Source organism: Eurypyga helias, unplaced genomic scaffold, assembly GCF_000690775.1.
Source record: "Eurypyga helias isolate BGI_N326 unplaced genomic scaffold, ASM69077v1 scaffold864, whole genome shotgun sequence".
Classification (NCBI taxonomy): domain Eukaryota; kingdom Metazoa; phylum Chordata; class Aves; order Eurypygiformes; family Eurypygidae; genus Eurypyga; species Eurypyga helias.
In genome coordinates, this window is record NW_010248105.1 from 1 (window position 1) to 144037 (window position 144037).

The 144037-nt window shown below is 41.9% G+C and overlaps 1 protein-coding gene across 3 annotated transcripts; it reads right to left on the bottom strand.

Annotated features, from left to right (window-relative positions):
* Positions 1-4194: 4194 nt before the first annotated feature.
* Positions 4195-112215, bottom strand: MYLK (myosin light chain kinase). 3 transcript variants are annotated; one of them, XM_010150941.1, is made up of 25 exons: positions 111756-112215; positions 108627-108830; positions 107403-107537; positions 101752-101904; positions 86644-86781; positions 85774-85971; positions 84327-84573; positions 76820-76900; positions 75571-76460; positions 64935-65051; positions 61897-61983; positions 50644-50694; positions 49295-49422; positions 45789-45942; positions 33190-33492; positions 29580-29615; positions 29388-29481; positions 28195-28398; positions 22716-22933; positions 17609-17732; positions 9695-9847; positions 8569-8692; positions 7277-7406; positions 6292-6411; positions 4195-4467 (listed from the first exon to the last, which is right to left on the bottom strand). In XM_010150941.1, the coding sequence occupies exons 1-25, from the start codon at positions 112213-112215 to the stop codon at positions 4220-4222; spliced, it is 4797 nt and encodes a 1598-aa protein (XP_010149243.1). In that variant the 3' UTR covers positions 4195-4219. The 3 variants fall into 3 exon arrangements, with proteins under 3 accessions (XP_010149243.1, XP_010149244.1, XP_010149245.1); XM_010150942.1 differs by lacking the exons at positions 76820-76900; positions 84327-84573; positions 85774-85971; ... (3 more) ...; positions 108627-108830; positions 111756-112215 and having other exon boundaries at positions 4212-4467; positions 7262-7406; positions 75571-76561; XM_010150943.1 differs by lacking the exons at positions 9695-9847; positions 76820-76900; positions 84327-84573; ... (4 more) ...; positions 108627-108830; positions 111756-112215 and having other exon boundaries at positions 4212-4467; positions 7262-7406; positions 75571-76561.
* Positions 112216-144037: the final 31822 nt, after the last annotated feature.

Consider the following 144037-nt stretch of genomic DNA (forward strand, 5'->3'; position numbering starts at 1 on the left):
TCAGGGGCCCGCAGAGCGCGGGAGGGTGAAGCGGGAGCTGTGGCGGATTCCTGGGGCATGTCACAGCCCGCAGCGCTGCCCGCGGGACACCGGGTGGGAAACGGCCTTCTGGGTCACGGGCTGAAGGGTTGAAAACACTCCTCGCGGCCTCGCTCCCGCCGGAACAGACAGCTCTGCCAGCTCCCTAGGGAGATGAAAGCCTTGGCTTTCAGGTCGGGTTATTTCAGGGGTGTTAGTAAGTTCCGGAGTTGAGAGCTGCTGAAGCTTTGTGCAGTACCCACACCCGGGCAGCATTGCTGCACAGCAGCGCTGCCTCCGGCGTCGGCTTCAGCCCTGAGGAGACCAGAACGGCCTTCCCCAAGAGTTACAGCGAGAGGGTGGAAAGAACCTGGTTGGCTTTTTTTCACTACAGAAACAGTAAATACTCTGCAGAGTTAACTTCTCAACTTCCAGAAACAGTTCTCAATTAGCTGGTTATGATGCAGTTCCTTTATAACAGCATAAGCCTCCCTGCCAGTCCCCATCTCTGCAAACGCGGCTTTCACACAAGTATTTCACACAAGTATTTCACACACGTGTGGCCTAATAAATCCGTGGCGTTACGTGCCCATCTCTTGCAGTCAGTAGGGCTCAAAATGACAATTTATGACACTTTCGTTTTCAAACAGCAGTGGTTTAGTGCAATGTTCCAGTAAGTGTTCCAATAATTATTCCAAGAAATTTAGAGCAACAGATCATTCCTTATTCATGTATGCAATTAAAAATTTCTCCACACTTTCAAAGCCTGATCCTTGCTGCAGAGGAGAGCGCTAGGAAGCCAGCCCTGTGCCGCCTTCCTTGTGAGCAAAGAGAAACAGAAGTCGTGCCCACGGTTAGCAAAGGTCTCTTCATCAGTCAGAAATACGCACAGGGTGGTTGGACAGGCCTGTAATTAAGTAAATTCAGTTTCTGCAAAGCCAGAAACCTGAGTAGCAAAAACTAGTGGCCAGTTGCAAATTTTTCAAGTCTCTTGAGAAGACTGAATTTTGCACAAAAGAAATACAAGAAGAATTAAGTGGTCTGTCGTGGGCAGTACGTAACCTCTGCTACTGGGGGTTGTTTCAACTCTACCACAGCCCAAGAGTGGCTCTCTGCGAACATCATACAATCAAGACAAGGGTTATAGGAAGAAGTGATACCTTTTATTAGACCAATTAGGATGGCTGCAAAATGAGACAGGATTCAGGTACATCAAATATCCTTCCTCAGTGGAAACAGAATTCTATTCTTCCGACAAAACAAAAAACTCAAGGTCAAATACAGGTTGGAGTCAATTGCTCAGAGTTTAATTAGATACGTATCACATCGTTATTGAAGTAGAAGTCATTGTTTCTTGCAGACTAGAAGGGATGTTAATAGGAGGCAACAGGGAGATGGTGAGCTAGTTACATCCTTGGGGAAAAATAAAAATAGTCAGGTTATAGCCTGAGGATCACTGAAGGACGAGTAAAGGAGGAGAGGGAAGGGAAAACCTGTGCAGGAGCACCAGTATTGAGTGTGTGGGGGTTGATAGCCAGTACGTGTACCCACAGACCAGCCCATCAGGGCCGGCCTTTTACTGCTTTATGCATGTGCCTACCGGAATGGAAACCAGCAGCCGGTGAATGGCGTGAGGCACATTCACAAGATAGCAGAGCACATCGGGCAAAGATGCCTCTTGCAAGGGCTGCAGGTTTGCTCAACAAACGTGTTGCCACAAGCAGGGTGTTTCGCAATCTCTGCTTTAGGGAGTTTCTGCGGGGTCCTGCATGGTCCATGGTGTCTCGGACTGCACGTTAGCAGTCTGCATAAAGGCAGCACAAGCATATTTGCTAAGTATCTTCAGCTTTACATTTCTAGGAACGTGGCTGTAAGTACACATCTAGATTGAGACTTCCCTGAATTTTTCTCTCCTGCACATACGATCTTTCTGAACTATAGGTTTCCCCACCGTAAGGGAATTCTCAGCTGTAAAAACCACAGCTGTCACGATGCCCCATCCATGCTTCCGCTTCTGTTCATCGTGAAGGATGCGATGAGGCTGGAGGCGCACGGCAGGGCACACGTCTGTAACTGGTGTCCCCCCAGGCTGTACCCCAGCCCGTTCGGCCAGCGCGGCCTCCACACAGTGCTTGCCTGTGCTGACGGGGTAGGAGAAGTGCAGCAGCACCGCAAAGGTCAAGGAGGTTTCCCTGTTGCCACCACATCCCTTTTTGTGCCAAGCAGCGCTCAGGGCAGCATTGAAGGCCGCTGTTAACTGGTGCGCTTAGCCAACGTGAGCGCGGTGACGCCTGCAATAGAGTATACAAGGAGCATGCTTTGTGGTATTATTTATTTAGGAACTGTGAGTAACTACAGCCGTAGCGTTCTCATCTTTGCAATTCAGATGGTTTAACAAGCTGGGAGAACATAAGCATATTTTTATTAAGGTACGAAATACACCCCGTTGTTGCCTAAAACATGGTAAAAAACGTGAGAACAGCTCTGTATGCTCTAAATCAGATTCAAAACCTTTCTGCATAAGGAACTGTGGCAATACTGTGTTTAGTATAAGAGGGTTCTTTTGTCAATCGAAAAAGAAAAGACATGCTGGCGGTCTGAACTTAGCAACAAAGAGTAAAGCAGTTAAAAACCATTGTGCCACCCACATTAGTTGAGCTTTGAATGTAGAAGAGCAAATCGTATGAAACACGTACACAACTAGGTAATATCAAACAACCTAAGGTTGCCATTGTACACACCTGTATTAAAGTACACTGACTACTGAGTGGTGAGGATGTAAGGTAATGGGTTTTTTAACAGAGGTAACCTTTGAAATGCAAATGGTTGCACTTTACACACAAAAAGTGGAAAAGAAGAAGAATCACTTTTGGAATGATACATAGATGTAAGACACACTGGTTTTGGATTATGCGTATTGCCTTGCAGCCTCTGGTATTACCTCTGAACAACAACAACAACAAAAGTAAAAAGTGCCAGTACCGTGAAAGGAAATCAAAGTTACTAAGTCTGAGTGCATTAACCATTTCTGAGAAAAAAAAATGGGGTTTGGATTTTTTTTGGTTTGTTTTTCTGCATTTTTAAAAAACGCAACAGCCTTACTGGTGCAGATTCAAGACAAAAACAAGACAGTCAAGCTTAAGGTAGAAATAAGTCCTATATAGGTTAAGATTCTTTGGAAACTGCTAAGTATAAAGAAGTTTGTAATCCAGGCTACTATCTTTTTGACTACTCCTAAAATCTGTGGGAGTTTCCAGCTTATCATCAGTTGAAATCTGTTTTGCAATCGCCAAATAAATGCAAGCAAAACTTTAACTAACCTGGGATTCCATTCACACACATGCACATATTGTGCACTGATTGTGCAATAACCTGCTTTTTCACAGCAGCACATATATGGATCAACTAGACTGACCAGAACAACAGAAAATGTTCTCGGTTTGTGTTTTCAGTCTGTTTCTTAAGTAGTCAGCTGTGACTGCACTGAAGTGACAGGTTCTGTAAGGGAAAGGTGACAAGGTGTGACCAGCTGGTGAAAGCCAGACCAAGAGTATCTCAGGAAACCACCTGGATATTGGACTTTAGCCAGTTTAACAGTGGCACTAACAGCGCACTGGGAAAGGGCAGTAAACGCGTCTGGAGCTGGGACTGTGAAATCCTGTTTCACACAAATGAAAATGAACCGTACCAACCCCCAAATGGCCACGCTGGCGGTGTCAGACCTTCCCTTACAGAAGAGGCTGCTCGGGGAGCAGCCGGTTAGGACTGGAGAGATTCACTGCCTGTCTGGCAAACGATTCCTCGTAAAGCAGATCCTGGGGAGCCAGCTTAGCTGCAGTTTTGGCTGAGGAAAGCGATGGTCTAGAGCAATGAGCTCAGTAGGGAGACTGCTTTTCTTTAAGACGTTCAGAATATGACTGTAGACTTGTTTTCCATACGTTTGATTTTCAAAATAGCCTGGGCAAGTTAGTTGATGACTTGCTTAAAGTAAATCCAATCATGCTAGCAACTTAAAATTGCCTGCTGATTTGAATTAATGCCCACACGTAAAGCAAACAGGTGTCAACTGATCATGCTGAAAAAACAACCCCCCAAAGACCTACGTATCACACAAGGTGCTTTTGATAACTTGGTTTTCTGAGCGTTAAAAGGAGAGTCTTTAAATATTTTTTTTTCAATTTTTTTTCCTTTGAGCCTTGTTTCATTCTTCCTCCTCTTCATCTTCCTCTTCTCCTTCTTTTCCCATTGTTTCCACAAGGAGTTCTGCGGTGCACGTGGCTTCCCCAAGGCTGTTAACAGCTTTGCAGGTGTATTTGGCATCATCGTCCCCACATACTTCAGAAATAGTCAAAGAACAGTTCCCATCCTCATCATAATCTATCTGGAAGTGACGGGACTCCTTGACAGGCTGATCGTCTTTGTACCACATTACCTCAGGGTCAGGGTAGCCTGCAACAGTGAGGAGAGGACAGCAATTGCAGTAAACGAGTATTCACTAATTTGTAATTACTTTAAGCTTTAATTCCACATCTTTGCATGGACATGCCACTATGTTGATATACAAATAGTTCACTGAATTCTATTTAAAATAAATGTAGATGATCTGAGGCTTTTTTACTTCCCATTTACCTGAAACGACTTACAACGAACAGCAAAAGTAGAAAGTGAGCACTGAGGCACTCCCTAGATTCCGCTTGCCACTACGTCAGCAGTGACTGCGGACAGCTTTTCGTGCGTCTCGGGCATCGGCCAGCCAGGGATGTATTTGAGGCTTATCGTATGCTTTTGTGGAAGCTGCGGTTCCCAACATGGAGCTTTAGAATTTCATTTCAAGGGTAAAGTGATCTGGGCTACAGCTACAATTAATGGCCTTCTCAGTTGCTTTGTTGTGGCTATTCTGAATCTTCCTCCTCCTAACCCGCTCCTTACACACCAACCTCTCCTGTACAGTGACCTGGTGCTCCCACTTCCTATTGCTGTTTGTTAGGGCAGGCGAGGGAGTCTACGATGGTGCATCTCCACAGGAGCTTTGGAGCCGTGTGTGAAGCCAGCGGCTGTGCTGTACACACGCACCCGGAGCTGGGCTGTACGGTGCACGCTGGAGAACAATCCCTTATACAGCACTCTGCTGCTCTAACAAACTGAAGGCTTGTTGTCTCAGCCAAGTTCTGGACTGTGACAGGAGGATGACTTCCCACCGAGCAGAAAGAAAGCGCAGGAGTCCCTGACACACAGTGGACATACAGTGTTACACTGGAAAGTTTGGAACATCAGCCATGGTACATCCATCTATTTTATTCCATGCAGAACTTGTGCACATACCCCTCACGCTGAGCATCCATCAGCAACAATAATCCATCCTCACATCTCCGCTGTGAGGTAGGAAACACAGGCAGTGAAAGAGAGTAGGAGCACAGAAACAAACAAGCAGAAGGTCAGTGAGGCAGTTTCTCAACCTCGCTTTAAGATTAGAAATTGTGCAACTTTTAACACATGCAGTGTGGTAGTGGCCCTACCCTTTCCATTTAAACTGCTCTTGTAATTTCTAGCTTTCATCGCCAGCGTGATACAGAAGCTTGAACTTCACTGCAGTAGGAATGCGAGCGGTCTTGGCCTTCAGACTGTCAGGTTGACCAAGCCCTTTAAATGCCTTCTCATAAACTTATTATTTATATCTGCATATTCCAGTCTGAGTTTTTATTTCTTGAACTCATAAATTAAAAAAAAAAAAAAGAACAAGCAGCAATACCATATTTTCCTGATGTGACTGTCATATCCAGCGCAATGATATTATCGTTACTTCTCATGCAAATACCCTGTGGGGGACTTCTTTGCCTTTAATGCAGTGTATGTATGGCTTGATGTTATCTTGAGGTCACCAGAAACTCGTCTGTCATTTCAGAACATTTCCTACCTATCCTCAGTTTCTGGTTAGCAGCCTCCAAGAGCATGCTCTCACAATTTATGGTACTACATTGCATCTTGTTTTTACTGTTTCTGTCCTCAAAAAGCATCTTCCTACTTGCCATTCTGAACGAGTGATTCACACATTGACTCTCGGAGGCTTCTGTGCTATGGCAGGCACAGAACAAGCCCTTGCAGCTCCAAATCATTTCTGTTATCGCAACACATTCATGCTGTGACATGCAGATATTGGTAAAGCAGAAGGGCACCAGCTCAGCACTAATACAGTAAAAACCCACAAACCAACAGCACGACGCAGAAAGCTGGCAAGGAAGGCAAGAAAGAAACAGATGTGCTAATTCAAAGTACCTTCAATTTTGCAGTCAAATCTAGCAGCACTTCCTTCCACAACCTCTATGTCAAGGATTGTTTTAGTAAAATAGGGCTTTACATGGGGCTTTTCTTCAGCCACTTCTTCAAGGAAAGCATCTGGGGGAGAGCGAAGAGACAGTTAATTATTTTACAGGGCATGTTCTCAAAAGATGCATTTTAATTTTTAATTACCAAATGGTAACGCATCTCTTCTTTCACATAATTCTGTAAGGCTGATGGGACAGTGCGGACATTAGCTACTTCGTTTTGTGCCAGTCTTCTGCAGCTGGATGAAGAGTCAGACCATAAATAGAATGAACTGAACATGCAGGCCCTCATGCTGCGCATCGTATTTATTTTTCCCTTGAATTTGTTTCTAACCAAATGTGGACTTTTGCGTGTCAGAGGGGTAGACCAGTTCCACTTGCAGCAGGCCCGCAGTCTACCTGGATATGTCCAATTGCCTGACCTTCAGAAGTGTCGAACATCCGCACCTCTGATTGTTAAACACTGCAAATCCACATTTCAAATGGGGAATCATGTAGACAAATCCTTTTTTTTCCTTAAATGCCCCTGTCTGAGGAGCAGAGTTGAGGCAGAGTACATGTCTTGGTTACAGCAAGTGTTAATACTTCACTGCTTGCTCGCTTGCGAAAGGCAACACATCACTCTAATCTTTGTATAAACATGCATTCCCAAACTGATAGAAAGTGCAGCTGACAAATCTGCCTTAATTCTTTGGCTTTAATAAGAGAAGAGTTTACCGCCCGCACTTATACTGGGGCATTTTGAGTGCAGAACAATATGAGAACAATGATTTTTTTTCCACATATTTCTTAAAAAAAGAAGATAAAAACAGAGAGAGAGAGAGAGAGAGAGAGAGCAGGAATTAACCAACTTTATGACTGGTCTCTAGCATTTTGCTAAAAGTTTTAGTAGGATTCAGAGAGAGGTAAAAATATGGTGCAGGAAAATTCCTTACCTTCGTTCTCTACTTTGTCTGCATTTATAGGGCTGGTAGGCGAGCTCCCAGAGGCCTTCCTCCCACTCATACCAGAAATCATTGCCATGGATGACAGTCTTCCTATTGCTCGGACAGCATGGCCTGTTTTCTAAGACATAACATAAAAAAGCTTCTGATCAATCCAATCCAGAAGGCATGTGATTTTCTGTAACAATCGTGCTTCGTACAAATTATCTGGGATCTCCGCAAACCTCGCTGGAATTGTTGGACAAACTGCTTATATATAGCTCTGTTGTTTTAGGAGAGACAGAGCAGGCTGGTCTGAATTACCAAATTTAGTTGCAGATATAAACTTCCCCTGATGAACTCATACCTAAATGAATGTCTCTCTTCGCTGTGGATAAAAGGCACTGTGCGAGAGGAGGGCCAGCAAAAAGCCATGTCCTGTTTAACTGGAACTTAACTCTGCTGCCGGACAGCTCTGCGTGGCCATATGGGCTGGGCTGGGTTTCATTAGGAATGAATGGGAAAGTACCCTCTGCACGATAGGAGCAAACCTCTGACAGGCTCGACAATCAACCACAGGCTAGTAAAATGTACTTAAACGATGTTGCCGGTAGCACGGACACTTGTATTTTTATACAGCTCGCATGGGTCCCTAAGAAACACGTACAGTAGAACGTAAGAGGAAATATAAGGTAGATTTACATAAATGAATGTTTTGTAGGCTACTGAAAAGGCTGGATCCAGGATTTTATACATCAGCTCCCCTGGCTATCAGAGCGGCACAGATGGACCTGCTACAACAGTTGCAGCAAAGAGAAGATACGGAGACCAAATACGAGAAAGAAAATGATTGAACCAATCTGACCGAATCCATGAGAAGCTTGGTGCTCCAACAGGGCAGAATATGGCTTAGGAGACTGAAACTGCCACAAAATGAGGTATCTGTAGAGAGGCCCAGTGGATAAGCTTTTCCCTAGCCGTTCATGTTTGCTGAGGACAACATAATCCCCCAGCCCTCAGTGGCGTGGAGCAGGTTCCCCAAAGACTAGGACAAAGGATACTTGAACGCGGGCAGCTTTCAGTAGCCTGAAGGGGAATCATCGTGTGTTACGTCTGTGCAGTGTGCACCCTCCCACTGCTCGCCCGTAGAAACCAAACCTGCTTTGCTGCATTCATGCTCTGGCCGCACTGGCGTTTTCGCCGGCAGTAGAAACCACCCGGCACGACGTGTTTCTCAGAATCACGAATATTAGAAATAGAGACGGATTAGGATAACCAGCCCAATCCTGTGTCCTCTTCATTACCTGCCATTTTCTTCTGGCCATATATTTCTTCATCCTGTCTTTGGAAAGTTTTTTGGCTTCCATGGTTTTGGTGTCTTTTTGCAGCCAGGGATGCTGAAGACATTGAGTACAGTTTAAGCGACTCCTGTTTTTGTACAAAAAGACTAGTCAGTGTTGCCATGAACGATGGTTGAACCTACCTGCCTTAACATTATTTCGCGCTCATTTTTCTGGGAGCTGATTTTTCTCTTTCCTAAATTTAGCAACACAGATCACATGACACTGCTTTCCCAGCTGTACTTACTTCTTAAACTCACTTTCACAATTTCTGTAGAGGATTTTTTGGAGAGAAAACTGTGCATTTTTAAGTGTTAATAAAACAGTATAAAACAAAGCACGAAAAGCCATATGTTTTAGGTACAGAACACATACAGCAGAGCCACAATGACAATGATTCAGCTACCTTATGCTGGCAGAACCCCCTCCCAGATCTCTTTGCCTTCACTTACAGAGTTTTCCCCTTTCCCACTACTTAATACCCTCCTTCCCTGCAGCACCGAACACTGAACAAAACAGAAATGTCTAAATCTCTGATCAAGCCCCACTCATTCTTCACTTTGCTCACGGCACCCAGACAAATAACCCTCTGTTCTCCACCCATCTGATTGCAAACTCATTGGAAGAAGTTGGTTTGTTCAGGGTCTGCTGTCAAAAGGGCTTCCAACTCTCTTTTGTCTTTTTTTTCCTTGCTGAAATATTAGATTTATAGGAATGCAAAATTAACAGCGACATGTGGAAATAAATCCAGCAAAATTACATCCCATTCAGATCAAGAGAGAACATGCCATGCAGGAATCTGCGTCACACTACAGCGAAGAGGAGAGTAGCCACACAAAACCTCAGGCTGCGTCTTGCCCAAGGGGAGGGAAAAGCAGAATGAGCAGGCGATGAGAAGAGCGAGCTCCATTCAGACCCTGCACCGTAAAATAAACCAGAGCGGCACACAGAGACAGATGGGGACACACAGCTCCATATAAAGTATCGCCAGAGGTGCCTGCGTCAACGTGGAGATCCACAGTGGGGAAAGGAAAATGACAAGTTCAGCTAAACGCAAACACAGACAGTGTATCACATCCAAGGGCTTTACTTCATGTCTTTCTTCAGCAGATTGCTGATAAAGTCCTTGGCATCGTCCGAGATCTCATCAAAAGCCTCATCATCGAAGTCCCACGTTGCTGAGGTAACATTGGCTAAGGTTTCGTTGTCGTTGTCTCCCATGAAAGGAGAAAGTCCGCTGACCCTGGGACAGAACAGACAGACACAGAACAAACAGTGTCAATTTGCAAATTGTCAGGGGAGCAAATTAAAATGGTGTGTGACATCTCCTCTGCTCGGCAAACCTTTATCAGTAAGAGCTCCCTTAAAAAAAAGCACTAAAGATAACTAGAGTCTCTTATGGGAAGGAAACAAGAACTTTGACTGCAAAACTGGAAGGAAAATTTTTGCTGTTTCTTTCTCTTCCCAAGACATTTTTTGAGGAGAGGCCCAGAACTAGGTGAAAGTGGAACATACTAGTTTGTTAAATGCCTTGTCTAGTTCTGCATAAATAACACTGCAATTTTCACACCAAATTCAGTTGAATAGCACTTCCCCCCCCGGTGCTTCCACAGTGACTTTGTTGCCTTTACTGCCAGACCAAGTGGTTGTGTACATTTTATTCCATTTACTCCTGCAAAGAGAGCCCAAGAAGAAAGATGCATCATGAAATCCACTGGGCTGTTCTGTAAACAACCCCCCCACCCCCCCCCAAAATTATATAGCTAGATACAACAGGGCTACACCACTGCAGGCTGTAGAGTTATGCAGATGCACCCAAAAGTAATTTGGTCGTGTTCTCAATCAGTCATGATGATGCATGAAATGCAAATAATACTCTTTTATAACCAAAGTTGAGCTTCCAAGGCTTTTTACTCAATATAACTGGTAAATTGCCAGTGAGAGGCAACTGCAGAACATCATGGTGCCATTTTGGCAGAGTATCTTTCTCCAGGTGAGCTCATTGTACCTTTGTGCACCCACCTACTTTTGATTACTGTCTGTATCACCCTTTCAGTAAAAACTTTCAGGTGAAATGTTTATTCCTTACAACTACAAGTTATTCAGTTTTCCAAGTCTTCTTCCTGGAATGCAATTTACATAATAACCTATTGTTCATGAAATTTTACAGACTTTATCTGCTTTCTCAGTACAATCATGTTAACCAGTTCCATTTCAACAGCAGTGCTTTTTTTTTTTTAATATGAAAAATAGGTGGAACTTATTAAGGTTCTGAAAATACTATATGGATATAATACTGTATGAATATCCTGATGCTACTGAATATCACAGACTAATAGACAAAGAGATGGGGATCAAATAAAGTGAGCTACTAGATTAATACTATTAGTTTAATCTCCTCCTCCAACGTTATTTTGCTGTTCTTTTGTTAGTAATTACAGTCAAAAACTGACTTGGAATTTGCCCCTAAGGATTTTATGTCTATAAGCAAAGCAGGAGCATGCACTCTTTGAAGCCTCAGACAAAGCAGACACTAAATCTTTTACCATTTCTGGAAGTCGTGTGCAGTACAGCAGAGCCTAGACTCTTACATGCATACTTCAGAAACTTCCTAGTAATAATACATGAGATGAAGATAAAAGGTTTGTTTCTTCTCAGGCAGAAAGAGGTAAATCAGAACAGAAGGTATTTGCTGTCTTACTTCCCATTCTATAGGTGCATTCAGATGCAACGGAGAAGAGTGACTTTATAAACGTATAAGGTGGCATAAATCCATTTATGAACATATAACAGGCCTGAGTTACAGAAAGCTGAAAGATTAACGTACCAAAAAATGCTCACATGAAACAATTTTACCGTGACTGTTCTCTGCCTTTGACACGCTGTGGAAGAGACAAGGTTACGCCTGATACACCGGAGAGTTGGCGTAGCTGCGGCGCAGCAAGAGACTGTTCTGCTCTCACACACATCCAGGTCGTTGGAGCAAGATCTCTGTCCTGGAATCCGCAAAGCACTCCTGCAGGGCCTTAAGCCGATCTCCACTCCAGTAATTAAGCATTTTCCTATTTATGTCATCATTCTCTATAATGTTTTAGAAAGTGAGAAAATCTCATCCAGACTGCAGCTCTAAGTTTTGGGTTCCAGGTACTGATTGCTACGTTGTCTCTGCTTTGCCTAGGTAGTAAGTACCATAACCTCAGCCGATCCGGCAGCTGCTGAAAAGGCACACATTTTATAGAAACAGAGGGTCTGTGAAGTATTTCTTTAGTTCACTGTCAGTACAGGAGACGTGCGTCTTTTTTTCACCCACTTAAGCTTCCAGAGGGCACACATGGGCAGCCAGAGGAATAACGATCCCGTTTTCCTTCAATGCTTGATCCAGGGATGGCAAAGGTGAGCTCTGCACAGTATTACCACAGATAGTATTGTGCAGCTCTTGTGCTACCTTAGATAATGTTTTGGCCTTTAGAGATTAAAGCTGCAGTATGGAGAGATCGTTTCCATGCTAAAAAGACTGCTACGGACACAGAGACACTGCTTCATGTGGAAACACCCCCGCTCCACGCTGCCATGAGAGGCAGTGCTTATAATGACATCAAGTTTTCCCAGCAAAGGGATACTGCGTGTCACCCACAGCTTTTGAGGAATGAGGATAAACACAAGGTGATTAGAGAGGGAACACACATACACACACACACACCCCCACACCCCTTTGGTTGTTTTGGTTGGCTTGCTTTTTTCCTTGTAAGAATTGCGTAACAGAATTATCAGATAAAATCTCAAATACTGTGGTAGGTTGGACCCATCCCATGCGTTTGGTAAATTACCACACGGGTATCGGTTAAGCCTCCACTCACGTCATTTCCAAACAGCAGTGTAACAGTACCCATTCAAACGTGCCAAGGAACCTATTTTCCTATTTCTGAATGTGCTGTCACAAATTTATAAGGCTAAAATGGTTTTTTCTCTCTACCACCGTTTTTTTACACTGTGAATCAGTTGCCTTGTCAAGGAAATACTTGTAAGGAGAACTAGATCCTTAGAACGAAATCCAGCAACTATACGGATTATAACCCAAAATTCTTATCTTTAGCACAGATTTCACTGACCTAAGTCTTGGTTGTACATTTCTTAATAGCCATTTAAAGTAATAATGGCCCAGCAACTCTTTTGACAGATTATGGAAACAATTTCGTTTTGGAACGCAGAAACTAAGTGATAAAGATGAGACACCGCTCCAGAAAATTAATATTGAGCTTGCACTGCAAAGTTACTATTAGACGAGCAGCAAGCTGTTTACTGAAAACATTTTTCCAGCTACTTAACCAGGCATCTTCCTGGCATGTTAAGAACCATTTGTTTAGAAAATCTTTCACAGTTTCCACTTCTAAATAAAGAAGAAAGATATTTTATCCTTCAGAAGTTCCTTAACATTTATTGGTCTGCTCCAACAAAGCTCTAAGTGCAGATCAAGAAATGTTAAGATCCACCAAAGGATTCCGCCCTGATCACCAGTCTCACTGCCTGTGTAACAAACACCATAGCGTTTCACTGGGAAACCTTTCCCTCGCGGCTGGCACTAACGCAGGAAAGTAGAGCGCTGCGTATCTCGACGCAGGGCTCTGAGCACCCCTCCGCAAGCAGCGCCTGCAGCAGCAGCTGATTTGGGCCGAGGGCACCCAGCTCCTCCTTGCAGTCTTTGCAGTGCATTAGCAGGGACAAAGGCAGCAGGTTCCAGCAGTGTACTATCTGCATCTGCTGAATCCCTGCAGGTCGTGTCGGACAAGCACACGATAATGCCCGCACCCTGGAGATCACGTCGCCATTTAGTCCTTTTACACGTGAAATAAAGCAAATCGTCTCAGTCTGCTCTGAGGAGGACACGCATCCACGGGATAAACCCCCCTCTTCCTTAGCTGGGCTGCCTGATCCCCACACCGGTCACCTCAAGGAAGAAACAGACTGCGGAACCCACGGAAAGGAAGACAGCGCCGTGCTGCAGCAGGGCTGCTACTCTGCTCTCACCCGTGTTATACGTGCTCGGTGGATTAATGAGGAATCACAATTTGCCAGTGCCGCTGGACAAATCATTCATTTTCTTTGGAGCAATACAGTCCTGACATTAAAGCCCTCCTAACTTGCTTTACTGAAAGAACAAGGGGTGCTCTCTCATCTTTATATTAACGAGGCTTAAATTTTTAATATGATGTGGAGCCAAGTGCAAGCCAGCAGTGTGAGTGTCTTGCCTTGTCAAAGTCCCGAGTCAGCACATCTGAAAGAACGATGCCGAAAGATCTTTCAACCAACCCAAATTGCCAAACAGGGAGGAATAACAGCAGTGATGAATGACACAACAGATGAAAAGGAAAGGGACTGTTTGAAGAATCAGGGTGCATGTGATTAGGAAGATGCTGAAGGAAAAGAGTATACAGCAAGATCAAATATGCTATCAAAAACAGCCTAAGATATGCTGTATCATATATTAAACTGTTAATTGACAGAGATCAACCACTCTGAAAAGATACTCACTGCCTGGCACTGATAAAGCAGGAAGAACTGATGGAAAGCAAGCAGAGGGTTGAATCAGCCACTGCCAGTTCCTCACAGAAACAGATTCCATGGTGACAGAAGGAAAGGGGCTACCTACTTTCAACATGGGGTGCTGAAATCTTACAGCAAAATTCGGTTTGAAATAAAAATAGAATTTAGAAATTGTTTCAGATTACTAATTGTTGGAAACAGTGACTATCCAAATGGGTCATCAGAAAAGAACTAGAAGTGGAGAAAAACAACTTCAGCAATGCTCAGAAGAATAAATGGGACAGAAAGAGCTGGAAAGAATTCAGGAGGTTTAACCTTCATTAGATAAAGATTATTGTAAATGCAAAAAGAAACACTGAACTAGACATAAATGGAGATGAGATACACAAGCTATAATATTCGTGGCCCATTACTTCAAAGGCAATAGATCAAGTTAAGTATGTGGGACAGTCCTGTGATGCAGAACAGGACAGACAGCAAGATAAAAGCGTAAGATAAAACACATGAGGTGGAGAATACAAACAGGGAAGTTTAAGGAAGAACAAAGTCTGATGAAGAGACAGGACTGAATAAGTTATCCAGAATGATTAAAAGGATTTAATGTGTAGCTTAGGAATATGGAAAGGGAAGCTATGAGCTGTAGGATGGAACTAAGCCACGCCATGAGAAGAGAGATGCAGCATCCCAGCAGAGTGTGTGTCTTTAGTAGCAGTCTTCAGGCCTGCATAGCAGAAGGCTGGAAGGGAAGCTTTGCTGCAGGGTTTTGGAGGAGCGCTGTCGCCCCATTTCCTACTTGAGATTACATCCCAACCATTCATTCTCCCGCAGGGAAGACTGTTCACCCACAGAGATGTCTCTAGCTGCTCTTTGCTACGCCTGTGTATTTGTTATTGTGCAGGACATAAAGGAAACGCAGTCTCTTTCCAGGCAAGTTCCAGGTCTCTCAGCACTCCTGAATCCTACCTCAAAAGAAGTGTTATGCCAAGTCGTGCTGGAGCCTGCTCCTTGCTGCCTCGCTCAGGATGTAGGACGGACTGGGCAGCTTTGGGCTGTCAGCTGCCTGGAGCAGACCTGTCCTTACAAAGTGTGCTACTGCAGTGCTCACCTCTTCCTTCATGGCCCCACTCACCACGGCAGGAGAGAGGGGATGCAAGGCCCTAAGTTACGGAGACAGTGATGGTATGTGAGGCGGATGCCAATGAGCTTGTCTTACACTTTGTGCATGAGATTTGGCAGTTCTGAGCGTGTAATCGAAACAGGAAAGCAGAGTTACAGCTATAGAGAGATGCAGTTCTCAGTGACTTTTATTTGCATTCTGTAACGATGATGTGATGGTCCATTTTGGATAACAGCTCGTAGTGGTGAGTCTGCAAAAATAGCTGGGCTTTCAGGAAGTGAAGACAGATTGGGAGCCTGTCACGCTGGGGTGGAGAGGGAAGGTCCAAATGATGACTCACAGGTCTTCCCTAACTTCTACTGCTGTATTCTCATCGCAAGAAAGACAAAAGCTGATTATTATCGTTAATCATTATTGTGGCAATAGCTACGTAGCAAAAAGAAGATTTTCATTGCATTTGGGTAGTGCAATTTTCCCCTCATGAGGAGTTAAATGAGATTAAAGACACCTTAGGAAACAAGTCATTTCGTAATATATTTCACTAGGCGTGTGGGGTCACCCACCCCAATCCCATCAGCTGAATGTTACAGCATACAAATATCTTCCTTCTGGTGGCACAGAGCAACTGGGAAGAAGCAACTGGGAGCAAGCTGGCACACTGGTCCTTGGCAAGACGTTTCACCTTTTCTCCACCTGTTTCACCTGCTCCCTTTGCCTTGTGTACTCAGGGGACGGCGGTGTCACCCAGCACATGCCATATTGGAGCAGCAACCCTGGTTGCGTGCCCTGGGAGCGCTGCTATCACCCATGTTTGCCTCGTTTGTCTGACGTGCCGCTGCTTGTACTGTAAACACACAAACACTCATCGTGTACTCTGGTAACAAATGACAGCCACAGGCATTAAACCCCAAAACGTGGCTGTAGCGCTGTGCGTAACGCTTTGTTCCTTCGGGTGCAAGAGGCCTGCAGAGGGCAATGCAGCCTTGGTGTGACTGTTGGGTTTGTGGCTGCTGGGCAGGCAGCCTGGGATCTCACCGCTCCCTCCAGTCCTGTGTCATTCAGGAGGCCTCAAAAGCTGGAGAAATAAATTAATTTATCATCTGAGCACTGTGTGTGTGGTCTGCATTATATGAACTACAGAATGAGCCAAAGAAGCTTTCAAGATCTAGAAAGAAAGGCTGGAAGTGAATGGAAAATAAAGGTCCTGTAAATAAACTGGCAGAGCAAAGTGACCTCGAAGAGCGTAGCATGCTTCACAGAAGAAACAGAAGATAACAGAAATATTCAGAGTGTTTGCCGGGAGTAGGAGAGTTGATGTAGTAGCTTTTGCACACGTCAAGAAAGAAAATGCTGTTGCTTAGTTTGGAAACAAGAAGGGTATGAGAACAAGCACAGGCCAAGGCAAGCAGTCCCAGAAAGACTGAGTAAAGAGGAGGCAAACAACTGTACATTGCCAGGTGGCAAGGAAGAGGGTAGCCAGGGAAGGGGGCTCTTAAAAAAGAAAGTCAGATACAGAGAGAAGCGTTTTAAAAGAATAGGTGCAAAGCTGATCTGCTGTTCACTTCCTATGGAAACTGGAGTGGGGCAGAAAGAACCAGGCTCCAAACTGAGCTTCTCTTTTCACTTGTTTACCTGACATCAGGGGTGTAAAGCCACAGCTGGAAGAAGGCGTCTTGTGGTTCTAGGCACGGAGATCCTATTTCCATATACATTTCTCTAAACCCATTGATGTTTATAATCACGTGTTATCAAATCACATAAATAGAACAAATACTGGAACATGTAACCAAGAGCTGCAGCCAACCATCCTCTAAAATATTTCCATGAGCTTGACCCACGCTGCTTATAGAACGTACTTATCTAGCGGTCTGTGCTTAGTAATAAATTAAACTGCACTGTGGACAGATACGGTAATGCTGGGGTACTTTGCTCTGTCCCACGAGGGGTACAGTCTGAATAAGAGGATCCCAGTGTTTCACAAAAATTTTCTCTCTTGGGAATAAAAAAATGGAAATCATCAGTTATTAGCATGTGCTCAAACATTTCTCTTTAACATCTGGGAAGGAAAAATAGTTTAAAGTTAATAATAAAAGACTGTCTCATTGCCTTTTAAAAACCGGTGTTGCTGGTTTATGATGTACGATGTACGACACTAAATGGCTGGATTTCCAGAACTGCTAGTGCTGCAGCTTACCAATCACACCCTTCAGAGAACAGAGAACTTCTTTTAAACATGCTGGAGCTGCTCGTTAGAATACAAAAGGCCTGAAAATTGGAGAAGCATTCAGGAGCTGATGGAAATTCTGTACGTTCAGGATTTGTGCTAAGAATAGCAAAAGTACTCACAAAATGTAGCAGATAACTCCTATACTCCACATATCTGTTTCATATCCAATAGGTTCATAGTTTATAACTTCTGGAGCCACAAACTCAGGTGTCCCAAAGAGAACTTTCAGAGAACCTGCATTTTCTGTAAAGAATTAAAGAGAAAACCATCAACTGCCACATGCAGTGTTTTACAAGCAATTACTCCCCAGTAACAGGAAAGCCAGTTTTGGCCTCATATTTGGATTTTGTTAAAGATTCTTATCAGAAAAAATAAACGACGCCTGGACTGCTACTTTCTACACATATGGCAAGGAAGAATTACTTATTAAACATCCTCAAGCACAAAGCACTGTACAAGGCACATAGTAAGAAGCAGGAAGGAGTTTGCAGGGAGTTTCCACAAGACCAAGTCGAAGAAAAAGGAGAATTTCTAGTGTTTAATTCAGATTTGGATTTCCTGAAGTACAGAAGTGTTTGAGCCACCATCACTTTAGCAGTTGCACAAGAGGATTTCAGGATACCAGTGTCAGAAAGAAGCTGAAGTTTTCCGAAATTATCTAAGAATTACAAATCTCAGGGATCTGCATTTTAAAGAGAAATGGTAGTAATAACACGATAATAAGAAGAAATAGCTATTTTATTCCAACACATTTTTTACAGTTTAAACAAGAAAGAAAATCAATACGGGGTTGCACGTCTTGGAAATTTGAAGTGGCACAGGTCAGGGTGAGACAAAAAAGAGCCGATGACCGGCACCGCTGTCGGGTTGCTACCTAGTCAGTGAAACTGGGCGTGAGCCTGCTCTCAAAACCAAGCTTGCCTACAAGCACACCCGTGGTGCTCCAGAGTGGTGAAGGGGAACCAGGAACGCTTAGCCATCTGCTGCCGCTCCAAACTTGCATTCAGCTGGCCTGTCGCACAGGTGCCCGACGTTTGGCTCTGCTTGAACACAACGTGCATGTTTTTAGCGTGATCTGCAAGGAGCCTGCAGCTAGCAACGTGAGCGGAAAGGACGAGGTCACGGGACACACCAACTCGCTCTTCATCCTTCTTGTGCTGACCCACCAGTTTTGCTCTGCTGGAAAATACAGTGCTGAAGGTAGAATAACAACCTGTACAGAACCTAGTATTGCCAGTTTGTGCTGCCAGTGTGCGACTATGGGTGACATAGCTAACTTCTAGTCAGTGTGAAACACAGTGCAAGTCATTTAGATAGAAATTATTAGTTAAATCTCAGTGGGCTCATTTTCATCAACGCTCATTCTCAATAGGGTGGGAAGAAGGAAAAAAAGAATAAGGTCAGGAAGGAAACAAACTAAGAAAACAATTAGGAAGTGGGGGAAAAAACCAATCCCAATAAAAATTTGTATTATAAAAGTATAAAAATGTCAGAAAACAAATTGTTTCTGACTTGAAACAGGCTTGGATTTAGACTGAGAAACTTGTGCAGTCTGCACGTGTGCCTGAGCAATCAGTATGTGCTTTAAGTGAGATTTATTGCAATACATCTATCTTCCGTGCAAGAGTAGCATCCAGATTAGGCACTGCAGACTGACATAGTGAGGAACCATCCCTCTCCCAAGGAGATTAATATCTAAACAAAACAGGTCTGAATGGGAAGAAAACCAGATGTAACACATTCCAGTCCTGCTTCTGTTAAGGCTACCACAGAGATTTGCAGCTCTATAATCAAGAGAAAAGCTTAAAACCCCTCAAAGAACAGCAGATCAAAGTTTTGAGAAGACTTCAATAGAACCTACTTGTCCACAACACTGAATCTTTGCAGAGTATTTTTATTTACCAGAACTTGCTCTACTGAGTTTCGCAACGTAAATGCTGATCCCAACACTGACCCCACACCTGCAGTCACTCCGGTGAAGGCTGTTCGGCCATTTCACAAACGCGTTCTTAGACCTAAGTTAGTACTCTACTGCGGTATGCAAATCCCCAACTTACCTAATGAAAATTGAAGGGCATATGGGGCTAATAACTTGCCTAATGATTGAGCATCGTGATTGAGGTAACTCGAGCACTTGCACAGTAACTCATTCACTGTCATGCTAGTTGTCCATTTTAAATGTGGTGAAACCCTTTTTGGTCTGCTGTGGTATGGTGGTAATAAATAAATTGCAGAAACCTCATTTTCACACCTTAGCCTGGCTTTCAGAGACCTCTCCGTGCAGACAGAGCCCATTTCCACAGACAGAAACAGAACACCGGGGAGCAGCCCCAGGAAATCACCTAGATCCTCCCATGCAGGTTCACCAACATCCAGCCCTTCCTGCCAGATGTCTGACTGGCCTCTGAAAAGCACATTCAAAAGCTATTCCGCAACATCCCTGCACTCACATTACCAGAGTTTTTCTTACCCCAGAAAGTAAAGGGAATCCTTTTCCTAATATCCAGTCTAAACTGACAGCCTGAAACAGGGGCAATGTCTTCTCCACATGGGCAGTGAGGGGTGAGATATTCCCCTCCCTTTTCCAAGCACAATCAGGAAGCCTAGGATCCCGTCTTCCCATTTGCCTTCTCGCTAAGGTCAACACCTACACTTTTACCCAACTGTCCTTACGAAAAATTACTGAAATTTGTCACAAAGAACCCATGTTTTCCTAAAAGCTTCATCGTGATCGTCCCAATCTCAGGCTCAGATTTTCACATCCAAGTTTGGAGGCTTCGCTGTGCGCTGTGTAAACTACCACGAGCCACTGTGTATGCGAAAGGCTGGTGTCTGAAATGTGCTGCCCATGGGTCAGAGAAATGTGGTTTTGGAAACATGGCGCTTGAGTGCGAGCACACAGTGTGAAACAGCCGATACAGCATCTGCTGCGTGTAAAAGAAAAAAGAAAATAAAAGAATAAGACCTTTTCTATGCAATAATATGTCAAATCTTTACCCAGAGGTTTACAAACTTAGTACACAAGTAGGATCTGTGTTTGGATATCACTCAGGTCAGATAGAAAGCTGACAAGCTAGTTGGAAACTGTTGCCGACAGTGTGTATAATCAACTGATTAAAAAAAAAATCTTTACAGTACTCAAAAAACATTCTCTTTTCTCCTCAAGAAGTTTATCTTAAACAATTTTCTACATGTGTTCCTCAGCACACCAAAAAAGGTCAGGAAAATAGCCCATTGCGGCTTCGGTATTTCCTGACAGTGCAAGAGAACTAATTAGCTGCAGAAGATGACTGCAGAAGGAGCTGAGCCTAATTTCTTTAAAAGTGATCAAAACACTGAATATTTAGTGGCATTAGTTCGCACCAGTTGCAAAAAGTTGAGAGTAAATCTCAGAAGTTGAAGTGCAAAATCAGCCACTGTTCCCTTCAGCAATCCCGTGGCTGAGCAGTTGCTGCTCAGTCGGGGTCAGGTCTGTGGCAGGAGGGCTCCAACCCCACATCTATCAACGCCAAAGTGGATTTGACAGCCAATTTCAGAATCGCAGGCCTTGAGGGAACACAGGCGGAGCACCGTGCCTTTTGCTAAACGCGGGCTCAACGGTGGTTGGAAGTTAAAAAGGTAGTTGAAGAAATTTCTATAAAAAGGCCATTCTGTGGTTACAGTATCTGTCTTGGTGATGAAATCCATCCACTTCAGCAGCAAATGTATAGATGGAATGTAGCGTTTCACACACCTGTGGTAACAAAATCCTCAGCACTGGAACTTACTTAACAGTTCAACTTTTTCCTCAGCAAGAACAAAATCCAGTTCATGCTCCTAGAAAGCTATTGGCTCCATACTGGCGAAGGAACATAAATGGCAGTGATCTCTTTGCTTAATGAATGAAATAAATACCTTATCTCTGAGTTCACAGCATCTATGTGACCAAGATTCACGGAATACCCTTTCGGAGTCAAACATCATCTGAAAATCTGACAAGCAGGTTTCTTTTCCCGCATTCTGTCAACATACCATTTTTGGTTTGGTTTAGTAAAATGATATTCTGGGGCATGAGGTAGTCTGTACTTCAGTGTCAAAAGGAGTAGGATGAGCAGCATTTAGTCAGATAACAAAACACAGAACGCTGCAGTTCCAAACTGTACTCCTATAAAAATCACTGTTCTGCTTTTTAGTAAGCATTAAACATCATTTTGTTTAAGGAGGGAAGATGAAAGATTACAAGTAAGAATCTCGCGGTGAGCCTCTTTATACAGAGAAGAGCAATTCATACGAATTGTCTCAATCAATCTAGTGGCAGGAGAGCCACAAATCTCAGCTCTCCCGGTCAACAGGCTCATAACGTATTTCAGCTTCTTTTAATTCCTGGAATGATTTTTTTTTTCTCTGGTGAAAGTACGAGGTAAAAAAAGATCATTGTGTGATGTTGGTATCATTTATCAGTAACAAACACAAGTGGAGGGCTGCTTTTTAGAGCTGAATTAGTACTGAGCAATATGAAGACAAGAATCCTCCAAGTCCTTTGGCTTTCAAATCACAGAGCATGCTGGAAAGCTTCGTCCAACATAAATGATAGGAAGCAGCTGAAAACAGCTTAGGGAGAGGAGGAGCTTGTCCAGTGGAACTTATTTTCCCCCAATCCCACTGCTTTATTTTTAAGTAGTGCTATCACATTAATAATTTTGAACATGACCAAAACAGAGGTCTCTATAAAATTCCTCCTGTGTTTAACATGTCCAAAAACAGGCTGCTGTTTAGGATAAGAAATGATAAAACTAACGGGGAAGTAATGGTGAATGTAATTATCCGTATTTGAAAGTCTTTTACAACATCACCTTTACTCCTGCTGTTACAAAAGTTTCGAGGATTTGCAGTGTTCATCAAGGTTTTGTTCTATTTATTACAATAAGAGAGTTAGTGGTTTATGGTTTCCTGCAGTTTGTTAACACTACTAACTGCTGTGTATTTCACCCTGAGGTGTGCAGGGATACTCAGTCCACAGACACAGACAGGTAGATTGTACACATTTCACTGCAAACTCCTCTTGAAGATGAGGTGCCCTACTCTCCCTCTTGACTGTCTTATTTTCCACTTTTCTATTTTTTCCTAAAACCAGAACTCTTTATAAGAAACATGTCTATATACTCGATACATGAAAGAATCTATCAGTAAGGATGAATTACTGCCCTTTTCCCCATGTCATACTGAAATAGGCAGAAAAGTCATTACCTAATCTTCGGGCAAGTCCAAAGTCAATGAGTTTGATACTTGTGCCGGTCTTGTTGACACACATAATATTTTCTGGCTTCAAATCCAAGTGGACAATACCCTGCTTGTGGATGTACTGCACTCCTTCTGAAATCTGCTTCATGTATTTAATGCACTCTCTCTCTGTCAGTTCAAAGTCTTCATCAATGATTCGTTCAAACAGTTCTCCTCCAGAAACCCTATGAAAGACAGAATGAAAAGAGGACTTCTGTAGCTTTTTCATTTTGGGAGTAATCAAACTACTTCCTTTGCACACATACAGATAGTTCAAGCTTGCAGTAGTCACGTCAGGGTGCAGTCTGTGTTTTGCATGGCACTTCCAACGTCCTTCCAAGGATCACATAGGAAGAAACGCTCTTGTAGGTGGTATAAATCAATAGATTTTCCATTCTGAATGTCTCTCCCAGGTTAGGACTGTGGAACACTCACACTGTTATCCCAGGTGGTAGGGATCTGGCTGGATTTACATCCTGCCTTTAGGATTCAGCCACCTGCACCTGGCAGTACAGCATACGCCATGCGATTGTCACCCTGCTGACTTGTGTTTATAACACCGCTCCAGACCCTGAGCTTGTGTTTTCCACTGCTTCCTTCCCTCCTATGCTCCATCACTACACAAGTGCAGACAGCGTAATTTAGAAATAAAGAAAACTAAAATACACAGGATGAGTCCCAGGAGGAGAGGACAAAACTTCTAGTAGATTAGTGAAAATCTGTGAAGAAAAGAGAGTGACAAAGAAAGACTGAAGAAGAAATTCAAATGATGTGGCTAATTGGAATGCAAAGCTCAAAGGGTAAATTACTGACCCAAGTGAGCTCAGAGGGGATTTCCTCCTTAGCTGTGACAGGACAAGGACATAACCCACAACTCTTTCAGTGCTGGTATTTTTAGCTGAGCCACCATCACACTCCTTGTAGGCCAATTCCATTTTTATGCTTATTTAAGATGTGAAATAATTGGTCGTTCCAAAGTAGAATGTCCCGAATTGAACTGTTTGTGGAACCAAAGTGGGACATTTTAAACCTAGATTTAATAAAGCAAAATTTAAGTTGTGGTTTGGTTTGTTGGGTTTATTGATTTATTTTAAATTCTGAGTAATCACTCAACTGCTTATCTGCTTACGCCCAAAGATGGGAAATACTTTTTTTGTACGTGGCGAGACCAATACAGAAAGGATCAAACAGTGAAGAGCAGCCTTGCTTTTAAAAATCTGTTCTAAATGAAATGCTTCATGGTCTTCATATGCCTTAATATTTTGCAGCATTCATGCTTATTGCCAAATGTCATTGCACATGTCAGTTACAGAAAGAAAACACACGACTAAAAACTGGCCTGGCTGCGTTTGCAGGTTGTCAGATATATGATTATAGCCCTCGTGTACTAAACTGAAATTGAACCATCTGGGGTTCTGGAAACATTTGTTGCTTTGGCTATAAGATTTCAGAAAGTGTATAATTAGAAATGCTACTGCAGTTTCCTATTAACATGAAAATAGTAAGAACAGCACACACTGACAAACTGAGAGGTCACGTTGGATTCTAACACGTTTGTAACAAAAAGCCAATAATAGGGCTGGAGCTGTGGAATAAACAGCTCTGGTAAGTCGGGAATGTGGTATTTTGTTCCTTTAGTAAGACATTCACCAGTATGGGGGTGTTTATGAAAACATCTGCATGCAAAATGTTTGTATCTGGAGCAGTCTGCAATTCCAAATGCTAACCATCCTGGTGCTAAAAAGGACCAGTTGGTTTTTGACTATTTAACACTGAGAATGATGACTTACTTTGACTATAAAAGTGCCATAATTTTCAGATCCCAAAAGCAAAAGATTTTCAGAAATCGTACCACGGTCTCAAGCCCCATTTTTTAGCATGTTATTTGGAAATGAACTACTGCTAATGCATCTGCGTGCTGGTTTTAGCCTGGGACCTGTAGGCACTGGTACCGTCATTAGGTTAAACTGTGACTGCATCTCCAGAAAGCGTATTTCTGCATCTATATCCAGAGCCAAATCCAGTTTAGTTCCCGCCAGGTTAGGAAGCTGAACTGAACCAAAGCACATTAGGTTCTAGGTATCCACAGAAGTCGGCTTTCTGCACACAGTCACAACTAGTTCAGAACCTACATCTCATTCTTTTCTGGATTCTCCCCTTTTCGGTCTTCTCTAGATGAAGTCACAGAGGAAAATATTCCTGTCTGTAGAGTCACAGACAACACATTTTAAAACCACCTTATTATAAGGCTTTGGTCAAGGAGGGACAGTGAGAAGAATCTACCTCGGAGTTCCCAGGCAAATACTCAACTGCGTTTTAATAAATCTAACTTTGAACAAAAGAGAAAACCTGAGTGACTTGTGTAAAGCACACCAAATGGATGGAGTTTACCACTGAAATTTTGCTTTAATAATCTCAATTTGCAAGACAATAATCTTCTTCTGCTCTATGTCAAAATAAACTGTCTGAAGTATGTAAAAACGCTAAGGCACTTAGCTCCCAGTGCTGAATGCCATTCACAACATGCTACTGTTTTTCAGGCATTCTTTTTTCCACCGAGACGCTTATTGTGGAACAGGGACATCACTCTCTTTGAAAAGGAAATGCCTGAGATTTGCCCCAGCTTCCAGCAAATGGCAGAGGATAGGAGGGGAGGGGTTTTCAGGGAAGAGCACATCAAATGATTGGAATTACTGCAGTGTTTGATTTTAAATGAATGACAAAACATCCTGAATTTATTACAAATATGGAATCAAACCATATAAACCAGCAGCAGGACAAATATTGAAAGGAGAGAGGGTGAAGTTCAATAAGTTATAAGAAAGATATGGTAATAAAATGAAGATGAAAAATTTAGGATGAATATCAGGAAGAAAAATCCAGAAGTGCTCCTTTTCAATAGCTTCAGCGTGAGCGGAGGGGGAGCTGCTAAATTTCAGTCACTGCCAAAATCTCGTTTACAAGGAGACTGATGGCAGGAGAGCTCTGTTTATTTGAAATCCACACATTTAGACTCTGATGGGAATGAAGAGAGCGTCTTGGATACTGAGAATTTTTGAAGGTATTTGCCACAGCTACTTGGATGTGGAGAAATCTTAGCTTAATAGCGAAACCAGAAATGATGCCGCAGTGGCAGCTGCTGTGCCGGGAGTGTGTCAGCGGGGGGACGTGGCAGTAGAGGCTACCAGGTCCCCTGAGAAGAGGGTGCCACACAAGCATCTGGCTGCCCGGCGCGGCTCCAGAGCAGGGATGGACGGCTGCTGCCTGCCCGCGTGCTGCTGTAGGAGCCCCTCCTCCCCCATGGACATGGCAGTGGCGGGGGTCAAAACCCAGAAGAGGTGGCCACCCAAAACGAAGGTCACATCCCAGTGAGACTGGCTAACAAACTGCTTTACGTTTGATTGCACTTCTCTATAGTTTTAAAAAGTAAATCCCCTTTGTTGGCAGAGGGGGGGATGACACTGATGGAATGTAAAGCCATAGGCTGTTCAGAACTCTTTATACATTTCCTCGTTTTCCATTAGGTCTGCCAGGTCCCCATTCCAGGCTAAGTAGGGCTCCCTTCGCAGCATCAGCTTGCTCAACTGCTGGATCTAAAAATAGAAGCACCTTCTTGCACAGAAGTACCCAGTCTCCGAAATATGAGTGCAGCAGTAGTTCGCACATAATCCCCGCCGGTGCCAAGCAAGCAGCATAGACAGGGTCTGTTTAACAATTTAAGTCTCGTTCAGCACTGCCAGCCAGCAAAAAAAGCTGCTTCTTCTCGCAGCAGGCAGCGCGTGAAGTAGATGTGGCAGCAGAACAGTGACGGGTGTAACTTTTGGGAACAACATCAGCACAGATGAGGATTTCATTCTCTTTCCAGCTGCTCCTGTACAGGATCCGCACCGAGCAGGTGCGTTACGGGGACTGTAAGCATTGGTCACCTTGGTCACTATGGCTTCTGAAGCCTGACCAGTACTTTCCATCCCACGCTGTGCAGATTCTTTTCCTATAATGAATTCTGGTGCACAAACATGCTCTGAACCTTCTTTTTTCTGGGAGTAAATATCTACAATGTTTAAGATACCCGAGTCACAGCCCTGTGAGATGCCTTGCCGCACTGCTTTTGTGGTGCTTTTCTGCTGTTTGCCACAGTGGTGTGGCATAAGTGGCTCTGGGAGTAAAAATAAGTGTTGCTGTCTTACTCAGCCCAAACAGGACAGCAACACAGGCAGCCTTCAACTTCACTTCAGTGTAGAGTTTGGATGAAGAGTGTGATGACTTCGGGTGAAGGAGAAATCCCTTTCTATGGCTGCTACACCTGGGCCACCATGGACAATCGGTGCATTGGCATTAGGGGCAGATCCTTTCATGTTTAATTAGTTGTCTTGGGAAAACAGTCAGTGTAACCAATCTTTCTGCATCTACTGATGTAGATTTAGAACATTCGCTGGGTTCACCTGGGGAGACTTTTCAGACAGCACTCCTTTATTAGAAATAAACATTTTGCCATCGGAGTATCGATGTTCTTGCAGGACAAAACCACATCAGACTAATCATAGCATCACAGCATGGTTTGGGTTGGACGGGACCTTAAAGATCATCCAGTTCCAACCCCCCTGCCATGGGCAGGGACACCTTCCACTAGATCAGGTTGCTCCAAGCCTCATCCAGCCTGGCCTTGAACACTTCCAGGGATGGGGCATCCACAGCTTCTCTGGGAAACCTGTGCCAGTGCCTCCCCACCCTCTCTGGGAAGAACAGAGGTTCTTTAAGGTCCTTAAAAATCCTCTAAGGTCTCTTAAAAATATAAAAGTTGGATATAGCGCTTGATGAAAACTGAAGTGTTCCCAATACCTCTTGGGTACTACAGATTTGCCTAGCTGCCTTTTCCATACAAATGCAATGATTTTGTTAAGAGTGTAGCTTAGATTTTTGCATTCTCAAGCTTATCCTTCTCTCCTACTATCTGTTGTGCATCAACATTCAACTCTCTGCCAGAGACAACTGCTCCGTGCTCAAGTGAGATTTAACACAAGCTTCTTCAATACGTGTTTAGAACTGCCTAAAGAAAATATTATTTTTTCTCCTCCTTGAACATGTTTTTGGTTGTAAAAGCAAGCCCAAATGGCAGCTGATTTTTTTCCTCTTCCCTTCCCTAGTTGGCAATAAGAGAATGAGCTGCAGAAGAACACCACGTGTACATTATTAAAAAGCAAACAAACTAGACATTAAAGAGTGTAAGACATCTTCACTGATTTTTAAGAGCTACAACACAGATTCACTCACACAGTTTAAACAAGTTGGATAAATAACTGGAAAAACTTGCAAGATGTAAAAATCATCCAGGCCCTGCAGATGCTGAACCTTTTGACAGTCCCCTGTCTAGGTAACATGCTACTTTTGCACGCACCATTATTTTAAACATTATTAGCTCTGCCAGCGTGATCTGCTTTATACTTACATTTCCAAGACCATAACGATGTTGGCTTTTTCTTCAAAGGCATCTACACATTGGACAAGTTTTGGATGATGTAGACAGTTCATGATGCTGATTTCATCCCTTATGTTTTCTTTTTCCTTAGCAGAATATGCTTTGAAAAATTTTCCTGCCCAAACTTTTCCAGTCTTCTTTTCAACAAGCCTAAAGACTTGTCCAAATTTCCCCCTGAAAATACATAACTATTTCCATTAAATGTTTTTGCAATGCATAGGCCACGTTTTACTAAATACTCCAGCGCAAGCACTCCATTCTGAAATAAAAATGTCTCCACATCAAGCTCTGTTCTGAACTGACATGGCCAGAAATTCGGAATGAACACCACATTTAGAGTTTTCCAATTAGCAGGTTTTATATAAGAGAGTTTAAAAACTTGACTCCTACCAGGCTTTAATTCATGCGACTCAAGATTTTCTGCAGAGTTTTCTACAGGTCAGAGACCTCTGAAGGGGCAGCAGATAGGAGACGTCTCGGGTGTAGGACATAGGAGATAGGTGAAACCAGAATCTGAATGCCAGCGGCTTCAGTGCTGTTATTTCACACTGCTGTACCTGTACAATTCCACCTCTACGACACGCTTATTGGGACTTACTAATGGCAGTGTAGAGGATCCCCTGGCCTTCAGCACCACCAGCAGCACAAACTGCTGAAAGATTACCGCGGCATGCAATTCTCATAACCACGAGGTTGGGCACGGAGAAGCAGCCAGGCTAATCACTGACCTTTGCTGAGCAATACCACTAATGCTCTTGGGATTCTGGCCGCTGTCAGCAGAGATTCTAGCCCGTGGGCAGGATAATCTTATTACCACTAATGGATATAATGGAGACACAAGTACACAATGTGTACCTTTTTTTCAGCTAGCTTTTAGAACACCGCACAACGAATGAACCCTTCTCGCTTTATTCACTTGTGGGCTCCCTTTTCCTTACCAGGAACACATGTAGTGCCTATTTAAAATTATCAATTAATGGGAATAAAGGATCTCTATGGAGTGAAGGCCAACCTATGGTAAAATCTATTTTTACTGCAACAGAGGAGCCCAGCTGGAATGCTGAAAGTGCAAGACACCGTCACAGAATGAATGCACATGATCTCTGTGATTGACTGGCAGCCCTGAAAACTCCATGTCTTCAAAAGCACAACATAGTACTTACGATCCCAGTCTTTCTTCAATATTATAGACATCTGAAACTTTTTGTTCGGTGTTGATAGTAACTGTCCGATAGTCGACCTCTGTTTCTTTCCCTTCTGCAAATAAGCATTAAGGAGCATCATTAAAACCTCCATAAAACATGAATTAAAAACACAGATTCGCATTTGTCCTGATTAAAATATGAATTTCTTACCATCATCAGATAGCTCCACTTCATCCTCTTTCAGTTCTATGAGGAAAATAAAAAGACAGGAATAACTTACTATATAGGATACGGTACTGGAGTAAGATAGTCACCATAAGATGGGCAACCTGCAGACCCTATGGCGAAGCAGCAAAAAGCAGTCAGGGAGTTTGTGCGTTATCATTAAAGTCTCTTCAGCACTGGTATGTGACTGCGGACTACACAATCCGGTCAGCATTTCTTAATAAATCAAGGTCACGTGTTTCGCAGTACTTGTCTGTTATACCTGCCTACTAGAAACATCAGCACACCGAATCAGTTCAAAGTCATCTAATAAACAGCTTTAGGAATTCCTTACTGAAAAAGAACAGAAAAACATTAAAAGCAGTAACAACACTTCTGGTTGAATGACAAAGCCATTTTTCTGGCTTTTCTGCAGTTTTTGGATTGCAAAGCCAAAAGTAAAGCAGGTCTGTACATGGAAAGGTTTCCTGCAAAGCACGCAAACAATTTTTTCTGGCTCAAGATGACTAGAAAATTTGGACAGCATGCACTTTCCTAAGCATGGCTGAATTTTGAAATCACTGAGGTCCCAACGGAGCCCTGGTTCTGCAGGCGTACTCAAAGGTGGGCAGAGATGTGGGCAAGCCCCGTGACGTAAGAGAGTAAAAGCTGGCCTGAGTGTCTTGATCTGAATTTTAATTTTCATGTGCATGAACCGTCAGCAGCCCGTGTTTGTGTGTTGTTCTCTACGTTGCCTGCAGGTGTGAGGGGACAGGGGCTGTAGCTGGCATGTTGTTGTATATTACTTAGACTGCTTGGGCTTGCTCCTGCGGCCTGTGGGTATGACCAGTAATTTGAGAAATAGTGAAGGCAGTTGCACAGTGACCTGTACAAGTCTCCTTTAGCTGCTGAAGCTGCACTACACCGTCAAAGAGCGCAAGGCTAAGCAAGTGATTTATTCCCACTGTGCCAACAGATTTCTGTGATGAAACATTAATGCAGTAGCCTGGATGCTGTTAGGTGCTTTAGAGTATAGAGTTATATGCAGCAGCTGAGAAGAAAACAGCAGAAAAAAGGGTGCAGGGTGAGCAGACAGCTCAGGTGCATGGGCATCACCTTTTCACATCCAACACATAATGCTGCATCTGCGTTCTGGCAGCAAAGCCAATCAAGTGGATACAATCTGTTCCTAAAGCCCTTCTCTCCTTTCACAGGATTTGCACCCTTGTACGTCCCAGCACAGCCTTGCTGGTTTGCAGCGAGTTACCAGAAGAGCCGGGAGGGAAGCGGGCCCTCCCTGCTCAGGGGTAGCTGTCCTCAGATCTTGCTCGGCTAGAAACCACACTTGCACAGGGCACATTGCATTTTCCTCCCCTTTTAAGGGCTGTGTAAGGGAGCTGATCCCAACCACACTGCCAGCAGTTAATGTCTGCCAAGTACTGATTAGACAAAGAAGTCAGTTCCCGGTTCTGCAGCGACACTGTATTGAAGACATGAACTAGAAACATTTTGGTCCACCAGTGGAAGCCTAAATTAGATGAGCAGAACATAACTGATCTTGGTAAGCGCTGAGTAGCTGGGCTAAAATCTTTCTCAGAAGTGAGTCGACGGTACCAAATTTTCCTCAAACATGGCAATGTCTGCTTTAATCTGTTGTGACTTAAAACCTTATTTTAGTAGCTGTTCTCTTTAAACTCACAGTGAAAAATTAGCCATGCCTTTCTTCACTAAGATTATACTGAGATCGCTAATATGCACTGGCCACCTCAGTGTGAAAATCAGTAATCAGTCTTTCTGGCAGCAGCGGAAAATCCCATTACTCAGCTGAGTGTTTACAGAGATGGCAGCTCGAAGCCCTGACTTTGAGAAGTGCTGAACATGTGCATTTTCCACTGCTTTTAACTAAAGCACCAGCTCCACTCACATACTGGAAAGAGCACGCTTTCTGTGATGTGCCCTTTCTCCACGCTAGCCGCAGTATCAAGAATCGGAATCAAGAAGCCCTGCCACTGAAAGAACCAAGAAAGCCCAACCTCCTGCAAACAAAATCCATCTTTTCACCCAAACCAACTTTTTGTCGTTGTTTTTTGCATGTTTCACAATGATTCATACGCTTTCTAGCATTTTTGTATTGAATTTATGTAAGAAAATGCTCTTTCTTAAAAAGAAAAAAATAGCTTGTTTGCTTTGGTCCAGTACAAGCAGTGCTTCCACTAGGAAATGCAAACGTAGGGAAGAGTCAGGTTGCCAACTCTAGGTGGTGTTCCTCCTGCAACTAAAGAAAGAGGGCATTCAAACACAGGGCATTTTATTATGAAGAGACAACACTGTCTAGCTCCCTTTCAGTTTTACTGCTACTCAGTGTTATTTCCCCTCCTCTGGAAAGAAGCTGCATCTTGATTTAGATCAGGTTTAAATCTTAAAAATAGAGGAAAGTAGTTTACTTTTGTTTGGAAATGTCTGTTGAGAGGCTTAGTCAGTCATGTGATGCTGCACCACTTGGCTATCATTTTGGCTTGCTGTGGCAATAAAAGATAACATCACAAAGATTACGTGAGACACTTAAAACTACAAAGCCCTGCATACACAGCTAAGGAGGGAGAGGCAGAACACAATATCCACTCCTCAAAGACAGGAAAAAAGGCAAAATACATTATTCCTGGCCCCTAGTTCCAGGCTTTTCAGTGTGGTATGACTAAGTGGTCCTTGCACAGTAGGTAGATGTGGGTATGCACAAGAGTATGTATTCAATATCTGTTTTTAAAAAAATAATGCTGATTTTTGTGTGTGTTTAAAATTTTGGTAAGAGTTTCAGAATAATTTCTAAAATGCTCTAGCTCTTCCCATTAGTCCTCTGGGAGGATTGTAAGCAAAACATAAGAGGCAAAAGATACTGAAAAATAGAAGCATGTGCAACTGTAATCAAAACCCCTAAAAATGCTTTCTAGAATGCAGAGCGCTGCAAAGCCAACATGCAAAATAGGATAGCCTGGAATTCACAAGGTCGGTGTACTGCAGGCAACAGGACTGAGGTTCTCAACCATGCTGGGATTTGGAGCACGGGAACTCTAACTAGGTTAAGAGGCTAGTTCAGTTTCAGTTTGCTGCGTATTTAGTGCTTGGCTAGCAGCAAGCACACGTACTTTTTCCAAAAGCAAATTTGGGATAGTGGTTTTGGCTTGGTTTCCTACAGTGTGTCCAATATCAACTGTAATGAATACACCCGTGTGATTCAGGTAAGGCACTAGACATCATTTTCCAACGGGGCATGGTCCCTCTGTGTAACTTCCGTGGGAAAGGTTTCATCCCCCTTCACCTGCGCACTGAAGTATGTGTCAGCCAGCGCTCACACAGCAAGCCAGGACTCGAATGAGTGGGCAGGGTTTGGGGATCCCCAAAGCCAAGTTTCCCCGATGGATGCGTGCAAAACTGACACACACAGGCACCCACATGAAGGCTGCGAAAGGACTTCAGCACGCTCCCAGCCAGCATCAGCACCCATCACACAGAGGCACATGCGAAGGAATGTGCACAGCTGCCTGAGCTCACTGCGGGGGGAACAGTTAAGGTGTTGTTTAACTGAATTTAGATTTTCTTTTTTCTCTTAAAAACTAACCTTCTTGTTTCTCTCCAACTTTTACCAGCTCGGATTCCTGACTGGGCTCACTGATGCCATACACGTTCGCAGCTCGCACACGGAATTTGTACTCCCGGTCAGCCTGCAGGTCCTGCACGTTGAAAGAGGTGCTGCGGCAGGTAGTGAGATCTGTCCATTTGTTATCCACCGAGTTCCAGACCTCCACAGTGTAGGACTGCACCGCACTTCCACCATCATAAGAAGAACCGTACCACGAAAGAGTGAGGGAGGAACTCCGTATGTCTGATGCGCAAGGTGTTCCAGCAGGTGGGTCTGGTTTATCTGCAAAAACATAAATGCAAAGCACCTTAGATGATGTCATGATGGTAAGAGGTAGGACTGCCATTGGGGTGTGACCAACAGCCCTTTTCTTTCCATGCCATTACTCTGCTTCAGAGGTTGGTACTGCAGCGAAAAGGAACAGCTGCAGCACAGGCACCAATCCCACATGGGCCTCAGCATGGGCTGTTCAGTTCCTTGGGGGTCTTGCTAAGCCATGCTGGAGCCTAATGCCCATCACAGCAGAAACGCCCGAGACCAGTCTCAGCTGTGCGGGCACATACTGAAACCAGATCTCCCACAGCAGCACCAAGAGCTCCTTGGTGAACTTCCTTAGAGGTTTACCCCTTAACAGTCACCACAGTTGGGATGCTCTTTCTCCAGCTCCCTGCATCTGCTTCCATTCTTCAGTGCCACCACTAACCTTCCACAGCCTCAGAATGGGCCACTTCTCCCACCCTACCTGGGTATCAGAGATACCAAACCCACTTTGTGGGTTTACAAACACCAATCTTGAAGGGTGACAACTTTGTCTGCTGATGTACAGCTTTTTGGAAGTCTAGTCCACTTTTGGGTAAAAAGGAACTCAACTTAGAATGCATCATTTAAATACTGAGATTTTTTTAAATCTCGTGTGTATTTCGGAAATAGCTGGGGTGGTGGAAGACAGAAACGTGTGATTGTTTTTCCTCAGTCGGAGGCTTGCTCCCACAGTCCTCACTTGCCTGAATAGAGCCAACATCACCAGAACCTGGTGTGCAGATGAGCAACCAACTATGCGAACATCCGACACAATACAAAAACTTACACAACTTTTTCCATTTGAAGTTCAATGATTACATAGTTTTTGAAATGGATGTTTTCCTAAGATAGAAAAATATTGACTTTTTAAAACAAATTACTGATTAAGAAAATAATTTTGAAAGTTAAGCACTTCAAAAGACTTTAAAGGGAACAAATATCTTCCTTGGGAATAATCCTCTCAGAAGTAATCTAGCAAAACCTACAAAATAATGATGATGTTGATCTGGATGAACTAGTGGCCAAAGGCTGAATGAGAAATCAAAGGATGGGATGGAATGACAGAAGATGAAAAGAAAAAGGTAGAAAGTGTGAGATGCTACAAACAGTGGTTACACTGGACACGGACTGATAAAATCCTGTCCCATTCTGCTGCTTAAAACTGCCAATGGACATTATCACTTTCTCCTTAAGAAAGGCAGAGCTGCCAAACCAGCCAAAAACACTGCCACTTTCTCAGCAATAAAAACATCCAGATCCTGGGGAAAACTACCACTGACTTCGATCAAAGCCTCACTGGGGTGGACTGTATCAGTTATCCCTCCACACTCGATTATCATTCCTAGGAAAGTCACTGAGCAGACAGAAATAGCCACAGTTTGCCATAAACATGCCTTTAGTTCTTGGACAGAGGGACTTCTCGGACTGCTGCGGGTTTACTTAGAGAGAGAAAAGGGGGTAGTCTAATCTGATCAAGACACTTGATTATCAGTCCACTGTTTGGAAGACTGCAAGTGCCGCTGACCAATGATTTCCCTGAAAAAAACTTTGGTAATTCCTTTTAGTACAGATCTGATGGAAAATCCATCTCCCAGCACAACTTAAACACATTAGAAGATAGGTGAACAGAACATTTAAGTCTGAGGGAAAAGCCTGGGAGGGAGATGGGCACCAAGGGTTTGTCGCTGCATGCAGCATGAGAATGCCCAGGTGTAAGAAAAAGAGACTGCCAGAACAGGGGTTATCTTTATTCACTTTGGCAACACTTAAAACACCCTTCCACTAGGAGTCATCATTATACAGTCCATCTCTTGTTAAACACAAAAATCAGGGGCCAGATGTCCTTAACCTCTGCAGTGTCTTATTGCCCTGCCCAGCTGTCACAGTTTACTTGCCTCATTTTCTGGCAGAATAAATGGGACTATTTAAACAAGGATGAGTTTATAAGTGTGGATATGATGAACTGAATCATTAAATTATTTGTTCAAGATTAAAAAGAGAGATTGTAACAAAGGTGAGAACTGAATCTTGACCTGCTGGTGCCCGAACAGCAGCACCCCCTGCCCCGTACTCGTCCTGCCCAGCCTCCTCAGAGCTGCAACAAGTGTGGAATCAATGCCCACACCGTTCACTGCAGCAGAACCCCTGTACAGTACTACAGCAGCCACCGGAGAGCTGGTTGTGTGACACGTGGCCGTATGACTTCAGTCAAACAGCAGCGATACCCATCTTCTTCTCACTACAACTGATTATCCACGCAGGCCTGTAGGGAATGCTGCTACCTCTGTCCTCCTCAAAATCCATACAGAAGAGTATTCAGCTGCGTGCCTTGTTTTCCTCCTACATAATCACCACGCATCATCTCAAGATGCAAACAGAACAACTTGGATAAGTAACAGCTGACTTATCCTAAATCCAAACAGAACAGAGTGGTTGCTGATAGCAAGAGGAAAACACTTTGAAGGCAAAGCTAACCCAGCAGTCGATCACCTCGCAGAGGCGCCTGTTGGGGTTTCTCAGAGCGGTGCAGATGCTCTGCACATGGCTAAGTGTGGACGGTATGTGTTCGTTTAAAAAGAAAAAAAGGAAGTGTGAGCTTGCTCTAGTGCTCTGCACTGAGTTTCACACTGAAGGAGGAAAGAATGCACACGCTTCAGTCTTTGCAGAGCACAGTAGCGGGCTTCCTGGGCAAGACATGAAAATACAGTCTCTCCTTGCTGCCTTTCAACACACTTCTGTTTCCAAATGAAAGTCTGGGCATGATTTATCAGTTGCCTAGGCCACAGTTACCCTAGTGACCTCTCTTTCCATGACTCACCTAGATAACTGCAATCCGTTTGGCCAGCAGAGTTTACAGAAGCGAGCCTTAGGTATGCGAGCACTGGGGAGAAAATGTTCATGGCCAAGGGGACATCAGTGGTAAAGAAAATGCTGCATGGCTTTAGTCTAATACCACTAGCCCTGGGAATATTTTTACTTTCCTAATAAATTTTCCCCAGTAGGCAAAGACAAAAACCCGCAACCCTTGTCTGGACTCTCTTGAGCCAGAAAGATGCACGGTCTTGTTTGAAGTCTACCATGTGCCACTGCTTGCAGATCTGCTTGATGTATAAATATCGGGGCAGTAGCTGCTATGGGAGACTATAAACAAGAAGGAAAGCCTAAATCTTTGCTTTTTCTTAATATGACAGATGTATAAGTACCATTTTGCCATGCTTAAAAATTATTTGATATCAGACTGGATGGTATTCTGCAGCTCTGCACATTCAGAGAATTTGCAGATGGTCTCTCCATGAGTCTGTTTTGTTTCTCAACAGTTTATTCTATGGGGATTTTAAAGGTTACCCTTTCTTCATCTGCCTCTACTGAAAGCTGGGATATTTTGCCAAGCTACATTCCCTTCTGAAATATGAAATCTCCATCAGCACAATTAACTTCTTCCAATAAAAATATCCTGTGGGTCAAGAGGGATGTGGAAGTCAAGCACAATTCTATTTTGTCCTGTTTTAGTGTTTAATATACCATTGATGTCCTTAAGCTGCCCAACTTCAATGTGTCATTTGCATGTCATTTTACACACACACACACACTTCATACTTATGTTATGCGGGCCTTCATCGGCTTCATTGGACCACAGTTTTGTTCTTCCTGTTCTGGACCAAACCATAGCCACGACCCAACAAGTGAACTAGAAGGAAGGGAGTGCATCCAAAAATACTCTGCTCCTTCTGACCATTTCTATAGGGGAAGCAATTAATTGAAAATATCGAGCTCTCACTTCAGTTTCACTATTATATGCAACACAAAACCCCATGTATATATTCTCCACTGTGAGACGTCTTAACTATATGAAACTATAGAGGGGTACTCTGGTCTTGGTTAACTTAGAGCATGCACCTAACACCGAAATCAAGGCTTAGCGACACTTCACGACATTGTAGGTTGTCACGGTCCAGTTGGCTGCATCCACAGGGTCCTGTTGAACTTGGTCAGAATCGTACTAACTTCACCTCCTCTGCAGCAGGTAGCACTTACACCTCTTTTACCAGGATGCATGATCACCGCATTTGTCTAATAGTATGACTACAGAGGCTTACAAAACCGTTGGAGGTTGGACACTTAAATGCTAAGGGGGACTCAAGCACAAAGCTCCCTACGTAATCTCTTTAGGAATCAGTAGGGTTGCCCCAAGCTGGCTCCCAAAGCCTGGTGGCAGGCAAAAGGGATGGACAAGCAGCTAAATTGGCCTCAAGCCTGCCTCAGGGACTATTCTGCACAGCAGCACAGAGACTGCATAAACTCACTGCCACTAGAGACACAGAGGAAAGAGAGCTAGCAGCTCAGGTGTGCTACACACCATGCACAGGGGAGCGGAGGTGGTGTGAAGGAGGTTTCCTCCCTTCACGCGCCACCAAACTAGGCACAGATTAAAATAAAAACTCCTACTTCCCAACAAAGGGAGACATAAATTACCACTACCCCGGAGCAAGGAAGTCAGATTCCAGCTTATTCTTTGTGGCATGCATTCCTTAGGGCAGACGGTAAGGTCACGAGCTGGCCTCATGTGAAATGTATAAACCACACTTAAGACCATACCAAGACTGAAAGGCACGCTTCTTACTTACTCCCCATGAATTCAGCTGCGCTCCTTCCTCAGACAAATTCCCAGAAATATTTTGGTAAACAGGTTTTGATATACAGCCTGGAGTAACCTTTAATTAATTCGTATTAGTACACTCTGAGAAGCATACCGCAGACGCATGCTCAGCCTTTAAATCATCGCTGTTTACGAGACAAATTTGACTTGAGTTCCTTTCCTTTTTTCAGTGGTGTATCACCCAAAATTCCTCCTGGTGAGGAAAGGGACTTTCTTTCTGCATAAGTGGCAAACCTAGAGCTCATACAGGACACCCACATAACATGAAACTGTGCTATGCAGACCTCACTGCCTTCTCCCCATGGCTCAGTTTACAGGGTCTGCAGAACACAAGCACCGTTCCAGCAGACCAAAAAAGGCAGCGCTCTCCTTATCTAACTCCGAGCGCAGGGAAATGGAAATTGTTCTGCTACTTGATGTGAGGGTCGCACTGAGCCAAAGCAAGGTGAGAGGGCTTGCTGCACATTAAGGGCTTGCACGGCTCCGGCGGACTCTTGAGCAGCAATGCTCTTCCAGTAGGAAGCCTCTGACAACGGAGAACAGTATAACCACAGCCTCTGAAAAATGTTATTCTTTTACGAGCAGAGAGAGCACTGAAGCAGTGTCTCTGAAGTTGTTTTCTTTATCTGGTCTCAGAATTGGTTTGATTTCTTTCTAAATCCTGTTATCATATTACTTTATAATACTATTATTAGCTATTGTGATATTTGACTGCCAGATAAAGAACAGACAGAAAGAAACAATTTAATTCCATTCCACAAGCTGTTTAGCCAGAGGAGGTATTTAATATGCTGCAAAAGCCAGTTGAACACTGTCCATGCCGACAGCACTGGCAAAGCCTTCATTTGAAATCCATCAGCAGGAGAAAAGCGAAACCATAAAAGGTCATAACTGAACTCGGCATTATTGCTGACAGGGCTCGGGGTCATGGCAGACCTCTCTGCTTTGCTTGGAAAACTATGCCCTGCAGCTTTTTTTCCAAGGGAGAGGAGCGCTCTAAGTAGAGGTATTATTACCCCTTAACGCCCTGTAACAGCCATTAACACCGTTCAGGATGGTAGTGTACCATAGATTTAGGATAAAATTAAACTAGGGAAGAATGCCTGTGTTCTCCTGCAAAACAACACAAGCTGGAATAAACAGGAATTTTCTCCTAACGAACAGCCCCTCCAGCAGAGCCAAGGACCACATGGCCAAGGGTAGTTAGCTCAGGGCACCAGAGCTGGAAATTCCCGCCTGCCCTGGAACACACACTGCAGACTGCAGCTCGCCTCCTCAAAGTGCAACCCCCCTCCCCATATTGTACATCCCGACACCTCTGACAATAAACAAAGTTATGTAAAAACTGCTCTTTTGAGCCCTGTGGATCAAGTGGCTCACAAATACCAGGGGCCCAGAGCACCGCTCTGTGCTGTCGGTCCCACTTTGTCAGTTGGGGTAACTGATGTACAGAAGAGCAAACGACCTTGCCCAAGGACACGCAGGAGAATGGAGCTGGGAATGAAACCAGAGCTCATCACTCCCATGCGAATGCCCTCAGCACAGGAACATCTCCTTCTGCCACAGGCCTCAGGGAACAAACAAATATATAATGCATCCCTCAGGAGCCCCTTTCCTCAACCATCTGCTCCTGAGACAGGAAGCTGTTGGGATCAGTCATGTGCTACGTTAGGCATCCGGTTTGCTAACTGATTGAGCTGGAGCTCCGATACCTGTCCACTGAAAGACAGAATACATTTTAGGACTTTCCCCAGTGAGACTATCAGCAGATTCCAAGTCTCCAGCTGGGTGGGTTTGGATTCTAGGAACCCCATGTTTGTGGGCAGGAGTCACGGTGAATCGTTTCTCAGTACGACATTCCCAGCATTGAACAGCAGGTAAAATACAGGAATTTTGTTGTGAGAAATACTGTCATATTTTCGTCATCAGAAGACAGGTGAAGGTAAGTATCAGGAAAAAAAACCTAAGCAGGGAGCTCTACTGGGATTTCTCCTAACAGAAATGACCTTGAAACTACATGGCCCTTCAAGGAGTCAGTCGTGGCTAGCGTAGCAGCACTGGTGCATGGGGCAAGGCAAGCTGTCCTCCCTCTCCACACTGTTATCCTGCTCTGAAAACTCAGTTTTGGAACAGCTGCGGGGCTTTGCCACCAAGCATTAGCGGGGAGGCTGAGAGTGGAGGCTACAGCTCTAGTGAACTCCAACAGCAGCAGCAGCAGTGTAAGACATCCCTTCCTTAACCACCAGTCCTGTTGCCCTTCAACCACAAAACTGGTAACAACAGTCCTCCAGCAATCCAAAGGAATTTACAAAGCTAAAGGTTAGAGACCGAGTCCACCCACATACTCTTAGGAAATTCCCTGCATTCTCGACTCTAACTGTAAACAGGGAATCACATGGACACTGCAAGATACGATCTCAAATGAAGATGAAGTTTCAGAAGTTTCATGGCAGCACTTCTGAGCTGCAGCACTCTCTGTAGAAGTGTCTGTGGTCGTTGTGCTTCACTCTCTGCTTACAGGTACCTGCACTTCCTTTTCCTGAGAGAGAACACAGTTTCTGACCACGACTGGATCCACTCTGGCTATCAGTCAGCCAGACTTCCCAGGCACTCACAAAAATGCTGGTAATGTTACTGCGAACAGTTGGTTATGCTACCACACTCCCTTATGTCAGAGTTTCAGGGCTAAGAACTAATACTAGTACAGCAGGTCACCTGTTGAACCAGGACCAAGCACTTCATATAAGCAGTTAATAATCCCACCACTGCATTCAGTGGCTACTGGAGTAAGTGATCAGTAAGGACCAGATCTTGTTCTCAAGCTAAACCTGTATTTTCTCATGTTTGCTTGAAAAGCCCCTGCTCATACAGATTCTGCAAAAGGCACAGAAGTAATGGTTTCCTCACAGAAAGTGTCTACTCTGTCCCAGCTCAAGTACGGAATTGTAACCTCAGGCAGAGGAGCAGGTATTACTGAGTGAATTCAGGAACAGGTTGCCCAGAGAAGCTGTGGATGCCCCATCCCTGGAAGTGTTCAAGGCCAGGCTGGATGAGGCTTTGAGCAACCTGGTCTAGTGGAAGGTGTCCCTGCCCATGGCAGGGGGGTTGGAACTAGATGGTCTTTAAGGTCCCTTCCAACCCAAACCCTTCTGTGATTCTATGATTCATGTTATGCTACTTGCGTGCCTCTGTGCGACATGCTCATGTATGTGTCCTTAAGGACTTGGTTCATCACTTCACAGTGGTGCGTGAGGACACACTACACAGTACGTGCACAAATGCCTACAGTAGTAACACCACCGTAACAAGTACCTTCAGGCCTCTTGGGGTATAACAATATTGCTTATTATTGCATATATCTACCATATTGCTCACTAATCACTATGACAATTATTATTATTGTTAAAATACAATACCACACCAGGAAAAATGCAAATCCAAAGCATTTATAAAAGACAAACAAGTTGATCGCAATCAGCCCCAGGTAGGTAGTACATGTGTTATTACTTCTGCATTGAAAAGAAGTAAAAGATGTCACTAATATCCAAAGTATTCCCCAAACACTGATCATCAGAAAACACCTGTATACTAGGCATGGAAACAGGAGGCATTTTGCCCAAAATCGTGAAGGAAGCTCACAGCATAGCTGCAGAACAGACTACTTCTCTAATGCCAAATTCTCCTTGTTGGATCCTTCGTTACTCTTCTAACTCTGTCATTGTGTCCAGCTCTAGCCAGGATGAAAACCAAGTTCCTTTCTCAAAAGTGGTTACAGATTGGGGCATTCAAAAAAAAGGACCATAAATGGGATAAATTTACTGATATACAGCTAATATAGGGAATGAAAGGAATTAATATTCCCAGCTATCGCTGTAGGGTGAGGCTCTACCTCACCTAAACCCATCTTACACTAAGCTCATCACTGTGTCATTTAATACAGTGTTGGCAACAGAAATCCACTTTAATCTGACAGAGTGTCTGCTGCAAACCGTTAGTGCAGTCCCACATCAAGCCACTTTGGTTTTGGAGCAGAAACATGTTGCAAAATCTCCCTAGAGAGATCAGTCAGCTAATGAGATTGCTCCTCAAAGAGAGCTAATCATAACAATGGAGAAGAACGCAACATGGACCTTCTGGGACCAGTCAGCCCTTTAAAAGAAGACATTGCTTAACTTGGATGTCTACTTGGACTGCAAACAGCTCACACTGGAGGCTGAGTGTAATGGACATTTTGTTGGTTGATATTCATTAAAATCACAAAGGAAAAAAAAAATAATCCTTAGAATGAGTTGGGTTTTTTGCAGAAGTATTTTTTCCCATGGCCCAACCTGCAGCAAATCACATACTACTCAAACTCTTTAGGCACTGAAATTTAAGACTTTAGGAGCCAAATTCAAAGGAATGCAGGGTAGATTTTTTTCCTTAAAAGTTATTATTAAAAATCATACCCATCTATATTTTACAGTGTAGGACTCAGGGTTTAAATCACAGCAGGATCATTTCTGATTTGAATGGTGGCAGATAAGCTCAGTCCTTCGTCCTCTTGTTGGAGATAAGTCAATAATGTTGCTTTCTGTGAAGAAAGGTCTTTGACTACCAAAATTATAAAACCAAGATCCAGGATGGTATTAAATATCCTCAGGAGGGTCTTTAGACCTCCTGCTCAAAGCAGGATCAACTATAATGTCCGGCCAGATTGTTCAGATGCTTATCCAGTCTCAACTCGAACACCTCCACAGATGGAGGCTGCGCAACTCTTCTGGGCAACCTGCTCCCCAGCATGTTACAGTCCAAATTTAATTTGGGAAATGCTTGTTGGAGTCTTGCACATGAGGAATTTGCCCATCAGCATGGAGACTTTGTAATCCACGTGGTTGTAAGAGGTAATAATAAAATAAATACTTCTTTATTCCCTTTTCTTATTTTATTTTATATTTTAACAAATGTCTTTGATTCGGTAAAATCCAGAACAGACAAGCCCATTAGAGCTAGCCAGCTGAGAAACACAGCTCTGGGTTGCTCAGACACTCTCCTCCCGAGAGCAGATGTTCTGGGTCTGTAATATCCCCCAGTATATCCAAGAGTCAGTCGTGGATTGTCGTCAGTCAGCAGTGTTTTGAGCACATAGATAGGCCTTCTATCAGTAAACTGACAGGGAGGCAGCTGCACAGAGTTTAGAGCCTTATTACAAATACCTGAGGCAAACTGAGCTCTGGCACCAGGGTTTTCTCCACAAATGCTTGTTATGAGTGTGGGGTCAGGGCAGGGAGGGCAAGTTTCTTCCCATCACTTTGGATGGAGCAGAGGGAATGGACAGGTGAGAATTTAGGACTAAGGATGAGTTTGGCAGACTCACATACTGGGCATTCAGAGAAGCAGAGCTTCCCTATTTCACTGGAGCAGGTGTTGGAGAACAGTAACTTCCAACTTTCATGAGCGTTTAACACACTCATGAAAAGATACAAAAAAGGTGAAGGATTTTAACTCAGTAGTGAGATTCTAACCCATTCCCTAGAAGGAAGACATTTTTGCTGGCTTTTCCCACATTTTTGGGTACCTAGCTGGAAGAATCTGGCCTTAAAATGCATGTGTAGCAAACTAGGAATCTTGAGGCTCTGTCATGCCTTTGGCAGTGCTGACATCAGCAAGATGTCTCACTGAAGAGCTTGGCAATTTTACAAGAGGGAATTTATTCTTTTCAGTTGGAAACAGATAGCTTGTCATCAGCCAAAACACATGGCCAACTCCAGCACATGGTGAGGATTCTTCACCCAACTCTCCCAAAAGCATCTCTGGGAATCCCACTGTTCTCTGGCACATTTCTTAGGGAAGAGCAAAGCAGGAGGCTGAGATGTAGCTTTATAAGGTTATAGAATTCAAAGACTTTCAAACCAATTAACTCCAAAGGATATAAACCAGTGACTTATATAATACTGAGTCAAGGCTCACATAGTGAGAAGATAATAGTTCAGCTAAAACACATCCATCTTGCCCAATAACCTGCTACAGTGAGCAGCCTGCAGCAGGCGCCTAGGAAAATAAAGAGCTATTAATCTCCTGCCATAACTGTAGCTGCTAAACAGCTTGTTGGGGCTTTGGAGCCGAACGCTGCACCCACAGCAATGCACATGATGATTCTTTGAGGACCAGTTTTTCATGGTGTTCATTTCTAACCTAGCTATGCTGCCGACCTGCAGAGCCACTGTTGGAAAGGGTAGTACGATTTATCTATGGATCATGTGAAAAGGACCTTTTCTATTTTCTTCTATTCTTGAATTCTCTGGCACGTTGCTAAAATTCTCTCGATATTTATACTCATTCATTCACTTCAACTGCAACGAGAGCCACAGACTAGGTGAAAGAAATTCACTGAAATAATGAGGAGGTCTGTAATGACAATATGTAGAGCAGGATGCAGCTGAGGGACATTCACTCTTTAGCAGTGCATATTGTACCTGAAAGTGTGGTTCTACTCATTAAACTTGTACGTTATTCACTGGGTTGCTGGAATGAATTTCCAGTCCAACTCGGTTAATGATATTTTGCCACTGATTTAATTGGAGTCAGACTTTGATCTTTGGCCTTACGCTTGCATTTCCTTACTTGTTCACTAGCCCACATTATCTGTGAGGGCAGCAGAGCCAATGCACTTATGAGTGCATGATTAGGATGCGGCCTTGCTCGTTGAACTGGAATTCATCCAAGTGCCCGTGTCTTGCGTCAAGACCCCTCTGCAGGCCACAGATAACCCACTCAGTGCTACTAAAGACACGTTAGAGGGAAGCAGACTAACGTTTTAACCAAATCACCCTCTTTGCTTGTAGAACTTCCCTAGATTTCCCTGCAAACCATTTGCCGTGTCCCCTCCCCACCCCTTCCAGAGCTAGGTGTGACAGCTCTAGATTCTGTCGGGTACTCCCCTAGCTGGGCTTGATCTAGGCCGCCGTTTTAGCTGCAAACATACTGCCACTCTCTGGCAATCTACAACTGCCTGCAGCCGTCCCCAGCCTGCTACCACAAACTTGAACGTGTTGTCTCACAAGGCTGCCTGAAGCGCTGAAATACACGTGTGAAAAGCCCATATATGAAGAGCTTCACATTCAAAACAGACTGCCTTTGTTTACCACTTTCTGTCACTCTAAAACAGTTGACAACAGTAGGAATTTCAATTAAGAGGAATCCCATAGGCAACAGGATGTTTTCAGATTTACAGTCTAACAGAAACCACCTCAGTCCTTTCTGAACTAAGTTTTAAAATTTGAAGTCTACCAAACATTTGGGTGCTGCAAACATTGAAAAGAAGTGGTATCTAGCCAAAAATGGAGACATGAGCTAGTTTTTTTTCTTGGTTTTTTTTCTGAAGTCTCAGCTGTTTTTTACCTCCCTCTTTAATGAGTAATTCTGAAAAATAAACCACAGTATAGCCTGACTGAACATGCCTATAGTCCGTATTACAATGTCATATTACAATGTCACAGGAGTTTCACGTACTTTTTAAAGTACTGGTTCTTCATTTCTATCTTTTTATCTGATTATTTATTTTTTTGCATATCATCACATATAAAGCACACGTAGAGTGGTGTCTGAAGAACGAGCGTATAAAACGTTTTTATGGACTTACCAACAACTGTAAGGTTGACTTGTGCTTGCCTGCTGCCGAGTTTGTTCTCTACGACGAGGGTGTAACATCCACAGTGTTCCTGCTTTGTTGACGATATTGTGAGCTTGCTGCTGTTTTCAGCATTCTCAATTTTAATATAATCATTTTCTTCAATCTGCCAAATTCAAAAGAAAAAAATTTATGGGATAAATCTCTTCATACATGAAAGAGCTCAAATTACAAATCAGGGTTATCATATTGAGTGCTGCCTGCAGATAACTGCCACAGCAGTGAGTATGTGCAGCTGGTAAGGGGTGTAATCGACACAAAACATCTAGAAATTAAGTGGAACACCATAATGGTTCTAGTCCTGCAAAGGCAACAGGGAGCACTGGTGCTGGCAGGACTCCACTAAGGAACAGGAGTTTCACCTTCCAATTCCTTTGGCAGGCTGAAAGGGCAAACTGTGCAACTGGCAAAAGAACAAAGTTTGGTCTCGCATATCTCACAGAGACCACAGTGAAGCAAAGGTTTAGCCCTAAACACCCTAATTCATTTGCCATTCCCGTGCAGAGGCGCAGTGTGCGAATAATCCATAGCTGTGATTTTTATCCTGTTGTCTCAACCAGCCTTATGCTGTACTTCCACATAAATCAGGGTAACAGTTTCTTGGGTTTGAACAACTGAAGATGATGTTGCCTGAAATGGAGATGTAACGCTACAGCTGTGCAGGGAGACATACAAAGAACAGATTTAGTCTTCCTAAAGCATTTCTATCTTCTGGAGCAGCAAAATCAACATCTCAGCTGAATACCACAGGCATATTATGAACTAGTTTTTAATTGAAACAAAGCTATCATAGCATAAATGGCCAAGGAGACTTAGATTTTAATCAGTATTAGCTTGAGACATGACAGATTATTTAAAATCCTCATCATGCTGCACTGCAATTATAGAAGCTGTACACTCTGTTCTTAGGAAACAGACAACATAATGTCAATGCCCTTCTTCCTCCCACCACTTCCTTCTCAGATAAGTGGCTCTTCCAACTTATTCTCAGAATTTCATTAAAAAATGAAGGCTATTTAGTTTGCCTTATCTCGTCTCATATTCAGAGAATAAGAAACTACAAGCTAAGAGCTAGCCTTTCCCTGCCTTCTCCTCGGCTGAGATAGAACACAGGCACTGCTACGTGCCCAGAAGTAACCTCAGAAAGATGCTGCTACAGTAATTGAAACAGAAACTTAGTTTATGGGATTATGTAGTCATACAGTTTAAATTATAATGAAAGTGGTTCCCACCACCCCGTACTTTGTTCTTCTGAGATTCAGCACTGGCTTGTACGTTTTACTTCAATAGAATTAGGCAAAGGGTGGTATTAATTAAAAAACTGGTATTGTAGAGCTAGATCTGCATTATGCAGAGAAAGCCCTAAAGGGATGCTCAGAGGCTTGCAGTGCTTGTGGGCAACAGGAAGCTGGATCCCTGTGTTCCCAAAAGAGAGTCACTGGTCGCAGTGAAGAAGCTCCAACAACTGGCCATGTTAAATGATGGACTTTGTAAAAAACTAACATAGAAGGGGCTTTCAAAGGCTCTCCCAGTGTTGTAGCTGGGAACAGTTCCAGCATCCCTCCCCGATACGGGTCACAGCTTTGTGATGTTCCCTTTCTACAGGCAGAAGATAATTGCCCAGAATATAGCTGTGAGGTGCCACTGCGGCTCTCTTGAACCTGAGGGAATGCAAGGAAGGAACGTGGAGAGAACAAGTTCCTCCTGCACACTGCAGCACACACTGGCAGGACTGAAATCACAAATCCCAACTCACTGGCTCTGCGCAAGTAACTACCACACATAACCCTCAGGAATACTGCAAGGACATGGGTGATTTTCACTTTTAGGACTGGGAAAAGAAGAGTTAAAATCAACCACATTAATAAAAGAGTAAGAAATCTGAGAATAAAGTAACGTGTGGTGAAGTATAAGGGAAAAAGAAAGCAAAATAATGGTGCAACCCAGTACATAGTACGTGACTCCCCATTTAATTGAATAAATAATAACTGCTGCCCTCAATCGTCCTCCTGAAGTGCTTATTAACCCTCCTGAGGGTTTTTTTTGCTTTTCTACACCATGCACCTGCCATAATGACCCATTAAAAAAATCATGTCATCTTAACGTGCAATTCTGCACACTTTTAGATTGTCTCAGAGTTATTAACTAAAGAAGAAAGTGTAAACATGGTAAAAATACCATCTTACAAAGGAAAAAACCGTAGAATAAGAGATGATGAATCTGACATGGGTATCGTGAGCTGCTGTTATCTATTATAGATTATAGAAAAATGGTCTTGAAATCCATGTAAATAGGACTGTTGTTTTCAGTGAAGAACTCAGAATTCTGCACAAATCAGAAACTCACTTTTGAGGGCACTTTCCATACACTTGTTAAGACAGAGCTCAGCAAAACAAGATAGTGAATGTCACTGGAGTTTCTGAGGCCTATTTCTGTAGAAATGAGTAGGCCACTTTTTAACTCCAGTCTTGAAACTAAAGGATTTTGAGAAAATAGAGGAGTTCAGGAAAAAAATGCCCTTTCACCTAAATAAGAGGCTATTTGGGGTTAGGAAAGATGGAGTCTGGAATACCCTTTGCACTAGCAAACAGCTTTGAATTCTTTCAATTAAATGCTGACACATCTGGATTTAGAGTCTAAACTTCCTTGGAGGAGGAGATGTTTTTACTTATGTCCTAGAGAGTGCATAACAAGTTCAGAAGGAAATAAGGAGAGTAGCAGCCTCAGTACATATTTATAGTTACTGCATCCTAACACGCCACTTTGTCTTCCAGTTCATACGTGCATATTGGGTTATTTGATTTAAAGCGTTTTTATTATTTGCTAAAGCAATTCTCTTCAGAAACTGCCTGTAAGGACACATGTGATACAGTTCAAGGAAATGATTTCAAGTCGAGGGAGCTTTAAGCGCAGGGTTGAGGGCGCTCATGGCAGTGTAACTGCTGTTGTGTCTTACACGGTGACATCTGTGTTGAGGCATTTTATTGAAAATAAATTTCACTAAAAATTTATATGGAATTTTGCCCCCCGACATAACTTTAGAGCAAGCATCAATGAAGAGGAGGTTATTTTTGAAGGAGAGCACTGTTTCTTGTGACAGATACCAGTATCTTTTGCATCAGGTATCCTTCAGTTATACGGTCTAAGGCTTTTCTCAAAGTAAGTGTCATTTGTAATAGGAGGGAGCAGGCAGCAACAGGTTTAAACTGTAGCAAGAAAGATTTGGGCTTGGCATTAGGAAAAAATTTCTAACACTATGGATATTTAAGCACTGCAATAGGTTGCTAATGGAGGATGTGAAATCTTCACCATTGGAGTGTTTTCAGAAGAGGTGAAAAACCATCAGGAATGACACGGACAGTTCCTGGGGAAGGGAGATGGACAAGATGGGTCGTTGGAGTTCCTTTCCAGCTCTATTTTTTTCAATCATTGTTAAAACAGACCAGAAAACAATTTACCTGCTTGCGGAATTTCATCCAGGTGCAAGTTATGGGTGCTGTTCCTACCACCTTGGCAAACAATTCCACTGATTCACCCGCACGGACTTTTCTGTCTTCTGGGAACTGAGTAATCTGAGGAGGAGTCACTGATAAAGAAAAAAATCTCTCTTTAGGTGAATATACCTTCTGGTTTTTTTTTTAAATTCAAAACACATCTCTCAGCTCAACAATTTCAGAGCAGCATTTGAAATACTAATTGGCAGTTATCAGTCACCTGCAGTGAAACAATTCTGTGGATACTGTTAATTCTACTGTAGTGAAGCAATAACCACCTACTTGTCAGAATTGTGCTCATGCAAGACCAAGGATATAGGAATCCAAAGGTCAAAGCCTGAAGAACCACCACCAATTCCAAATATACAGCTTATGAAGCAGTGTGCTGGGTTTTTCAGGAAAACTTCTTTTTTCTGCTGCGCTTTGTATTTTTGAAGAATGGCCCCAGCTACCTTCACAGCAATTTGCATCTGCAAACCTGCTCCCTAACGTCAATGACAGCACTCAGGAAATTTAAGACTGGACACCTGCCTATGAAGATTCTGGCTTCAGTAGCCAGGCAAACATCACGTGGGACACATATTAGAGAGACAAGAAAGGGAATTAAGGTTTTTCTCCATGAGCAATGGCACATCCTTTTGTTTGTGTATTACAGTGCTGGTTTTAAATCTTGCAGTCCTGTTCGTACTTTCTTTTTCTTTTCAACATAACAAAGTGGTTTTCTCTCCCCTAAACTTGTTCTTTGGGAAGTATTTTTGGTTTGGAAACATCTGAAGGAAATGACGCTGAGGCACACGTCCAGCAAAGGAAAGAGCTTGAACAGTTTAAAAGCCTGACCAACTTTAAGACACTGTAAACAGGTTCCTATAAAGGAAAATTGTGGGCAGCTTTAAGTACAGATAGCTTAGTGCAAACACGTGAGCAGGTTACCATAATGCCAACTGTGAGGAAATGTAGAGTCTATCAACTTCTCTGAGGTAGCTACTCCTGCAGAGGTGGCATTCTGTGACACACAGAAAATCTCTCTCTCTGGAGGCTCAGGTGTGTTGTTACTACTGCTGACGAAAAAAAAAACAGCAACGTTTTTGCATGCTCATAATTTAAGCCTTAGTGCAACGTAACCTAATGAACAAGTTTGAAAAATGGACTTTGCATTCCAGTTTACTCCTCATCGAACTTCATACTCACCATTTAATCACATCTGCAAGTGAATTTAGTAGGCAAACAGCTGTACTTCGAAATGCGATGCCTGTTCTGTAAAGCTGAATTGGTTTATTATTTATTCCTATAGGATGACACATGCAGCAAATTACCTGCTTTTGGAGGAGTCTTTGGAGCTGGTTTCTTCTTCACTGTTGCTTCACCTAGTTAAGAAAAACAAAGAAGCCAATTCAAAGGTGAGCTTTGGAAGGCATCAGCTTAACTGCGCATCTTTCATCCAGAGTGATGCTTTGTGCGCAGCTGAAAACCTAATATCTAATTTCAGCGTAATGAACTCAAGAATTAAAAATACTTTTTAAAAACACTCTTATTATCCTGAATGATCCTCAGAATATTCCCAGTTGAAGTAGGAACTTTCAAAAGAATCAAAGCAATCTGCTACACATCTCCCATACTCTGTCATACTCCATTCCTTACAGCAGCTCAACTGGGGTGAAAACACCGGGCCAAGATCCATCTCATACTCAATTTCTGCTCAAATTTCCAGCATCATCAGTGCTGAATAAGGCCAGTTCAAACCAGGGTAGTTAACATCACATATTACTTCTTACACCGCTCAGTAGCTAGCAAAGGAACAGTACACAGCCAGTAAATACTAGGATCACCCTTCTGTCTCATCCTTTTCTCCAGGCAGAGACACCTTTTTGCTATATTCATAAAAGAAAGGATGAGAACAGAAACTGAAACCTGGGCAAATAAATATTGGGAAGACAATGTTCCCCAAGTTGTGAATGACAGGTAGAAAGAAGACAGATAGGCAGAAAATGACTATTAACTATTTCTCACAAAACAGGAACTAGGGGCCACCCAACTCTATTACCAGGCAGCAGGCATAAAAAAACCCAAAAGAAGTATATTTAAATACAGCATGCGTAAGCTAGGTTCACAGGGAAGTAAAGTTTTGCAAGACAAAATCATGAACAGGTTCAAAAGGACAAATTCATAGGAGTTAGGTCTAGTGGTGGCCATTAAATGTAACAGCCTGGATGCCTTCAAACAACTGAATTCCAGAAGCGGAGGGGTTCATTCCTTTTAGAGCACACTCTTTTTATCTGCTAACCTAAGCATCCTTGTCAGAGGATGGCCTCTGCTGTGGAAGGACATTCCTTATTTCCGTACGCTCAAGCAGGCAGCTTGATCGAAGCAGTCTGGCCTTTAAGATGTTATTGGCTGCAACGGAGGCAGCATCTGCTGAGTGCTTTCAGCATCTGGCAGCACCTACACAGGTGCCTAGCAATAGCCATAACAGTCTCAAAAGGTTTGAATTTTTTGGTTCATTGTTTACTCAAGTTATTTCAAAGCAGCAAAACATGGAGCAGCAAAAAAAAAAAAAAAAAATTTCCACCAAAGGATAAAAACTCTTTTATTTTAACCCTCTTTGCAACAGTAAACGATAAGCTGTGCATGATAGCCAGGGAACGCATCACCCCGTGAACATGGGTTGTGAACCCACCCTGGGAGTCTGATGTTATAGCTCGAGCAAGAGACAGATGTGGAGATTGACTTTAAGTTTTGGTCACTGGAGATAGCCACTGATGTGCTCTATGTGTTAAAGTGCTTCAACGAATATGTAATGGCTTAGCTGTTAACACCAGTGGTTCTACAGTACATGCTGGGGAATATGTCAGTATGCACTAAACATAGAAGTTGTTGCCACCGTCTTTTTGTAAACTTCCCTTTCATAGTAATCTTCTCTCAACATATGCTTAGCTTTTATATGCCCTGTCTTTTTTGATTTTGAAGGAAACAGAAACACAATACTGGAGAAATGGAATATTCTTGCAGTACTTACAGCTGTGTCAAAAAAGAATAGTTGGATATGTACCAGAAAAGCCTTTCTTCGATGACTATCAGCTTATCAGAACTAATAAAAGTTTAATTAGCACTTGTGAGGTGTTTATCCTGGTATAAGAGGACCAGCAGCGCATGAGCTAGATATCTCTCCTGCCATGTCTTCCATGTGGGCTTAACCCTGTTTAATTGGAGACCTTCAAAGAGCACTACTGATCACGAAAGGTACCCATTACTTTGCAGGCCACCAACAGACTGACTTGCACCCTGGCTGCTGCAGGAAGTGACAGCAAATAGACTTCCAGCTCCTCTTTCCTGCCCAAGCTGTATGAGCAAAGGCAACAAGTGGTGTTTTCAAAGCAGTTTTCCTCTTTGGCATTGTATGGTCGTTCCCTGAGCTGAAGCTCTCCTGTATTACAGGCTACAGTCACAGTTACATGGATGAAACCACCTGTATGATCAGGTGCCAACTGCAAGGGCTGTAGAGCCTGGCCCATCATCTGCTGTTCAACATCCCTATTAATGGAAGTAATCCATTAGTTATTCATTAGATGCCTAATCCCACGAGACTCTCTGAGTGATATGACTTTAGAACACGTACATATTTTTGTGGGGGTGTGTGCTGTATTTGACACCAGAGTCTCTGCTCTTCTCTAAACTGAGAATGAAATAGCTGTTGGGTATCTCCTCAGAACTATAATGGCTTTTAATGCAAGCTAAAGCAATGACATGGATTTGTTTACTTCCATGCTCCGCTAAGCCTGACAGGAACAAAGAGCACCAACGATGAAGAAAAAGCACCATTTGTCAAGTGCTATCTTGGGTGGAAGAGAGTATTGCTATTTTTCAGAAATGTCACTGCAGACAAATAGGAGGAAAAGCAAATTCCTTAACCCAGCATGATTTTCACTCAGCCCTCACCCCTTGGCCTACGCTGCATCTTTGCTGCAGTACCTTAGTTAACAAGCAAGGAGCTGGTGGAGTCATCACACTCTCCAAATGTTCATGCTGTGTTCTCTTCATATCTCGAGATGTTTGGTATTTTTTCTGCCCCCTGGCTGACAGTGTCATTCCCTGCCCCTGCACAGTACAAGCACAGAATGGATACCTGTATACTCCGATACCCCTCCCAGTTTTCTCTGCCTACTATCAGCCATTTCAGTTCATCATGGAAGGGACCCCAATAACATAATTTGTTCATTCACAACTACAGTCGGTGACATTCAATTCATCGCTGTTAAAGAACAATGTTTCCATACAGGCCAGGATGTATAATGAACTACCAAGTACATTTCATATGGAATATTGAAGTGGAATAAATGCTTGGTGTCTCTCCTAGCCCTGGAATAACTAAGGACTATGCTTAAGACAGTTTAAAAGGCTCCACCAGAATGAAGATTTCCACAGCAGCAAAGCAAAGAATATGAACCCGTCACCTCACTCGGCTAGGGTGCTGCTTATTATATGCAAATACAAAATCTGTGTTCAATTTTTAGCTTTTACCCAGAAGCACATTACATTCACTTAACGGACGATATACCGACTGTCACTGGACTTCATCAAACCGTGCAGATTGCAAAGGGTTGCTGGAAGGTCTGGCTGAATATCCTGGTTTGCAGCCACAAATAGCCCTGAGCAGAAATGAGCGGCAGGGGCAGTGTGGAAGGGGAAGAAGTACAAGGATGTGTCTCTGGGTCTGTGAAGCTGACTGCTCTGGCTAAGAGCGTACGCTCCACTGTTCTTAGATCTTCCTTAGGAGTACCAGCCCACCTCACGTGACTTTCTGAAGCGCAACTTTTTTTTCAAAACCTGCTGGAGACAGCGCAAAAAAAAAAATCGGCTAAGAGTACCCAAAGTTGGCAAGGTCAAGTAAGTGTTTTCGTTAAAAGATTTGCACCTCTTGGAAATGTTAGTTCAAGTTTGCCTCACCCGATTTTTCAAAAAAAGATGGTTTGTCTCTTTTGATATTTACATTGAAACAGGCTGAAGCTGAAAACCACCCTGGAAGAAAAAGGACATAATATTCCCTCCTTAAATGAATCTGCCTTCTAGAAACAACTTACTATAAACACCACAAGGCTGGTACGTACAGAAATTTATAGGCAGGTTTGCTTCTTAGAGAGCTTGTGCCTGGGACACACACACACACACACACACACACTAAAAAAGGGAAAGATCCCATACAGCCTGATAGCTTGGGACATTTGGTTGTGCAGTTCTTTGCCCCGATGTTGCATTTGTGAGAGCAGATACATTCAGAAGTCTCCGTCTTTCTTTTTTGTTTCCCTTTTTTGGAATTTTACTAAAAATAGGCATAGCCTTCCTCTGAAACGGCTCTTTGCACAACTTGCTTTCATAAACCATGAACTAAAACATACAGTCGGAAAAAAAATCAGTACTCAAGACAGCATTTCCAACCAGTCCATAATTCCTACTGTCTTCCTTGAGGGACATGCCTAATATCACGTGAATTCCTCTATAGGGGTGAATTTCAGCGCCTGGTAAACAAGTACAGTAAATCCCTAACTCCACTGACATAAGGAGCAAGTCACTTCCCTGCTCCTGTCTGCTGCGGAATACCCTTTTTTTAGCTGAGGAGAGAAGGGCTAATGACATACTCTACAACCATAGACATAGGAAACCATTTTCCCCTCATGCAAAACTTTTCACGCTTCATCTTCTGCGAGGAACAAAATTGTTTTTTTCAGAGTTTCCTTTAAGAGAAACTCAGAAAAGAAGTCATGTCTGTAATGTGTCAGATTAACAAGAGTATTCATACAGAAGATGGAAAACCTGGGTTCATGTCTCTGCTCCTTCTTCCCCATCTCACTTGAGTGCTTCAGACCTGTGGGATGCGACATTACGCAGTCTCTCTTTCCCCCACGTGAATGTAAATGAATCACTCCTTCAGACCCTTCTGGGGATAGATATCAAGGTCTGCATCAGAGGTGACTGTATAGCTTCACTACTCACTGCTGTGCGAGGAAGGATGGAGTGACTGAGACCTACAAGGACAGAAACAGTCACACACTTGGCCTGGTGGTCAAGGCTGTGAATTACCCATTTCTACCCTTGCTTCTGTCACAGACTTCCTTGAGGGTACAAAAAACTTATTACAGGTATTACTTTGCACAGACAAGGTGAAATAGGAGAAAGATGGTGGCTACAATTACAGTAGAAAAAGACCACACGTCATTACTTACCAATTTATTCATACATTCATGAACCTTTGCTAATTGCTACACAAAAAAATGACAGTGACAATGCACCAGCACCCTGAACACTTCTTCAAGGTCTGAAAGCTTAAACAGCTCTGCTTCACTGCTTCTCAAAGACTAAATTCCTCCTACTGTTTCCAAATAACTGCTTATTATCTAACTACCATAAAATAGAAAGCAACTCTGATTTAAATTTGATGACAAGCAGGAATTAGAAAACCAAATGCCATACAATTCAGTTATTAGAGTTTGCATTTCAGAACAGTTTTTAATAGCTTTTATTTTTTTTCATTAAAAACAACTGTTAAAATGTTGCAACATCCCGTATTTAGTTTCTAAATCATGCAGAGATTGTCCTGTAATTGAAAAAAATGCAGCCTCCTCCTTCTCAAAACAAAAATAAAAATCCAGGAAATACTCTTGCATTCCAGTCAAGAGAGAGCTAGCATATACTAGCACACAGGGAGCTCCAATAATGCAACACAGTGCACTGAAACTAACTTTAAAACAGCTTGGCTGGAGGAAGAAAGTATTCCATAGCAGTTTCGTAGCACAGTGCTTGAGCAATTTCTGCACTCAAAGCAAATCTGAGCAGTGCAGAAGAGATCCAGTGTCAAACAGCGCCTACAAACAACGCAGGCCACGTGAATTCCGCTAAAAGCTCTGGTGGGAGCAAGACAACAATATTAATTTCTTAAATATAGATTTAATTTTCGTATTTCTCCTGTCCTGTGAGAACAGCTATGAATAGATGGTAGAATGCTGTGCCCAAGGGTGTAGGAACAGCAATCTAAACTAGGTTACTGGCCTGCTACCCAGACTATTAGGTAGGAAAACACTGTCAGGTCATTTGGACATTCCGGAGCTCCAAATTATTCCAGCAGGCAAAGCAAGGTGCTTTTCCACGTTAATTAAGCCTGTTTTACAGAGAAGATACTTTGGTCAACGCTCCTATTACGTGCCTCAGATCTGCAACTTGCAGCCCATGACTGAAGTGGGAATTAATGGCACATGGCACCTCTTCGGTTCAGGCCACGTTACAAACACTGCACTCATTTTTCTCTGCATGAGACAGTCAATAAACATTTCTGTCGGTATTCTTCAACACACAGCTATGTAAGATGGACTGTATGAAAAACACATGGAAAATACCGTTCTGCGCCAACATTAACTCAGAAAACGTCGGTATGGTGTGAGCTGTAAAGCAACCTGGCGGAGATTCAACATGCATACCTGGCATTAGCTAAACAGTGCTGGACTGAGCATCAAGGAGAAGTGATTTACACAACCAATTAGTGCTTCTCCAGAGCTTGCTTTATACGTACAGTAACTGAATTTTATTTTCAAGTTAAGCCTTGCATTGCCTTTTTCCTTCAGCTAGTTTGGTTGGCCTTGTGTGCCACAGCTGTGGACCCCACTCCTGAGGAAGGAAGTTGGCACCTTTCGGTAGTCAGAGAAATCATATCTAGGCCTTAAAAACAGCTCATGGCAATTTTCTTTCCATGTACTGAAAGAGGAAGTTTCAGCTTCTGTCAGAAAAAAAAGATTCATATTTTTTCCTTGAAAAAGCTTGTTCAGAGGCTTCCCTGGCAATGTAACTCGTTCCAACACACTAAGTACTTGCACTCACTGGGCAGATGTCTTGGTTCTTCTTGCAACAGCCAGGATTAGAGCAGCATGGACCTCTGGGAAACGAATGGGACTGAGAGGACTGGTCTGACTAGCCCCAGTGACCCTTGAAAGCACCTCAGACTATCCCAGGGACCAGAGAGGACAGCAGCAGCACAGGCACCAGATCACAGCTGCAACATAGTGCTCGATTTTCTGCAACTAAAAGAACATCTCTGACCCGGTTATTCACTTCCTTAGCAACTGAGTTCTTCCCTTAGGAAGTGGGAAGTCTTACACTGAGGACAAACCAATCTGATACGAACGGGAGATTCTGAAACGTTTTCTATTCATCCATGCCATGTTCCATATTATATTGATAGAATGGAAATCAAGACAAAACTTGAAGTGTTCACTGATATAGTGAACATTTTATTTAGTGAACACTGATTTAGATTTATCTCAACTGGACACAGCAAGTTCAATGTTATAATGACATTTTCATAAAATGGTGCTTGTAGACTTGGATTCTGACAAGATTGTTAATTGGAGAGTAAATAACAGGACTGTGTGCTAATTACTTGGCCACTGACTCAATTTTTCCATGGAAATTAAAACGCTTAGAAACCCACCCACTATGGAAAAGAATATATAAAACGATAAGGAGTCTTGTCTGACGTATTTACATTTGTGATACACTGCATCAGAGATGCCACTGCTCAGCCTTGCTTTCAAGTACCAACAACCTTGAGAAATCAGACCTGGGAAGACGGCAGTGCAGCCTTCCAGAGGATTTGATCTGGACAGTGTCAGTGGTGGCATTTTATTAACAACTGTCAGCGAGCGCATACCTCGTTACTTAACCAAAAATGTGTTTGACAGCAAACCAAACCCATTTTATATAGCAGCAGATATAAAAGTATTATATCAGCAAGATACTGAATGCTGTTACATAATGTATTTTGGGCTGTTTGAAGTGACAGTGTGTGGAGGAAGTTCTTTTCCTTGATGGACCATTGTTTTTAACTGAGCTGAAGAACTTATACTTGTCCAATCAAACTCTGCGCTGGTCATCCTTTCACTGTATGTGTTTTGGGTATGAGAAAAGTGGGTTTAAACAGTGTATCACTCAGGTGAGGGAATCCAGGATACCCTGTTAGGTTTTCATAGCAATGATTATGACAGGTGATAGTTGCCATTTCTTAATGTTTACTGTCAGTAGTGCTGTAAATCAGCACTTCAGAACACAGTGGAAATGTCTTTCCAACACTTTCATCCAAAAATGTTATTTAGGAGGGTTATTTTCAGAGGTATTAAAGCTTTTATCAGTAGCAATAATTGGGATAATGTTTCTTCCTACTATAGTAAAGTTATGTAGTTATGTTGCTCTGCTCAGTCCTGGTGAAGTTAAAGAAATAGCATCAACCTGTTGTAATATGTCTTTTCCCCCAGTACATCTTGAAAAAAAACCCAAAAACCCAAACCTTTAGAGAAAACCCTGCCTTTTGGAAAACTCATGTTTTATGTAGATTTTTTGGGATGTCAGTTTAAAAATCTGTCGTGTTTCGGATGTGGCATGCAAACTCCTCATCAGACTGATGACTAAGAAAGTCGGGTTCTAGGCCTGCAAATGAATGTGTGATGTAGGGCTACTTGCTCAAGCTACGATTTAGTGCTGGTTTGGTCCTCAGCACAATACACATTAACGAGGACAAAAGTCTTAGGAAGCGTGGAGTAGTAATAGATTCTTTAAAAAAAAATGATTATTTGTTTATAAAACATCAAATCCTTATTAGCTCTTAAAAATTTCAAAGAGCACTTCAATTCTTTTCCACAGTGTTGGGCCAAAAATATTTATGTAATAGGGATTAAAGATTTTGCAGGTGGCCATGATAATTTAAATAAGCAATTCCCTTTAAGCCTGATTTGAAGTAACTGCTAATTTCAATGCAAACTGGGTACCCAAATCCCTTTACAGCAGATGCTGTCAAAGCTCCCTAAAGAAATGTTCAAGTGGTGAGAACTTTTAGCTTAGTACTTCTGCTGCAGGGTTATGTCAACCTAGAAGACCCTTATATTATCCACTGATTGTTCTGGCCTAGCATGGAGTATGCAGTATGATAAATAATGAAAGGATCCAATTTTCCACTGCCTCTTCTACTCTTCCCTATCTGCGCAGAAGAAACATAACGCTTTATTATTCTAACCCAGTAGCATTTCACCTCCACTTTGCACAGACACAAGAGACAAAGCCTAAGTCAGTACAGTCAGTGAAGAATGAACCAATTCCACATTAAAAACAGAGGTGTCCTTCCTCAGGATTGATTTCACTCAGATTCAAAGGTGAACCTGGTTTTTATTCTCAGAAACACTACTCTTCATTCTATTTATCACTACAGAGTTGCATTCTGCAGAGTCAGAATTATGACTAAGTCCTGGTGACAGAACACTAATTTTAAGCAAAAAGAAATACGTTGTAATTTTCCTAATTTGCTAGCATGGGAGTAATCTTTCTGCATGGAAACACTGCAATCATCCATTCAGAGACATCGCTAAACACCGAACAGTACAAAACTGCCTTCATAGATGTTTCTCTGAGAATAACTGCTTATTCTAAACCAATCTAGTATGTATTGCATTTCAAAAGAGGTAATGTCCAAAATTTTCCTTACTGTTGGATTTCTGTAGCTTACAAAACCCAAGCTTTCAGTAACGACACTGTCAGAATGAGTGGTTAAAAGACTCAGGTCCCAGCGAGACAAATTCCTCAGATGAACAAACCGACAGCGCTCACGCTCTTTCACGAAAAAGAATTGCATTGGTCTTTGCTGGCAGGAGCTAAAACTTCATGACTTTCCTTCTACTGGGGCAAAACCCAAGGATCACCCGTAAGTGATTATCTGAAGGGAGGAGAGGTTGACATAGCTGCTAACCATGACATTTGACTTTCTTACAGAAAATGGAAAATTAGGATTTTTTTTCCCCCGAGAAGGATTTCTAAAAATGACAGGGCATACAGCTCCTGTACCCCATACAGTATACACTGTTATAGCTCAATTCACTATTCAAAATTAAGAATTTATTCCATGGGATTATTAAGAATTTTTGCTCTCAATATTGTTCCTTACACCCTACTTGCCTTTAGGACTGTTGACTAGAAGAGATCAGTGTAAGTATTTGTCTCCTTGTTAGACTGGGACATCTTGCTTCAGTCATTCCTTAGTAACCTTCTTTTCAAGAGAAATCCAGTAAACGTGCACAAATATCTGACTTGTTAAGCCCATTCTCTTTCAGGTAAGGATCTTTAAAATCTCAACATCTGAAAGGGATTTCAGTTTAAATCAAAACTCTGAATTCTACTAGACCAGTTTTGTATATTTTGCCCCTGACAAACACACAAATATAACACATATTTCAGGCAGACAAATACCCACAGTCCTCAGAGGCTGAGGTTGAAATGTTAAAAACCACCTGTGGAATCTCTGCAGCCAAATCCCTTTAAAATTAAATATGCATTTTTCCAAAGTTTTCCAAAAGCTCTTCTGAAGCCCAGCTTCCTAATGTTCTCTCTGGTTACCTTGATGCTTTCAGTGCAACAGGAAAGATGCTTTAAAGATATTTTGAAGAAAGAGCTTACAAGAAGTTCAAGAACTTTAAACACTGATATACTCTGCCATGGAACATCCTTCAGAAAACCGTTCACCATTATTTCAACCTTCTTTTTCTAATAACTTCTGAAGCCAGAGGTCATAGCTTCTGTTTTGCTACCTATATCCAATTTCCACTAAAATCAACAGCAAGGCAAGCAGCGATTTCAGCAGACAGGTCAGATATCCGCAAATGTCGACTCAGTTCCCAGCTCACACTTTCTCCTGGGAAGCTGCAATTGCTAACACTCCTGGGGGGGTCAGGGGAAATGTATGCAGAGAAAACACTATTCAAAACACTACCCCATGGAGCTGCTAAGGGCTTTAAAATTTTCCTTTCTATTGATGTTCAAAACCAAACTGATTTCTCTTCTTTTGGAGAGACAGAGACAGAGAGAGAGACAGAGAGAGATGGATAAAATATTTCATGTTTCCATTAGAACTGTGTCTTTACAGCTTTTTTAGGAACCCAGATGGTGGACATCCTAGACAGACAACTTGCAAAGACCAGTTGTTTGATTTAAGAGATATTGGTATCCCACGGACATTCAATTTCAAAAGTAGTGGTATTAGGAATTTCTAAACTGACATCATTATTAATATGCTGCCTTTACGATCTAAAGTTTCCTCTTAGTCATTTTACAAGGAATGCAAAATTCACCAAACAGCTCCCCATGCCATGGAAAAAAGGAATGATTATGCCCCAAGACATTTCAGTCAAGATGCCTACAAATGGTAAGACAGTGTGTTGCCTACACAGGACATAACATGACTTGAAACAAACTACTCAAGAATTTCTGTGCTCTTTGGGAGGGAGCCAAAAATAAATCTGTGTCAGAAGTTTGTTGCACCATTATGGAAAACTGAGAATAGAGTGGGCTAGGTCTGAACTCTCGGTTTCAGCGCTGACTTCTAATCCCCAGGAGGCAAAAACTCATTTCACATGGCTTACGTGCAAGGGTTAAAGAAACAGCACAAGCTTCTGATACAACGCCTGCAAACAGGAGGGAATGACCACAGAATCCCAAAGCGCTCTTTTGTTTCCAGTGAAAAGGAAGTAATCAAAATCACTGTCACTTACTCTCTGTTGGCAGCACAGGGGGAAGTGTGGTCTTAGGCTTCTTGGTCTTCTTCTCAATAGGCTTTGCGGTCTTCGTGGATGAGGCATCTGCAATCAAAACAAATAATAAGACACAAATCCTATTTAAAAAATCAATAATGAAAAGGCTGCCTAATAATGTCAGTTTGTTTTGGATCTTTCTGCAAAGTTAGAGGAAATTGCTGTCCTTTTGGTTTTTAAGAGGTTTTCTGCACAGACTTGCTGGAGAATGTCACGTTTTAAAAGGAAGAGGGAGCAGAGAGGGAGAAGCCTTGTGAAAGCGACAAGAGGCACCATCTAAGCAGATCGGTCTGTTTTAACTGAAGAGAACAAAATGTGCACAAAGCTGCTTTAGGCAGCGCATGGAACAGGGAAACAAAGGTGTAGTGAAGCATCGTTTAGCCAAAAGAATCTCTTGCCTTATCATTTCTCTGTTCACTTGTCTACGTGATCTATACAAACGAACATACTGAGAAAAGCAGCATTTCCTCTGTGCGCTTAAATTTTTCAAAAAAATGTTATTACACATCGATTCATTCCTAAAGAAAAATGGCAAAAGGGACACCACAGGACTCGAGTTTGATGGATTTCATTGTTCTCGAGATTGCAGAGCTCACATCCAGCAACTGCTCAGCACCGCAGACTCCACCGGCCACTGGCAGCCAGTGCAAGCTGTCTTCCCTTTGTGTCCCGCGTGACAGACACATACAAGCAGAAGGTGCCACCTTTTTTCAGCAAGCTTATCCCAAATCGAGCATGTCATATGATGCAAATCCTAATGAGCTCCATGTGTTAAGATTGTTTGATCCTGACATTTCTCTTGGGAAGAAAGATCACAAATCTGGATTATGATCTCAGCAATAGCTGTGTTGACTTACAGGTTTCAATATATTCAGCTTTCAAAGAATTTGTGCATGAGAGAGCAGTTTGAAATTTAGTTACCAGAGAAAAGATAAATGTTATGGAACCACCTATTCTGTCACCTGTTTCTAGGTGCAAGAGTATGACAGTTGGTCTCTAAGTGTTCTAAAAAGTTAACAGGGGAAGTCAGGATCTCCTAGCAAACGATTCGGAGCAGAAGGCTGTGCTAGATCTTAGTTCAGACTCTATAGACTTGTCTCTGAGCTAGTTTGACAACTGAAATAAAATACTCTTCCAATCTGATGTGAGTCCAGGAGCCAAAAGGAATATAATGATATTTACGGTTACTTGTTGAGTCTAAAAATTAGCGTATTGGATGCTGACAGCAGACTGAATAGAGTGGAGTCATTTTAATTGCTTTAGGTCACAACTCTGATTTAAAAATAACACTCCTCCCCTCCCCCAGTCACAGACATGGGATATCAAAGGGCGTCTCTCCTCAGTAGATGGAGTTTGCCGTAGTGCCATTCCTCAGAAATCTCTTCTCAGCCATACTGAGCAGCATGCCAGTAGGGGATGGAAAGGACAGATGAGGCAGCCAGTACCGAGGTAAGGAATGTGGTCTTTCTGATGTCCATTGTTACGTGAGCAGATAGCTCCTAACACCATGGGTGCCACTACCAGGGTGAGCCAGACAGCTGATATAACGCCATTCACCTCAGCATGCCAGGAGTATGTCATGAGCTGAGAGTCTCCCATGATCAAGGCTTTGCAAGCCAAAGTCTACCCTCAGCCTCCCAAAACATGCACTGCCCAGTAGGAAATTGGAAGTGGGAAGTATGCTAAGGGGGGCTTCAGGAAGAAAAGCAACTACTTGAAGGAGATGAGAAGACAAAGTCAAAGGAAAAAACACACAGGTGTTTTTAACATTTAAAAGACACTAGGGCAGCCCTGGAGAACTCCTGTGTGCTAAGCACGTGATGATTTGATCCTTCAGCCCTCTGCATCTGTGGTAATTGAAGTGTTACAGGGTACTAGATTTTTCTTAAAGCCTCTTGATAGTCTTCTTTGAACTTCAGTGCTGCTAAAATGTATTACTTTAAATTACAGAAACATAAACAATAGCTTATCAAATATCTAAGACAGACTAGAGTAAGTTTTGACAATATTATCATGGAAGGTGCCACTACAGGAGTTAATATCATTAATTGTAATTATAAGTGTAATTAATTTCTTTTGCCAGCTACATGAAGACTGACCCTTACGGGTGGACTTACAGGATCATGTTCTTACCCTGTGTCATGCTACATTAGGAAAACAAATCTGTTTTCTTTTCTAGAGTTCCTGCTCCAAATACCACATCTGCAACACAGTTGTGAAGGCTTAGTACCCAAGATCTATGTTACTTGGCTTGTTTAGTTCTGTGCTCGTTTTAGTTACAATGGAAAGTATCAGTATTCAATGATGAGCTCGCCAGGTGAGCTGATAAGAAGCATATTTGGTTACTTAAAGTCTCCTAAGTAACTTCAAACCCACGGCACTTTTAAAAGTCTGTGCTCTCAAGCTCATGACAAAATATTCGCCCAAGGCCAAGAGGACGTGGCAAGTGTACAGTGTCATCAGCGTGACTGAGGCTGACAAACGGATACCTCAGTCAGCAAACTGTCCATGTTCCACGACTAGAGCATACAAGGGTGGTTGAGCTGCTAATTTGTTTATCTTCACTCACTTCCACTAGAAAATCCAAATGACCAAATGTCATCGGATGCAAAGAATTGACAAGTTCTATGCTGAGAAATGTGCCATACACAGTCGTGAGGCAGACTGGTACCCCGGCTCACACACCAAACTTACGTGCGCCTGAAGAATGCATACAGCTCAGAAGCAAGTCTTCATGGGTTCGATTTACTGCTCTAAAATCCTTGTAGAAATACAGGGGGCAGCAGGAGAACACAGATTATTCCACAAAGCAGCCAGAGCCCGTTGGCTTTGTACTGTCTCTCTGCACATGCTCCTTATGGTAGACATTGAACTACATATTGACCAAAAAGTACAGGGAGGATGTGGGCAGAGTTCTTTTTTGTGTATGAGGTTCACAAAGGCTGATATTGGGAAGTAAAGGGGGAAGGGGGTTTTCCCATATCCAGCAAAGTACTTACCTTCTACCACCACTTTGCAAGCACATTCAGCTTTTCCTGCTGCATTCTCAGCTATGCATTTGTATTCGCCCCCATCTTCAGGCATGGCCTTCTCAATGGTAAGTGAACACAGGGCCCCTAATGCAAAAGAAGGAGAGAGCAAATGGATGTTAACTTGCAGTTCACAAAAACCTTAGAGCTATTAAGGAACAGAATGCATCAAATGATCCAATCCTTTACTACAGGTGATTTTCACTGCTAGAAAAAGACATTTTGTTCTTAAAATTCAACATCAGAATTGAAACCTTATCTATGCTAAATAAAATAAACCCACATTGATAGATAAATTGAACCTCACTGCTGTTCCCTAGGATACTCCAAGCTGTCCCTTCAGCCCTAAAGTGGTAAATGGATGAGGGTAGAGAAGACCCAGAGCAGACTCTGCTGCTGTTCTTTGTCTTACAGCAGGGATAAGAAGTCCTCACTCCAACGGTCTTTTCCCCAAAGCACCAGTAGTGTAGGAGTGTAAGTAAGAGGGCTTCTGTCAAGTGACCATCTGCAATATTTGGATTCAGCCTTATCTCTAGCACTCCCATGATCATTCACGTTTGAAAGCAGAACTTCAGCGTAGTGCCCAAGGGTAAAAATGACACTGAGACATTTTCTCTTTGCTTTAATTACTCAGCAAACCAGTGTCTGATATTGTAAAACACCTGTCAGAGAATCCAGTGTATCAGTGACAATCAAATTTGTCAATGCAACAAATCCTGTTCAAACAAATAGCAAGATTTGTCTTCATTAGGTTTGCAGAAACAGGATGTGATATAAGCACTGTAGTTACCAAGGGAAGCTTGGTATGACCCAAGGGAAATACATTTCCTCTTAAAAAATAAAACTCTGTGAACAAAACCAGAAGCTGTTCCCAGCTTCTGTTGGGGGATCCCAGCTGTAGTTGGGGGATGAGGAAGGAGAACTGTGGTTTGTCTAATCCCTTACACTCATTTGTATTGCTTGGAACATTTTGCTCCCCAGGGAGAATCCCAATTAAAACACACCAGACTTTCCCCTTTCAAATATCCCCCCTTAAGTGAGCACGAAGTTTGGGATTACTCTCTCCTTCCTCACTAGAAAGCCTGGCCTGTCCCTTGAACACAGCCTGAGACATTGTGCACTTCCACCCGTTGCTGTTGGCTCGTCTAGATTGCCTCCACCCTCCTTTTTCTGCCACAGTAATACCATCCCCACTTCCTTCATTTACCTTTCTCAGAGTCTTTCCTAATTTATGGCAAGATTGGGAAATGACCTTTTTTAGATATTTCCCCTGTGTCCTGAGAGATAAGGGAATTTCCCAGGATCTCTTGCTGTTTGCCAGCTTTCTCTCCATGATAACTGGAGGCTGCCTTCTGCCTTGGAGGGTGCCTGACCGCAGGCTCCCCATCGAATGTATCCTTTGTGATGGCGCAGATGGCACAGGCATAGGTGACACTGGTCCTTGGAAAGGCCCTAAAAAGGTCCTTGAAAAGAACAACCCTCTATCAGCAGAACTTTGAGAGTTTACTGGCTCCCCTTGGAGACTAGACCTCAGTTGTGACATGACAATTATGCTTCTGGCATTTAGATTTTCCCTCATTGTAAAACTGGATGTTATTATTCAAGACAAATGTTATAAAAAACATTCAAGAGGTTCCCAACACATTCGGTTTGCCAGATGATATACACAAGGGTTAGAAGAAAATTATTTTTTCCCAACTCCTCGTCCTCCACAAAATCAAGAAGTTGGAAATAATGACAATTTTCCCCCTCAGAAAAAAGGACAACATTAAAGCTCTCTCAGAAGAGAACTGACCCCTCACTCACATGTGTTGTGCTCAGCCAACCACAGGGTGAAAAGAAAAGCCACGTGCCTTCCCTGAGGCGGCTCATCTCCACGAGTCAGGCTGAGCCAAAAATGTCACGAGCTGCAGTTCCATTCCAATGGGAGGAAGGACACTAGAAAAGGATTCCTGCAGGCATCTAGCAAATATAAATTCACATGTCTCTGCTGTTTAAAGAGACAACGGGAGAGCAAGCCAAAGACAACATCCAGTCTAAGATTTGCAAAAATCTATAACACATGATTAGAAAAGATCACACATTAGAACCTAAAAATGCTATTGCAAAAGAGTGTAAGCTATGGAGCAAGGGCACATGTACATGAAGGAGCACTCTGGCCACCTCACTGCAGGGGTGCAGTCTAGCTTGTAAGGATAACTGGACTGCAAAGGGACTGGAACAAAGCAACACTTAATTTTTGCTGGAGTTTTCCACCTGCTCAAAAGCCGTTCTTCCCCTGCGTGCTCATCAGCTCACTGAAGGCTCATGTCACACAGGGACATTCCTCACCAGTCGTGCTGTTGCTGTGCTGTCCAGACAGCACCATGCAGCAATATAAATTAACTCCTTATGAGAAACACTTCCACATGGGGCATATAGAAACAGAAACAACCCACACCCACCGTAAACGATTCCCCAAACATACTAAAATCTAGAAGCAAATCCTATGGTTTCCTCATGACCATCCTTGACTTGCCCCATGCATCCAGTGCTCGGTTAGTTTTGCTTTTAGAATCTAGCCCTGCCCAGGCTGCATGGCACGGGGCTGGTAGAAGCTGCATTTGGCTTATTCCACTGGACACAGCATCCTCATGAAATAATGTCAGTCTTACTCACTCCAAAAGAATATGTGTGTTGAATTTTAATGAAGTTATTTGTGAGAAGGAGGATAAAGGAAATCTGTTCGTTTTCTCCTGACTCCCACGCCCCTGTAGCAATGATCATAGAATCACAGAATGGTTTGGGTGGGAAGGGCCCTTAAAGACCATCTAGTTCCAAACCCCCTGCCATGGGCAGGGACACCGTCCACTAGACCAGGTTGCTCAAAGCCTCATCCAGCCTGGCCTTGAACACTTCCAGGAATGGGGCATCCACAGCTTCTCTGGGCAACCTGTGCCAGTGCCTCACCACCCTCTCCATGAAGAACTTCTTCCCAATATCTAATCTAAACCTCCCCACTTTCAATTTAAACCCATTACCCCTTGTCCTGTCACTACAGGCCCTTGTAAAAAGTGTGTCATCCCCCCCACCCCTCCCCAGCTTCCTTGTAGGCCCCCCTCAGGTACTGCAAGGCTGCAATAAGGTCTCCCCGGAGCCTTCTCTTCTCCAGGCTGAACAAGCCCAACTCTCTCAGCCTGTCCCCATAGCAGAGGTGCTCCAGCCCTCTGAGCATCTTCGTGGCCTCCTCTGGACTCGCTCCAACCGGTCTGTATCCTTCTGATGTTGAGGGTTCCACAGCTGGATGCAGCACTCCAGGTGGGGTCTCACAAGAGCAGAGCAGAGGGGGAGAATCACCTCCCTCGACCTGCTGGCCACACTATCTGTATCCTATTTCCCTCCCTTCTTCCTACTCCCCAGCAACTACACTGGAACAGCACAAAGTGTATGGGGATTGCTGGCTTGTTGCTACCACCAGATGCAATGGTGGAATTCTGCCCTCAGTGGAGGAGTGAAGGGGAAATGAGACAATTTGGGCCATTCTCCCTTATTTAGCCACTTATTTAGCCACAGTTTTCATGAAACTGTGGATGACTAGGACATACTGCAAAACTGGCCAATGGTTCAAAAAAGTGTTAGCTAGGCTGGGTCAGGAGTGTAAGGGGAAGCTGAGAGAGCACATGGCTGTAGAAACATAATTTTCTTTGAAAACCAGGAAAAAAAGCCCCCAAACAGGCCAACTTGATAAGATTTCATAAGGACAGGAAACTCCCTAATAGGCCTATGTTCTGTGATCTAGAGCTACAGTCAATTCCCGGGGCTAGACGGCCAAATGTCTTTAACGAAGTATTTGGTATTTCCTCTGCAAAAGCCCTTTATGACCTGAAACAAGCTTATTTTCGCATAACTGCAAGAAAGCCCAGATGGGTTGGGTATTCTGAATCTTGGCACTTCACAGATCCCAGTCAACGCAAAGAATTTTATATCAGCTTTGTGTGTCGTGTCCCCCCCCCCATCCCTCTACTTTTTGTTTTTAGGAACCAGCCCACAGACAGTCTTTCAAACACTGTCACAAAGGGCAGGACTGGAGTAAACATGACTACTGGGATCTTCCACTTAGACATCAGAACTGGTGCAGCTCCAGAAAAGACCTTAACAGCCACAGAAGCTGAGAGTTTACTGGAGGCTCTGGTTCAGATACACAAAGCCTTTCCCTTGCATTCTGAGCTATTAAAGGCTTTTCTGACTTACTCAAAAATAGTGCAAGGCAGTCTAAAATATCTCTAGCCTTCTGCATTCTTTCCATGAAGCTCCGCAGAAAGTCAACTTCAGATATAAAACAAATACACAAACCAACAAAAAACCAGCTCTTGAGTCTAATTCCCTGCACTGGCATTCAGCTGCCAACCTCCTGACTCCTATCCATGATGCAGACTGAAGTCTTTCTTTCTCATCTGTATCCCACGGGATAAAGAAGTACTATGGCATATGTAAGCAATATTAATAAATACTAGGCAGTAAGAAATTCTGCCTAGGAGCCATAACAAATTTGTTATGGAACTCATTGGCTCACTGCTGTTAATTTTCTAATAAATCACAAATTGTCCGGGAAAGTGAAAATATGTGCTAGTGGCAGAGTCATGTTTAAAAATGGCAAGTGGGTTGACCTGGAAAATATTGACTACAGTTACAATGACAACAGGCAAAGCAGTGAAAAAACATGAATTTCAGAGAAGAAAAGCTGTCAAATTTAATTTTGGCTAATTGAGAGAGTTTTAAGGAGAACAATGCAGGAAACCTACTTCCTTATTCATGAGATTACACGTTTCACTGGCAAATGAATCTGTGTAAAGGTAATTTTCTTACCACTTACTGAAATATTTGTGTAATCTCACATTATTCTGCTTGCAATTAACGCTGTATTACTACATGAATGACATTCATATTAGGGAGAGTTAAAGCTGCTAAAATAAAGATCTCATGAAAAAGCTGACAGTGGATTTCCTCCGTGATCAGACTAGGACCAAAGTTATCCAATATTTTAATCTGTGACGTAGAAGTATTCATAAATTAATGCTGAGAAACTTACAGAAAAAAGACAGAGAGATAAGACAGGGCAGTCCTTATAAACAATTAAGCTGAATCCTATTCACTCAAAGAAAACGTGGCTTGAGATAGTGAAATGACAAGCATCCATGGACAGCGAGGGATGCTGTCCTTTCAGAAGGTTTAAAGTTTTAGTAGACAAGTAACAAACACAAGTTTCACTGTTGTGAGGTAGAAAGGGCCCCAGGGACCTCCAGTAAGCACAGCAATAGGAAGGGGACCTCCATCCCACTGATAACTGACACCCACATACGGTTCTGCTGCCTATTTTCTAAATAGGATAATAAATCAACAAACAGCAGCTGAAGGGGAGGTGTTAAAAAGAAAAACCAAACAATGCCATGCCTTCAAGGGCTGGATAAAGAGTATTATGGAGAGAAAGTTAGTAAGAGCTTGACTTGTCAAGTTTCAGAAAAAAAGAGAGAGGTATCCTGATTAGAGTGTCAAAGCCATTCTGTCAAGCAAAGATGGGCTCTTTAGCTCAGCAGAGAAAGGGACCAAGTCTATGGAAGAAGAGACCAGAAAAATTCAAATTAGAACTAAGACACTGCTTTGTTTCCTGATTTAAAAACAGAACACCTATAAGAATAATTACACATCACAATAAATTACCAGTGATTAAAGCAAATATCTCTATTTTGCTACATGTAAACCCACACTACGTGCATTTCTGGAAGAAGGATACAGGCAAAAACAGCAGTACAGAGGGAAGTTGTGTGGCATGTGGCAGAACTGATGCTCAGGTATCTCGCTAGCCTTAAACTTTAAGCTGCAGAATCCATCTACTTTCAGCTGTACAGAGAGTTGTGTTAATTGCACACCAAACCCCTGCTCAAAGTTCATTAAAAAAATCCAAAAAGTCATGGCAAATCCTAGTTAGACTGACAGACACAGGCTTGCACAACCGTTAGGAAGATTTGGGAGTTATGTTAAGTCACAAGAAAGTTGTTAAGGCATTATTGCTAACAAGATTACCAACTCTATGCTGCCAAGACACTCAAGAAGAAAAAAAAAAAATTCTGTCTTACACAAACCAGTACAAACTCTGGGCATTTTCTAAGCCACACCATCACTGCTACCTAAGCCTACATTAATTCCTCTTCAATCTATATAGTCACACGGTACTAATTCTAGCCAAAGAAAGCAGAGCAAGGTGATGTTAAAAACAGCAAGTTTGCCACTTTTGACTTATATTCACTGTGCATCTCAATTCTCCAGTCTGTAAGGGTGCCAGCTGCCAAACCCCTTTCACTGTCATCTTCCAGAACAGCTTTTGTAACCGTGCAAAAATTCCCTATGCTGGTTTTCTGTCCAGGAGTGAGTCACAGAGCAGGACACTGGCACAGGGCACAGCTCTGCCAAGTCCTATACAAATGCAAACCAAAATGGTTCCTGCTCTGAAGAGTTCACTGCCTGAGGAAGCTGCTTCCACTCAGTCCTTATATGTCTAACTCCGGTGCCATGTCCGCGAGAGCCCTCTTAAAAACTGGTTTTCCAAACAAAAAGCCCCCTGTAAGTTCAAAGAACACTCTTACATTAAAATCGACTGCCTCTTAGCCGAACACCATCTAACCTGCCCGTCTAAGTGCATAATGCTCTAATTTATGAGCACCCTCTTTTGTTTGTTTGTTACAGCCACCATTTATTTTGAGAATTCAGAGGCAAGGAAAACATCAATATCTATCCCAGGAATGTAGATAACCACACTCTGACAAGTGTTTAAAAGAAGAAAAATATAAAATCAAACCATTAATAAACTCCTAGCAGGTCAGACATGTTCATAAAAGAAAAATGGTTTAAGAGCTCACTTTGTCAGAAAAATGATTCTTTGAGCAACAAATTACTCATGCCAATCAACTGAAAGAATAATATCTGGTGGATTATTAAAAGAAATGGAGAAACAAGTACTGATGTTCAAGATTTGAAAGGGAAACAAAACAGCATTAATAGCTGAAATGTAAAATGGCAGGAATGAGATTGATATGTTGTGACTGTGACAGTGTAATGCTGCTCAGTCTGCCTTCTGACGGCTAACGTAAACTGAACCCTGGAATAACGGAATGCATTGGAAACCCTCGATGAAGTACTAGAGTACAGCACAAACACTGCATAGATATGCCTGTAGATGAAGGCCTTAGACCTCACCAAACACCTTACCAGTCAGTGATTATTCTGATCCTGGTGCTCGAACGGGGGTTTCTCTGATGGTACAGAAGTGGGATTAACACCCCTCCTTCTCTGGCATGCTAACGGCTCAACTACTTCGGACAGGTAATGCAGTGTTAGCCTCTCCAAACACAGGGAAGAGTTGTTCCTAACAGGTAAAGGGCCTTGCTATTAGCTAGTACAAATATGCCAAGGAAAGTTACTTTCAGGGAGTCTGTCCTGCGAACTTGCTGCACACAAGTATACTTTTAAGTCTGCCCTTCCTGGCCAAATATGTCACTTCTTTTATCAGGTGGGCATACTCCTGAAACCAGACTTTATGTGTTTATCTCCACAATGTCTTTGGCACAAGGAGATCAGCGAACTGCTCCCTGGTTTTGCTTTCTGGCAATGACAGAGAGGGTTAATTTAATTTCCGAAAGACAAATACATGGCATTCTGCAGGTTCATGTGTTCATTACATTGAAAAGTTTGTGAGTCAGTGGCCCATACTAAGATGGGCTTGTAGTATGATGAAGCAGCAGATAGGTAAGTCTCAAATAGCTAAGAACAGACCCAGTCTATCCACTTCCATGGTGCATTGCATGGCGGAACACAAGAGGAGCAAGGTCATACCAAAGAAATAAAAAATGGCTTTGCAAGATCTAAGCCCATTAATGTGAGCTTAGGTCCATTTGCTCTGAATTCCTCTCCTTCCCCACAGACTCAACCTTCTTTCAGCTCAGGATGACTCTAGGGGATTATCTCCAGAGCCCATTAAACATTGCTCCAAGGTTGGCCAAAGGCACTGCTGCGGAAGGACAAGACACCTGCGGGCGGGTGTGATGAAACTGCCTTTTCAGCATTTGGGGCGAAAGAGGGAATCTGGGATTTTGGCAGTGGGCTGCTGAGTAGTGCATCCGGTTTCATTGTTGCTCTCTATGTCTAAAGCTGCTCCAAACACGTGCTGTGAGACTAATCCGTACAGTTGCTCCACTGAACACTATGTCCTGATACATATCCTGAATTTGTTATTTCTCCATTCTAGTCTGTAGCTCTAATTATTCCTTCCCCTTCCTTGGTTCCTTGAACTATTTATGTGTTCCCAAGTAGAGGATGAGAGAAACATCAATCTCTAAGAAAACTGCAACTTATTTAAAGTTAGTATCATGCATACCTAGTTAATTACTTAACAGTTGGCATGAAAGCATCTCACAGTGGGGGAGCAGCAAAACATTGTTCTCCAAGTGCCAAAACCAGCAGGTACTGTCAGGCAAAAACCTAAATTGACCATCATGCTATGCATCCCCTCAGTGTGTCAGAGGATGTGTCATAAGGTTTAAAAACAAGAGTTCTAATCCTCATTCCATTCTGTCCATTAAAGGAGAAAACTGTAGCATTAACTTCCCGGTGCAATACTTCTTTCTAAGATCCTCTGCAGATATGTGCAGGAGAAAGCATGACTTTGGAGTACTGTTAATCCTGACTACCCAAGCATGATGGTAATGGAACTACTCAAACATGAGAGTTTCTTCACTCCCTGCAAGAAGCTGCCCTGAAACCCTGGATTCTGGATTCCTTATCCAGTGCTGACCTCCATTCCTTTCCTCAATGGAAAGCACTGCCGAAGTGTGACATCCCCACAAAATGCCAGCTCTGGGGTGTTATGACCAGGAGTGCCACCTAGCCCAGATGGACTGGGTGGGGTAAGTCACACGCCCTGCTCAGGCAGGTGGCGGAGCATTTCTGTACATGAGGATCACTACACTGTGAACACAACTACACTGGGTTTTCAGCTCACAGGACCATTTTATAAAGTGCATATGAGATGTGGGATTGTAACAGGCAATTACTTGAATTATTTCAGTCAAGAAAACAGCTTTCTGCAGCACCACAACACTCTGGGACTTTATGAGGCTCCACCCTATCTCAGAAGCTGTGATACAGAGAAGATAAAAGACATGAAACTTTGAGATGTATAATTTCTTTTCGCTCTGAGCAACTCCAAGAAAACCCTTTAAATCTTGCTTCCAGTGTAAGGCTCATTAAATTGCAGTCTCCCACCTTACTGATCCTGTCAGCCCTTTTTACAGGGATGGCATTTCCACCAGTCAATATAGTCCTATTCTATACACTCCCCTCTGGCAAAATTGATCATGTCCTCATAAATAAAACTTCTATGCTACTTCAGACACCTGCTGCCATTTCTCTCTCTCCACCTACTTCCTTTGCTACCCCCTCAGTGTAGTATTCAGGTGCCTTTTCTTTTTTTCCCCTACCCTGTCTGAAGGCAAAGTTATTCCTGACGGCATCCACTTTAAAGGAGTCCTCAGGTTTCAGTGCTTGAAACACCACACAAGGATTCACTCAGGGTGGACCACTGTGTGTATTCAATTGGTTCTCATTCAATAACACTGAAAATAGTCTGGATTAGATGAAGAAAGATTCACGGTGAAGAGCCCAGACCCCTGTGTCAAACTGTAATTCTTAGTGTGAACAGGAACCTTCTTACTACATCGTGCAGGACAGTGTCTTTCTCCATACTGTTCCCTCAGTGTCTTATGCAACAAATATGAAGTAAAGAAGTTATTTTGTATTATCAGTTATCCTCCCTATTTTTTCCCAAGGACAATACATTTTGTCTAGATGCAGTAACAACTTTTACTCAAAGCCAGCTTAGTAGGGTTTCATTATCCAGAATGTGGAATATAAGGCAATCACTCAATTTGACAAGAGTAAGTGTTCTCTCAGAGGACTTTTACCAAACTCTACTGTTTTGAAATTAGTTAAAAGTCATCAGACAGTGGGGCTCAAATATTTCAGAGTCTGTAAAGGCAACAGAAGCACGTGTGGTGGGGCAGGCATTAAATACATTGGAAATCAATTCTCAGCTCTGATCTTCACTATGTAACTTAAAGTTGCAGTAATTTCATTCTGTACCACAACCCCTCTTCGTGTTTCTTATTGCAATAAAACGCCTAAAATATTAAACATACAGAAGAATTAAATTAGAATTTGTAAACCAGCAATAATAATATTCTGTTTTCAATGTTCTAAATCCTTGAAGTTCAGCTTAAATAAACATCATGTACCAGCTCCTTAAACAGCATTAGCAATGTAAACAGCGTTTAAAAATGCAAGAAGTTCAACTTTATAAAAATTACATCTGCAGGCTGTTAAAGGAGAATCTGCAAGAAATGTCAAACAATACTGTTCCTTGTGTACTCCACCGAAATAACAAGAAAGTTGCATCTGGAAACAGTTACTGGCACAGGACTTGAATAAAGTATTGCGTTACCTTTAATGAACTAAATGTTAATCAAGAGCCGGATATAGCAGTGTGCCATCCAGCTGGCTTGTAATTCAATTAATTTACCTTCTTGGGAGATGACAATGGACTTGGATGATTTGATGGCTTTGCTGTCCAGAGTCCAGGTGACAGCTGCAGGGGGATCAGAGGAAATCCGACATTGTAACACCAATTTTTCACCATCTACTACTTGAGCATCCTGAAGCTTCTCTGTAAAGGAGGGTGCCGTTCCTTTGCTGGCTGGTGGTTTGCTGGGTGTTGCTTTGTTTTCAGCTTTTTTCCCAATTATTCCGCCATCCACCACTGTGCACCCATGCTCACAGTTTCTGTCGTTCTTCTCTTCTTTTTTCACTGCTACTTTGGCAACGGGGGCTTGAGAATTGGGGGTCGCGTTCTGGGCTTCGGTATTGGTGCGGGCATTTGGTGCTGGGGTGCTAGCACTGCCATTCTCTGCAGGTGGCTTCTTCTTTGAGCCCAGCACAGATCTGAAGTCTGTAATAGCTGGTTTAGGAGGGGGCACCTTCTCTGGCAGTGGGGCTTTTGGGGTGCCTTTCTTGGCCAGCACAGAGCGGAAGTCCACCTGCTGAGGAGCATGAACTTTCCTTTCCTCCTCTGACAAGGTCTTGGGTTTGACCTGCCGCTGCAGGTTTGCTCGGAAGTCCATTTGCTCGGCTGGGATTTCTTTCAGTTCCTCCTCAGAAAAACTTTTGGTGCTGACTTTCTTGCCTAAAATGTCACGGAAATCAAGTTGCTCAGCTTCCTGCTGCCTCAGGCTCTCCTCCGTATGTTCCCGAGTTTCCACTCGCCTCTTCAGCACACCTCGGACGTCTTCCTGTTCCTCCTCAGCCGCCCTGGTTTCACTGCTGCTCTTTTTGAAGCCACTTGTTCTACCAAATGTTAGTTTACCATGATCTCCACCATCTCTTCGCTCCCCAGAGCTGGCTGATTCCCTCCCACTATGATCCGAAAAAGAAAAGAAAGAGAGAGCCAGGAAAGGGGCTGGTTTAAAAATGTCAGGGAACAATCTCGGAGCAGGAACAAAATGTGTTTATAGAAGAGGAGGTTGATTAGAGGAGCACACTCCATTAGTTTATTGCATCAATGATGACTTCAGGAGCCATATAAGGGCACAAACAAAAAAGATCTCCTCTACTCTGGCTTGGTACGATGTGCTTAGCCTGTATGATGAAAACAATTTGTTGGGTCACATTTGGGGATTAGGTTGAACAGCAGCCAGCCTGGGTCTGTAAGGGCAGGGAATTAACGGAGCAAAAAATAGAACCCACCCATGCAAGTCCCTGGGAAAAATACTCACTCTCTGAGCATTTCTGTTCTGGAAGCTGAACTCTCCCGCAGCATCAGAGACACCTGGCAGCTGCATTCTCCAACTTGGTTCCTGCAATATTTAAGTGAAATCAGAAAAGCAGAGGTTTCTCCCTCCAAAACTGTGACTTGACTGAGCTAAGTGATTGTGTGTTGCACTGAAGCAGCTCAAACCAGCGTGGCATCCCCCTTTCCTTTGCCTGGCACTGTGGTGGTTAACTGAGTGGATTTGGTCCCCCTCTATGTGGAGCCAAACTATCTCAAATAGCTTTTACTGATCTGTTTGCTGTCTACACTGGGAAAACATACTCCCTGAACAAAAATCAAAGCAATCTACAGAATGAAACAGCTGCAAACAAATAAGCTAAAGGAAAACAAATACAAAAGCTGGAAAAATCAAGGCAGAGGAAGGGGCTTTTTTGCAAAGTTGAAAATCTTTCCAACTCTGCCTACTGTTTATTTATTCAAATCCAAGCTCTTAAGTTTTCTAATGTTAAGATATTAAAAGCAGGGTCTCATTTCCTTCCCTCCTCCCAGGCCCAACCAATCAGCAAAACCCATCTACATGGATTGCTCCAGCCTGTGCATGTTTATATTAAAAAACATAAAAGTGTCACCATATATGGTGCTGAGTACTTATTCTTCCTTTTGCAGAGGAATACCACGGATGCCTTCTGGAAAGGGCTCCCATTAAAGAATTCATTTAAAGTGCTCCCCCCCGCCCCGCTGCTCCCTCCCTCACACAGATATATATCATTCTTCAAGCCCCAAACAGCTCTTCTCCACTTAACACCGGAGATGCCAAAAGCAAAATTTAACTCCCCGAGGACAGCAGTTGTGTAACTGGAGCCACGGCCACCCCCTGAACTGCCATTAAAAAACACAGATTTGAACTGATTAAGGACTAGAAAGCGGTCTTTATTAGTGAAAACACTTTTATCCTTCACAGTTTAAGTACAAGCTTGTAAATAAGCTACAAACTCCTGGATGATTTTTCTTTTTCAAACAAAAATAATTTTTGCTACTGAAAACATTTCCTGGACATGAACAAAACACATGTGGATAAGGGAGGTGGGGGAAGGAAAGAGAGGCAGGTTTTCCCAGCTGTGTTCTCCTTTCAAAAGACTTGCTAGATAAGAGCACCTTGGAGGCCACTTTGCCCTAAAGTTCAAAACACAGACTCAGGAGCGCCTTTCTGTTAGCTTGCCATAAACATATTGTCTGGCCTGGTTTTTAAATAGGATACGGTTCTGTTTGGGCGAATAAACTATCATTTCACCCGTTTGCAACTTGCAATGAAGTCACACAGGAGAGCAGACCATTAACACAGATGCAGCACTAAGTTATGTCTTTGCAATAGAAAGCAGTGCCATCACCTTTGCAGATGGATTTCCCTTACTTTCTGTTGCTTTAGAAAATGAATCAGCAGATCAGCTGATACGAAAACCAAGCCTTTAACATCAAGAAGAAATTGGTGGGGTTGACCAAAGTAGCTGGATTGCAAAGTAAAGGACCTTCTGGTAGGAATACATCTTATCTGACCTTAAGACCATTAATTACAAGAAGTCATAGAAGCATTTTCAACACTTTTATCCAACAAGTCAGAATACGCAAACTAGGAAGTTACTGAAGGCAGTCCTTAAGGACAGCACCGAAAGCCACAAGGCTAGTTTCCTTCAATACAAAAGACTAGAGACCATCTGAGTACCAAACAGAAACTGCCCAAATGGCAGGAGAAGACCCAGGTCAATGCAGAGAGTGTGTAACTCAGTCCTGCAGTGGAGACCTGCCATTCTTACTTCCTCTTACATGAGACATCCATTTGGGAGCAAGAGAAATAAAGAGAAGGAAAGACAAATGGGAAGATGAATAGAAAGAATTGCTCCTATCACATCCTCCCAACACACCGATTGGCATCAAACCATGGCAGGGTACCAACGTTGCTGAAAACCTGTTGTCTTCAAAGAGCACGTTTCAAACTGGTCCCTTTCACCACTCTCGAAACCCAGGAAATTTTTTCCTGCTTCCCAGAAGCTTTTACAAAAACCAGGCTCACCCTGATTCTGCTCAAGTACTTTCTCATTCACCAGTGCTACAGGGCTGTTAGCAGGCTGTTGGTTTACCCTAAGATCCCTCCTGTAAGCCTCCTAGAGCTCAATTACTCTTCCCTTAGGACTTCAAACCAATCCAAAGCTGACAAAGTAGGAGAAGCCATGCAAGCTGAAGTATAGACAATTTACAGCATACATCAAATTGGGAGGCACCACTGCTCAGCTTCTGTCATGACTGAATGGCAAAAATATTTGCCCACAAGAATTGTGTCACCACTGAGAGAGGCTAAAGTAGCAGAGACAGCACTCTCCCAGGAGACGGATCCAGGGATATTGAATGTGGTACTGACCACTGTGAAGAATAATGGCATTTCTACAGGACCCATTTCTGCAATGCATCTTTCCCTCTACAAATTCTTCACATATGCAAGAAAGCAAATAAGGAAGGCAGGGTAAACCTCTCTAAACTAAGCCATTTTTCACAGGGTTTGGAAAATAAAGGAGGGGGTAAGAAAGTAAGAGAGCATTTTGTTCTTTCTATTTTTGAAACCTTGGGAAGCACTTACAAAGTACAGCAACAGGAGGACAGAGAAGTACTGAGATGGAAAAATTATTCACAAGGTAGATTTTTGATCTTAATTATGATTTCTGATTCAAGTGAATGGCTGAAAACTAGACCACTGGATACAAACTTTGAGTCTGTGTCTGATTCATCATACCCCTGTAGCCTTTTCAGTGCAAGTCCTGCTCCCAGTGAAATTGAAGTGAGTTTTGTTACTGATTTTAGGAGCAGGGAGAACATATTTTTGCCTTCTGAATTCAGTTGCAGAGTCTAAAAAGGTGAAGTTAATAACACTGACCCACCCTGGAGATCACAAGATAGAGAAAGAGAAACAAGTCAAGAAAAATTAAGAACTGGATGGTTTAGATGCTAAATTCAATCAAGAATAATTCTGGAAACTTTGTAAATATTTTTACAATTACACAATTTCAGAATCTAGGCAAGGCAAGGTACATCGGGGCAGGTAGAAAAAAATAGAGCTTTGCAGTACACAAGCCGTACTTTAAGTTTTTCATGTCTCTTCTGTTTTGAATCATGGCAATAACGCTATTAATTCTGCCACTTGAGGTCCTCCGTGTTGGCATTTTATCAACAAAACCCTGGACAAAGACAGATCTTGGTGGCTCTGTTATTGTGGAATAATTATAGACATGGATTAAAAACTATGCTTAGTAGGTAGGGTGTAAAGAAGTACCTTGAATTTATGACTTTTGCAGGATCGAATGCTCATGCACAGGACTTATCTTTAAAATGTTAAGGAATAATAATAACCCCCACACACACACCAAAAACAAATAAATCCCCAGCTGCAAAGCCTGAAGCAATTTTAAAAATAGCTCTCTGTCCTATTGTGGGATCAGTTTTCCCTGGAATGGCTTTTATGTTCAAAATATCTTGAAATAGTAGTTTCTTGGCAGAAGCCACCCAAATATTTTCACTGAACCTTAGATGAGACTTATTGTCTGCACGTCCCTAGGAAGCACTCTTTGGAGGAAGAAGAAAAGCACTGTTAATTACAGAGTGGGGACACCCCAAAAATTCCTACTGGCTTCTCAAGTGTGAAACAAGTATTACAGAGTAAATTACACGTTTTTAAGAATGAACTGAAAAGGGTAAAGAAGTTGATCCCTAGCTGTTAACTGGTGCTCAGTCCAGGTAACTGCAAAGCCTCAGAACGAGGTTTTGCAGCTCTTCTGTGAGGTAGTTAAATGGAGAGAAAGTCCAGACGCCATAAAGCTTTAATCCCAAAGAAAACAACTAATCTACTGGATCACAGCTTCAGCTGACATAAAGCAGAGCAACTCTACTGGCTTCAAAGAGAATGAGCTGAGTTACCTCTCTTGAGGATTTGGCCAAAAGCTTTTTATACCTGAAAAGCCAATACTTTATTTGCATTCTACAGCACTGAGTGGGACAATGGAACAGGAAAGGGTCATGGGTTTCTTTCCTAAAAGTAGACATTGTGTCGATTGCAGAAAACAAGGTGTGCAAACTGTATTTTACAGAAACACAGAACATTGGTGTAATGAAACGTAAACTTACAACTGCCTTTATATAACCCAAATTGTAGAGTATTTGGCATACCACTGATTTATAAGATGAATATTTACCTCTGATTTTAATCCAATTATCAAAATCTCTAAATAGCATCAATCAACACTAACCAAATTTCTATGGAAGATGGAGTAGGAAAGAAAAGGAATACTCAGTGTCTGAAAAGACAAAGGTTAACAAAGCAGATGATTTCTTTAGTGATCTGCAGGAGGATTTCCAAGGTCTCTTATGTTGACTGTGCAGTTACAAAGCTAAAGGTTTTGCTGAACAAACACAGTCCAGTGTAGTGTAAGCAAAGAAGTTGGGAGCATTGGACCTCTTCATTTACGATGTGAACACTGACAGAAAGAACATGGGAGGGTCATACTGGGATAAAAAGGATACCAGTGCTTGCATCACTGGAAGGATGCAAAGGACAGAGGGAGAAAAAGATGTCTGTGGTTTTCTGAGTCACAAAAAGGATTGTTATTTCCCCCATATCAATCACAATAGTTTCACAGAGACTCTGACTGATTTCTTATCCCTCAACTGCAAGGTCTGGCATTTTGCAGGCTGCAAAATGTAAAATTTCCATAGATGAGCCACAGTAGTGGGTGAATCTGTTGTTCTCTTTGTATTTACGCAACACCATCCTTTGAGGCCTGAGCAATAACAGGCTCAGTAGAACATTATTAGGACAATTAAAATGAAGAATGCAAGTGTAGAGGAATCAGAAGTCTGTGTTTAAAACAGGGACCAGGAGAGTTTACAATGACTACCCTCTTAAAACTCAGACTTAGTCTGCTGTAGAGTAAAAGGCGAAGGAAACACATCCTAAATGATGCTGGGGGAGGGAATGACAGAAAGCCAACCAGCAATCATTGATACATCACACTGGGCTACACACCCTTGTCAGCTCCCTCCGATGAAAGGAGAAAGAACTAGGAAGAGACAAACACAACTTTTGTGAAACCCAAATTTTTAAGACCAGAGTTTTAATTTGTGAGCAGCCAACACAAAAGGAGAATTGTGGAGGTATTAGGACAGAATTTAGAGCTTAAGAATGGAGAAGAAAATTGGAAAATAATTAACACTGGTAAGAAACCATGCCCAGACTAAATTAAGGGAATTGGAGAAGGAATGACTCCCTAAAAGCAGCTATGCAACAGCCTTCTAAAATTAATACATGAAAAGGAACTGCACACTTTATTTGAAAAGAAAATGATCATGTTTAAAAATAGCCCACTGTCAACTTCTCCATAAACCCTTCAGTGAATTGCCCTGTGGTTTCTCAGTTATTCCATATTTTTAATGGACTTTGTAGGAGTTTTTGAGAGAAAGACACTAAATGCAGCTCTCCTCCTCTCAGGTACTGTTAAGACTGTTCCTGAACGTATAAACAATTCTCAATCAAGTATTCAAGACAAATGCAGGCAGTTCAAAAGCTATTTAGTCAAGATGATTTGTTGCTGAAAATTATTTTACTCTACTGCAAACCTGAAGCACACAACTGATATTTGGCTCCTTGGATATTCCTGAGGCAGTTACTTCTCTGTTGTTCATACTGTATAAGCAACTGCCTAAAAGTGTATGGCTTTCTGTTCCCTGAACAATAAGTGAAATCTTACACATGACAGCAGGGTAAAAAGAGGTATCAGCATTCCCCTTGCTCTAACTGCAACATAGCTTTGCGCATCAAGGGTTAGAAAAAGCCAGTAAGAATGCACTGATCTTTGTGGGATCCCCAGCTACTTCTCCAGTAAAAGGATTAGGGAATAACAGAAATCAGCATGTAAATTGCTGTCTTGTTTTCTAGCTACAACTTTACTTCTTCCCACCTCCCAAAAAGTTGTTCCTCTCTGGTAATTTTCTGAAATAATTTCTTTTCTGAGTGTACATTCTGTAATGTTCTGGAGGCATGATATTGCCAGGCTTCCACTTTGACAAATGTCCTCAGTGATGGATGAATATGGCTCTACCTACATATATGTTAGTAATAAGACTTGAAATTAAGAGTAGAAAAACTTCATTATAGGAAATCTTGACATACAACAGCTATGATTTTCTAAAGCATAGTGAAAAGTGAGTAACTGGTCTGATTTTAAGGACGAAATGCTAGTTAGTGGCTGCCTGTGATAGTCTATGAAAACACAGCTCAGGACTAGCCATCTACACAGTGGCATATCAAACATTCGTCACAAATACCAGCCCAAGTAAGGCAAAACACCTATGCACAGTAAACAGCATAGAATGTTGACATCAGTTTAAACTTGCACACTAAGTTTTCTATAACCACGTGGGGGATAGGGAATTATGCCCAATCTTCACCAGCAGAGGTGGAAAATGCTGTGTCACTTTCTACAAAGTAAGAACCAGCAAATCTGATTCTTCATTTAAAGGTCAGTTCTTTCACCAGGAAAAAAAACCCAAAACCAAACCAACCAGCTCATTCAAAACAGGAATGACATGAATTTCAGGGCATCAGGGTGCCTCATTTCAAAGACACATCCGAAAAAAGAGACTCCCGCTTCCATATAAAATTCCGACATTTCAAACATGGCCAGGAAACACTTCCTCCTCTTAAAAGATATAGATCATAATCTTGTGGAATGGCCCTTCCCTGTCAGGTTGTTCTCATGGAAAGCAAGCATCCTTCCAAATATCTAGGGAGATACCAAACATGGTAAACAATATCTCCAAAATCAGGACATTGATTGTGGTTTCCCTTGCTAGAAATCCAAACTGCTTCCCATACCGCTGCCAAAACAAAAATTTTGGTTTTGTCCTTCTTTCTGACTCTTGTGTTTCCTCCTTCCTCTTTGAGTTTTATTAGTTCTTTTCATTCCTCAGAAATATTTAGTTCCTTTAGTACCCTGCTCTTTTGTGTGAATGGGAGGGAGTTCTTGTCTTTTTCATGTGGGAATTTCAACTTCAAGGAAAATCATAGAATCATAGCACAGTTTGGGTTGCAAGGGGCCTTAAAGACCATCTAGTTCCACCCCCCCTGCCATGCGCAGGGACACCTTCCACTAGACCAGGTTGCTCCAAACCTCATCCAGCCTGGCCTCGAACACTTCCAGGGATGGGGCATCCACAGCTTCTCTGGGCACCCTGTGCCAGTGCCTCATCACCCTCTCCGGGAAGAACTTCTTCCCGATATCTAATCTAAACCTCCCCACTTTCAATTTAAACCCATTACCCCTTGTCCTGTCACTACAGGCCCTTGTGAAAAGTGTGTCATCCCCCCCACCCCTCCCCAGCTTCCTTGTAGGCCCCCCTCAGGTACTGGAAGGCTGCAATAACAATATTACTCGTTGTTCCAAGGGAACAAGCTCCTTTTATGGCACACATACCTGAGCTGAATTTCATATTGCCCTGCATGACGAGACTGCACATTCCTCAAGATCAGTGTGAAGATGTCTTCATTTTGCAGGATTTCACATGCTGTTCCTGGCATTATTTCTTGCCCATCTTTAAACCAGTGAACAGTGGGGAAAGGATCTCCAGCAATGGCACAGGATATAAGGACATTTTGCCCAGGAGCTGCTGTCACTGATCTCGGTTTGCTAATGAACCAGGGCTGAATACCATCCTGAGGTTCTGTAGTTTACAAACACAGTTTATAAATCAGGAGAAAATGCCACGCTTGAATGTAACTAATAAGCTAACTTATTTCAGGGAAAGCAATCAGAGACAAGCAAAGCTATTTTGGACACACGAGGTATAAGTTTTTAATCTGAAAATAAGGCAGACTTCAACTTTGAAAGTAACATTTGTTGTTACTAAAATTAATCATTTACTTGGCACTTTACTGCCTCTATACACGCTGATATTAAGAGCAAAACAAAAGGACTTTAAAGCTGCCCTAAAAGGAATCTTGAAGATTTGTCCTTAGAGAATATGGGTAGGAATAGCTTTAAGGGCAAGTGACGGTACTGTGACTGCTGTGCAGTTGAGAGCTCATGTAACAAATCATCAGTAACAATTGCATAAAATTGCATTTAATCTAAGAAGAGTGACCCTGAGGCCAGATCTCTGGGGAGCTTGGAGACTAGAGGAAGGTCTAAATTCAGAACAGACTGACAACAGGCTACAGGCTCACCCCTGGAAGCACAGCTCTCAGAAATCCTGGGATTAAGATCCTTTACATTAAAAATGATAAATGTCTCCCATTGATTTCTAATAATGCTCGGTAATGACCATGGGAAAACGTTGGCATACAGTAAGATTAGACAAAGTCCCCGGTCACAAAGGTAGCGAATGCCCAATCACAGGAAGTTTGTAGGTACTTTAGTGTTCGTTGTGGGATTTGCATCATATGTAGAGATTCGTAAACAAATTTTTTGCAGTTAGTTCTCAAATTGCAGAAATTACGTATTCTTCACCTGCTACCACTACAATGCTAATAATAAAGCCAGGATACCTGGCTCCTAGACAGCTTTTCCAAATACTCTGGGCTTTAATTAGCAAGAAAAACATCATTAAATGGTTTACATGAAATCCATAGCTAAGTAAGCCTTACAGTTATAGCCTGAAGCTGCACTCAGCTGAAGTTTTGCACTGTCCCTAGGAGTAGGGCTCAGGAATGCATTGTTGAAATAGTAACATAATGTTCCGGAGTGAAAGGATTTTTTTAAAGTTGCTTCTGCTCAATATCCTTTTTAAATCAGATGCAGAGTCTGAGAACTCCTAGCATCCTTCACAACAGACCTTATAAACACTCGTACTTAAAACAGACACTCCTCCAGCACAGTAGTTATTTCCTTTTAACATTTCCTAAGGTGGAGAAGAACTTCATACCTTGTACTGTCAGTGTAGCCTGGGTTTGAGTTTCTCCTAATTCATTCCAGGCTTCACAGGTGTATTTGCCTGTGTCTTCAGGAAATACTTCCTGGATGTACAGACTGTACTCATTGCCTTTCTTCTCAAAGTGGAAATCTTCTGTCTCCTGGATTTCTTTCCCATTGTGCAGCCAGATAATTTCAGGAGGTGGGTTAGCTGAAAAATAGGAAACAACAAAAATCAGAGACACGCTCAAAAAACCCCTCCGATGTATCGATCAAGAAAATGAATGAGGTTGGTTGTTTTCTTCCACCTGATTCTGCAATTTCATCTTCAAAACACTCAGGAATTTCATTAACTCTGTCAGTGCTGTGTAATGTGGAATAGTTCTAAGTCTGTCTTATTACAGCTAAAATACAAATGGATAAGGTGAGCCCATATACAACAGAGAGAGAGAATGAGCTCTAGATCCCACGGAGGTGGTTAGCAAGAGTTTCTATGACCAAAATTCCTACCAGGACTACTCTTTTTTGTGGCACTAACAGCTGACAGGAATTCAGTCCTGTCTGGTTCACAACAAAAGTTATTACAAGTTCGCTGAGACTTCATTTAGTTCAAGAGCAGGACCCAATAATAAACTGATTATTATTATTATTATTCCAATAAAGCAACACTTATTCAAGTCTGAACACATTAACACTGGACAATGTTCATACATCTCGAAGATCAGATTAGACAAAGCTAGCTTGTACTTTTAAAAAAATTGGTTCCTTTAAATATTATTTCCAAATACAAAGACACCCGCTAGAAGAAAAGAACACTGGAAAAAGCCCATACTTTGCAGCAGGCCTTAAATTTTTTAAGTAACACTGTTCTATAGCTACACACCTGATACCTCCACAGTCATTATCACTTGACTTCCGTCCATTACTTTGAGGTCAGTCAGGCCTTTAAGGAAAATGGGTGCAAAAGTCTTGTTTAACTTGACAGCCTGTGCACTTTCCACCTTCTTGCTGCTCTTCTTTTCTGTGAAGTCAAGAGGAGAACAAAAGGGATCTCTTAGTGGAATTTTCATGACAAATTTTAACTGACCTTAGGTTCAAAGTGGTTTCAAGTCTGCTAGTTTCAGCTCTCAGAAAGCAAAAAAATCACTGAAACCACCCAGTATAGCTGTTTTGTCTTGCCAGTAGACCAAGCAGAAAGGCAAGAAACAGGAATGGAGCTGTCCTTCCTCCAGGGATCCTCTTAAATCATTGTTAACAGATATTGTAGAGTATCACTCAGAAATGTACACTCATTTTCTCCAAATACACATGCTCCAGTGCAATACAAACCCCCAACAATGTGTAACCAACAATTCAATGCTTTTAATCACTGCTAAGTTCATGTAAATATCTTAAGGTATCTTACAAGTAGCTGTTCTCATGACTGATGAGTTAAAAATGTAAACTCACAAGAATATGGGATTCACAACTCTGTGAAATTACAAATCGTTTAGATTGTTAGATGGTCAATATGAAATGGGCTTGAGTTCGCCGTACTCCTCTCTTCTATTACACTTAGCAAACTGGTTGATGATGGGAAAGATTGAAACCTGAGGTTATCAATATATATCACAAAACAAACTGTTGGATTAGGGCTCTTTTGTGTGTGTGTGTGTGGCTGTGCAATCAAATTATGAGCTCTGGAGTTAACTTAATAACTCTTTAAAAAAAAAAAACCCAAACACGTAGCTGTGATAGACACATAATTTCCAGTATCCCCAGTGGTCTCCTCCGTCTCAGATTCACAGAGTGGTAGGGGTTGGAAGTGACCTCTAAAGATCATCTGGTCCAACCCCCCTGCCAGCGCAGGATCACCTAGAGTAGATCACACGGGAACAAGTCCAGGCAGCTTTTGAAAGTCTCCAGGGAAGGAGACTCCACAACACCTCCCTGGGAGCCTCTTCCAGAGATCTGTCACCCTCACAGTGAAGAAATGTTTCCTCAGGTTCAGGTTGAACCTTCTGTTTTCCAGTTTATGCCCTGCACTCCACTGAGAAGAGCCTGGCCCCACCCTCCTGACACCCACCCTTTAGATATTGATAAGCATTGATAAGATCCCCCTGAGCCTCCTCTTCTCCAAGCTAAACAGACCCAGCTCTCTCAGCTGGGAAGGTGCTCCAGGCCCTTCATCATCTTAGTGGCCCTGTGCTGAACCCTTTCCAGTACTTCCTTGTCCTTTGTGAACTGAGGAGCCACAGCACTCCAGGTGAGGCCTCCCCAGCACAGAGTAGAGGGGGAGGATAACCTGCTGGCCACGCTCTTCTTAGTGGATCCCAGGATGCCACCGGCCTTTTTGGCTGCGAGGGCACACTGTTGACTCAGGGGCTATGAAGCAAGATCATTTAACTGGGACCTATACAGTACACTAGACCAGGAAAGATAGTTCTGCTCTAAAAACCTGAGTCTTCTAAAAATATTTCTGAGGCCAAAGTAGTGATCATGACCAAATGTAAGAATTCATAAATATTTATTGGTCACTTGGATACACTTCTTGTTTTATTTAGCTTGAGTTCAGACCTCTTACGTCTAGACTTCAAAATGCCAACCCTACTTTCAAAGTCCATACATGAAAACAGCTTAATTTTGCTTATTCCTACCTTCAAAAATTTCAAAAGGTTTATCAGGATCAATAGTATTACAGCAACACAAGTGCCAGATTGGTAAAAAAAACCCACTATTTATAAAAGGATTGCGATTAGGAAAGCTGAAAGCACCTCAGTGAGCAAGTCCACTGAACCTCCTGGAGGCAAAAAGTTCAGCTTGTCTCAGGGTTATTTGAGCTCAATGTAAATTTGGAAGCTGCCTGCAGAGGAAGTTGTCCCTCTTCTCTAGTAAAGCTTTTTCTAGCCAAAATCTTGACTTGCTGGCTTGTGTCATAGGTTTCTTCTTGGCACTGAGCAGTGAGACATTGATGCATGTGAGAATGGAAATATAGGACCTGACTGAGACCCACTCAGCTCAGCGTTATGGACTACCCTGAAATGTCTGTTTAACAATCAGGGTGAATGATCCATTTTAGGGCTTCCTGTAGCACCTGCTTGTGAGTGACAGATGCTGTATAGCAACAGCCATGAAATTGGGTTGAACCCATCTACAGTAATAAACTGCTGTGGTTCACCATATTCCTATATTTTGTGCTGTTTACTCAGGGAAACTGCTGCAAACAACTGCTGGACCAAGCAATATCAGCACACAGTCCTTCACTACTCTAATGCCTTGCAGTAAATCCCTTTGTACCTCAGAGACACCTGGGAGGAGAAACAGAAATTCATATAAGGAGGAAAGGAGGAAAATAATAAGAAGGAAGGAGGAAAAGGAGAAACAAAGTAATAAGACAGGAAAGAAGTAGGGGGGGAAGGAGAGGGGGGGGGGGGGGGGGGGGGAAAGAGAGCTGAAACAGCTCCCACCAGAGAGTTAACAGTGACCAGGAAACAAAATTAACTGTAACAGCGAATCTTGCAGACCAGACCAAGCTGCCTCCAGCAGAGCCCTGGTACAGTGTTAAGTACTAGCACTCCACATCCCTCACAACTGGCTCTTTGCTTTATAGACTGATGTGCCTGTTCCACATAGCCTAAATAAGTGAATTCTGTAATTAAGGAAGGCAATAGTGTAACATCCTCAGCTTATTAAAAAAAATGGGTGAGCAACTAGAGAAGTAATAGAGCAAAATCCCAAAAGGGTTTTTTCAGCAATGCTAACTCCTCCTAAATATGTGCTGCAGAAATGAAAGTTTCATGTACTGGAATAAAAACCATCTTCTTTCACAGAGCTGCGTAAACATTAAAAGGAAGCCAGGAAATCATTCACGGTAAATACATGAACCACAAACCCAACAAGATTACAAAAGGTTAGGCTTCAGTTCCTGAAGTTATCTCAGGCAGATGTACCCTGCGCTGGCGAAGAGACCTACTGATACGAGTGACACTGAGATTTACTGGGGATGCAGGCCTCTATCCCTGAAAGGCATGCAGGATTAAAGGACGATCAACTTGCCGTTGTTACTGATCAGTGCTCACTATTGGTAAGTGAAGCTGTCAAATGTAAACGAAAGGGGCCAGAATCTGCCTCACCATCACACAAATCTTAAAAACAGTATTTACACTGAATTTAAGCACCACATAAGGTTTATGCTGATCTCCTGTACAAAGACCAGTTCTGTGCTTAAACAGAAAATTAGGATGGCAAGTATGAAAAATACGTTTTAAATGCTTTTAGTTGTTTATTTATTACATAGCACCGTGTAGTGACTCGGTGCTTCTCTGATGGGAGGCTTTAACATGTCACAATTCTACCAGAAGATAGCAGCTCTGTACATTTTCACAGCTTATTTTAATACATCTAAGGGCCTTTTCAATTTTAGCCTTTACAAACCTCTTGTTTGGAAAAGCAGCAGCCAATTTGATTTTGGAGGGCACTTGGGAAAAGAAGGGACACTGCTCATTCACGCTTAAGCACATAACTGCTGTTCCCATTAATGGCGAAAAGATACTTCCTTTGGAAAAATGCTTGGCTAATTATTTTGCCAGGAAAGTAGTAGAAGGAAAACCATACATTAAAAAAAAAAAAAACAACCAAAAACCAAAAACAGGCACTGTTTGCAAAATGACAGCTTCACAAAGTGTAGCAACGATAGAAGTTCACATTCTCCAGGCACAGCTAGGTGCTAGCCAGTCTTATACATCGGTAACAAAAAAGGCAACTTGCACCGGGAAAAGGGAGGGCAAGGAGATAAGAAAAGCAGGGCACAAATAAGCAATGACAGGCCAGTATTAGGACTTTCTTTCCCTGTTTCATCCAAAGCCCCTTTCATTACATGAAATCTGCTCAGGTTCAAAATTCATATGCTCTGCACGACAGCTGGCTTCAGAGCACAAAGCAGGGGGAAGGAGGAGAAAGAAGGCGGCACAGGTACAGCTCCAAGCTCAGACTCTGCAAGTCACTCTGCTTCTGGCTGAAACAACCTCTTTAGTAACACTGCAGGGTATTTCAGCTGCCAAAACTACGGACAACAAAAACATGGCAGACGTGGCACCAGAAGGGAATCTGGAACCTAAGGAAAAGTTTGTCTGACATTAGCATAAGGGCATGACTTCGTTAAATATCTGCACATCCTCAGGCTTAATCAACTGGACGTGAAACAGAGATCCGATCTCTTCCTATTGTGTTAATGCGCTCTAATCAGCTATAGCCATTTAACATCTCCCCTACCACTCTTTCTTCGTATTACCTTCCATCAGGAGTAGGTTTACCTCTCAGAACGAAAGGAAGGAAATTAAGAGTTGTCACACAGCAGTACTGCCATAGTGACTAAAAAAACGTTACCCTAGGCTGTTAATTTTCTCCCTCTTCTTCCCTTCCCAATCAACATCTGCTGCTGCAGTGAGCTGCCCTTAGGTGGATCGTGTCACAGCAATTCCCGAGGAACATTAGGAAGCACTACAAAGGGTGGGCTTGATAAAACACTGGTACATTTCAGTAACTTGTTGACAGACCATGAACTAGTTTATTTTACAGTTAGCTTATAAAGCTGCCACAGTCTGTAACCACAGCTGTTGGTGTTGTGCAAGTCAAATCAGGCAAGATAATGCAGAAGACACTCTAATTTTCTCAAAGGCTGCTTACAGAGCACTGTATACTCACAGGCTCTTATACAATTATGAGCTCAAGAAGTTCAGCAGTTTTTGCAGAGAGCTGTGGTCTGCCATAATAAATAAGCTCAGCTGGGGGATTCTCTGGTGAGCAGTGGTCTCTCTGTCCTTTCAACAGGCTTTTGATAAGGCACTGCACAGGGCGATAGATTCAGAAGTCCACCACAGCGATCCCTCTTATGTGGTTCCTATGTGGTTTGTCTTTCCTCGAGCTTTATTATGCATGAATGTTGGGAAACAGCAAGTAATAAGATGCACAACTCAGTGGGAAACACAGCCTGGGAGACCAGAAATAGTAAGCAAAGCATTTAAAGGGTACCTTATATACCCACATATGTTTTCTACAAAGCAAAAGTTATATAGGCTTTTCCCACAACACTGCCTTACCCCTAAGGGTTCATTTTTTTAATTAGAAAGACACTCTAATAGGCATCCAAATCTATGTTTAAAAAAGCCACCCAGTGAATTAAACTGCACAGAGATTAAGAAGAATTCAAACTCTCCTAATTTCTTAGAAAAATACAGATTCTCAGCATTTTTGGATGGCAATGAGAAAAGAGATAGATTGCTTCTGATCCACAGCTATTTCTATTCATCTCTTATTCTGTTTTCCTGTATCTGTGTAATCAATAGTAAATTTATCCATCTACAGCTACCATATCAAACATCTGTTTATGTATTAACCTGTATTAATAGAAATTGAAGGTGATAAAAAAATGCTTTCTTCCTATTCAACTTTTCTCAAGACAGGATTTCAAGAGTCCTTACATAAATTTAACATCCACATATCTGCAGACTGGAAAGTTTTGCAAGAGGAGTCAATGTTAGCTGTGGAGGTAAGCCAAAGCACACTTTTTAAAAATCTAGCCCTGGATCAGAACTTGGTGCATGAATGCACTGTAAACATTTTTAAATTGATAATCAAGGGTGAGTTGTTGTGTTGAAGTTGTGTTGTGTTGAATCTGTGTTGCTACCCAGATGCATGGAAGACGTTTTAACGTGAGCTGCAGAATGCTGACATCTCCTGTTGAAATATCAGGACTTCAGCGTGCTCAACACCGCACAGAATCACACAGGAGTCGAGTTTGGAAGGGATCTCTGGAGATCATCTAGTCCAGCCCCCAGCTCGAGCAGGGTCAGCTACAAGAGTGAACGCACACACCTTCAGTGCAATCCCCCAGCTGCACAAGATCAGGGTTACAACCGGTTACAAGTCAAGGATATGCAATGAATAGTTTGCTGCCTTCTGTTCAGAACTCCACAAACAACTTGCAGTGTTTAGTCTTATAAGAGATTTAATTATACTTGAGGAATCTGTTTGCCAGAATCATGTGGTTAGCTGCCAACTAATGCCTAGTCTGAGCTGTGCAAAAGGACTGCCTCAGCAACATTTACCATTTATGGTGTTTAAATATCATTTTGGCTCAGAGGCTAATAAGTCAACTGAGCTGAGGAGAATGCTTAACTCAAAAAGCTCTCCGTGTGAGCAAGCTCAGATAAAGAAGTCACAGATTTCACTAAAATCTCTCAAAGCAAGGCTTAGGTTCACACAGAGATCTCGATCTGGAAAAGAGTTTCACCTCCCCAGATATTTTCAGTGTAAATAAATCCAGCTGTTACCAGACCTCACGGTAACAGTGCTATCAAGTAAAAAAATAACAGATTTTATAAGGCAGAAAATTGATATTAGGACACTTATCTCATCTGTCTTTCCTCCCATAAAGCACTTTTCTGTTTCAGGCCTGAAGTGATATGGTAAAAATATTTTCTGCAAGTTTTCCAACAATTCTAAACTTGATTTATACTGGCATAAAAAAATATGAGACCTCTACGTTCTTGAGACATGTAGGGACATTTTGGCTTCAATAAAGACCTCAGGTTGGTATGCCATTTTGCAAACTTAGGTCGTGAGAACTAGGTGTTTAATGACCTAGCAGTGTTCTTTACACATCTACCTCCCATCATTTATTTCTGCTGTTATAATCCGGTTTTGTAAATGGAAGGCAAGATTTAAATATCCTTGGGAGACACTTTCACTGAAGAGCTGGGCCAAGTTATAGTCTGGATGTTGTGCCTTGCATTACACAGAAAAAATGTTAACCCAAGTCTGACAATGCCCTAAGCCTATGCTGGTCAGGATGGTTCGGTATCTGCAAAGGAAACTGAGTTCTGCTTTATCCAGTCTGGCAATCTGTTTATTTTACTGCAGGCTATTCTTCCAGCCCTATCCTGCAGCTCGATGTATGCTCCTCCTTTTCTGAGTCCTTCCGTCTGTATACCCCATACAGAGGGGATATCTCTGCATATAACCAGGTAATCAGCATTTTAACCTCTGCTTTGTCTACTCAGTTTGTTCTGCAACCCATAGCATTTGAAAGAGATGCCACCCCAGAAATCCCAGTATCAAAAGGCTACCTACACCAGTAAGAACTATGATTTGGGAGAAACAGTCAAAATATCAATTTAGAGTGCAGGGGACAGGGATGCAGATAAGCCAGCTGAGTTCACGGCAGATCCCTTCACAGTCAGCAGACCAAATTCCTCAGTGACAGTCTCACTGGAAGTTTTGCAGCCAAGGTGATGTTTGCTTTTGCCTTCAGAACTGTCTGCCTTATTAATGACTAACCCTGTTTGCGAGTTACTTACATCAGGTAATTGCCCTTTTGTCACTGCCACAGGCAGCAACTCCATGGAAGGCTAGAGAGCGTGTATACCTACCAAATGCATTTATAAGGCAGCTCAGCTGGCCCACTGCTTGCAAATTCCCCTACCTTAGATACCTGTCTGCCATCGAGCACTGCATACAGGCTAGATCAAGCCAAGTTAGCGCTGCAGTGGAAATGTGCATACTGCTGAGGCAGAATTTCACCTTCACACAGACAGTCTCAATTTTTTTGTGTGGCTGCACAGGCAGAAAGAATTCAACTTAATTGCCATGTACCATGCTGTACAGACATACCGATTCTCTAAGCACAATAGGAACTAGTCAGCCACATAAAGTGCAAGTATCCCCGAGGATGCCACCAATATAAAGAGTTACAGCCCTTTCAGCCCTTCCCTCCTCTGGCAAATCCACACTGGCAACTGAATAGTTACCTGTGGTAATATTAAAATAGTGCTGCTCACTCTTTTGAGCGAGTAATTAAAAGGATACTGAGCTAAGAAAGCTTTTAAGGAACCCTTCAAATACAACTTAGCTTGAGAGCAGGGAAACATTTGAGGTTAGACTAATATAAAGGAGAAAAATAAGAAAAAAGAGCAATGTTGTATTTCTGGGTAAAAGTTGGTGGCAAGAATTCTAAAGCAAGGCTTGTTTGGCATTTAAGTCCAAGAAAGATAAGGTAGTTCTAGTATGGCACTGTTCGCTGTCAGTAGTCTTTTCTTCATGAATTTATATTAAAAAATCTCAAACTAAGACAGTACCTTGAAAAAAAACAAAAGGCACAATCTGTGCATGTGGACTGGCAGTCAAGGCCTGACAAAAATGAAGCTGCATAGGAAGACCTCCAGTAGTATACAGCTGTACAAAGACCCTGCCCTCTGTTCCTTTCCTCTGCTAGAAAGGAATGATCTGCTCACTAGGACTCACAACATTAACTGTATTAAGGTGCTTAGACATCTCTGTATTGCTTATTTTTCTAGTCTGTAAAATAGAAACCTTATTCTTCTAAAAGTGAGGTATCACTGACAAAATTAGATCTCTAGAAGAAGTGCTGAACTAGGCAATAGAGTGGTATATCTGCCTAGTTAGAAATATTTTCTATACCAAATGTACATACAACAAATTCTGTTAATAAGTAATATTAATGCAATTCCTGCCATTTAATTTTTGCTCATTCTGCAAGCACTCTTTCATCATTTGCATCCAAATTTGGTTTCTCTTTTACTGGAAATGGTTTATATCGAGAAGTTGACTTTAGAGAACACTGTTTATATCGATGGCACAAATCCTCTATCACGAAAAGCTTCCACATGTTTTGCTCTTGTCCTTCGTTGGCATTGTGTTTACATTTGGTCCTGAGGTGCTGAAAGAAGGCAATTTTTTTTAAAAAGCAACTCAGTCTTACAAGGATTACAGATGTTAGTGACCCGTACAGAGCGCTGGACTGACAACTTTGGGACACTCTTGAAAGCCCTGGAACAGAGTTTCTTTGAAGGCAAATATTAGCCCTGCTCACGACAGCTTACCTCTGACCTTTCAATACAGTAACAAAACCCCCTTCCTTGTGCTTAGTGCTCTGAACCAATTCTTACACAGCCAAGCGGTTCCACCAGGCTACTGGCCTGGAATGCCTTTTGGACATTTAACGAAACTGACTGGACTTACACATTTTGGAAAGTGTTCTATAGTCCTTTATGTTACACTCGAAATACAGCAAAATTCTTTCAAATAAATAGTGGCTTTGAAAAGCTGTCACAAATACTTCAGCACTGTAGGCAAGACATTATATTTCTTTTATCTAAGGCAGAAATTAAATACATATCTGAGAGAAACAAAGCTGCAGCCTCTCAATTAAGTCTTCCAAGAGAGGCTGCTTATTGCAGTGATAACCTTATTTAAAAGATTAGTGTCTACGAGAGGTCATTCTGAGAAAGAAAAACGACCCACAACCTAAAGACAGCATCTCTCATGACTGGAAGAAAAGCCTCCTACCTGAAAGCCTTTCTTCCACCTGGTTATATATTATGGTCCCACTCACACCAGATGGAAGAGTGACAGGAACAAAACAAACTGGTTTTCCAGAAAGCATCTCCCTTCACTGCTCTGATAAACTGGTTACAGCAGGGACTCGGACAGGCTTTCAGGTGACTAATCTGCTAGTCCAGTGATCATGAATGACTACAGTAATCGGATTGCAAGGGCTGCAGGCTTCCCAACATAGACCTTACACTGGGGAGGCTGCACTGGGAAGAAAAAAAAAAAAGAAGGTGTGAACAGAAAGTGGCGGGGGGAGAAAGGGGAACAGATGTGAAGTCAGGAAAGTGCACTGCTGGCAGGGAGGGAGAAATGAGGTCAAGAACCAACGAGCAGGATTTGCTGAATAGTGCTTGCTCACCAAGGGAGGAACTATTAGGCCTCTGTTCAAAAAGCAGCGTGGAGAAGACAAGCATCAGCAAAATGGGTGGCTGCAGAGCATTAGAGCCCACAAAATCACCCTGGCTGCAAGCCTGTGCTGCTGCTATCACCACCCACGCTCACGACCTGCCGCTTGAAATCTATCAGCAATGCTGCTGCCTGGTGGGAGGAGGCTGGAGAACTCTCAAGGAGCCTGCAGAGGGTCAGATACTTTGTTCGTCATCTACTACAGAGCTGCAAGACAGAAGGACATTCCCCCAGCCGTCAGCCCTGATGTAACAAGTGCTCCAGCTTGATACCATACCTAGAGAAAGCTGGAGGGAGCAGTTAACTGCCTCTCTTACATGCAGAGGCTGTTGATGGGAGTCCTTTCCACAGGCTGCAGCTCTTTACAAACTGCTCTGGTGTGGGTCTCTCCCATGGGTTACCGTCCTTCAGGGGCAGCCTGCTCCAGCTTGGGTCCCTCCAGGGTCACAAGTCCTGCCAGCAAACCTGCTCCAGCCTGGGCTCCTCTTGCCACAGGCCCTGCCAGAAGCCTGCTCCAGCACAGGCTGCCCACAGGGTCACAGCCTCCTTTGGGCATACCCCTGCTCCAGCCTGGGATCCTCCACAGGCTGCAGGCAAGTCTCTGCTCCCCTGTGACCCTCCATGGCTGTAGGGCCCGGGAATCTCTGCTCCGGTGCCTGGAGCACTTCCTCCTCCACCTCCTTCTTCACTGACGTTGGTGTCTGCAGAGCTATTCCTCTCACATAATCTCACTCCTCTGGTTGCAATTTCTCTTGCCCAGGTTTTTATTTTCCTTCTCAAACATGTTGTCCCATACCACTGGTGCTGATGGGCTTGGCCTTGGCCAGGGTCAGGCCCATCTTGGAGCTGGCTGGTACTGGCTCTATCAGACAGGTCTATCTATCCAGCATCTTCTCACAGAAGCCACCACTGTAGCCCTCCTACTACCAAAACCTTACCACACAAACCCGGTACACAACTGCACCAGTTGTTACCACTAGTTGTCTTGCCTATATACTGATTGTCACAGCTACAGCAAAGCATTAACACTGACCATTATATATGTACATCCAAAGTAAATTAACCTCTCCTCACCTCAGTTTCCTATTTGTAAAAAATATGATTAAAACATATAGCCACCCTGATAAAAAGCTGATTTATGTTAATAACCAACCTCAGCATCTACAATCACCATCAGTATATAAACACCATATACTTCAGGTGACTTGAATGTAGCCTGCATATCCCTGTTAAGGAGCTGGGTTGTTTTTTTTAAAATGCCTGGTGTGTTTAAATTAAAATTAAATTTAAAAATGGCTTGTATACTTATTTCATATCAAAAAACAATATGAAAATTGAAATATTAAATGGTAACACTGATGCAGTTTCCTAGCTTGCACATACAATAACAGAAACAATTCAGTCATGCATACATTGTTTGAATTTTTTTTTTAAATTCGTAGGTCAGCACCAAAGCCTCCCAAGTCCTGATTTTCCTGTGTATAGAAAATGATGCATAAGTTTAAAAGAAACAAATTCTTACATTTGCAGAGCAGTAAATGGTAGCATTCCAGGTACGTCTCTCATGGAATGTTTGCATAATCTAGACTATTTTTCACACCTCTCAGGTTTTCTTGCATCACACTAATTCACATTTCATCCAGTGCACCCCAGTCACTGGAGAGTTCAGTTGGAAACTGAAGTCCTCATGGCAAAGACAATTATTACTCCATTTTTTCAAAGAAGTGCTGTTCATTCTCTGTAGTTCATGTCTGCCTGTATCTCAGCTGTAAGAAACCACCATCACAGGGAAGATGACTGTCAGGATTCCATTTAGTCTACTAAGTCTTTTACGAGGCCAAAATTAGCTTCATCTTGATTAACTTAGTTTCTCCACAGACTACCCAACAGATCTATCCCAATTTACTCAGCCTTCAGATCACTTACTTAAGTGATGTCAAGATGTTATTTTCTTGCCTTAAATAACAAGACTGATTAGTTTGAATTCTTCCAGACCACTGCATTTCTTATGCCCCATCCATATGAAGTGTGGGGCTTTTTCAACACAGTGCCAAAAGACTCCTACAAACAGCTAGGTACCCTCAGTGTTTTTCAATCAAACCCAAGGACAGGCTGATGGACCTCAGTGCCTGGCAGAATTCAGCCTGCTTAATAATAAAGCAGCAAAAGACAACCCTGAATTCATCTGAGACTGATGACTTCAGAGGAGCGCTATGCCGCAATAAGCCTGGGTAGTTGTCCAGGGCCCAGTGCAGAGCATACTGAAAGTGCTGAGAAAAATCCTCTCCTTACGGGGCAAAGAGCCTTTAACATGTTGTTTCCTACAGTAATCCCAGGAAAGGAAATTTCCTTTGACAAAAACAAAGCAACAGATCCTCTGAAGGACAAAGAATGCACAAAAGGTTATCAGAAAACATAAGATGTGGCCAGGTAACATCTGTAACCTACTAGCAGGTTTAAGTACCATCTTGTACTATAACCCAAACGTGAGGCTTATGTTGTGGTTGTGTTTGGGTTTTTTTTCCCTTTGAACAGTTTGTCACTGACTATCCTTGCAGCCAACGTGAGACTTTTCTGAGTTATCTGTGAGTTTAATTTGATTTAGAAGGTGGAGTGCTTTGACTTGGAAAAATAAAATTGAATTTTACTCTTAAGACAGGCAGTTCACTCCAGGTAAAGTTTCCCCATTGATGACAGCAGATACACCCCTCCCTAAGACCCTTGCTGCATTAGAGTAGCAAAGCCAATAACAGCAACGTGAAATGAAATGTAGACCCAGACAGACTCAGAGAAACGTCCAGGGACCAAGAGTAGCCAGTTAAGGAAAAGCCGAATTCTGACACTGGTCTGATATTGATGATATGCCAAGAACATCCATTCCTTCTTAGATTAAATATAAACTACTTTTCACATACAAAAGGAAAATATTTCTCTCACGATGAATGAACAAACAGAACACTGAATGAAACCTGAAACCCTTAAATTGCCTTGGAGATAAAAAGGAACTGGAGAGAGGTGGGTTACAATGCAGAAGTTGTTCTTACAGACTTTTTTTCCAAAAATCAATGTCTAGTCAGGAGAGGATTTTCGAAGTTTTCTCTCCTTCTGCACGTACACTGATTTCCTGCTGTAATCTGTCTGCACATGCTGAGCAATGAAAGAAGCCTTAGCAGCAGAATTCAGAGTCCCAGAGAACTCTAATGCCAATAAGCATTTGCTAGAGGCTCTGATGGAAAAATATATGAACACATAAGAGATTTGGAAATCATGATTTAAAAATTGGTACTATTTTTGGCAGGCAAATCTATATTGATCTGAGTCTTGGGGAAAGTTACTGTAATCTTCATGGCAACAGAGACATAATGAGTTTTAGGAGGAAGTGGAGGGGACAGTTAAAGCTGTAAAAATGTTGAACACATGGTTTCACAGCCTGTCATGCGTGTTCTTAATTCTGCAATTGTATTCCCCTCCTTGATTCCCACAAAATAGAATAGGATGCAAAACAGAGGAATTAAGTCCCCATCATAGCAGCAACGTAGCTTTCCAGCCCCAGACTAGCTAGAATACAGGAGGAAGCCAACTCAGTGCAACAGCAACTCTGTAGCCTGAAATAGCTCAGCAGAGTACATAAACCTAGGGAAAGGTTAGATCACTATTGCCCCCACGCTAAAACTGTATGTCAACCCTAAAATAACTCAGAAATCGGCTGTCTTCTTGGTTTCTATGTCCCAGTGAAGAACCAGCAGGTCCCATGTCAAAGACAGCTCCCTTGAGCCGGAGCGCTCTTGATTGACCCTTAGCTAATGCAGATGAAATGCTGCAGAGAAATTATAAATGACAGCTTTGAGAACAGATTAGTTTCAGGCTTATATTAAATCAATCTTTTCTACTTGGTGCCTTTTTTCAGGGGGAGAGGGATGGCAGGGAGGGAATGACTGCATTTCTAATTCAGTAATCAAGAAATTAACTCAGAGGTTTATCAGAATGATTTTGTTTTCATTTTAAGCTTGTCTAGGGTTTTAAGTGGATTCATACAGACAGAATAGGGGCAGGCATACCACTGCAGTGCTGTAGACAAACACCATAGAACACTGGCAAACAAAGACAAATCCTGGGATCCCAGGGATCAGGGTACATTTCCCACCAAGCTGCATGTAAAAATCTGGGGCAGGTATTATTTGGACATAGACAATTGGAATAGTTCCTTGGTAGTTGTCACTCACAAGTCTGTTAGACAGGCAGTGGCAAACTATCATAACTTCGGGAAAAAATAATTTGCAGATGACAAATACCAAATACAGGCTTGATTTTAGAGAGAGGGGAAGTCTAAGGGAGGAGGATTGTAGAGGGAGGGGACTGGTCATCTCCAAGCCATAAAACCAAACAACTGCATAAACTGATGCCAGGTGAAATGATAAGAATTAAAGACCATAATACTGATTGATACCACCTCACTGTTCAATTTATCTGTGGGATTCTGTCATCTCTTGTCTTCATTGTGACATCTGGTCTTTCAAACTGTTTGTTCAGATCCTACTGCAGAATTATGGCTTTCATGGACAAATCAGCTATGTGAAATCAGCGGTGAGGGTATCAAATTATTGATACTTGCAAAGAGGGTGCTCTCAGATTTCTGAGACAAGAGATCATCTCAATTGCTTACTACAATGTTCTTCTGCTAGTTTCACTACCAAAATTCTGCTTAGAGATACACTGCTCCAAATTAGATGATACATACCTCTTCAGAATCACCTCTGATAAATACTGGTAGCAGAAAAAGAATATTGGCATTTGCTATCGTAACTGCAGTCCCTGGCACTGATTTCTGTGCTTTGCCTTTCAAGAGAAAGGAGAAGCATCTGCCTTCTCATGATAACACACTCTGACTGATGGGTGATGCTGCACTTATTTTTCCTTCAGCAGCATCAGTCCTTTCGTATGCTGGTACTTCCAAAACTTAGCCCTTCTTGGTAAGGTCAGAGCACTAATGTCTTTTCCTGAAACATGCATATTACTTCTCATTTCACAGTCCCTAAGCATTTAAGTGGCACACACCTCCAAGGGGGAGTAAAGGTACCCAGCCGACAACAGCTTAGAAAAAACATGGAAATAACTAACAACCACCTCTGTTAAGGATCCAAGATTTCTTTTTTAAAACATCTTAGCTTGATATCAGCAGTGATGCTGAGATACTCACCTTTGACTGTGACCTGAGCGCTGCAAGATGCCTGTCCTGTGTTATTTTCAGCCAGACAGGTATAAACGCCATCATCTTCTGGTAGGGCATCTTGAACAGTCAGTTTTGCAACTCCATCTTCAAAAGTGGAATGGGCATACTGAATTGGCTGGTCTGCCAACAGAAAGGAAGAGAAATGTCTTAATACATTACAAGTTTCAAAAGCCCTTCTTTTCAGGGAAATTAGCGCAGAGCCTAATCGCTCTGTCTGGTGCACAGCCACTGCTCTCTAGTGACTACAAACAGCAGCATCCCAAGCACAATGCAGCATACAGTTGTCAGACAAATCTCACCGTTAGGTTCACAGGGTGTTGAGTAGCAGTAAGAGGGGAAAGGTCTGTCTTTGTGTTTTGAACAGTTTTTCTTTCAGGTGGATAAATGTCTTGTGTGCTTGCTACAGACATTGTCTCCACCTTGTACTTTGCCTGAAACTAGATATTAGTGTTATTGTGCAAAACCTGTTGAGCATGGAGAAGCACTTGAGGTCCTCCAACAAGTACTTTGTGGTAGAGGACATCCCAAGTGAGACAGCAAAATCTATGATGGAGCCAAGAGTCTGATGTACACAGACAATCTACACTACAGTGTGTATGGTCCGGTAGCAGACAGGTACAGTCTGATCTGTGGTGGCGTGACTATTAAAGAAGTTGATTTTAAGACACTTGCTCCTTGAATTGCTTTGGAACACGCTTAAATGTTGGTGTAAACTGGTTAAAGTTGCCTTGCTATTGTTTCAGAAACTGTCATCAATCTCAGCCTTACTTTCTGAAATGCTTCTGCAATCTGTTTTCCCAATATTAAATACTTTCCACTACTGACTCATCATTGGTTGCTTTCCCAGTGTATGCAGTGCTTAAGAGGGCCTGGTATCTGTGCATAAACACCATGCTGGAAAAAGGAATTAGGGTTATCTAAGAGAAGAGGGTGGAACTGCAGAGAACTTGTGCAGGACAGAATCAAAGACATCTGTCACTTGGGAAATCATGGTCAAAAGGAATTACGAAAATTGATTTCATGTGCCAAAATACTTAGATATATTATAAAAAGTGGTAGATGACCTTGTTCCTTTACTTATCTTAGAAGTCAACTATTTGTTAAGTTACTGAATTTTCTGCTGCATGAAAAACTGGGGTGATCATTTAATCAACGGCCCAGAAGATTCCAGTTTTAGGTTAAACTCTCTCCACCTTCCTCACAGGTCACATGTTCTTATGACTGGTTCCTTTGAGCTCCCTTTCACTCGGTTACACACAAGTTGTCGCAACTATTAGGTCCAATCACGTACTTTCGCATGCGGGTATAACATTACATTCAGCCACGTGTGTGTAGAGCTGAAGCCCAAGCAGACAGAGCTTTCTGTAAGAGGACATGAGGCACTGGACTGCCTTCCTGGTCTGAATGCAGAATATCTAACCTGACAGAGATCCTGCCTGGGATTCTGACACTGAAACTCTTAATGGTGCCTAATGACGCTACGATGATAACCATAACAAAAATACACTTGGGCTAAAAGTGGCATCATCAAAACCAGAGCATTACCTTTTTATTTCTGCTGCAAATAAGCAAACAAATAGGGTAAGTGTTCTATGTGGAAAAGAAAAATGTGGTCTCCTTCACCATGTCCTCAAATTTTTCAGGGCATCCTCTTTTTCACTCCAGCTCCCAACAAAACTGTCTGTTTTTAACCCTATTTACAGAACAGTGAATTCACTTACAGAATAGCCTTTTCATCAGACCCCAGAAAAAAAAGTGTATCAGCCCCGAGGAGTAACCTGCAGCAAGATTCTAAATTATGACCACTGCACTTATATTTTGATCTAATAAAAGCAACTCTCCCAGTAGTGAAATGTTCCTTTCTCCAGAGGCAGAACAGTCAAATCTCCGTGACAGCTTGGCAGCAGGAACAATAACAAAAAATACCTTTCTGCTGGCATGTTATGCCAGAAGAAAGGAAATTTTCCCCTGGCCCATTTATTAAAAGCTTTCTGGATAGATCAGAAAGCTATCCTAAAACCAAACACCATGCTGAGAAATGTTATGCTAAAGCCACCGTCATACTGTTTTTAAATTCAGCAGAAAGAGGTTCCATTCAAACTAGGGGAAAAAAACCCAACACATGGAAAGCAATATGAAAAGGAACATATTTTAAATACATAGGCATTATTCCTGCAATTTAAAAAGAAGTTACCAATAAAGTATTTAACACTGTAGTATTGTCAGAGAAGTTCTTGTGTTTTAGTTCTGGCCTCAACAAAGCCTTATAAAGAAGTTTATTTTCAGGGAATTTGACAGTAAGTCAGGGAAAATCCAGAAAGAAACTTAAAGGGCAGAGTGAGAGCAAAAGGACAATTAAAAACTTCCTGAAAAAGTTGGAAAAAAGCTTTAAATCATTGAAATAGGGAAAAAGTTTAAGAAAAATCCCTAAAGTTGGTAGAGCACATGAAGAGCAAGAGCTCATATAAAATCCATAGTTCAGTCAGGTAGCTCTTATTTGTGCAGTCTCTATGAATATGGGAAAACTACTCATCCTCACAGAAGCTACAAAGTAATTATAGACAATGCACTGCATACAACACCTGGTTTTTGACTTGGTTGATCTGAAAGGTCAATCTATATAATGAGTTGAAAAATGTTTTAAAGCTGCATGTAGTCACAGCTGGTAAAAATGCTCAATATCTAAAGTAGTACTTGTATGTAACAGGGTACATGAAGTTATGTCCAGTCTTTTAGTTGTCTGGCGGTGTGGATTCCTTGGAGGTTGTGGGGAAAGCAGCCTGAATGGCATACAGACTGTTCAGTACCAAGGGCTGGCCAGCCTAGGAGTGAGACTGTTCTGCTTTTTACCCTTTATTTTTTGTTTCTCAAAGCAGCCTTCTGTTCATGTTTCTTATGATTTGATAACTTGGTCTTTACATTCATTATTTCATCAGGATAGACCTACTTTTCTCACTATTCCTTTCAAAAATTAATTCTAGTTTGTTACTATTGTCATGCTTGCAAGACAATTTGCATTTGACATGTTCTTGTGAACTTTACACATCTGTCCCATAAGATTTTTTTTCTCTGGAGTTTAGCAAACGTGCTATATTTTGGACAGTGGTGTGATTGCTCTCAGCAGATTGGTTTTTTCTCTGTTGCAGGCTATTGGTTGTTAACTTAAAAAGCTTTATATTCCAAGCATGGACAGCAGATTGTCACACCTAAAAGAAAATTTTTCTGCCTGCCTCAAATTACATACTGTGAATACACTTTTTTCTTCATATGGCCAGTTGATGAAAGACTCCATCATGTCATTTTGCCAAAAGCGTTGTTATGTCTCCTTGGAGTACTATTGCAGGACCAGAGACACAACTTTCTCCTTTATTTGGCAATGGCTATAAATATGAAAAGTTAGCAGTATCCAGCTAGATGGCAGATGGGAAGGAAATGTTTGCATTCAAACAGATATCACAATAGCCAATTCATTCTTCAGGTAAAATAATGACCCTAGGAGTGTACATGAAATTATCAGCATTCAACTACCTGTTTATAATCCACTCAAGTTTGTATCAAAATGGTATATAAACAGTTAAGTATCACAATCAGAGGCAGGACAGAGAGGCATTAAACTATGGTGGCATGTTTTAGGAGTTTAGATTTAAAGTAGCATGTTTATGTCTTTAGAATAATATATGATGCCTCTAATTTTTATTATTATGGTTATTTCTTGGGCTTCTGTTACTCAGACTCATCACTGCCTTTTGATTTAAGAGCACAGTTAATGCACTGGTTTTCACTTACAGAATCCTGATGGTTTCAAATCCAGCTATCCGGGAAAAAAAAAAAACCCACCTGCTTTTGCCTGCTTGTGACATTGATCTAACTGATTGCAGTTAGAAGCTTGGATGCAACACAAACATGGTTATACCTACAGAGGGGCAGATTCATCTGAGATTAGTGAGAAGAAAGGCCAGGGCTGAACAAACATCCTGCAAAAAGGCAGAGGGGCACAGTGCATACTGGAGGCCTTCAGAAATGTGTTGCTTATTGATCTTTAGGCTGTGTTTTTCAGGAGACAACAATTTTCTGGTTAGTAAAGCAGAACATAGTTACATCAATGAAGATGCTGCATCTCTGCCTCATGAACTGTGACACAGCAAGTCATCTGAGACAGGAAGATGCCCTGTATATGGAAGACAACTGGGTACAAATACATCCTTCAATGACTAAGGGAACCCCTTATAAGCAGGGGGTACCCTTGGAACATGAAGAAGAAATGACTGACCCTCTGAGTTGGACTTGCACCTTCCGTGCTACAAGACACAATTCTTGCATTGCAAAACAGTGATTCTACTCACGTCTGCAAAGGAGAAACTGCAGAGTAGCCTTCAGACACAGAAACAAATTATTTCCAGCGGGAGAGTCTCAGAGCCTTTACTCACGTTTTGTGCTGTAAATAAAGCAGCGGCCCTTCTATTCTAGACGTGGAGCTATGGGGAGGGGAACAGACCAGGCTGTGGGAACGTACCAGTCTCAAGGTCATGGTTCATTTGTCCTGCCACCTTTTTGAGTTACCCCATTTATGCTGAACAGCAAAGGCAAAATAGAGATCATGTGCAAATAACTGATTTTAAAACCAACCTGGAGGAAACATCTTTCTGGAAAAGTGTGCTATTATTTGTCTTTAAATTACACACACACAAAGATAGATAGCCTGGGAGAGTCTGCAAAAAATCAATTGCTCTTCAGGAATAAGAGGGGTGACCAAGGGGTAAGCTGAAGAAATCTGTCTAGTGTTTAATAGAAATGGCTCTAAATGGAAAAAGCCCTCAGCCAAAGTGTGTTGTCCCTGTATCTCTGAAATAATTTGGAATCTAAGCAAAACACTCATGTTTCAGTCCAATTTTGATATTAAGAGGAGTCTGTTAAGGAAACTTTCATGTTCAGTGGTGTAACCAGGGCAGGTTAGGAGATTACAGAGTCTGATAAACGTTTAAAAAAATTTTACTTATCCTTTTGTTTTAGTCAGCTTTGGGCAAGTGTTTGAATCTCAAGGAAAAGATTTCTAGTAGAGAAGCAAGCAGAACAGCTGTGATTTTAAGATCTTGGGGACATAGCTGCCAAGACCAATTAAGACCTGCCCAGCACATGGAAGGGTGGAATCACGCATGGGTTTCCTTCCTACCGTAAAGAGTGATAAACTGCACTTATTTTGCTTAGAGCTTATTATCCCTGCAGGACCATGATGCCAATCTGTTACTCTCAGAGCAGCGGCTATTGCTAAAGAAGTGGGGGTAGCACAGGATTCGGCATACAGTAGCAACACAGACTTTGTTGAAGTGGTGAAAAGTTGCGTTTAACAATACCCAGGAAACCCATCTGCTCACAATCTTGCCACCAGAGTCCCCTCCTGGACATACTGGAAAACTGCAGTAAGACAGAAAACAGCTGAAGAAAACCACCTTCTGTGCATATAAATTGATTTTCCTCAGATATTCTAGCGGATCGTATTTCGGTGATTTAGAGTGTTTTGTGCAGTGTTCACAGCCTTGCTATGTACTGATCAGAGTTGGTTTGTGACTGTGGATGCCAAGTGGGTGCGTGCAGGTATTGCAGAGCAGGGGATTCCTTACCATTGAGAAGCCATGTGATCTGAGGGACAGGGACGCCTCCTACACAGCACTGCAGCACAAAGTCTTGCCCTTCACTCACAGTGCATCCTTTCAAGACACTGGAAAAGCATGGAGCAACCTCTTGAACTTTAGGCCCTTTAAAACCAAAATGAAACAGTTCCTTTAATGAAAATTGACAGAATTATCAGAGACTTTTTCGAGGTATACTTAGGTGACATGGCTGGGCTAAAAGATTCATTCCATGAAAACAAGCAAAACCAAAAAAGAATCAAAACAATGGTGAAATGTTTTGTAAAGAAGGGATTTTTCTATAACCTACAAGGCAAGCACTGCCAGCCCTCAAGCTGTATCTCGAAGGGTGGTTTTCTATGCCGGAATCCACCATTTGCAGCCAATCACTACAAGTGTATGCAACATATTACCAGAGAGCTCAGAGCAAAGAACAGAAAGGATAATTCTTCTCTTGTCTGTCTTCTCCCAATCCCTCCCCAATATTTGCCCTGGCTGGCCATGAAACAGGGTGACTTAAGGATGCAGTTTACAGGTCTCTCATGAGACTGAAAATTAGAGTATCTTGGGTATCCTGGTTTAACCACAGGCACAGGAAATAGAGAAATCACAGCTCTGGAACAAAACCTAAAAGCAGGTGAAAAGATTAGAATTGAGGATAGGATTTACTAAGACGCCAACAGATCTTTCAACCAGACCAGTAAGACAATGCCTTCAAGCGCAAAATAATTTGTCACTGTGAGGTGTAATTGAATTTAGCAGAAGGTAATTCTCATTCCTTTACTTTTCTTCATATTTGCTTTACTGCACAGGATTGGTTTGTGCTTGAAAAACACTTCAGATACTCAGTGTCCTACAGAAATGCTGAGCAACGCCAAAAGAACTGAATGCAGAACAACAGCAAGAAAATCCTCAGCAACCTGTATTAAATACAAGCATTAATGGAAAACCCCAATGAAGAACAGGGCTCTCTGCCTGCAAAACATTCAGTGAGACGGTTTCAGCTACACGAACAACAAAAACAAAAGGTGAGAAGGGAAACTGACGCAGAAAGTGGGTTGCCAACTATCCTGAACCACATTAGTCACTGAGACTAATTAGAATTAACCTGCATTGAGAAGACCTAATAGAAATTTTGTAGTCACCATCCTTCAATGGCTTAGAAAAGCCCAGCCACAGTTTTCAAAGCAGATGGGCTAACAAGAGCTTACTTACTTCTGACAGTTAACAACCAACTGGTGGAAGTCTGGCCTTTGGGGTTGAAAGCTGCACAGCTGTAAGATCCACTGTCCCCCAAGCAGGCTTTCTTTAGCCATAGGCAATTAATTCCATCTTCTTCATATATTTGGATATCTTCTCCAGCTTTAATAGGTTCACCCTCTCTGAACCACTCCACATCTGGTTTGGGTTTCCCTGAAACTAGACAACCAGATATTTGAATTTTTCTGAACATGTATTCCCCTCAATGTAATTCCAATATTCGCTTTAGTCTAAATTAGGTGTAATTTACGCATACATAATTACATAAACCTTAATGAGCAAGTAAAACGCAAACTGTCTTAAAAAAATCTGCCCTTGAAAAATCTTTTGGCCAGTCCATTTTGTAAAATAACAAATATTTGATAACTTGAAAAACCCCAAGCACTTCTACCTGAAAGTTGTTGCTCTGAAAGTCACATACAAAATTTATGTAATGAGATATTAGAGGAGGAAAAGACATTTCTCCCCATTCCTTCCTATGATGCTAAACTCTGAGCACCCAGCAGTGCTTTGCAACCCATGGTACCTGTCACTGACTTCATTTATTCTGGGACTGTTCAGCCTGGAGATGAGAAAGCTTTGGAGGTTAGGGTGGGGTGGGCGGGCATGGGGTGTGGAGATCTCATCTATGCATAGCAGTGTCTGAAAAGAGGGTGTAGAGATGACACAGCTGGTCTCGCTTCAGTGGTGTCCAGTGACAGGACAGAGGCAATGGGCACACACTGAAATGCAGGAGGCTCTGTCTGAACATAAACCCTATTTTATTGTGAGGGTGACTAGGCACTGGCACAGGTTGCCCAGAAGGTTGTGGAGTCTCTATCCCTGGAGAGAGGCAAAATCCATCCGGACCTAGTCCTGGACAACTTGCTTTAGGTGACCCTGCATGAGTAGGGTTGGACCAGATGACCTCCAGAAATCCCTTCCAACCTCAACCATTCTCTGACTCTGGGTTGTTTTTTTTCCAGGCTGGGGTCCAGATGTAGGTGAAGCAGGCAGCTTCCTAGGACAGTAAATTTTCAGGGAGCAGAAACAACACAGCTGCAGCTTCACTGCCTTCTTTGCCTGTGTAAGAGCTGTGGAAAATGAGATTGGGCTCCTGGTAGTGTTGAGGGAGGTCTGGGCTTCATGGGGCAGTTGCTATGATGACCACAGAGAAGAGGTTAGAAAAGAATGATGGAAAAGGCCACCAACCCCACCCTTCACTTATTTTCATCAAACAGGGCCCCTCTGGGGCTTTCCACCTTGCTGATGTTTCTTCCCAATTCTACTCATTTTATGATAGCAAGAGTGCTCAGCCCTGGAGGAAGGTACAGGCAGTAAAAGACGGCAGGAATACCCATAACAGACATGACATACTGAAGGAAACCCTTCTGAATAGAGAAAATACAAGGATAGGGGAATGATTTTCTTTATTAAGAACCACCCTTAGCTAGCAGGACCTGATCTGACACAAGTTACTAGAAATAGGAAAAATAGGATTCCCTTCTCTCTGGGAAAAAAGCAGCCCCCAAATCCAGCTCCAGATTCTCCAAATCCACAAAAAATTAGGAAGGAGACAGGTTACCATTACACCCACATATAGGGCAAAAAATGGAATGCATACATGAGAAAACAAGAAATGCCATTTTAATGTGAATTTTCTCCACTAGAAACTAGGAGTTAGAATTCAGAAAAGATTTCTTTCTTGGCCAGCAGAGAAAGAGCACATTGGAACCCACAGACAATTGGTGAAGGATGTGGGGGATCCTCCAAAAGCTGGGGAGGAGGAATTAAAAATGCCACACCCGGAAGTCTCAAAGAACCTGGATGCTTCGTAGTAACTGCACAGACCCAGAAGGATGCTGAGCTGACAGCCTGGAAGGGAGAAGCCTTCTTCGGGGTGTAATAAGATTTCCATTGTCCATCGCAACCAGGAAGAGAAGGTGCTTGTGAAAGCAACCCTGGGCACCCTTGTGGAGAGGAGTCTCAGGAAACCGAGGTTCTTGGATTAGTTATTAAGGCGCTAGGGACATTCCTTTCTAACTTCCCCACAGACACCTTGCTTTTGCATGTAAGAGTCTGGGAGGTGGGTCTAAAGCCAAATGAAAAGACATTCACTGACTTCAATCAGAACTGAATGATCTCCTTGTGATCGGTACAATAGGGACCAAATTTCCCTATCAAACAGGATCATGGATTAGTTAGACCTTGCAAAGATTTTGAGATGCTCTGATGGAAAACAATTCATGTTCTTAGTACGAATGCATCTGAAATATAAACTATTCAGAAGCTGTTGGGACTGTTGGAATATTTTTTCCCTCCTTGCTCTCTGCGTTTGTGATATAAATTGTATTCTTTGTTCATAGGGAAAAAACTATGAAGAAATTAAATCAATTACCATGGGTTTGTTGTAATTTTTTTTTTCTCCAGAGACATAAAAACCAATTTCTCTTTCACTTGTGGGAACAACTTGAAGTGGTAATGCTATATTTAAAAAATAGCAGAAAAATTCTTCAAGATTATTTTCTACTAAAATTGCAATTAAAAAAAAAAAAAGGCATGTTCCAAATCTACTCACAGGATTCAGCAAAAAGCAGCTCTCATTACTCTCTTGAGAGGTTAAAACCCAGTCAAATTCTGCAGAGAAAATCTAAGCTACAGCTTTTAATTCTGACTTTACCATTTCAGCTGTTAGGAAGCACTCAGATCAGCATTGGGTTGACCAAACATGAGGGGTAAAAGTAGCTGCTGCAAGGGAAATGCAGTGACTGATGGCAGTTTCTTATCCGATATTTTTTTTTTGGCTTAAGGGCAATATAACCAATTCCAAAGTTCTGGAAAGTGTACCATACATTTTCTCTCTTTCACCCTCACATATAACGCCCTAAAACTACTTCCTAGAAAGAGGATCATTGATTGAAAGAAGTGACAGACAGTATGGGATGGAATGATTTGAAAATTTGAGTGTTGTGGAAATAGTGTGAGATTTTGCATCCATTTCCAAAATCTTTCAGGAGGACAACTTGCAGTAAAGAAGGAATTGCTTCCACACACAGAAGGGGAACCTGACTAACCCCAGGGCTCTGGGAACTTCCATTCCTTTACCTTTGGTCTTGAATTTAACTTCCTGGCCTTCTGGTGCTTCCAGGCTCTGTGGACGGCTCTCAAACTGAGGAGGAATTCCCAAAGGCTCCCTCTTCTCCATCACAGCCTTCTGGGCTCCAGATCGGTTTTGTGCTTCTCTACTCCTTGGACTGCCTTGCGCTGCCAGAGGTGGGGCTTGTTGAGCTGCCGTCAGGGGCTGCACAGCCCTTTTCCTGTCTTCGCCCTGTCTGGTGAAAGTGGCCTGGGGTTCTGCCCTTGGTTCTGGTTGCAGTTTGACAGCTTGTAGCGTGATGGTGCTTGAAGTTTTCTGCAAGACCTGGGATTCCTTTGTCCCTTCTTTAGATTCTTGAGGAGACACTGCATTGGCTTCTTGGTGCCGTCCCTGCCTACTGTCTTTGGCTTCTCTGGCAATGTAAAAGGTTTCTTTCTTTGCTGACAGCCTGTCTTTGGTTTCAACCATGAGTTCAGTGCTGCTAGATTTCAGCTCTTTAGCAATCCCATTGCTAGTTGCCTGTTTGAATTCTGAATTTTCAGTGGTTTTAATAGCAAGTGTTGTTGGTTTTGGTGGCATGCTGAAGGAAAAGGAAAAGTTTACAGATACATGACACTGTATAAAGACTAATTATTATTATCAACAATGATACAAATATGCAAGCCCTTAGCAAGGTGAACTGATTAGCCTTCAGTTTCCCTCACACAGATTAATAACACAGAAAGAACATGAAAGAGGCGAAGTGAAAAGCTTCATAAAATGTGCTCAGACACTGTCTCAACTGAGATACAAATCCAGACACAAATTCTAGACACAAACCCACTGCTCTGGGTCTAACATGTTCTGAGTCAGGCACTAACCTTGCATACACTGCTTTAGATAGAGAGCAGTTACATGAGACCCTGGAATGATCATGAAGGAACACTACTTCATGCTTTAATAAATTGAGGCCACATATAATCATAGCTCAAAACCCCACATAGAGGGAAATGTAAATGCAAATTGTGCAGTGAATTTGCTGTTTCTAATTATGGTCTCTTGTAATTTAGGTGATTTCAAAAGAGTGAGATCAGGAAACCTGACTAAAGTCTAGGGGAGGGAGAAGGGTTGTTGTCAAAAAAAAAAAAAAAATCATTTGGTTGGATACAGCGATATCAGCTATGGTTTTACTAGGAGGAATTTCTCAGAATTATGATGGATCTACTGCTCAGTCCTCTGGGGGCACATGAGTAGCTGACTAATTGAGGACTTGAATTTAAGTTTCCTACACTGACGTTGTCTGCCCTGACCACTAAGCTATTACCTGTAGAGCACTGTGTCTGTCTCACACTTTCAAAGTATTATTCCACAGCAGAACTGGAAGATATTTGAAATACTGGCAGTAATTTCTAGCCCCGCTCTGTTTTGCTATACTTAGTGCCATTGACTTATTCTCCCAGGGAGATTCAGGTTATTTATTGTAGTACTTTCTTCAGCCAGAGTTAAATGCACTGAAGAATTAATGCTCACAAGACGTGCAGTTACACAAGATTTTTACATTGTACAAAATCTCCCTTTTTTTGTGAATAAATGATGGAGGAGGCAAAACTACTCTGGAGAACCCAGTACACAGGGAGTTCTGCGGTAGAGCTGTGCAGTTTCATGCACACTAAACTTATTTTAAAGTATGCTCTTAAAAAAAAAAAACAAAACCACACAGACCTGAAAAACAGGGTATTGCAGCATTTTGAGATCCACTTTGCGGTGGAGATGGAGTTGGGACAATGTGAACACACTCTTTTGAAATCCCATCCAGGGCATGTGAGGACAAATTAAATACCCTGAAGACTGTAAAGGAACTGGTCTTACACAGTCAGCTTAGAGCATTTCACTCCTGCATTTTCTATTCATGAAGAAAAGCCATTTTACACAAATATTTTTATTTAAATCATAGTAATTTAACTTTTAAAATCTTCATAAAGACTTAAAATATGGGTTTCTTCCTTGTTATTTTACCCATATTTTTGTATGTATTTTCAGACAACAGCAAAGACCATGGCCATACCACATTTTGCTCATGACAGCAAAGAACCACCAGCTCAGCACTCACATGATGCATTCAGGTTTTTGACTCCTAAAAGGAAGTTTGACCAAGTGATACAGAGTATAATTGCTTCTCATATAGTTTTTGTTGGGATTATATAACTATTTGAGCTATAAGGGAACAGTGAGCATAAAGCCATCTAAATTTTGCTTTCCTGAACCAGACCAGAACCCTGTACTTCACAGTGTTGCCACCAGTCCCACCAACTATTTTGTAGGAGTCTACCAGGACAGCTGAATTTGGAAGTAAGAGAGAATCTCATTCCAAGTAAACATTTTCTAACTTCCCAATACAGACTGACTCCAAAAGATTTATCACTTCGTGAGGAAGGCTCATGCAGTAAATGTCAACATTAGTGCACTGCAATTAAATGTACTGAGAAAGTACTGTCGTTAAAACATACCATGGAGGCTGGGCGTATGTGTCAGTCTTATCAGGACCTGAAATTAAAAAAAGAAAAAAACCAGGTAATTTATGCATACCATACTACACACAGTTCCATAAATTTGTAATATTTTAAGCAAAGAATATACTTAAGAACCTTCACTTTTCATATTGTCAACCTACTTAAGTCAAGATTGACTATCGTCACACCTGAAATTGGATACGGACAACAGCAAGCTGCTCAGCTGAAACACAAAGTGGTCTTGGTCCATTTTGAGACATTGCCGTGTCAACTAAGTTCTCAAGTCCCTTGAGAACTAAAGATTCTGTGAGCCTCAAAGGCTCCTTGTTGGGGGACAGTAGTAGGGAAGGGATTCCAACTGTTAAAGGCTCCTTGTTGGGGGAAAGAAGGAGGGAAGAGATTCCAACTAGGAGGCAGCTCATCAAATCTTATGGGAAATCCAGAGAGCTCATAGAAGAGAAAGACAAATCATCAGTACTACACCTGAGCGTGCCTACAGTTAAACTGCAGCTGTCCTCTGGCTAAAACACAAAACCAAATGAACAGCAGTAAAAGCTCCCAAAACCTGAGTCCACCTGTAAACTTCTACCAACTCATTTGCTGCGTAGCAAGGATTATCAGGCTCAACATCAACAACACAAACGCTAATATATGACATTTCTTCACTCTGCAACCCCACCAGGAAATCTGGGAACATGGCTGAGCGATATTGATTTGCCAAGGTACCTCACCAGCTGCATTGATAGAACAGAGCCTATATTGCCCATAGTCAGTCTCTTAGTTCACATGTGCGTAACCCTCCATGCATTCTCCCAAACCTTGGCAGTATTTGCTTTCCTTGGGGACAGAACAAGACAATAAATAGTTGGGAGGAGAGAAATAGCACTCCAGATCAAGTTACAACCACATCTCTCCATTTTTCCTTAGTTAAATGCAGCTTGTTATCCCCCAGTGAGATCAAAGTTGCATTTACACTGTTGTCAGCTGCGAGACTAGAAACTACAGTAGAGACACATGTAATAATGAATTTGCAAGATAATAAATTTTGGAAGTCACCAACAAACACTCCATAAAAATTATTTCAGAGTCTTTACCTCAGGGAAAAGACTAAAACCATGTGATGGATGATGTCCTGATTTCCTCTATGTTTTGCAAGCAAAAATCCACATCTAAATGCTTGGACTTGCCACACCATTCAGAGTGACCAAAAGAATCTCTTTGCACACACACAAAAGCTGCAGTGAGAGAGGGAAATAACCCATTGACCTCACTTCAATAAACCTGTCAATAAACAGTGACAGAAATTCTTCACATAAAACTGAAAGCTGAAGAGACTGGATAAATGCAGACGAGGAAGCTGAATAACTACTGGTTGCAGACAAGACAATACCATGCAACCCTGTCAATTAAAAGAGTATTTTCCCCCTCCTTCTCCACTTTCCACTATGGGAACTTGGAGCAAAAAATGTAGCTCTTGGAACAAGATTGTCTATATATGAGATTGCATGGGTTTAAAAGAAAATGTAGTAATTCTGAGCCACTTGATTGTCTGCTAGCATCTTGCAGCAACTCCTATGACCTGATTTAATTGATAATGAAAGAATTAGGTATTATCAATTGTGGTTAGGTAAGTGGAATCATCTGATTAGTCAAGTACATTGAAGAGAGTGCCCTTTTTACTGACCTCTACTAATCCAAGAAAGAATGCACGCATTGTTCAGAAATGTGGTCAGCATCTGAAGCAAACATATACCACAGCTGACTTTGTGACCCCAGTTCTGCATCATGTCTCAAGGCAGATGTACCCATTACACAACAGAAAGCTCACCACTTCAGGGAGAATAAGTAAGGATCAAGTTTCATGCTTTGAAAAAAAGGCTTATTGAACAAAATGTCCCTTCATATAAAAAAAATCAGTTGAATAGGCAACTTGTGGAAGCTCCTTCTACAATAGCTTCAGCAGATTGTAACTTACAGATAAAAAGTACAGCTTTAAGCTTGAGGGACATGATTTAGTGAGGGACTTGGCTGGTAGCGTTAGGTTAACGGTGGGACTTGATGACCTTAAAGGTCCAACCTAAATGAATCTATGATTCTAAGTGGTAAATGCTAGTTGTGGTTCAAGGGTCTCAAATGTCAATCCTCTTGTTATTTATATTCTTGTCACAGAGTGACAGCATAGATGTGAACCCAAAAATCTTGCATCAAAACACTCATTGTTGGGTGCATATGCAACCCACCGATCTTATGACTTCAGCTGCTGACGATTTCATTATTTAACTGGGTCCAGTGACTGCTTACCCACTGACTGATGAAATTCCTCTTTGGTGTGGTTGCTGAAGGCTGCGTGATTTGAGGCTAAGGCAAAGGACACCCTAAGAAACATCAAACTGCAAGATGAACTGTACATGCTACTGCATATATGGAATAGATCATCCTTAATTATTTAATCTCATTAAGCTGTTTTTTCCCCATAAAGTTGAGAGTCATGCTTCTTTACTTTACTTTCCTGGTTCTACAAACATAGATACAATTTTACTTCCCAAAAGGGAGCTGGCATAAATATAAACGTGCACCTGGTGTTGGTACTTAGCAAATAAAAAATTAATTACTGATTATAAGGATGAATATTTCCATTGGCTGAAATTAAGATCTATGTTCAAAACATATGAATGTCAAAATCACAGTAAAGTTGGCTTGAAACAAATTTGTTAGAAAGCATTTGGATAGCCTTTTCCCATTGAACCAATACAAAGATTTCAGCTGTAGCATGCTCCAAGCTATCATTTAATGAAGAGAGAGGAAAACAATGAGAAAAAGCAAATGCTTGTACTGAGGACACAACCAAGGATATTTTAAAGGAATGTCTGTGGTTCACTGTGCTCTCTCCTGTAAACTCTTTGCTGTACCTTGAATGGTGAGCTCTGCAGACACAGATGCCTTCCCAGCGCTGTTTACCACTGTGCACGTGTAAATTCCTGCATCAGCAAGCTGAGCATTTTGGATTTCCAAGAACTGGATGCCTGTTTTCTCAAACATGTTGAAACGCTCATTTTGCTGCAACTGAACATCACCCTGCAAATATCACAAGACACCGTGAGACAGCCAGCTACTGGTAAGAGAAGGGGAACAAGCATTTTTTTGGTAAAACATCAGGTCAAAATGCCTTTCTCCAATCTTTTAGACAAATTCCTTCTATGAATAATACTCAAATGACATAAACAACTGTGTCCAAAAGTTCTGTAATTCATATCTACAGGGGCTGTTTTTCCCTGCATTTTGCCACCACTCACCTCCGTTCGGTTTTGGCTTTTCATTATTTATTATATTCATATTCCTAGAAAAATTTCTTTTCACTGTATGTGGGCTCAAACCAGCTTTCTGTTCATATTTGTTCCAGGAAGTCAAACATCACACTTTTAAGCAAAAAATTCCAACCTGGGGAGTAGCTCCTTATCCCTCAATAGCTCCTTTATTCTGTATCACTTCAGGAACTAGATTTTTTTTTTTTTTTAAGAGAGGCACTGCAGTCTCTATCAACTTACTGCTATCTGGGTGCTGAGTCCTGTTTGAATAAAAACGCGCTAGTTCAGGACAGGGATTTGGCAGAAGATTCAGTTCTGTGCAACTTAGCAAGTAAGAAAAGGGAAAAGAATAAGCAGAATAGGACATTTACACAAGAGCTTATTTGTTAGTTCTGAAAAGTGCAATTCTAATTGTTTATAAAGCTTCCATTCTGTGTGTAAGAGGGATGTGTGTTGGCTTTGTGCTAGGCAGGTGTGGTCCAGCAGCCATGCAAGTCCTTTTCTATGATGCTGAGGCAAAGCTGATATATCTGCCATGCAGCAGGACCCTGCAGCGCCATCCTGACGTGACCGGAAGCATCTTGGGCCTGAGCTTGTTTGCAGCTAGCCAAAGCACATGCGTGGTTACCTGCTAGGCCATGCCTTACGAACAGGAATGCAAAACCATGCTTCACTACAACAACCTGCCAATAAAACTCTGATAAAGAGCGACAATATATTTCCACTTTACAAGGCATGTGAATTACTGAAAGACAGCTCCAGGGTGCTCAAACTAGGTGTTAAAATAATGTTATGAAAGCCTAAAGAAAGCCAGTTTAACTAAAAGCGATGGATTGAGGGTAAGTTAAAGAGTGTGGACTGTGTGTCTGCAGGCCAACAATGGTACTGAACCTCTGAACAACACACCCCTGGTGTTTTACAAAAAGATACATGCAAACCTGCAAATATTGAAATATGTTTTTTAAGGGCATAAACATGAAGAGAACTCATAGTGCTGCTAATAACAAGAACTTTGCATACTTTATTCATTTTGAAAGACCATGAATGCCAGATTATAGAATGACACATTATAGAAACTGACAATCAATAGCAAATATATAATATAACCTCTAACAAACTGCAACAACATGTACGACAAAGTACCACAGCGTAGATCCAGGTCGCTGGACTGCTAATCCCTACTCGCTGTTTACCACACAGCCCTGAACAAAGAGAACTGACCAACAAATCCTGTTTTGCACTGATTTGCATGGCTGGAAAACCTGAGTGAGTCTGGCCGGAGAGGAAGGTGGCTGTGGTGGAGCAGCTGCATTGCAGACTGCCTAGAGAGCCAGCGGGCCCAAAAGAACTGACAGCAGCTGGAGGGAGAAGCAGACTCTAGATGGAGCTGCCAACTGAAGATGTCTTAGTGCATGCTTCCACAACACCAGGCTGCTTGTTTTCCAAGATGTACCCTGGCATTCCATTACAGACAAGGGTAAGTCTGGAATAAAGCAGACAATGACTTGGAAGCATTTCCCTGATCTGTGAGCAGCTTTCTTGTTTGGTTTTTTTGGGGGGTTTTGTTTTCTTTGGGTGTGGGGTGGTTTGGGGTTTTTTTTGGTGCTTTCTTACCCCTCCTTCCCCACAAAAAACCTGGAGACAGCAGAAGATAAAAGCTCTGAGAAAAATGGGGGAGTGGGGGGTGGGGAGGTGGGGGTGTTAATTATACGTAAGGCAACACTGTTGAAGGCTGAAGGGGAGCAGGATACCAACACAGCAGTCATATATTTGCTTTTCCAAATTAAAAAAAGTAATTACAATTCTCTAATTACTAATAGTTTCAGTGAAAATGGCCTAATGAGTGTATTATTTAATTATCACCAGAAAGCTCACTCCTTACTAACAAAAACATTGTTGGAGATCTTGTGTATGCCCAAGGGGAGCACTAGGACTTAGGTGTGCAGCTTCTTTAGTAATGAATTTCAAATCCTACTAATTTATAAAGCTTTATTGTAAATGAGAGATGCTCACAATTCCCAATTTTAATGCAGATGTGAAGTTGACAACTCAGGTCTACCTCTATTTTATGTCAGACACTTTTCTGCTACCACGAAGATGCTCAGAGGGCTGGAGCACCTCTGCTATGGGGACAGGCTGAGAGAGTTGGGCTTGTTCAGCCTGGAGAAGAGAAGGCTCCAGGGACACCTTATAGCACCTTCCAGTGCCTGAAGGGGCTACAAGGAAGCTGGGGGGGACTTTTTACAAGGGCCTGTAGTGACAGGACCAGGGGTAATGGGTTTAAATTGAAAGTCAGGAGGTTTAGTTTAGAGATCAGGAAGAAGTTCTTCCCAGAGAGGGTGGGGAGGCACTGGAACAGGTTGCCCAGAGAAGCTGCGGATGCCCCATCCCTGGAAGTGTTCAAGGCCAGGCTGGATGAGGCTTTGAGCAACCTGGTCTAGTGGAAGGTGTCCCTGCCCATGGCAGGGGGGTTGGAACTAGATGGTCTTTAAGATCCCTTGCAACCCAAACCATGCTGTGATTCTATGTTTTAGCAGTGGTCAGACTGAAACAGGTGAACTGTTGTTCATTTGCCTTGGACTTTTTTCAATTTGCAACAAACAACTGTGCGTGCCCAAACCCAAACATGTCTGTCAATTCCTAAACAGTGCATTTTCTTTCCAACTCAACTTCATTTCTTTGCAAACATCTTCTTTATTCTAATGTACAGGTAAAACCCAAGTGAGTGATACAGAAATGGCAGTTTAAAGCTGAGACACTGACATGGAACTTGAGGAATACAGCTGTAATTTTCACAGCTGTCAGACTCCACTGTAACCACAGTCAAAGCATCAAATCCCTGGAGATCTTCTCTATAAAACAGAGATGATGAAAATACTCACTTTTCTCACCCTTTGTCTATTTCTCTTACCTGGTTAGTAAGGTCTTTGGGCAAGTCTGTCTCATACACGCTACGTTTATAATGGAACCTGGATCTTGTTTGGCGCTTTCAGATGATAATTTTTTTCCAGTATTTTCAACAATGAGACAGATAAGGGAGAAGTTTATACAGAGAAGTGACATGTTCTCTTTTGTGAGTTTATTCAGCATGAAAATGAGGAAGAATATGACTCTCCTTGTATTTAAATTCTCACCATGATAATTTGCAGTGGCAAATGTATTTCAACCTTTCAAGTCACCAAAAAAAAAAAATCAAAAGAGAAAGAGAAAGAAAACATTAATTTCGGGGAAATCATACCTTAAACCAAGTTACTTGAGGCTGAGGTCGGCCTGTTATTTTACATGAGAATTTGCCTGTCTGGCCTTCACGCACCACAACCCTGTTGGGTTTCGTAGCAAACTTGGGTGGACTCTCTCCCCAGATGCTTGGCCTGTGCTCCACAGGTGGGACAGTAAGTCTTCCCCTGGAAAGACAATTGACATCCTGGTTTTAGAGAGGAATGGGAAGCTGTTGTGGTTAGAGGACACTTCAGGAAACATTGTAGACCAGTGGTCTGCCAACAAGGATATATAATTGGTGGTAAACAAGATTGTAGTTACACAATACGTTTTTGGCCAATGGAAGAAATGGTAATACTGGTGATGACTGCTCTTGACTCTTCATGCACCTGAGCAGTATGATGCTGCACACCCTCAGCCAGCATACTCACGTTACAGATCTTGAGGAAAATTTCTGTTGCTTTTAAGCAGAGCTGGGCAGACCAAATGAGAGGGAACACTGCATGCATTTAGTTTTTCCCATTTTCTGTTTCTTAACAGATTATTTGTGCATACTTGTTCACAGTTCTTTATCATGTCATTTGTTTTGACACTGAGTGCAATGACACATTAATTTCTGATTTATGAATCAGCAACTTGTTTTTGCAACATTGCTGACATGTCCTGGTAAAATTTTTTGGTTTGGGGAAGGCTTCTGTTCGGAATCTCATTCACTACAATGTTTGCAAAGCAAACATGGAAAGGCCACAAAATGAAAGTACACCTTTCCTGGGTGAATGTCTGTTAAGCATAAATGCCCAGCTCTACTGACAGGGATGGCACAGCTCGGAAACGACACGTGGAATGAAACTAGAACAACATCAACGACTGCAGTCCAAACCCCACAGTTACACAGCCATCAAACATGAAATATCCAGCAGCATTGTATCAAGAAGGAAAAACAAAGGTGTAACTTCAGGTCTGTTAATGTCAAAGGGAACACTCACACTCTGCTCTGAAGCGTAGTACAACAAAGACACACATTAGCGATGGCGGATGGTGATTTTTTTTCTTTAGCCTTTCATTTCAAGCAAACTGAAGCATTTTCAAGGCCACCTTTTCCAGATGGCCTTTTATCACATGCAAGTAAGATGCATCAATACCTCACCATTGCTACCAGGTGTCAGATACTAACAGAGACCTCATCGCCTTAGTCCAAGGTGCTGCCAAGACATGATGGTTGCCATATAGGCAGCTTGAGGTTTCTAAGTAAGAGATGATACCATAATGAAAGGATTTACACGGACAAGAGGACCAGCAAAAAGTCTTGGGAGAGAAGGGTGACAGTAATATGCTAAAATGGAAAACACTTCATCATATAAATAAATATCAGATAGCTTTTAATGTCATCTTCCTGATACTACCACTAAAGAAGGGCACAAATGTGTATTAAAGAAGTTGTTTGGTGATCACTTTCGGTGATGGTTCTGTATTTATGTATCTCTACACATATAGTCACTCATTAAACCAAATCAAGTACTAGCTAGCCTGCAGCTGTATGACTGTTTCCTACAAACTGAAATGTATATTTTCTTTTCTTTTCCTTTTTTCCTGTTTATGGAAGGCATAAACTTTCCAAACCACAAAATTATTAATACTGAATAGGAGGAAAACACATGAGAACTAAAAATGAAGACAATCACTCTAACTCCATGCAATGCAATGGATTAGGATAGTGCTTTGAAAAGTATGAATGTATAATAAAACCTACGAGCAAAATCGACTGTCCTTTCTTACTTTGCTTCTTTAGCACGTGTGTATTTCTGTAGCACATTTGCAATACAGATATCATCATGTCGTTCAATTAATTGTAAATGCTGACTGAAGTGCAGAAAGCACATGGCAGCAAGGTTCTTCTGTGTGCCAGTGCAGATCACCCCATCAACCCATTCTTGCTAACTCCAAAACAGAACAATTTTTAGTTCTAGACTATGGTTTACACACTGTGTTACTTAGAAACACTTAAATTGTATGTGAGAGAATGTTTCTTTCAGCTGCTTTCATATCTTCCTGATGACTCTTAAAGCAGTACTCGTTTTTCTACCAAAACACATTTAGGTGTCTGTAAAACAATATCAAAGCTAGTGGACCTCTTACCCAGAGGTTTTGGCACTGGATGGCAGGCTGTATTTCTTCAAGGAGTTTCCTGTAAGCATAAGACAGAAAGACAGAAAGTCAGAAGTTTCGTCAAGACCGTTGGGAATTACGGATACTAAAAGCTATGCAAAATATGCATTTCTCCAGGTTTCAAACATAAAGGAGGAACGCAACACCTGCAGTATTAGATTATGTCATCTGTAGCCCAAAGTTAGGCTCTCCAGTTTCAAAACCAAGTTTTAGCAGAGTTACCATCTAACCCCCGGCCTCAGCAGTAACAACACTGCAGATTATTCTTGCAAAAGTCTTTTTAAACAAGTGAATGAAGCACTGTGTCTAATTCCTGAAGTGCAGCACTGATTTAATTTTAGGATACGGAAATGTTTTTTGGACTCTTCACTTGGTTTGGTTTTCAGCCCTGTGCTGGCCCAGGCTACCTTTTCTGTCAAATGATTCTTTCTGAAGCACAGTAGCTGTGTGAGCAACAGGGAGATGGGCACGAAGTCGTGTAAGCTCAGCGCCATCTACTGCAGACAGCATTCCTAGTAGCTTGGGGACGTTAAAAAAGGATAGTGACCTGGGGTAGAGCCAGAGTGGCAGCATGAAACCAACTGGTCTGATGGCTGGGGGGAAAAAAAACAAAACAAAACAAAACCCCCCAAAAAACCCCCACAACAACAACAAAAAACCAACACAAACCCCAACCATATTCGTTCTACAGCCTTATAAGAATCTGCATCACTGTGAGATAGGGGAGCTGTGCAGGATGGAAAGACTAAACTGTGTTTCAGTCACTCATTTTTTCAAGTAGCAGGCAGCCCCACATATTTGCTGAGAACAGAAAAAAAACCTGTGCTTGGCTATCTTGATCCATAGAGAGATTTTTAGAATAAAGATCATGTAATTCATACTCTGAGAAATTCAGTCATGGGGTACTGCCATGAAATTGCTTTTAAAATACAGCAAAGCCCAGGTGAGAAAAACCATATAAAAACAGCTTAAAAAATATCCTTCACCTCCATGCAAGTTGTCACAGCTTAAAACCAGGGGAAAAAAAAAGATTTTGCAGTATTTTGACAACAGAAGGCAGTAACAGTCATGCCAGATCTCTGCATATTTCAGTATGTACTCTGAGGATATCTGTTAGGTATTTTGACTCTGAATAAACCCAAATGGTGATTGTTTCAGGCCTGTTGCAGATTTCTGTTTTGCTTAAAGGATTCAACACGAAGTTGTGACCTGAGGAGCTTTAATATTCAACAGATCTCTGACATGACCAAATTGCAAAGAGAAGCAGCCGTACAATTGATTTCTATCCTTCCCTGGCTTTGTGTCACTCTTTACATTTTAAATTTGGCAGTTTGCAACTATCTCATATGCAGATGTTCTCTTAAAAATTCCTGAGTTTGATCTTGGCTGTTTCCCGTGTGACATTAAGCATGAAATTACAACCAGGCGTTCATTTTAGCAAATGGAAGCATGCATGGAGAACTCCAGAAACCTGCTGCCTCTGTGTGCCTATCTGATAGGCTGTGAAGCATCTAAGTTTGCAACAGTTTTTACTGCCTGAGAGAACATGCTAACTTTCCAGGCCTTTGTTTCTGTCCGAGTGGTGGCTTCCATGAAAAGTTTATAGCAAAGTCTTCAAAGCTAGGCCTTTTGTTACCTGGGCATCATCATACACATCTGAAACTGAATGCACACTTTACCTAGCTATAGGACATTTTGCAGGGAACTACACATCTAAGTTGTGAAATGCAATTAATGAATCTTACTCTTGCACAAGTGAGAAAGCACGTGCGCACATCTATGACTGTAACCAGGCAGTTTAGCACAGCTTGTTCATTTAATTAAACTCTATGCAGTATACAATTTATACGTAACAACAGAATTAAGCATCCTCTTTACCTTCCACTGTCAGTTCCACAGTCACTTGACGAACCCCACCATCATTTGCAGCCTCGCAGGTGTATTTACCACCATCACTTTCCTCTACAACTTTGATTACCAAGCTGAATATCCCCCGAATGCTGCGATCCACGACATAATGGTCTCCCTCTGGGACAGGATGCCCATTTCTGTACCACGTGATCTGAGGCTCAGGGTAGCCTCTGACCTGGAAAGATAAGAGAGAGAGTGGAGAGAGAAGGTAAACATAACAGATGATGGTACTAGGAAGAAATGTTGGACATTTAGCAATGCAGTGGAAAGTTCTTGACACAGGAGCTGTTAGACACATACTCTCTGCAAGCCAAATGGCAGAATATAATGAAATGAAAAAAACACTTGGATAAGTCAAACTGTTATACTCATAAGGCCGATCAGGCAGATAAATACCTACACAGAAAAGTTTCTCAGCAGAAGTGTTTACCTGCAGAATCACAGTGAGGGTGCCAGTGGAAAATCCTGGCACCTGAGTCCCCATTGTTCAGAGACTCAAGGGCTGTAGTGCTGCTCTACCTGGAAGTATGCAAGACTGAAAGGTTTCTAGTATGGTTGCCAAAGATTATGCTTTTATTGTAAGTCTGTATGGAGCCATCTAGTTTTCAAATGTGCTGAGATACAGTAGCTCCTGACAATGTACAGGCAAGAAACACAGACACATACCAAATGTTGTCTTGATCTTTAAAAGTAGAAGATAAGGAGCTGCAATTTGAGAAAGTGTCATTAAGGGTCATTCTCATGTTATGGTTGCAGGGGGACTATAAAGACCTAGACATATTCACGCAAACATGCTGCTCAACTTAAAGAGCTTTGTGGTAGCCCGAAGAAGAGTTTTCAACAAAATGAAACGGTCCTGTGCTTATTAAGTAACAACCATAATAATATATCCATGCCTGCTATGGCATAAATGGTACGCTCAGATTTGCAGGCAGATTTTCAGTTGGTATAACCGAGAACAAAGTTATTGATTTCAATTGAGCTGTTGAAACCTGCTGAGGATCTGTGTCTGTCTTTCATAATAAAATGGGAAAAGCAGGCATATACGGGTTTCCACCAAAGAATTAACTTCTCAGGCAATGGTTCTTCCTCTGCTTTGTGAGAGATGCCGTCCTCTTTGAAGGTCGCTTTAGTACGTGTTAACTGTTAGCACACTGGCCCAGTCGTCCTAACAACTCCTGATTACAGTATTTCGCCCTTCCTTCCTATTCCCCACTCTGACAGCCCTCCATCTTCCGACTCTTTGATCCTTTGCCTACATGTCATGAGGTAACTGAGTGGATCAAGATGAGCTGGGATGAGTAATAGTTAGGGCTGTGTTTGCTCACTGGAAAATGCTGCATTTTGAACTATGTTACCAAATCTTGGCAACGGAAAAGGAAGTCCCTTCAACCTCCAGGTGGGCAAAATATTGATGATCTGTCTTGATGCGAAGACGGCGTGGTTGTGGCTTGCCCAGATTCCTCCCAGCATTCTCCTCTCAGTTTGCAATCCACATTTCAGTTCTGCTTTCTTCTGTCTGCACAGCACTTATTTTCCAAATTACAACCTTTAGCCAACCAACCTTATCCATTCTTTGGTTCTCTCCTTTCAAAACCTTTCATTTTTAATCTGGCCACACCTCACTCCAGCTGGGTTTCTCATCTGTTGGCACTTAACCTACAGCTGTCAGAAATTTTTCTCTTTCCTTCAGTTCCTTGGGTATCAGTTCAGACAAATTAATTTTGCCAGTGATATGGTGATCTCTTCTTCATGGCACTACTTACTCAATATAGAAAGAGGACATTAATATTGGCTGAGAGGATGAATATGCTGAATAAGCATTTCCACCTCTGGTACAAACTTCTCAAGTTCTTTCTGAGTCTATCTTTACCTAAGTAAGAGCCATGTCCCACGAAGAATACATTGTGGGATCCTGCACATGGGGAGTCAATTGCCATTTAAAAATACCACAGCATCTTCCTAAAACTTTTTGCAGCATGACTTTTCTTTCCTGTGCTTTCCTGAGCTGAAAAACAGCAGCTCCCACTCAGCCATGCCCCCTAATGCTACTCCAGCACATTTACTGCTTACTCAGAGGGCAGGCTCCCAGGAATATACTTCTCAGCACATCTCATTTTCAGAAAAATGGAGTTGTGAAGCATCAATATGAGATTTTTACAGTAGTGTAACTCTTGTTCATTGATAATATGCTCATTGGTACAGAAGGGGACTCATACCAAGGAACTGCTTCTTACTATTAACTTGCCAATGGCCTCTGACCTATCACTTCATTTTACATTACGAAACCAACAGACAGATTAAGTGACTTACCCAAAGCCAGAGAGTATATTAGAATGGAGTTTCTAACTCTCATTTTTACTTCAGTCAATATTAAGATTTCCTTGAATTTTAAATATTGGAGGCAGAATGGCTTTGAAACTGCTATTTTGAGTAATACAATAGAGTAAAATGACAGAGTAGCACCTGATCTGGTGTGAAGAATGCACCTTTTCAGTGCATTACATCACAGCTTCTTCACCAACATTAATCTAGACACAGCTGCTGAGATCCTGGCCTGTGAATATCAGTCATCAATTACATATCACCTAATAGATTTACTAATTTTTCCAGTTCACAATTATTCCTTCTGTTATTTTTTTCTATGTATTATTCAATCCAACTTCAAAGCTCCCAAGCATAAGATTTCCATCACTCATCTCAAGGAACTCCTAGGGTTGAAGCAGGGGGAAACACCTTCCTTCCATATTTATTTTTATTTTATCCTATTAAGTCCCTCTTGGACCACGCAAGGCCATTTTTAACTGACCCCTCAAGCTCTGGTAGACCATACACACCCTTCTAGTATCACATAGCTAGGTCTACATTAAGTATTTTTCCATTTCTTCTATGTGTGTTTATTTTATGCTTGTTTTGTCTGTATTATTTTGTTCATCCACACCTCTACACTGAGGAAATGCCACACAGAAAATTAGAAACACAGGTGATCAGCATGCCATTCCGTTCAAAAGGTTGTGCCATTCCCTTCCCAAACTCTGTATTTCTTCCTTTAATTTTTTGTCAAAAATGAAATTATGGGAAAGCAGAAGTTTACAGAATTGCTCTGTTGCAAGGATTTATTTCAGGTTTGGGTTTGGAATGTGTTTCAATCTGAGCCAGCCCTCTGTGAAATACATAGTCTTGCCATAAAAGCGTCAGGGACTCTTAAACGAATCACTGGTTACTAGGTTTTGATCCTAATGGATCAAGTCCAGAACTGCAGCAGGTTTTATATTCCTCCCTAACCTTTGCAGAGCTCACTAAAAACATCTGCCTTGAATAAATCCACAGCAAAGAGAAATTTATCCACTTCTTTAATGCCCAGCAGCAGAAGGCTATAACCTTTATTTACATCTTGGCCTCTGTGAGTATTGCCAGTCCCAGTGAGGCTACAGTTTTTCTTTACCTGCTCTACAACACTAACAAGTGGAAAATTGACGGCAAGCAGCAAATAATCACTGTATTAGCACAAACATAAGTTTTGAGTTTTTGTCTGGCCCCATCAACTATTTAGAGTCTTCCTGGAAAAGTCTGTTAAGGTAAAGCAGGCCGCCTGCTCCATGCATCATCACAGCAAGTGGAAAGAGCTGAGAGAGGACCTGTTTGTTGCCTGTGAAAATTTCAGAGTTAAGATTCAGTTCTGCCTCTAGGTCTGGGGGAATGGTATTGAAAAGGAATAGCACCAGGTTCCCAGATAAAAGAAATAAGGAGAAAAAATACAGCAAATCTATTGAAGCTGTCTACTAAAGGACAGTATTAAAAAAAGTGCTGCTACAAACTAGTGTCCCTTGTCACAAAACTAAAGGCATTCAGTGACTACAAATGCCAAATATATTCAGTGACCCTTTTTCTTGTTCAAAAGCACAGGGAAGATTTTCTAAAGCTTGGCCTGTACCTATGTTCCATAAAAGAGGGTTTATATATTAATTTCAGAATAACATAGGTTTACCTACTTCAGTGTGTCACAGTTGCAGTAGTAACTTACGACAATGAGATGTACTCTTTTGGCTCACACTTTTAGCTTCAAAGTACAATCCTAGTTTTTAATCACTGCTGTTGGCTGCAGTGAGGTTAACAATGAACACAAACCCACGGGACCCAAAAAGAGTCAGCCGTAAGTGACAGTAAACCTAAGTCTAAGTAACTGAAACACTGGTGGGGTGTGCACTGTTACTCTGTGCTCCTTGCTTTGACAGTAACTCCATAAGACTATTGGGAATGATGGCAAACATTACATGACATATCCTAGCATTAGGTTCATTATACTGGCAGGGATGTTCGGTGCTTGTGGTTAAGGACAAGATAACTGTCCCATGTTGACACTCAGGGTCACAGAAACACACAAACAATGAGATCAGGAAGTAAATAGCTATTAAAAGGATGTCATGGATTGCAAAATTCTCCCCTATTACGTCATATATAGACAGGCACACCAAAAGTTATACTGACTGACAATAATACAACCGTTATGAAGTTGCTATTCAAAATAACTCCCCTCATAGAGATTATTTCATATGCTGCAATATGAATTCCACCGGTGACTAAAATTCCTCAAGAGATCCTTCTCCTGTGAAGTCAAAATTTTGAAACATCAGGATTCAGTCAGCACAGAGCATTCAGTTGTGCTGCCATTTCTGTAGACTACTTTTGCCTTTAAAATTCAGAAGACCACTATATATAAACCATTCAATCACTGAAAAGGAGAAATCAGTTGCATTTGCATGGTTCAATCCATCTAAAGAAAATTTATTTTGAATTTATCTTTAAAAGACAGAAATATTCTCTATTCAACTTTCTGTACTTCACACACTTCTCTATTTCATGCCCACTTTCAACCAGAAACTAGTCATTTCTGGGAACTACATCTCAGAAAAGGCCACAGAGATCAGACATTGCAAAGAGAAAAAAAGAGGATAGCCTCAGCTACAGTTGAGAGGTGCTACCACTGAGCTTCTCCAAGAAGCTCAATGGGCAGAACATTAGAAGTCACACCAGGAGGAGATGTTGAGGGAGATGCAGAAAACCATTCAGAATACCTGACAAACTTTGGCCTTTATTCTGCTGGCTGCAAACAAAAGCATGACACAAGTCACAAAAGAGATTTGGCCTGGCAAATACTAATTACTAGCGTGGCGTGAACGGCTTGCACCTTTTGCAACGCTTAGAGTGTTGGTCCATCAGAATGTATCACAAAAGTAGCAGAAGAAATGCAATTAAGTAGCATGACAAATTTTGTACATGGAATTCTACTCAAAGAAGTGAAGATGTAGTCAGAAACAATGTATGTTGTTTACGCTTGAAATGCAGTAGAGACTGTACAGTGTACCTCTTCCAACATCTAGGTATCAGCAAAAATGAAATATTATCCTCCTTATTGCAAGTTATGCATTAGATGGGCTCATCTGATGGTCATACAGTTGAAGGCCCTCATGCAGCCTCAAGAGATTCGATCCTGACAGTAACAGCTGCTCTGTAGATATGGCTTATCTTAGGTCCTACAAAAAAAGAGGTGTTTCCCATAGTCATCAGCCTCTAGCCATTGAACACTACCTTCCTTGAATCAAGAGTTTTTGGATCTGGATCTTGATCAAAATACCCGTGAGGGGCATGAAGTACTTGAGAGAGAACTTTGAGGATGTGAAGAACTGGATGCACCGTAACACAGGCTGAGCCCATGTGGACAGAGCTCTGCACTCTAACAAGAAAAAAACCCACCCCACTTCTTTTCATAATATTTCATACTGACTTGAACCCCTAATGTCAGTCTTAGGAAAAAAGGACTACAAAACTGTGGAGACTACAAGAAGAACATCATGAATACAAACCCACGTAATAGGTGGCATATTTTTATTTTAATTTTTTTGGGGGGTGAGTTAGGGCAGGTGGGAAACATGGTTCTGGACAGTGCAGCTCTTCTCTAAGTGTTGTAAGAAACATTCTGTCAGGCTCAAACTACAGTTTGCTGTAACAAACCAACAGCAGATGTTCTTGACAAAGAAAAGTGGACATGATACATTGTTAAGCTCCTTCCGAGACTTTAAACACACACAAACTATACCTCAGTAAGAGTTTATCCATTTGAAAAGCTTGCTTCTAAAACAGACAACTTGCCCAGCCAGGTTAAACATGAAAATGTTAAATATTTGGAGACTCAGTTATGATCTTGCAAACAAAGCAAATAACCTACCACTTTACAGAGCAGTCTGGAATCTACAATTGCCCCATTCAAAGCAAAAATGGAATACGTACTAGGCCTAAACATAGCTCACTTCAAAGCATTACCTATTGTACATACAAGAAACAATAATGGTCTTTCTGTAAACCTTGGGTATGGTTTGGTTTAAGTGCTGGACTCTGGTACACTACATCTGGTTTCTTGTTTCTCATGCACATAGTCCTCATACATTAGTTCTTTGGGCGTAACCTTAATTGGAACACAACTATGAAAATTTAAGTCTTGACAACTGGTGTGTGCAACTACCTGCTGCTTCTGCCTAATGATGTGGAGCAGGGAGAGGAAAATGACAGTACATCCCTTCAAATGGACCCTTCTCTTGGAGAAAAAAAACAAAACAGCAAAAGCTCCCCATAACCAAACCCAGGAACAAGAAAAAAGAATCAGAAGTAGAAGGTAGAATAAAACATTGGCAAAGCACTAACAAATGCTACAACTCATTCTTTAGGCACCCATCCCTTGCAATCACTGCATTCTGTTCTTAGGCAATCTCAGATCATGCACAGTTATACTGAGCTCCTTCTCAAGGTTTCTCCTATAGAAGTTTCCAACCATACACAATTTGGTTTATTCCCATTTGTAGCAACGAAAAGAAAACCTATGGTGAGTTGAACACCTTGATACTGCTAACGGAGGAAGGAAATCTCATATTGCTTCAGTCTCAAGTAGAAAAAGCATATGCCACAGCAGTAGCATAGAAAGGCTGCAAGTTTTGTCATTGTCCTGTTTGCCCTGACAAGAGGTGAAGAAGAATTACGTGAAGATGCAATTCATGAAGTTCAATGCAAGGGTAGGTGGTAAGGTAAAAAGAGACTTTCTTCCTATTTATTAAAAGATATTCCTTCCTTTGAAATTATCATTTCAATGCAACTGTTAGTGTGCCATATGAATTTTCCCTCTTCCTAGTCCCAAGGAAAAACCTGTGGTCCAGTGTCAGAAGGCACTGAGTAATGTCGTTTTCACTGGCTTAAAACACAACAGTGAATGCTGGTAACTTCTGGCTCATTTTGACTGCTGTTCCCAACTATGGGGATATGAATGAAAACCAGTATGCTTTTGTTTATTTTTAAAAATCCACTAAAACCCCCACAACTTCATAAACCTATATGGACAGAGTTCAGATTATGGATCCCGGATCCAATCTGTAGATCATGGGATACAACGACAGCATTCAGGTGAGACAGAAGCTAGGGAAAAGTAAAGAAGTGAAAGATTCCCAAGATTTTCACAGGAGAGACCTTCTCATAGAGTTTCCCTTTGCTGTCTGGCAATATTCAATGAATTCTGAGGGAGCTTGGCAAAGAGTTTATTCACCCTAGAAAGCATGGAATGATTTGATCCCGTGGAAGAACTTTCTGCCATGCTTCTGTGCTTATTCCCTCCCTGAAACCAATATTGACAATCTAGAATTCTGTAGCAAAAAGACAAAGTTTATTTTACACAGATATCTTTGATGAAAACTCATTACATCTTGCTTCATTAATTCTGCAATGCTCCATTTGGCTGGAAGCATGCTTTCAGTTCAGATCATAAACCAATGCTGGCATTACATGCACACTGCTTAGATAATCTAGAAGAAACATACCTAACTTGGTCTAGTAAACTACTAATGCACTTCACAGTTCCTAACTGTCTAAGAAGGAATTCAGGTATTCAAGGACAAAACTGCCACCCTAAAATGCATAAACAAACACACACAGAAAAAAGACACACAGAAAAAAGACACACAAACACAGCCACTGTGGTGGTCATGGGCAAAAGATGTGACAAGAAAGCAAAGGTGCCCTAAACAGTAATACATAGCCGAAGTTACGTTCAGCATACAAGCCTGAACAGTGCAGCAGTACCTTAGCATATCACTAGGGCAGGCTTAGGCAGGCCTCCCAGACTGTGTGCAAGGCATGGTCTGTTTTAATCTTGTTTGACATTTTATTGTGCCTTCCTATTTTTTCTATTTTGGAAAATATCAAAGAAGCATTCCTTACTCACTTGGACATCATTCATGATTGTATAAAATGGTTTCAAATCCTTGTCTGCTTGTATTTCAAGCTGAAAAGCCTTTTTGTTTTTAAATCTGGGCCTGTACTAGGAGCCATGAAATAACTCAGATAATCCGTGTCAAATTTTGTCTCTTTTCTAGTCTCAGATAAGGACAGATCAGAGCTGCATGTAGCATCCAAAATATGGGAAACCACAGATTTCTAAACCGACACAGCAGACTTTTGAGCATTTTTTTTTTTGTTGTTATCTTTTTGGTTGGTTGCTTTGGGGGTTTTGTTTGTTTGTTTGTTTAACACTATTTGCTATTTTTCCCACCTTCAGCTTATTAGTCAAAGAGGTGTTCAGGGCAAGATCTCTACTTTGGATAGTAACAGTTACTAAAAATTGAACTAAGTATATTTTATTTTCCTACTTTGTACTCATCAATGCCAAATGGCATTTGATAATTTGTAGTCCAGGCACTAATAGAATGAGATAATTTTGCAGATGGGACCCCACCAATTTTAGTTGTGACTCTTTATAGCAATTCTGCATGATCTGCAAATTTTGTCATCTCGCTATTCAACCCCTTTTTGCAGATTGCAAACGCGCTGAACACTCCACATACTACCACAGGTCTTTGAGGGAATCAGCATCCATGGTACTCCCAGCAGGGGAGAATTTATTACCTATCCATGGAAGACATGGTCTGCTAACTGAAAAGCAGAGAGCAGCTGCAGATCATTTCTTCTTCCATCTTCTATGTTTAATCATATTTTTTTTTTTAAATTCAGCGTGGAGAGTTCCCAGAGGTGCATGGAGTATTGGCTTTGTGCTCAGTCACCAGAGTATAGCTGTTTGAATAAAGCATTGCTTTCCCAGGTACCGTAACCTCTACAAGTCCATTTGTCCTGAATTATTTGTGAAGGACTCAAGTGAAATTTCAAAGCAGCACTGGGTGTCAAGCTGCTTTGAGTATATTTAATTTCTAAGTTCAAACACAGGCCCCACAGAAAACTCCTAAACCTTACTTATGCCTTTTGGAATTAATCACATGCAGAGGTGCTTTCCCTAAATTAGATATTATTTAATTTAAAGAATAAGTTTCAATTTATTGCATTTAAAGTAACATTGTTACAGGAGTCTTCAGACAGCCTCAAAATCACCTGAAATGTCACTCAGATGACATACGGACACTATCAAAGCGAACTCTTCCCTTTCCAGTACAATGGACGAGGGGAACACACTGTAGAGAGAAACACATTTCCACGTAGCTATAATGTCAATCAGCAAGTGAATCGGAGGTTGTAAAGCTCTGTTACACTAACAGGGGCATTTGCACACAGGTGTTGCGGTCTCCGAGTGGCAGTGGTTTTTTGATGGAGCTTTAATAAATCATTCTACCAGCAGCAACATCTGCCTTTTTACTTTCCCCACACTGCAGCCAGCTGACCTGAAGCCATTAACCACATGAGGAGAATTTCATGCAAGCCACCCATATAGCTCACCTGGACCCTTTTTTCCTGTAAATACAAGTTTTCTGAACTTAAGATGGGATTTTAAGTAGACTGAATCTCTGTCCATCTTTAGATCTATATTTATTCATTGTCTAATTTTTTCCCTTTTTAAAAAAGTTTGTTTAGGTTGGCAATTCAAAAGCAGTGAGATCCAATCAACCTTGGCTAGGTCTAGGAGAACGCTTAGGGTCTTTTTCCCATTGCCCCCCAGATGCTGTCCTGGCTCCCTACCTTGTAGCTGTTGCACATTGTTATGAGTTACACTGGCACACAAAGACAACAAGGTCTCTGCAAACTGGTGAAATTCTGAGACTTTGTCAAAGGAGTGGGCAGGATACCGAGTTGTGTACAAACTGAAAACAATTTCAGTTCCAAAACAGGTAGATGACATGCGGGAAAGTGTGGCACTGACTTCAGAGCTGAGGATCTGAGACCCGGAGACACTCACGAGACCTTGCCAAAGTCACACTAAAAGGAAATTAGCTTTCTATTTTTAGTAATGTTAAATCAAATTATCTGACCATATTTCCTCCTTGCCAACAAATTTACTATCGCAGCAATCAATGGAAAGGCTGAACAGAGGTTGCAGCACAGGAGGGCAGCTGCTTTTCTTACCCTGAATAATGATTAAAGCCATCACCATCATATTAATGTGTTTGTATACAGGTATCAAAGTTCAGAGTGTTAAGTAACAGTAAAGTGGGTCTAGACAAGAGTGTCCAGAGCCTTGGCAGCAAAAAGAGAGGCATCTAAATTAGCGTTACAAATAAGAGGATGTTAACTCACCACCTTAGGAGAATGTGAACAACACAGTATGATACAACTCTTGTCAGCTCTCAGTAACTTCAGTACGACTGCCATACAGCTCTGCAGTTACAGAGCCTGTAAAATGGGCCAAAAAGATTTCAAAGGCAAGAGCAAGCCCAAGAGCTCTCAGCAAAACAGGGAAAATAAACTTGGCAGCCCTTTCTTGGGAGAAATTCTCATCAATTTTAATGACAGTTTTCTCTGCTTCTGAGTCTCTCCTTAAAGCAAATAAAAAAGGCAAACTGCAAAGGAAGCTTTCTTCCAGTGGCCTGACTGATGTTAAGGCTTTTTAAAAAGTGTTAGATTTTATGAGGTTTGAATAGCTTAAAATTAAAAAAAAAAAAAAAAATCAAAGAAATAGCTGATCTTTGTGTGTGGTTATGGGTCATTTAGGATTATGCAGTAAGAAAGTAAATCACTTCAAAGGGAAACTACTATAGCTGCTGAACGGAAAGAAGGCTCTTGCTAACTGTTCCACATAACCCAGCAAGCCCCTAAAATGTGCTCTCTTTCCCAGTCCTTCTCTTCCTCCCCATCTTTGGCGGTTCTGAATCAAGTTGTCTATCAAATACTACCAAGTGAAGCAGTTGCTTGAAGTTGGTAGCAATGAGTTCAAGAGCATGCCAGAAGTTTCCTGATAGGATGAGTTTTCATTTCAGAGCAACAGTAGCATTTACTACAGAAACCAAGACTTAAAAAAAAAAAAAATCAGACCAGAGTTTCACTGTGCTACAAGAGCTGTCAGAGCAGCAGCAGTTCATTCATTTCCATTTCAACAGGACAGCCTGATTTACTGTGTTTGCCACTTCTTTTGTTCATAAATTCTATTTGGCAGCACTAGAACAAAGGCTGAAACATAAAACAGTTTAACATAAAAATTAATTGTTGGGAAACTGTCTCTCCTCTTCCCACCACAAAAACCTTAGCTTTTAACACTTGACAAAGATTTGTACTTTCAGCTGTGAATCCTTCATTCAGCAACAATTCAGGATGGTGATAACGATTGTTTAGACCAAGCACAGGCACTAGGGAGCCCCCTGACAAGTACAGCATGAAATTAACACCAACATTGCCCTCTGTCATTAGCAAAACGTGTGTATGTCCCCACTTAGAAGGAACAGCATAAACATTCAGCTGTTTTATCTCACAGAACTGATTACAGAATTCAGACACTGAGACACAACTTGAGACTAGGACAACATCAGGCCAAAAAACTGCTGATACTACACCAAAGAAGCAAAATTAAACAGCATCAATTATTTTCAGAGCAATGATCCCTTCATAACAATAATATTTGGGGTTTGAATTGGCAATCACTTTTTAAAGACGGCAATCCACTGTTTCTTTCCTTTCTCAAGAGAATGATCATCATTCACTGTAAAAACACTGGCAAAAAACTAATTTTTCCATTGTATCTTATTTCTGAAACACTGGAGGATTTTTTTTTCCCTTACCTATGTGAAGTTTCTGACTGAATATCTTCTTGTAAGAGGTATGCCACAGACCAAATGAGCTTCCTACTTCACTAGCTTGGGAATGCTGTTCTTAGGAATTCAGTGTCAATATATGGTATCAACAGGTGAGGAAACTATAAATTCACAAGAATTTGTACATGACCTACTGTGGAAAATTAATAAAAAACTCAAAATATGTGCTTTATTTCTGTGCCCAAAATACACAGCTACTGAAAAGAATGTTCAGAGCTACGAAATTCATAATTAAGGGCAACAATCCGCATCTAGAATGTAAGGTGGTAACAAAGCCTCTTTGCTCTGAATGAACATGTCGGTACTTTATCAATTTCCAGCCACACAAGATTTATTTCCTGCAATTTAGGAGTCTGACAGTCGCTATAGAAAACGTGAAGACTGGATTTTGTGGCTGAGTTGAATGCACAGTTGCATGTTCATTTAAAGACTGTCTGCTGATAGTGACGAATGCTGCTGGCAGTCAGTGCTCTGGATAGGCTATAAAAATCTCCTCACGTTATGTGTACTGCTTCGCTGTTACTGCTGCTCGGTAGGGCTGGCAAGCACACTGGGCATGAAGTGCTATTTGATTTAAATTTAATTTAAAAGCAGAACTAATGTAATTACATAGAGGTATAAAATGCAATGTTGGGTTGTGAAGATAGGAATACATGAGAGAGCCTAAACATCCAAGAGTTCTCACTGCATTGTTTATTTCACTACATGCAACTTACTGCTATGCATTAAATAATTAATGCTTCCACAATTAAACAATTAACAATTCCACTTCCCTATTGAAAACCATCAGCCGCTCATTAGCAATTGTCAGTAATGTTTTATCCTGTAATTATCTGTAAAATCTATGAGCTTTCCAGGCTTCACACACATACTTTTTGATAACAGCTTAGAAGAGGTAACTCAGTACCATATACAAACTTCTGTGTTTAAAATAAAAATAAAAATCAAGGCTTGAGCAAAAACTGTTTAAAAGGAAAAAAAAAACCTCAAAGCACTAACTGAAATACTAAGTATAAATTGATGTGGCTATAAATTTCTAGTTCAACAGTTCAGAATAAATATTTATAGACATGCTGAGTTCAAGAGAAATTTTGTGGGCTCGCCTATTCTTTCTAATGCTTTCTCTCAAAACTAAAATTGCTGTGATCTTGGTAAGAGCAAATCACACGTGCACTCCAAACTAGCTACATTTGTTTAGGTTGTGGAAAAAGCGCTTACTCTGCATATGCTTTCAATAGAGCTCCACTTAACTGCAGTTGCTGGCATTCCATTCTGAGAGATCCGAACAAATCCAACATAATGTTTTCCAAACCTGTGAGTGTGTAATAGTGTTCCAAGCAGACAAATCTTTGCCCATTAAGATATGCCCATTAGCATACCCCAGCAGACAAAGAAACTAGCTTTTGCGTCAAGGCACTGAGGACCTAATTCCAGCATCGTGTTTTCAGAGATGTTCTTAATCCAACCGCAGTCACCTAGGTATTGGTGCCGCTTGCACCTATTGCAAATCTTAACTTTCTCTTCCAAAATCAGAAGCTATTTATCTCCAATAAAGACAGGTTCATGCCTAAGGTACTGGATGGGAATTGAATTTCTGGCAGACAGCAGTTCAGTTCTGAATCCAGGTGTGTATTTCTGTGTGATCTTGCACAAACCAATGAATGTCACTGTGCCTCAGTACTCCACGTGGATGTCACGGGAGGCAGCAATGACTGACTATTTCCTCTGTTCTTTCAGCTAGGAAAGTCATCAGAGAAGGGTCCAACTCTAGTCTGGCCTCTGTCTGTGCTAAATACTGCCAGCAAGCACATACTAGGACTCCTGTTGAATTTCGTTGTTTAAGTGGTACCACGAAATAAGCAAAAATCAATGCCATTTACCATAGTTCTTTAATCCGTATTTCCAAGGTTTTAGCATGGTTTTTTCTTTCAGAGGAAAATTACCATCCTGATTCAACATGAGTCTAGAGAGCACAGAGCCTGATGAAATAAGTTCAATGTTCTGTCGCCAAAAGCAAAGTAGTCATGAACAGAATTATTTGTCAGTCTTTGTTCTCAGTTTTCTTTGGGCTACACATGCAGATTGTTGTCATCTTCAAATGAAAAGTTATTGTATGCAGTACACGTTGGCATATGGCAAGACTTTTAATTAGTATTCTAGTAAACTCTGCTGTCATATTTATAATAAATAGTATGTTCCAGAGTAACATTTACTATAGTATTTTTAAAAGGTGTAAACAAGCAAGGAAATTTCATAAAAAATATAAAATAAATTATTTTTCCATTTCACCTCATCCTGCACATGAGTTACAAAAGTTCTTTATATAAACGATAAAAACATGCAAGGCTGACTTGGAATTTGTACCAGTTTTAGCCGCAGTATTTCCAGAAGACAAGGATTGCTTTATTCTGGTTTCTGCTGTAAACCTTTATTCAGGTTTACAGCAATGCATTGATTTACAGAGAATAAAGCCATTTTCATCATCAGAAAGGCTAGAAAACTTTTTGTTGTTATTTTTGAAAATGGAACATTTCCAGGATCTCACTCTCTCATACAGCGTGGTGTCTATTCTTACTTAACTCCTCTGAAGAAGAAAGGCATAAGAGCTTACATCATCTCTAGAACCTCACTACAACATATCCTTAATGTGGAAAGGCTAGCCCAGAGGTCAGGTTACTAACCGGTGAGTCAATAACCTTGATTTAATCCCCAACTAACCTGGCTGTCAAGCTTCCTAGAAGAATAAATTCAGCATATTTAGGCTTTTATACTGGACGAGTCATCTCAGAAATGGCTAGTCAGTGAAACACCTTGATTTTCTGGCTCCTATTAGTGCAGAAAGCTTTGACACAACCTCTGACAGCAATAGGAGTAGTGTCTCCCTCATCAATCACTACCCCAACATATCAAACTAAATATAAAGTTATTTCCTCTGTGTAAGAGAAGAACAACAAAAAAGCATTAACACGTGATGCTGAACTCTAAACTGGAATGGCTTTTAGCTTAAAAGTCAGGATGAAAGCAGGTTTGCCCCCAGACACTAAACAATGGACTCTGGCAGCTTAGGCACAGAAATACATGCTGTTTCAGGCACCTGCTAGAGATTCAGTAACCTCCAGGAACAGAGCCATAATGTCTTACAGACCGAACATTAACAACTGAACTGGGTACCTATGGAAGAACAATCTAACCTTGCCTACTTTTGCTCCTGACTGTACCTTCTGGCTGGATGCTGAACCTGGTTCATTGCTTGCCATGTCTGGGACCATCAGCAGTCCCTGTTAGAGCACATGGCACTGCCTGCTGTGTCTGGAGCCTGTGGGACTGAAGCCCACTGGTGATGGCACAGCCCATGCACGGCTCACCCTCAGCTCCTGGTTCGCTTTCCTTTGGGGAGCGGCCAGCCCTTGCTGCTCCCTGTCAAGACAGCCTGGTTTCTCTCCTTCATGAATGGGTTGAATTGTACACGATTCACGGCAACGCTATTTTCTGTTCAGCATGCGCCTAGATGCTAGGGAGTCCAGATGTTACATGTAAAAAAAAGTATGTTGTCTGGTTTTGCCCAGTAGGTTTCCAAGCTTTATAGTGTATCCATGAGCAAATGGAGCCAAGTAACATGTCAAAAGCAGAAATTCTTAGCATTGGAGTCTAGGTGCTAGAGTGAGTGAGGACTAAGCAAAACCGCAATGAGTAATGATGTGTTTTGATTATAAACCTTCTCCACATGTGGCCTTTTGCAAAGATTTGTAAAGCATCATGCTTGCTGTCTATTAACAACTACTTTCTTTTCCTACAGGGGAAAAGCAGAATTATATCAAAAAGTGTGATTTGCTGTTATTTGGTGTAATTTAGTCTCAGGGACACGTTTATAGATAGTCAAATGCATACTTTGCTATTTTATGTACTCTCATAGTTACATACAGCACTGAACCCCTCCCTGACATTTGTGGTTTCATCAGCCAGATGAAGGCAAGGTGCTGGAGTAAAGTTTAAGTCTTGCTTACGATGGCAGAAGGCAAATATATTACTAATTAGCCAAATGCATGTCTGATGATAAGTATTCCACCCTACCTTTTGGGTCAGCTAGAAAAGGAAATTTTAAGCTTTTCCGACTAGGGATATATTTCTGAAAGAAAATAAAAACCACAACCCGCCCTGCCTCCCCGCCCCAACACCCAACCCAAAACCAGAAAACAACTCAAAACAAAAACACCAAAAAACTACTTTTCCCCATTTCATCCCTCTAATGCCACTACAGGCTTGTGCTGCAATCAACACAGGGAAAAAAAGAAAAGTATTCCCCCTGTTCCAGTCACTAGGCCTTCTTTAACCTTTTAAAATATTATGACTATGAAAGGAGTCAAATGCACAATTCCCCAAAAAGGCAAATTTAAAACATTATAATGATAAGTTGCAGTCATGCTTCATGTACTACTAAGAACACTTACTTAAATAAGAAAGCACAGTGCTAGATGATGAGTTTTATTGCCAATAGAATTCACCACAACAAAGACTTATGCACTGGCCCAGAGGAGCAAGGGAGACTAGCCTAGATTTTCAAATCTGCTTTCAAATTAAAAGCAGAATTGAAGAATCTAATAGGACTTGTTGAAATTTGAGAGATTCATGATTAATCATCCTGGGAAAAAAAAAAAAGAATTACACTGACAGCTTCTACCCTAACTTACACAGACTAAATCTCTGAATGTATCTTTGTTCAGCTATTTAGGGTATGCTGATTAGCTGCTTTTCTCTTGGAAAGCAGCTACATTTTATTCTATTCTTTTTTTCAGACATTTTTATCTTATTATCTCTAAATGGTGGAATCCATGATTGGTCATATTTATTCCATCATTACTTTTGTAAAATACCAAACCTCCTTTACATCACAATATAAATATTTTAGAGCTCTTTTTCCTCTGCAAATTTGTCAATATATAATTTAAGAATTTTTTCTCTGATTTCTATTTAAGGACTATGGAAAAATAGCAAGGCCAGAAGTAAGTTTCCTTCAAAACCAACCCGAGGGATATCCCTATGGATAAATCCTTAAACAACAGACACTTGCCTTCTTCAGCTGACACAAAGCCATGCTTCACAACAATACAGCACAGCAGTGGGTGAACATAAAGCAGATATCTACAATAAACTTTGAGTCAATTGTCTGTTGGTTCCCCCAACCCAAACTGGGAGCAGGTAGATGCAATTACATCACACAGAATTGTATTTTCATGTTCTTCATGATTTTAATGGCTTCCATCTCAAAATCCAAAGTAATTGGAAACATGTTAAAAGTAAAGAAAGAAAGAAAAAAAGAAAAAGTGGTGACTAAGAGCAGCACAAATGTATGGTCTGGCTTCAGCTAAACCAATGCTGGTTTGGGTAGATATAGCTCCATATGTACATTACCTGAAGTAGTCTAAAAAACTTCTAATATTACCACAACCACTGTTATTAAAAACAAGAGGTTTTGATGTTCCTTAAATTACAGTAGTTAGTACCAAACCAACCAAGAAGAGGGAGCCAGTGTTTCTGCTGCCGCACAGAGCAGCAGAGAACTCCTGTCCCCAACCGGCAAAAGATAAGCCATTAAGATAGGAAAGGAGATAAAAAGCAAACAGAATAATAAATGTGATAGTGGGAAATGGCACATTGCTTCTACAGTTTGGGTTTGGTGGGTTACTGAAAACAGGATCAATTATTAAAAAAAAAAAAATCAACCCTGAAAAATGGCAACTGAGAATAGGGATACTGTATGTCCAGTCTTCACCAGTCATGGCCTCTTTCCGGCTTAGAGATTTGAGGATATTCAGCATTGTCTAGGGTTTCTGAACATCTGGCAGATTGGAGCAACTGTGCTAAAGGTCCAACCAAACTGTGCTGCCAGACATCCAGAGATCTTGGCTGTTGCCTCACACACAGAGCAGTGGCATGGGACAGTGTACTACATCCAGCACTTCTGAGATTCATTAGACACACACAGGCTACACAAGGAATGCTTAAATACTTCTACCTGGAAAGTCCTCATTAAGCCTATGATGGCCATTGGTTACAAGGAGACAGATAAGAAGTGCATTTATGATTTAAAGAGACTGAGATACAGAAATGGAGCTCACAGACCACCACTCCCATCTAAAACCTAGAAAGTTCTTGAGCAGCAACCTGCACCCCTGCATTTTTTTCTAAAGGACATATGATGTGCAAGGCAGGGAAAAAGGGTGCCAGCACACGGGTGCTTGTGTCAGTGGACGAAGGACAGTGTCTGGGTGTAGATGACACTGTGTGAGGAAACAATTTTGCCTGAATCCCACCTTAACCACTTCCTCAGCAGAGCAGCCACTCCCATGACACCCTTGTCTAAAGCTGAAACTCGTTCAAGCCAAACTGTTTCTGTATGCTAACACAGAGTTATACAATAAAATAAACCCAAATAAAATAATGCATGAGAACGTGTAAATGGGTAAAACCCAGCACTGGGCTAAGTGAATATTAACAGGAGATCAGTTACACCAAGGAAGAAGCAATAGCAGAAGATGATCCAAAAAGAAAAAAGCTGTACAATAAGCTGTTCACAGCCACCTAACTTGTGTTTATTTTCTTTTTTTATTTCAGATGTCTATAACCCCATGTCTGTTTGAGACAAAACATTTTGGTAACTTCTGAACACACCCCATCTTTCCCAAGAATGATCACTGGTAAGTGGGAAGAAATTTCACATAAATTCTCCAGACAAATCAATCACTCTTCCAATTCTTTGCTCCCAAAACCACGCCTCTGATTCATATCAAGTTTCTGGGGGTACCACAGTGCATGGTAGTTCTACAGATCAGCACAAGTCCTCCCACAGCATTTACTTGCATCAGACAACCCTCTCCTATGAAAACATGGATCTTGCCTTAGTTTCTTCCTCATATGGCTCAGAACAGGCACTCCTCCAGAAAGTGCAGATCCAAACCCACTGGCAGCTTTGTGCAATTAGCTGCCCAGTACATTTTGTAACAGCAAATACCTCATGCCAACAGCAAAGGATTTTATGCCATGTCATCATCCTTGTCATTATATGGGCTTCTCTCATTTCAGATCCTGCCGTCTCAAATCTAGACATACAGTGTAATTATCATAGAATCATAGAATC

Bases quoted from the DNA above. Each gene is read 5' to 3' on its own strand.
- MYLK (XM_010150941.1), bottom strand. From the start codon at position 112,215: ATGGTTGAAACCAAAGACAGGCTGTCAGCAAAGAAAGAAACCTTTTAC. The intron at 17,733-22,715 runs GTAATGACTTTT...AATTCTTTACAG, and splicing joins TGGACTTGCCCGAAGATTAG to AAAATGCAGGTTCTCTGAAA. The intron at 7,407-8,568 runs GTAATGAAGAGG...GTTATGTCTTAG, and splicing joins TGGCCAGAAGAAAATGGCAG to AAAACAGGCCATGCTGTCCG.